Here is a 121,896-nt window from a genome sequence, read left to right as displayed (position 1 = left end):
GGCAGCCCCACACCTCTGCTCAGTGGCTTTGCCTTGCCCAAACTCAAACCCTGCCCAAATCAGGCTGTCCAGAGGGCCGGGGAGCTCCTCCCCCACAGCCAGCAGTGACCTGGGGGACCAGCAGCCAGTACATCCCTGCGGCATCCCAGTGCTACCCTGGAGGGATGGCAGGTTGCAGACAGCTTGAAACGGGGGAATTTTTGCTACTGGGCCAGCACAAATATTTGGTTTAGTGTGCACTGGGGAGAGGGAAGACGAGCATTGGAGAGCAGCTGCTGGGGGCCAAGAATGTCCACGGAAGAGGAATGTAAGAAAAATGCAAGATTAATGTGCTTTCCCTGCTGCATCTCTTGGGCTTCTGCCCTCCTCCCGGAGAACACCACCACCAAAACCCGACACCAAAACCCAACAGCAGCTGAGCCAGGGATCTGAGGGAAGGCCTGCAGCCCCTGCCAGCCCTGGCCTGGGGGGAAGCACTGAAGGTGGGGAAAGTGGGCACCGGGGGGGATGCCCACACTCTCCCGAAGGGGCACTGGAAGACCTGGCACCGGGGGTGCCCGTGCTCTCCTGAATGGGCACCGTGAGGGAACAGCCGGCACTGGGAGGGATGCCCGTGCCCTCCCGAACGGGCCATCACCGGGGGGTGGCCGTGCCGCCAGCCCGAGCAGTGCCAGTGCCGGGGGTCCCGCCGGGGGGGCGCCGGGTCCGGTCTCTTCCTTCCGGCTGCCGGGATGAGCCCCCGAGCCCCGCCGTCGGCCCGAGCATCCCCGAGCGGGGCCGCCCCTCCCTCCTCTTCCTCCTCCTCCTCCTCCTCCCACCGGACGGCCCCGAGCCCCGGCGCTGCTGCCGGCCCAGAGCCCTCGCAGCCGCGGGGCTGGCCGGGGGGAACCGAGCCGGGCCGGGCCGGGCCGGGCCGGGCCGAGCCGGGCCGAGCCGAGCCGAGTCGAGCTATGCCGTTCTACAAGCGGAGCGTGGTGGTGCGGCGGGGGCGGCCGTCGGTGCCGCTGGCCGAGCTGCGGGACGTCTGTAGCCTGGCGGCCCTCACCCTGCTCCGGCAGCTCGCCGACCTCTGCGGCCACTCACTCGCCCTCCTGGGAGACATCGAGGGTCACGTCCTGGCCTTGGGTCGCCGCACCGGGCGGCTGCACCGTCGAGCCACCCGCCTGCAGGCGCTGCTGCGGGGCCGGCCGCTGCGCGGGGCGCACGCCGCCCCAGGTAAGGCGACCCCCGCCCGGCCCCCGGCGCCCCCGGGGGGTCCCTGGGTCACCCAGCCCCGGGGGGATGCGCAGCTGTGGGAGGTGCCGCCGTCAGGGCTGCACCCCGCTCCGAGGGGGATCCCGTCTCCCCATTGCCAGTGCAGGGGGGGTGTCCGCTGCTGTTCCCCGAACTGGTCCCCCCCGGGTGCCCTGTGTCCCCTCCCCGGCTGGCTGACCCGTGCTAGTCCCTGCAGCCAAGATCCCGGCTCCTCCGTCAGCGGGGAGGTCTGGTGGGGCCGAGAAGCGGCAATGCCACCGCAAAGCCCTTTCCATCACGGTAGCTGGGGCAGCCCAGGGAAGCGTGCCGGCCTGTTGCGTTGGGGTGAGGTTGGGACAGCTCAGCAGCAGCCTTTCCCTCTGCCTGGCCTTTATTTTCCCACACACAGTGGGCATTTTCCAGGCTGCCGGCCAAGCACGCGTTTCACGCTGCGTCCCTGATTACCAGGGGCTGTTTCTGGGAAAGTGGGGACACCAGGCTGCAAGAGCTGGTCCTTGCTTCCATCCCACTGTTCTTGCCTTGGATGCTTCACCCCTGTCCCGTGGCTGTCCCCTCCCTGTGCTTTCGGCCAGTGTGTAGCTGCAGATCTGTGTGGAGCAGCTTTCACTCGGGGTTTTGTGTGTCTGGGGAAAATGACAAGTTGTAGCCTGGGTGTCCTGTCTGCTCGTCCCTCTCCTGGCAGTGAGTGGGATTTGGTTTTGCCCGGACTGCTTTCATTTCCCATTTCAAGCATTTTGGTTTGGCACAGACTTCTGTACTGGGTCAGAAGTGGGCAGTCTGTTTCAGAGGAGCTTAAAATAAACTTGTTTTGGAATTGTTTATAAAAGTTTATTTTAAAAGGCTTTGCGTAGTGGGGAGGGGGAAGTGTTGTTCGAGCACGTTTTCCCCACAAGCGCAGCGAATTTCTCAGGCCCTTGGCAAAACGCGTGCCTCTTGTGCTTTCTGCAAACCCCCTTGCAAGTGCTGTTTTGCTGCTCCGTCAGCGTGGAGCCATGGGAAATGACTGCCAGACCCTCGCAGCGTGCTTCCCGGATGCAGGGAGCAAGCGGAGCACTCAGCCTGAGAGATGCACTGCCCTTGCAAATGCTGGTGGAGTAAATCAGTGATTGGGGTAAGCAGAGGCTCCCGCTGTCCCGTGCATCAGCCAGTAGAGAAGTGAGGGAACAAGGAGGTGCCACAGTCGCCCAAGCTGACCTGTGCACAGCACCAGTGCAGCGCCAGACCCTGCAGCGTCGTCACCGTACGTGCTGGACCGGTGTCTCCCGGAGGAGGAGCTGGCTGTGATGGTGACCAGATGGTCCCTCGCCGCGCGCGTCTGGCTGGCAGGTTGGGAATGCTCTCGGTGGCCACGGAAGCCTTGTGTGCTGCCGTGGCGGCTGCGGGAGGCAGGAGGGACGCGGGGGGACGGCGGGGACGGCTGCAGCATGGTGAGGGTGAGGAGGCGGCCCTGCTGTGGGTAGGTTGGGTTTGTAGCTTTGTAGCCCTCGGGTTGTGTTTTCAGCTGCGTGTCAGTGCCGTGCGCCTGGAGTTTCGCCTGGAGGAACATCACAGGTAGTTGCAAGCAGTGTGCGTAAGGCAGCGGGCAAACAGTCCTCCCGTGCTGCATCTCCTCATTAGAGCTCTATGAATATGCATGTATGCAGATGTGAAGGGATGGCTTTGAGCTGGTTGGCTAGCTGGGGGTTGGAGGTGCGTGGTGATGAAAATGCTTTGATTTTTTTTGTGGGGTTAGCTGGGGCGGTGCGAAGCGAGCAGAGCCGTGCACACTGCGCCTCCCCTTCACCCCTGCTCCGGTGGTGCAGAGACGCAGGGGGGGTTTACATTTCTCCCCACATCCAAAGGGGAGCACAACCCACCCACCCTCCTGCCTGCTCCTCATCCATCCACCACCGCTGTTCCTGCAGCTGTTGGGATGCGGGAGCCTCCGGCTTTACTGAACTCTTTACTTAGGGGAAGAAAAAAATTCCAATTGCTGTTTCGGTTGCTGTTTGTTTTTCTAAGAGCTCTGGCTTCAGCCTGTCACGAGGGAATGTTTCACGTCTCCAGAGGATGGGAGCTCCCTGCAAGCCCCCGGCACTGCAGGGAGAGCAGAGACAGCCTGTGGCTGCGTGAGAGTACTTTTTACCGAGCTGCGGCAATGTGCAGAGTCCCCTGAGCGAGGAGAAAATGCTTAACAATACTTCGGTGTTTGGTGGGGTTTTTTTCTCCTGGTTTCCATTTCTTGAAGAGGATCTAATGGCAAAAATAATTTTTCTCCTTTCAAACTGGAATAAAACCCCATCTTGTCCCTGGGAGATTCAGGGGGAAATCACTCAGCACCAAATGGGCCCTGGCATAGTGTCCACGCAGCCAGAGGGGTCTGGATGACATGTCACAGCCGGCCTGACCAGCTTGAAAGGACAGTGACAGATCAGGCCCTGCGAGCGAGTGGGTGCCATCTCTCCCAGACAGGGCTGGAGCGAGCACCACACAGGCTGCAGCCCCTTTTTGCTGCAGTCTCGGCTGGGCCAGGTTAGTCCCATCCTCTGGCTGACACCGTAGAGTGGGGATCAGAGACTTCCTGGGGCTTTTGCCACAAATGGGAGCGCTCCAGGCATTGCCAAACCCCAGCTCTGAATGGCCAAGCCTGCTCTAGCACAGATTGGCACACGGTGGTTTGCCCTTCCCGAGGATGGTCCTTGCACCACTTCAGCTCCCAGGTTTGTAGTGCATCCTTGATTGGGTCAGGAGCCTTTGCCTGGCTTTGGTTCCTCCCAGGCATGTTTAAAGGGAACCAAAAGCTGTGGGTCTCCTTGCTGACAAGGGAAGCCCATGGCTGGGGAATTTGGGTCACTGCTGTACAGCAGGACATGTCCATCCATCTGTCCGGAGGCTGTGAGCTGGTGGGAACTGCCTTGTCTTCCTCATCAGAATGGGGACATGCTGGTGTAGCAGCGCTGCTGCCAGATGAAGGAATCGCACCGCAAAGGGCCGGGGGAGCACTTAATCTGACGAGGCAGCGTGGTTGTTTCCAGTGCAAGACGGCAGCCAAGGACGGTTGGATTCCTCTGCTCTTATTCATCGGCAGTTGCGTGAGAGCGGGGAGGGTGCGTGACTGTCCCTGCGGAGCTGGGCGCATCCTGTCCGCCGGCACATGGAGGCAAGGGTGCCGGGGCTGGGCACGGGGACCCGCTGCTGCTGAGGGCAGAGTGGGGACCAGGCTCCCCATGCCACTCCCCTTGGCATGGCCTCATCTCAGAGGGGTGACACTGAACCCAGCTCTCCTGCCAGCACTTAGCGCTGCAGGCGAGGGCTGCTTTGGAGCCCAGGAGAGCCCCTGGCACTCTGGCTTGCTGCCTCTCGTGCTGATGCCTGGCCAGCTGCCATCCTGCCCGTCGGCAGGGATGTGGCTCCATGGGCACCAGCTGGGTGACATGAGCCAGCACTCCCAGCTCAGCCCTCTCCCTTCGGGACCCAGAGGCTCTAGAAATAAATCTTGACAGAAGTGGATGGGGGCCTGGTGCCGAGAGCTATTTAAACCATCGTCCCTGAAGAGCTGAGGGGACTGTTCTCTGGAATAAACCCCAGGCTGTGCTGGCAGGAGGAGCTGTTTACTGCTCTTACCGAAATATGCAGCGTTCTCCATCCTCTGACCTTCCAGCCCTAATATTGAAACAAGCCATCGAGATAAGCAGAGCTGTCAGGCAGCTTCCCCCCACACCCCCGCCTGGCTCTCTCCTCACTGGGTGGGTAAGGGCTAGCACAGACATTTTCTCCTGGATCCTGTCACCAGTTTAAAAAAAAAAAAAAAGGAAGAAAAACCCCTTGCTGACTTGCTTGAATGTTGTGCCAGGCTGGAGCGGCCATGCTGTCCCTGAGCCCCAGCCAGAGCCTCTGCTGGGGACCAAGGTTGCAGCCACCTCTCACAGCCATGAGCTCAGCCCCAGGGATGCACCTGTGTGAACCTCCTGGAGACCCCAGCTCCCTTTCGGTGGCTGGGTAATTAAGCCCTGCTCCTTCTGGTCCCACAACTGCTCTCACCATCTCCTCTCCATGGGGTCAGTACCCTTCAAGTCAGAGCAAAGATGCTGGGGGAGGTGCAGAGCTCTTGCCATGCAGAACCGTCAGGAAGGAGACATCCCCAGACCCAGGGGACAAGAAGGGTCAGTTTGGAGTTGGATGTGGCTTTGGTCCCTGCCTGCCAGCAGCTGCTGCCCACAGCTGTGCATGGGGAGTGCCATGCTCTCCTCCCCAGCAGCCCTGACCCGCTCCAACCAGCATCACCACTAGGAAGGTGGCACTTGTCACGGGGTAGCTCTGAGTCTCCTTGGCCATCAGGACAGGCTGTGGCAAGCGTGGGATGAAGGCTACTTGCCCCCATGGCAATGCCAAAACAGTTTGCAGAGGTCCCCACCCTGGGTCCCTGGTGCTGCTCAGACAGGCCACAACACACCGCAGCTCCCAGAAACATCCCAGACCTCCAAGATATTTTCTCTGCCTGCTTTTTGCTAAACCAACGGTGATTTCACCATTGGAGGAGGGAGCACAGTTCTCCCAAAGGCTGCCTCGGCGCGGGCGGGGGGCGGGAAGCTGACCAAGGATGGGATGGATGGCTTCAGCTGCCAGAGGATGGGGGAGCAGGGAGCCGCACCCTCCCTCTTAACAGGAACCGTCTGCGGGAGCAGCTCAGTGAAAAGCTGGATAAATGAATAATGCACGTCTCCCACCCAGACCCACTTTGGCTGATAGCCGTCCCTAGCAGTGGGCTGAGAGCTACTCTCCGAAAATGAGAGCTGCAGGCGGCACGGTGGTTAGGAAACACCATCCCTGCCCTTCAGCAGCTTCTCTACACCGCTGAAGTTACCGCAAGAACAGAGCAGCCCCGGCCAGGCTTTGCCACCCTCCGTGATTGCAAGCCCCCCCCCCCCAGCACACCCTGCCCATGGGTGTGCGGTCCCTGCAGTGCCTGTCCCTGCCTGGGATTTCTTGGGAGCTGAGGTTGATGGTGGCATCTCCAGGTATTGTTGCAACCTCTCTCCCAACCTTCTGGTTTTTCTGAGGCTGGGATTCCTGCTTAGATGGACCCAAATCCTGCTTCTGACTGGAAGCATTTTTACCCTTGGGGAGCCTTTTGAGAGGATTGACGTGAGAGCTGATCTGGCTGGTGGTTTTTCCTCAGCACCTGGACTGTGGCCATCAGGGGCAGCAGGTCCCTCAGGGGCAGCAGGTCCTCAGGACCCCCATCACCCAGCAAGACATGCACAGAGGCATGAGAGAAGGTGGCCATCACTGTCCCCTCACAGCCTCGCACATCCCGGGTGTTCATGTTTCCTCCTGCCTGGGTTCGTCCCTGTGGTGTGAGCTTAGAAGAAAGACTCCTTTAGTGCCAGTATTTCTGCAGTGGAGTCGTTCCTCTTAGGAAACACTTACAACATCACATTGGCTGTGAATATGGCAGCGGTTACCATGCACAGGAACATGGATTAGCTTCAACTATGTGTCTCCAAAGAAGCCTGCGTCATCTTAAAGCAGTTTGAAGGATGTGTTCACCTCCATGTGGAAGCGAGAGTTGGAAATCACTTTGGCAACCTGTTTTCCAGCTGTAGAGATCTCCTTGATGCTCAGAGAAGAAGAGGTGTAAGCGTGAAGGCAGGACAGCTCCCCATGGCATGTATGTGGGTTGTCCAGGCAGTGAGGAATGGCACGGGGGTCATTTTGCTGGCTGGATCTCTGGTAGCGTCCTAACGAGCATCCTGACTTGCAGAGGGGCCTCCCGCTCTCTGCTTCAGCTGGTTGTTTTGTAAAGTGCCAGTAGCTGGTGGGGCTGTGTCTTTGGAAAGCAGGTGACCCCTAGGCCAGGCTGAAGGGCTCTGTTCTGTCTTGAGAGGATGCTTCTTGGTGATGCCAGGTGCTGGACCCAGGGGTGACACCACAAGCACCCACACTGCTAAGGATCATCAGCTTGTGCCCCCAGCACCTGCCATTTGTAGGACTTTCCTAGTTTGCCAGTGCTAGGTGATGGGCAAACCTGATAGACCATCTCCATGCAGCACATAGTACAGCTCCTGAGCACAGCAAAGGTCATCTGGAGACCATAATAAGTGAAAGGCAGGAGCCACTCAACCCAGAGCCAGGCTCCACACTGCCACTGGGGACTGGGACATGTCCAGCATCATGGTCAGGGCTCCTACTCCTGTTCCCAGGGGTGAAATATATGGGGCTAGTGCATGGAGTGCCCCATCATTACCCAGTATGGGACATAGGGCAACATGCTGGGGTGTTCAGAGCACCCCGTAGCCCTGCCCCATGTCCTGAGCCCAAGCCTGGGCTCCCAGTGAGCAGGGATTTCAGGAGTGTTGGCAGCACTGGGCTGCTGTGGCATCACAGCAGGGCTGGCAACACTCTGGCACCCATGGGTGCCAGCTGGCTCTGTGCTGCCCACCTGCCTGTGCCCTCAGCCACCTCCTGTGGGCATCCACAGCATGGAGAGGGGTCCTGATGCGAGCTGCCAGCAACTCATCCTGTCCCCAAACCCCGCAGCACCCCACAACCAGCATCCTCCCCTACAGTCCCTCGTGTCCCAGTGTCCCTCACCCATCCCTCGCTGTCCCCAACTCCCAGCTGATGTTGCTCTGTCCCTTGCATGGCACTGGGGCCAAGGGCAGAGGATATCACCCTGTCCCCCACCTACCAGCCTCCCCGCATATCACTGTGGGTGCCAGGGCTGCAGTTTGTGCCTCCAGACAGGACAATGACACCCCTGTCCTGACACCCCTGTGCAGCAGGGTGCTGCATGTATCCCTCGTGAGGAATGTCCCATGGCCTCATGGCTGTGGCTGTGCCTGGCACTGCTCAGCATGGCCCAAATGCCACCAAGGACTCTCACATGCCAACCTTGTGTGTGCTGGGCACCCACTGCTTCACTCCTGATGGGCACGGGGTGGGGACATAGGGACTTGTCCTGGCTGCTTAGGAACCTGTCAGTCCCCTGGGGACTCATACCCAGCTCCCAAAATGGTCTGTGATCCCTGGGTACCTGGTTCCCAGCACTGTGCCCACTGGCCATACCCAGCACCCTGCAGCCGCTGGCACAGGGCCGGACAGCACGCTGGCCGCTGCGCGCGCACGGGAGCCATTCGCTGGCAGCACAAAGCCTGGATTGAGCGAGAGCTGGCACGGCGCTGAACGGGCCGAGTATGCTGGCGGAGAGAATCAGCTCTTCTTCTTCTCACCCGTGCCAGCGGGCTCTGCCACCCTCCTCCTGCGCTCGTGCCTGGCAGCGAGGACAGCCACCCGCCACGGGCACCAAGATGCCGCTGGCAGGGGAGCAGGCTGGAGCTTCGGGCGCCGGCAGCGGCATGTGCGCGGCTCTGGGTGAGTACCCATGGCACGCGGGGGTGACAGACCCCCTTCTGCCGGAGCCCTGGCCCCCGGCACAGACACCAGCCTGGCACGATGGCTGGCAGCTGGTCACAGCTCCAGGAGCCTTAGTGCAGCTGGCCAGTGGTGGGGGGAGGCTGAGCGTGGGGGGCAGTACCGGAGCAGGTTGTTAGCCCCTCGTGTTAATCTAACAACAGCAGACCGCAGCAGCTGGGGGGACAACTAATTCCCCGAGTTAAGCAGGCAATGGCTGTTAGCGGTATTTTTTCTCCTTTCCTGGTACCTTGAGTCACTGGGTGCATTTGTACTGAGCAGCACAGCCCCAGTGTGAGCCTGCCTCATTGTCCCGGTGGGTGGGGACAGCAGGGCACCCTGCATCCCTGGCGCAGGGCAAACACCATCTTCGCACATGTGCTTACGTGTCCATACATGCCCGAGCGTGCACATGTGTGCCTGTTGCAGAGGCGAGGGGCTCCTGCACAAGCAGTGGGTGTTGGGATCTGTGCCGCCAGCGCTCCACACTGGCTGCTCTTGGAGGAGCCTCAGGCATTCTGTGGCTCTCATGGTCTCTCCTGAAGGAAAAAGGTTCCTGTAGCTCGCAGCAGGCACTGGCAAAGTTATGAGGCCCCTGACTGCCCGGGCACCAAGAGGGGAAGGCAGTGCCTGGAGAGGTGTTCGTGGGTCGTCCTGATGCGCTTGCTCTGCGTGCAGTGAAATCGTGGGCTCTTTGCTGCTATGGGGTCAGCCCTGAGACAACCCCCCGGCATTCGCAGGATCCCTACTCCCGCACCCTTTGCTGTCCCTCACAGCTTGCTGCACCCGTGGCTGCCAGCCCGTCAGCAGAGCAGGGGCTGCCCAGGCTCCATGCCTGCCTGCAGTGCTGGGTGACGGGGGCTCTCTCCCAGCCCTCCCAGCAGACACTGGCATCTCCCTGCTGGGCAGGGCTCACCCATTGCCATCCAGGGGCTCTCGCCTGGCCACATCCTGCCAAGCAGAGGGAGCAGGTCTCCCTTCATAGATCCAGCTTGTGGGTGCACCCTTAGAGGCTCCCCAGCTCCAGCTGGCTCCCCGGGGCGGGCCCCCTCCCCACGGTCAGGGCTGGCAGCCAGCAGCCTCCCGGGTGGTCCCGGCTGTCAGGCAGCGCGTGGGCTGCCGGGGCCACCTGCAAGAAGCTGCCTGTGTGGGACCGGCTCCCTTCCTGCCCGCACCGGGAGCCCAGCCAAGGAAGGGAGGGCCTGGATGGCTGCCTCCCCAAAGGCCATGGGGTGCAGCCAGCCTCGGGGGAGCTGTGGGGCCGGCTTTGGGCTTCATTAGGCTGCTCCCCGGTGAGCCCTGGGGCTGATGGCTTTGGTAAAGGGCTGCCGGGAGTCTGAGATGCTCCAGCTCATCCCATTGCAACCCACGCTAGGAGAGAAACCCGCCGGCTGCAGGCAGGCCAGGCTTGGGCAGAAGGCCCAGCTGACTGGTGAGTACCCGAGCAAGCTGGAGCAGAGGGAGGGTCTCTGTGCTTCTCCACAGCAGATGGGATCTTGCTGATGGCAGGGGGGTGATAGCATGTGTTCATGTGGGGCATTACTTAGCAGGCTCTGCCCCCCAGGCCCGGGGCTAGGGATGATGATGTCTGGCCATAGGAAAGCGTGTGTGGTGGTGGGAAGGAGCTATATTTGCTCCTTAAAAATCCTTCAGACCTGCCTGCACTGTCTGCTCTGAAGGTGGCAGATCCGTCTTGTACCTCATATGTGACCCACACACGGGGGTCCATGGGTGCACATCAGAGCTGTGCAGCGTCGCCAGCATACCCAGTTCGCCTGCACCTGAGCAGTTCATCCATGCATGCGATGCATTTTGGCTTGCCACCTGGCATCCTTACCCTCACAAGCAGCCAGGCAGCATCTCGGACGCAGCAGATATGCTTGTGCACCACACTGTGGGCATGCACAGCCTTTCCAAACATACCCAAATCACTGCCTGAGTGACGGGGCCGTACGCCCAGGAGTTGTTTGCCGGAGCTGGCAGGCAGGCAGAAGCTGCCAGATCGTTTCCTGAAGCGGCAGAAAAAGGCTAACGGGGATTTTCTGCTGCAGCAAGCAGAATGGGCAGCAGAAGCTTGAAGTCAGGGTAATGTACACCTGAGCTGGCAGCGGGTGCCTTGGGATGAGAACTGTCAGGGGGTCTTTGCCAGCACCGTGCCTTCCCTGCTGCAGCCCACACTGGCTCCACATGGCCCCACAGCTTTGCAAACCTTCTTTTTCTGGTTTGGCCAGCACAGGCTGTGGATTCCTATCCTGTGTACATGGGAACAGCTTGTTTCATGCTTACATGGAAAGCCCAAGGGCTCCGGGTGCAGGGGGCTTGGCTGTCAGAAGTCAGGCAAAAGGCTGGGAGGGGATTTGTACTGCCTGAAGCTGCCTGTGACCCTCAGGTTTCTGCTCACCTGCAGGGCAGGCAGAGCAAGATGTAAGGGCAGGGGGGCAGCACGCCATGCCTGGTCCACACATCACCCAGCTCCCCCGGGAGTTCTCCAGCTCCAGGGAGGGGCCGTGGCTAAGGGAAGCCCGTGGGCAGACCCAGGAGCACTGGGCAGGCAGCGAGAGGTGGGTTGTTCCAGGCTGCCCATGGTGCTCATCAGCCTGTGTCGAGATGAGCTGCCTGTCTGTGCTTTGACGATGGTCTCCTAAAGCGTTTCCCCAAGCTCCCCCTCCCCAAGAGCATGCCCGAGCCTGGTGCTTTTGCTGCAGGCATGGGGAGCGCTATGGGGCTGTCCCCTCCCCATGGACAGGCAAGGGGGGGCTGCTCGAGCCACTCCAGGCTCGAGTTCGGAGCAAAGCCCTTCACCCAGCTGCCTGGTCCCTGGTAATTACATGAGAAGGGAGGCTGGCACTGCCCACGGCAGCCACGCGAGCTGGCACAGCCTGACAGCACAGGTGGTGCGGTGGCATCTCCTCTCCAGGGGTCCTGACGATTGTGCCCTTCGTTGCGGCTCCCAGGACCTGCCAGAGGGTTGCCAGCTGGCAGCCGTGCTGTGTGGGGCAGGCTGGCGGGACGCTCTGTCCCTGCTTCGTCTCCATGGCTCCGGCATCCGCAGCAGGGACGTGTAGCTATATCTTTAAGAAGGGCCTGGGCTGGGGTGGGAGAAGCGTTTCTATCCAGCCTTTCTCCCAGCAAACCTGGATCGAGTTAGCGTTAGTGAGCAAGCAAGCCACGGAGTTGGCGCCGTGGCCGTTCCCCCGCTCCCAGCTGGGGTGGCCGCCAGCTCACCCCGTGAGTGGCCATGGGGGTTTGGAGCCGCTGGTGGGGCACAGGACAGCTTTCGTCCCCTGTGGCCTCGGTCCCTGCAAGGAGAGGAAGAGGAGGAGGCAGAGCTGGGTATGTAGAACTTTTATCCTCCTCCCCGCCCGCTGGACTCACTGCCCTGCTCCGGGGAGGGAGCTGGCAGTGCCACAGGACGAGGGCAGGGAGCATGGTGGGTGCACGGCACAGAACGGGTGGCCATCTCCAAAGGTGGGTGCTGGCAGCAGGCAGCCCCAGGGCTTGCCCACGCGGCCGGGGCTGACAGAGCCGCCTGCTTGGCTCCTTCAGGTTTCTCTCCCACATGCTCTGAGCAATGGGGATGGTGGGATGGGGCTAGCTGAGCGCTTCATCACTGTCATCCGAGGGCTCGCAGTGCTGGGACCACTGACGGTGACAGTGGGCAGAGTCCCGTGGCAGGGATGGAGCGCCCATGCCCGCACCCAGCCCTAGGGCTGGATGTGTCCCTCTTCATCCTCCCCACCCGCTTGGGCTGGGGCACGGAGCACCTCCCGGGGCCCCATTGGGAGGATGGTGCCTGACATACCCCTGCCACCATGGGCAGAGGTGCTTGGGGGTCTGGCAGCCATGCGGGGGGACATGCCAGTGCCACCCCTTGCACCCCATGTCTCCTGTGATGGGCTCACGAATGACAAACTAGTGATGGCATCACAGCACGTGGTGGCAGTCTGGGTTTGCGCTGATTCTCTGGCACAACTGTTCTGGGGTGCATTCAGTTTTCCCAGGCCAGAGGAAGCTCTGGGTGGCTGGAGGTGTGGGTGCAGGTTGTTGAGGTGACCACGACCATGTCCCCTGGGCCTGACCTCTGTGTGGGTAGCAGAGACCTTGCAGCTTGTCCTGTGATGATGGCATGGTGGCTGTCACAGGACCCCGTTGCTGAGCCCACCGTGCATTTTCCCTCCCCTGAGCAGTCGAGGGGGGACCCAGAGCAGTGGTCCTGAGCCTGGAGAAGAGCCTGACTGTGGCACAGCCATAAGCCCCCTGGGCATCGTGATGCCGAGCTCTGGGGCTTGGGTGCGTGGGGTCAGCACGCTGGTGCAGCCCCTTGCAGAGGTTGCTCCCCCAGATATGCCCATCCCGTGCACGCCGTAACGACGGGCTCTGGCAGGTTGCTGGCAAGGTGGCTGCTCGGCAGGAGCCAGCCGTGGGCAAACTGGGCATAAGGAGAGCACCACCAGCAACACCCCATCCCGGGGAGGATGGGGGAGTCCCCGGTGCAGCTCCCGGGACACAGAGCAAGGAAATAAATGTTGCTGTACTGGAGGAATCCCAGGAATGCAGAACCCGGAGGGGACACGAGGTGGCACGGCAGTTTCAGCCCAGCTTTTCGGTAGCTGCAGGCAGATTCCCTGCCAGGGCCAGGCAGGCCTCGCAGGGGCAGCTCAGAAGTGCAGAGGGCAGGAGGTCACCTTCAGCCGGGCAAGCGGAGGGGCTGCCCAGCGTGGGGCTCAGCCTCCTGGGCTCTGCCTTCCAGCCTCACCAGGACCCTGCGGTGGCCGTGCCCCATCCGTCACCCACTCCACCGGGACGTGGGACCCCCCCGGGGTCCAACACATCTCTGGGAGCAACCGGCTAATCGCAGCGCCTGTGTGGGGCTGTGCAGCCCTGGCCCCGCTCCCCAGCCTTGGCCCGGCCCTGAGCCGTTGTTCTCCAATGAGCTCATCTGCTTTGCGGGTGGTTATTTTTTAACATGGTCTCTTAGCCAGAAAATAATCAGCTCGTCCACTTAGTGTTTATGGCTTCTTCAAAGAAACTGCTTTCTCTGCCAGGAGAGGGGCTACTTTGGAAACGGATGGAGCTGCCAGCAAGGGCTTTTGCCCTGCTCCACACCCAGAGCTGGGGCATGCCGGGGTGCACTCAACTGCTTGCACCCTCCTGCCTTCCCAGGCCCTGTCACGGTGCACCCATATGCTCGGGTGGGAAGAAGCCGCTTTGCAGCAGCGGGGAGCTCACTTGGGCTGCAAGAAGTGCACAGTTGGGAAAGTGCAGGCTATATGCATGCACCCACAGGGCTCGGAGGAGGACACGGGGTCTAGGGCTTCACTGCAAGAGATGACGAGTAGCTCGGAGTGATGACTAGCTTGTGCGGCTTCCTGGGAGAGGGTGTGGAAAGACAGCTGTGCTGTTAAATCGTGGACCCCACAACACATAGTGAAGCTGTTTGCAGGGGTGCCGCTGCAAACTGGCTCGAACCCTGTGCCTTGGCTCAGCTGAGGGCTTGGGGGAATGGGAGAAAATATTTTCTTGATGACATTTTTGCAAACCACCCCAGGCTCACCTTGGTCCTTCATCTTCCCGGAGAGCGTGCGGAGGTCAGGGTGAGGTGGGAGTACACCTGCGCTGCCCGCAGCTCCTGCCGCAGCCCCACCACGGGCTGTCCCTGTGAGCTGAGGTGCTGCCGCAGCCCTGCCCCAGCACGGGGGATGGCATGGGGATGGGGGTGCCAAGTGTGGGGCCCCCGCACCGCTGCGGCTGTCACACCCACCTGCTCCCACATCAGTCACACAAACCGCTCCTTGCGCCAAGTACTGATCCAATTTGTGGCTGTTTCCATAACAACCTCCCAGCGCTTTCTGGTCCTTTCTGTCGCTACGCGGATGCTGAGCTTCGGCGTGTAAGGGATGCTCTGGCCTGGGCTGGAGCAGCTGTGCTGAGCCATCACTGAGTACCTCTGGCTCCCGAGTGCAAAGGGCTGTTTGCCTGCTGGAGGCCAGGGTACACTGAGCAAGTTTCCCCCAACCTGGGAGTGTTTTTTCCCCATCAGAGGCATATGGTGAGGTTTGGGCTGGGGGAAGAAGGAGCCCAAGGGCAATAGTCGATCCAGGCGTGCAGCGCTCCCATGGAGGGAGTGCAGATGTGGTACTGTGCAGCTCAGTCTTGTGCAGATGTGGTACTGCCTGGGATGCTCAGTGCCAGGGATGGGGCCCCTGGAAATGCTGGCAGCAAAAGCCTCCCCCCCCCCCGCCCTGTTTCTCCCACCAGAGACCCCATCACCCCCAGGCCTGCTCTTGCAGTGCCCCATGGCTCTCGCAGAGGCTTTCCCCCCCGGGGTGCCACCCCAAGTGCTCACCCCACACCCTCCTGTCTCCCACTGCAGGGCTCAAGCTGCTCTTGGCGCTGCCATGCTCGCTGGCTCCTGCCTCCATCCATCCCCTGCTCAGCCTCCCGCCCCACAGGGCCAGCCTCGGGTCCCCCATCCACCCCCAGCCCCAACACTCCCCCCGGGGGCTGCCCGGCCCTTGTGCCCCGCCCCCAGCCCCATCACCCCGTGGGGGATGCCCAGTCCTGATGCCCCCCCACCCCCAGCCCTGGCGCCCCCCACCCAGCCCCATAACCCCACAGGGCGTGCCCAGCCCCAGGACCCAGGCCCATCACCCCAGGGGGCTGCGCAGTGCAGGTGTCCCCCCACCCATTCCCATCCCCCCAGGGGGGCTTCCCAGCGCCGGGACCCCCCACTCATCCCCAGTCCCAACACCCTGTGGGGGGTGCTCAGCCCCAGGACCCCCCCACCCAAGCCCCATCACCCCGGGGGGGCTGCCCAGCGCCGGGACCCCCCACCCTCCCATCCCCGCGGGGGGCTGCCCCCCTCCCAGCCCCAGCACCCCCCATCACCCCGGGGGGCTGCCCGGCCCCGCGCCGCCCCCCTCCTCCCGCCCGCCCGCCCGCCCGGCCCCGCTGCCCCCGTCCGCCCCCCGCAGCCGCCGCCATTGGGCGCCCGTTCGGCAGCGCGGCGGCCCGGCGCGGCGGGCGGGCTCCGAGGGGGCGGCCGGGCCGGCGGCCGATGCGGCGGGGAGGGGGCCGCCCGGTGCGGTGCGGTGCGATGCGATGCGGCCCGGCTGGGCCCGGCCCGGCCCGGCGGCTCCTCCTCCCCGCTCGGCGCGGCGGGGCGGCGCGGCGCGGCGGGCCCGGCGGCGGGGGAGGCATGGAGCCGGCGGGGAGCGGCCCGGGGGCGGCGGCGCTCTGACCACCGGGGCCGGGCGAGCCGCGGCGGAGGATGGGCAACGCGCAGCGGAAGGCGCCGCGCAGCCAGCGGCGGGGCAGGATGCGCTCAGCAACAGGTACCGGGGGGACGGGACGGGGCGGGACCGGACCCGCTCCCCGCGCTGCCCCGCGCTGCCCCCGCCGCCCCCCGGCCCCGCGGGCTGGGATGGAGCCGGCCGCAGCAGGAGGGGAGGGGGAGGCTTGGCCTCTGCCGTTACCCCCCCTCCCCTTTCCAGGCTACCCGGCCCCTTTGGGTCGCTTGGAGGACACGGGGAGAGGTCACCTCCAGCTGAGGTTTGGCCTCGCTGGCAGGGACGGAGAGGGACGGGGCTCGCGGTGGGGCCCACCGCTGCCCTCCGGTGTGTGGAACAGGTGCTGACCCACACCCCGAGCTGTGGGGAGCCAGCTCCAACCGTGGGGAGTCAGCCCCGAGCTGTGGGGAGCCAGCTCCGAGGAGCAGGCAGCCAGCCCCAGGCAGTGGGGAGCCAGCCCCGTGCAGCAGGGAGCCAGCTCCAACCATGGGGAGCCAGCTCCAACCATGGGGAGCCATCCCCGAGCTGTGGGGAGCCAGCCCCGGGCAGCGGGGAGCCAGCCCTGAGCAGCGAGGAGTCAGCCCGGAGCAGCGGGGAGTCAGCTCCGAGCAGTGGGGAGCCAGCTGCAAGATGGGGAGCCATCCCCAGGCAGCAGGGAGCCATCTCCGGGCAGCGGGAGCCAGCCACAAGGTGCGGGGGGGCCCTTGCACTTGCTGGCTCTCGAGCTGGGTCCTGCCCAGGCAGGGACTCTGTGCCTGCATAACCCCCGCACCCCAAGCTCCCTTCTCCCACTGATCGTGAAGGTAGTGGGTGTTTGTGAGGGACCTCATACCACAAATTATCTAAGGAAGGCAGAAAGCCCTGCAAATCTGCAGGGGGGCATTTGGGGGGTGCAGGGCGAGCGGAGGGCTCACTCTAAAATGGGAGTGGGCAGCCGAGTGCAGGTGCCCTCTGAAAAAGCTGGGACGGACAAGCAGGACCTGTCCAGTCACTCCTCTGTCCCCACCTGGCTGGCCCAGGCAGTTCAGCAACCCTTTCCAGACACCCAGGATGCCGGCTCTCCTCCCCGACCCAGCCCAGCTCCTGGAAATGCCACAAGACCGGGAAGGCTGGGGTCTGCCACGGCTCCTGGCTCAGGGCCCTGTCTGAGGTCTGTTCCCCGTGTGGCCCGGGGCACAGTGTGCCGGGCTCTGCTCCCATTCCCACTGCCCTTTACCTGGCCTCTGGCTCAAGAGCCGGGACGCAGCAGTGCGGGCAGCAGCTTGGAGCTGCCAGCCCTGGGAGAAACCTCAGGAAAATTGCTTAGAAGCTGCAAGAAAATGGGGAGTGATTGTCACAGCCCAAGTGACTGTCACAGCTTAATAATTAGCGGGCAGAGGGGGTGGAAGTACAGCCTGTCTCTGTCTAATTTTGCAGCCGCTGTTGTAGCGACTGTTGCAAAGGACTGAAACGGGCCAAAAGAGCTTTGGGTTGCACGGGGGATCGGGAGGGATGTGATCTGGTGGGTCCTGAGGGATGAAGGATGCTGTGCCGGTCAGTACCCAGCACATCACCCTTGGCTCCCATCTCGTGGAGCACAGGCAGTGGGCAGTGGCTGGACTGCTGGACTCAGAGCGGGGCACGGGCTGCTGGCCTGCTCCCTGCCTGCCTCTCCTGCCCTTGCTGCTGTCCAGTGCGGCTCGGAGGGAGACAGGAGCTAATCGCGCTTCTGCATCATCAAAGGGATTCTTGGGAGCTGCATATCACCTTCCCAGCGCTGCCGGGAAGGGCCCAAGGGGGGTTTGTAAGGCCAGCCTTTGCGTCAAAGCTGGTTCATCTCTGTCCTCGGGCACAGCACATGTCTCCTTGCCAGCCTGGAGATCTCTGGCAGATATTCCTCCCAGTGCCTGGTCTCCCTGAGGAGATGGCAGAGCTGTGCCTGGCTGCTGGGAGCAGGGAGGGAAGGGATTTGGCACTGGACAGTGCAAAACTCATCTTGGGCACAAAGCTGGGGTGAATACTTGGATGGTCCCAGGCCGTTTAGGCTTGGGGCTGCTGGGACCTCAATGGCTTGAGCATTCCTGAGCAGCTACACGCAGGCTTCCTTGTGGAGAGGCGGTGTCGGGTCCAGGCTGGAGCTTATCTGCCAAGGGGAGGGAGCTGAAACTTGATAAGAAGCAGCCCTGCGGTGGGTCTGGGTTGCTGGCAGGGTGGGACGCCCGCCGGCTGGGAGAGGAGAGCAGGGACCTGCGGTACCAGGAGGTTCCTTGGCTTATCTCTGGCAGGATCATTCTTCTACTCTGTGCACAGGGCAGCGCGTGGAGGGGTCTTTACGCTGGCATCCCTGATCATTAAAATCCGGCCTTCCTCCTGCCCTGACAGGCTGGGAGAGGCTGCATGAATCTGGGGTGTGCGAACCTTAGCTCTGCCTGCTTGGCCAATACATGTCTTTGATGCTCGTCTAACGCTGGTGCGGGCTTGCATCCCCCTGCACTCCGTTCTTGCGCCTTGAAGGAGCCGAACAGGCTGCTCCTGAACCCAGGCTGTTTGCTTGGGAGCATGGTGGTGTTTGGAGGGGCTGGTCGGAGAAGGCAGCATGCTCATAGGCTGCTGGAACTAATGTGATGAGTTTGCAGGTCTCTGTGTCCAGTCATCTGGTGGGGCTGAGAGGCAGCTCTCCAGTTACTGCGTTTGTCCTCGGCTGGTGCTCTAACTGTGGGATGGGGTCCCAGAAGAATCACCAGCCGTCGGGACAGGTCTCCTTGTTTCCCCCCATCTGTCAGAGCCATGTGCAAGTGCTGCCTGGGTTGCCAGGAGGAAAATGAACTCTGCTGGTATCTGCCGTCCATTACCCACCCCACCATTTGGGTCTGTGGGTGTCGCAGGGTGCCTGGCACGGAGGTGGATGGTACCAGCCCCTGGCAAGGCACGTCCTCCCCACGCTGCCCCAACAGCTCCAAACGTACTTGCCGAAGTAAACCAGGGCTTGGGGCTGCATTCTCATCTTTGCTGCAGTCCTGGCTCCCAGGGGCCTCTGTCCTCCAGGAAAAGCAAGCTAAGCTTTACAACCCCCTGAGGTGCTAGGAAAGTGGTCCCTGAGGAGCCTTTGCTGGAGGCTTTTGGAAGGAGCCAAAGCGAGAGGAACATCTGGAGGCTCTTGCAGCTTCCAGGGCAGAGTCAGGTGAAATCAGAAAGTCCCCCCATATTTTTTGGCTAATAAGTGTTGGGAGGCTGGGGGGAAAAAGGCAGTTCAACCCAGCCAGGAGGCAGTGGCAGGCTCTGGGGCACTGATTTCCAGATGAGGATGCTGACAGCTGCTCCAGCTCAGGCATGCAGGAGCAGCTGTGCTCTGCTGGGGGGCTGAGCCAGCCTGCGCTGCTATCCCCCCAAGTCACCTGTGGCTTTCAGATGGTGCCAGTTGCTGCTCCAGCCATGGCCGGGGGATGTTTTGGCTCCATTACTCTGCTCAGCCAGGGGGAGCCCAGCCTGTCTTTGCCATGGCCCCCAGGACCCCATCTCCAGGCACTGCAGCAGGGGTGGACGGGGACAAGCCCCTCCATCCCAACTCACCGCCTTTGTAAGACCCCTGGGTGAGCCCACCAGGCTGGGTGGACGAGGGATGGGCTGTGCAAAACTACATCCCCTCCACTATCCTTCCACGGGGCCAGTGGCAGGGAAGGAAGAGGGGCCGGGGCTGGGACAATGGGCTGTGGAGCTGACTCAAACAGCCAGTTCCTGGTCGCTTCCTCTCCCCCCCCCCCTGTGCTGGAGCTGGCCCTGGGCGGGGAAGGCGGAGGAATCTCACTTCTCTCAGCCTGTTTTTGAAGCAAGAGCTCCCGGGCAGCAGGAGTGAGCACCCTCCCACCTGCGCCCGCAGCCATGGCCAAGGCGGAATGGCTCCTGGCACCCTGGCACCGGGGAGGTAAGGCAGGCAGGGCGGGCAGGGGGAGGCAGCAGGGCAGCCTTCTCCAGGAGGAGCGGGCAGTGAGGGCGGTGGAGTTGCAGGCACCGGTCGCTCTGCAGGGCAAGACCCCGCGTTGGGGTGAGCTGTCGGGTATAGACTCTGGTCTCAGGGTTGGTGGTGCATGGCAGTGTGGGTTTTGTCCCACCTTTCCCAGCCTGGCCTCAATTGTGGTGTGTCACCTGCCCTTTTAAATCCTTGCTGCCATTCCCCAGCCTGTTGGGGTGACAAAGCAACAGAAGCACAGAGATCCCCTGCCCGCGTGTCCCACCAACCATTCCTCAGGCTGGGATTGAGCCTTGCTGGGATGGATCGGGCCCAGCCCTGTGGTGCTGTACCCTACTGGCAGCTCTTGCTTGCTGGTGGTGGCAGGAATGGGGACCGTGGGACCGTGGGTCAGCCCACATCGCAGCCATCCAGGGCTCTCGGTGCTCTCGCTGCTCACCATGGCTCCTGCTGTGGCTGATTTCATGTCTCAGGCCCCTTTGTCCTGGGGCCTGGCTGCGTTCCCCTTTCAGGCAACTTCCTCACATTGTCCCGGCCCCGCGGAGTGTAAAACCAGCCGGGCACAGGGGAAATGGTGCTTTCCTGGAAGCACCCCTGCCCAGTGAGGGGCTGCAGCCTCTCCAGCACGGGCAGCCCGCACACCTGGGAGCGCTGCCCCAGGCATCCATGCACCACCAAACAGTCCTGGCCAGGCTGGGGACATCACCGGGGGAAAACCCTCGGGCAGCTGGCCTTGGCCACCCTGGGCCTAGGTGTGCCCTTGGCCACGGTGTGTGGTGATGCTGTGCTGGGGTGCCAAGGACCGGCTGGGGCTGGGGCTGGCAGGTTGCCGCGCTGGGTTTCCTGAGGCCCTTGGGAAAGGCTTGCGCCTGTTTTCTTGTCTGGGAAGCATGTGAGAGTAAGCGGTGTGATATGAGGAGGAAGCCACGCTGCTACGGAGCCACGGCAGGTCTGGGAGAAGGGCTCTGAGAGGCCTGATTCTGCCGACCGTGGCTGATGGCTTGCTGCAGGGACTGGGGTCGAGCCAGGATCCGGGATTGCAAAGGCAGGGTGATGAGAGCACCCGTGGCCAAGCCCAGAGCAGCTGCCGCTGGTACCGGCGCTCTGCTCCATCCTCGGGAGCGGTGGCTCTCAGCCCCTTGGCAGGCAGCAGCATGAGTTCACCTTGGCCGGCTGCAGTACTGGGCCAAGCCCCGCTGCGAGTGTGGCCGCGGGCAGTTCCCATCCCCACAGCACAAGCGGATGGTGCGCCGGGGCTCCTCCTGTGCCGGGCTTGCTGGCCAAGTTCCCCCCACAGCACACACAACTCCCCTGCCTGCCAAAACTCCCTGACAGGGTCCTGGCTCACATTGCCGGCGCCAAATGTACCCAGCGCGGCTTTTCACCAGTGGCCCCCACCTGCCAGCCAGGCTCCGCACTGGCCTCAAGGGCAGTCACCAAGCCAGCAGTGCCACAGCTCATGGGGATTTTGACCAGCATCAGCTCTTCCCTGTCACCTTGCTCCCACTGCAGCAGGGCACCCCACCACAGGAGCTAGCCCAGCTTGTCTGTCTGGGGTCACAGTTGACACCATCCATGAGGGGCATGAGTGTCCCCTCTGGTCCTGCCCTTCACCAGGCATGAGGCAAAGGTGATAGATCAGTTGGGATCTGGCTGGAGAAAGAGGGCTTTTATCTGTTTTACCAGATCTCATCACAGGGCCAAGCAGTTAGAGTGCCCTAGCACACTGTTAACTCTGAGCCCTACTGAGGGACGGTGATGTTATTGGCTGTATTGCTGCTAGTGATTTTAATAGAAATCTCACATAATCCAGCCTTCTCCCCATGAACTGAGTGACCCTCACAGCTACCAAAACCACCACCCCTGTCAGCAGCTTCTGCAGTGCCGTTATCTCCTGTCAGTATAAAAATCATCTGATGGCATTTTAAACAGGGAGAGTGAGAAGAACTGAGAGTCTCTGGCAGATTTGGTGTAGCAGGGTGATGTTATTCTTCAGTGCCCCACGATCCTGCTGGGCACCTGTGGAGGAACACGCAGACATGCTGTGCAGGGCAACACCGGGTTCCTGGCATGGCCATCCCTCTAAAAAGCTTCCAGCCCCTCCAGCCTCAACCACCAGCAGGTCAAACGTCTGTAAGGATGGCCGTGCCTCACTGAGGGCTTGGACATATGCCCACAAGATGTGTAACAGAGGGACGATGTCCCGGGGAGGGTCCAGGTTTGAACAGGGCACAGTACGTCAGCTGCCCAAACAAGGGCTGATCTTGGGCACGCTCCAGCCTGTGCGCGGCAAGTTGGACAGGTCTGCCCAGTGAGCATTGCTCCCTCGTGGCATTGGGCGTGTGGATATTTAGTGGGGTGTCACTTTGGGATGTCGTTCGGACTGGGCAGCATCCCGCCCTGGAGCTGCCATGCATGTGGATGCCACTCCGCATCCCAGCAGGGCAGCTGGGCCAGCGGGTCCAAGTTCAGCAGGGGGTGAGCTTGGGACAGGAGGCACTTTCTGCAGCCACTGCCAGCTCCCACTGTTTGCTCTTTTCTCTTCCTCTCTGCTCATCGCAGAGCAGCGTGCGCTTTGGCTCCATACCACAGGGAATGTCATCAAGCCGCACGCGCTGGGAGCGAGCAGTCGCAGTGCCGGTGGCGGGCCGGGGCGCTTGCTCGAAGCCGGCAGCATATGTTGCCGCCACTGCAGCGCATCGGCTCCTGCTGGCGGGATTTGGGTTGCTGTTGGGATCGGTCTCAGCCTCCAAGTTCGCAGTCCTCATCCTCCGGTGTGCTAGGACCGGCAGCGGTGGCTGGCTTGCCGCTGTGCCGATACCCGTTGCCATGGCTGCTCTGCTAATGGTGCATCGCCTGCTGCTGCCGTTACATCACTCCTGTGGTACCTCTGCATCAGCAGCGAGGGGCCGAGCGGCACCGTCTGCATTGCCGGCGCTTCCTGTGAGCTTGGAGCGAGCTTGAGAAGGAAAAGTTTGGCGGTGAGCTCGAGCAAGAGGTGTCATCTCACGGGAGCTTCGGCCTGAATTGAAACAACTCCTGATGGCTCTGTCAAATATCTCCCTGTGGATTCGGGATGCCTGGGCAGTAGGTAAACAGGGTTGCTGGCGTGGAGTGGGGGTGACTTGGGGAGATGCTCGTGGAGGGCACATATTCTGTGCTCTGCGGCTGGGGGTCTTGCAGGGACACTTTTCTCCCATGAGAGAGTGAAGCTCAGCTTCCCTTAGAGCAAGCTCCCCTTGGTTTCAGCCTGGTTCTTACACACTCGGAGTGGCTGTGGCGTCCCAAGCCTGAACACTCGCTCACGCTCAGTAAGACTCTGCAAGCTGTCACAGAGGTAGCAGCACCCGATGTGGCTGATGGTGCTGGTTTGCACCTCTGCCTGGGGCAGCCCAGCAGGGACCATCCCAGCAAGATGCTGCCCTTGCTTCCAGCCCCAGGGCAAGGAGCAGAGCTCACTGCAGCTCTGAGAGGGGACAAAGCCCCTGGGGACATACGGGGAGCAGCCTCTGGCAGCCCTGGCCTCCAGCCACCTGTCATTAACACCTCTGCCCATGCCTGCCTGTGCCTGCCTGCAGGCAGAGCTGGGGCTGCTGCCTGCTCCCCTCTGCAAGCCTCAGGGCAGGGAGGGGCCAGCAGGAAGCTGAGGCCAACTGCCTGTGGGGTGAGCCTCCCCAGCAGCCATGCCTCAATTTCCCCCCTGGCAGCAAGGCTGGCCAGGCTCAGGTCAAGAATGTTGGGGGTGTCTGGGATGGAGCTGGCTCTCCAGCTTTGCTTTCCCAGGACAGCCTTCACCTCCCACAGGCATTTGCCACGGGGTGGGGGGCCCCCTCAGAGGCATTTTGTATTTTGAGCCTGTCACCGATAAGCTTAGCAGGAGGGTCACCGCCAAGGGCAGCAGGCTCTGCTCTGGCAGCACTGTTCCTGCCGGGCACTTGGCCCGGCTGGGGCACCCTGAGCCCCACAGATGTGGGTGGCAGCCGCAGCTTGCACAGGCACCCCAAACCTGCTCTTGCACCAAGCCTGCACCAGGCTGCTTCCAAATACAGCCCAGCCCTTGGGACCGCTGGCCACAGTGCCGCTTTATCGGCCCTTGCCGTGAGCCGGGCTGCTGGCTCCTCACACCACATCGCAGAGCCACCGTGTGATGCTGGGTCGTGAGCGGCTGCCGGGGCTGTGTCCAAAAAACCCCGAGTGACTGCTCCCGAGGAGCGAAAGCCAAAACACTGGGGTGTGATGCTCACTTTTGTGGGCAGGGTAGTGCATGGTGCAGCCCCTCAGGTTTGAGGTGCCTGGGCCGGTGGGGGGATGCTTTGCTCATCTACTCTTTCCCACGCCGTCTCCTCCTCAGCTGCTGCTTCTGCTGGGATGATGAAACCAGCCATGCCAGCGCCTCAGCGATGCCGGCACTGCTGCCTGCACCAGCTCAGGACAGCACCGGCTCACTTGTGTTCCCAAACAAGTGTGTCTGCAAGGGGTGGAAAGCGCTGTAGGGCAGGGACTCCCCTGACCACCTCGCACTGCCCTTTCCTCGTTTGCCCAGCTGTAGCTGGCCATGCTGCCCTCTCTTGCCTGCCTGAGCAGGGCAGGGTGCTGGGCCCCCCCTCGCCGGGTGCCTGGACACGCTTCCGCTTTGCCTCTGGGCGGCCCCGGGTTTCGGTGCTGCGGTTTGCCCTCGTGGTTGGAGCCCACAGGGTGGGTGCCTGGGGGTGCCCCAGCAGTGGGGCTGAGGCTGCAGAGGTAAGCTTCTGTCCTGCGGCTCTGGGGAGGGCGGCGGGGGGCTGCCCCACAGGAGGATGCCAGTATAGGGCGGCTCGGGGAAGTGGGGAGGGGGCAGCAAGGGGCTGTGCTTTGGGGGGTGTCCCCGAGTCCTGGGGGGACACTGCGTAGCTGCTGCAGGGTCTGCAGGGGTTGGTGGGGATGGATGCCGGGGGACATGTGGGCAGAAGGCGAGGAGCATCGGCACCCACCAATGCCGAAGGCTGGGTCTGTGTGAGTCAGGCAGAAGGGTGCAGTGAGCCAGGGTGTGGGACCTGCCCTTGGGGTGTGCTCAGAAATGAGGGCAGCAGCAGATCCCCTACCTCACCAAAGAGAGTGGCTTGGGGGGCTGGGGGCTGCAGAGGTGAACATGTGGGTCAGGTTTGCAGGGAGATGCCCCGACCCTGCCCCTGCCCAGCCACACTCCTGGCTCCCATCCTCAGGGGTCAACTGGGCACACGGGGTGAGCCAGAGGCCAGGACACAGGGCTCCTGCCAGGACCCCTGTCCCTTCCAGGCATCACCACCTGGCAGGCACCAAACTGGGAGGCGAGAGGAGGAAAAGCCTCATCCCTGTATGAGAAAAGGGGCTGCTTCCCTGGCTGCATGGCCCAGCCCTCTGGCATGGGGCTCTGCAGCTGGGCAAAGCCTCAGCGGGGTTTACACACACACACACGCCCAGACACCTCTTGGTTGATATGGAAACGAGTCAAATTATTTAAAGGAGAAAGGGGAAAAAAAAAAAAAAAAGCCTGGTGTTAAGGCACGTCGTTATGGTAACACAAATTATAAAAGTAACTAGGCTAGGGACGTGGCACCTTGCTTTCGGGTGCTGGGCGTTGTGCAGGCTCTGCTGCTCGATCAGCGGGAGCTGGGGGGAAGGGTGGGCAGGACAGCACCCACAGGCAGGACGGCACCCACGGGCAGCAGGGTGATGCTTGGGGTGCAGTGCCGGGTGAGCTGGGGCACTGGGGGGGGACGCGGTGGGGGACATGGCTTGTGCTGAGGAACCTGGCCCCATTTTGGGGCCGTTACCCTTCACCCAGGCAAGTGGGATTGCTGGAGCTACCTCGTCTGGGGTCTGGCATGAAGCAGGGTGCTGTGGCCAGAGGTGGCTGTGTTTTGGCAGCTGTGGCTGTGGCATGCTTGCTGGGGATGGGCACCCCGTGGCCCCACACGCTGCAGGTGGCAGAGGGGAAATGTTTGTCATGCTGATAATGGGAGTGCCTCGACCGATGGGGATAGGGCTGGCATGCAGGCAGAGCCTGCCTGCACCCCCAGTGTCCTCAGAAAGTCCTCGGCCCCTGTCACCCTGTGCTTGCTGCTCTTTCTTGCAAAATGTGAGTCAGACTTGGGATGTGCATCCACCTGGCCAGGTGGATGAAGCAGTGCTGGCTGATGAGGTGCAACGTCCCAGCTACCAGACAGGGTGAAGTCCCTGGTCCCTGGGGGCGATACAAGCCTGATGGGTGACACTGGGGCATAGGACCTTGTGCGGCAACCGGTGCCAACAGCGGCCATCTCTCTGCCCGCACCAGGGGCAGCTGGAGTAGGATTAGCCCTAAATTTCCAGGGGTGAGACCCTGGTCATCCATGAACCCCATTTAAAGCTCACAAACCCGCTCTCTGCCTTCACTGCCCAGGTCAGGGCTTGGATGCGCTCGGCAGGCAGCGTGCCAGCGGCAGCACTCCCTTGGCTCCAGTGCAAAACTGCATGGGGTAGGAAACCCATATCTGCTCGGGCCTGGCGCAGCTCCGGAGTGGAGGTCCCGGTGCTGCAGGGATGCCCATGGCAAAGCCTGTTTGCCAGAGCACTGCTCAGCTCCCAGCATGTCCAGCTCCCTGGTGAGCCCAGATCCTTCTCCCAGGCACTTTCCTATACGTGTGGGTGTTTCAGAGGGTCGAGCCAAGTGCCTGGCCCATCCCTGCAGAGGTTTCCTTTCCAGGAGACCTTTGCAGGGTGTCCACCGCCAGGGCAGGGCATGTTAACCTCGCTGAGCAGGCTGAAACCAGTGTGATGAAAGGCGCTGTGTTCCCTTCGCTCCCTCTTTTTCAGTTGCAACTTCTGCTCTTCTGCGGCCAGGAGGTTGCTTCACTGGAGCATGCGGCTTTTCCTGCACCCAGGAGCAGCTGAGCAGTCACCCAGGGCAACAGGGCTTGCTTCCTTCCCCAATTTCACCCTGCTTCCTTTCTGACTTGTTCTGGCAGCCTGCGGGGACAGTGTCCATCCCCCAGAGCAGCAGCAGTGGCAGTGATGGGGTCTGGTCCCACCCAGCAGCAGCCTGCAGGGGTGGCTTTTCTGGGATGGGACACATATCCCAGTCGCTGCATTCCTGGAGAGCCCTAGGACAGGATGAGCGTGCTGCACCGGTGCGGTGTCAGCTGGCAGCCTGCGGCAGTGCTCACAGGAAAACTGCCTGACCTCCTCCTTCTCACCCTGCTCCCTCCTGCTTGCAGCCACCTCTAACCTGGACCTCGAGAACAAGAAAGCCGCCCACACCAAGCTGTCATGGCAGCAGCCAGTGAATGTCTTCCTGGCATCTGGGCGCCCGCCGGGCATGGAGCAGCTGCACCAGGAGGCCCAGCTCAACCTCCAGAGCTTGCTGCAAGGTAGCGGAGCAAGAGGAGCCAGCGGCAGGGTGGGTGAGGGTGGCAGGGATGGGTGCTTCCCTGGGTACACGACTGCCATGCAAACAGCAAGGTCATCTCCCATGTGCATGTGTCCGAGCCACTCCTCAGACCTTGCCAAGCTGTAGAAGTTGGGTCCCTAGGGGGTCCCAGCCTCTAGCAGACCCCCTCCAATCTCTGCTCCCAAGTCACTGCTGCAAGCAGCAAAGCAACTGGGGCCAAGACCAGTCGCTGGGGCTTCTGGACACCCTCCAGCCCCACCGTGGTGCAGTTCTGGCCAAAAGGGCCTCAGAGACCCAGCTGCTGATCTGATCTATCTAACTGGATCAGTGTGGCTGCTGATTTTGTTTGTTTCCAATTTCTTAACCAAGCCATCACGCGGCCTCAGCTCGGATGCTTTGCAGGCATCGATTAGATCAGCAGCCCAGCCTTCCCCCAGCTTGTAATCTCATTAAGTCAGCCTGAGCAGACCTGGTTTCTGCCAGACCATAACGACCGGCATTAATTAGCTCAACAATTACAGGATGGGGAGACACTGAGTTCCCTCCTGGCTGTCCCCGGCAGGACCCACTGCATTCCCAGGCAGCCTCCCTGGGAGGAGCAGGGCGGGCTGCTGGGGTCTCAGCACTGCCTCAGCTCCCCCCCAGCCCTAGCATTCCTCCGTGAGGTCCCCCTTCCCCACCTCTCCTGAGCTGCCTGTGTTGAGCAGGGACAGCCAGCCAGCCCGGGGACAGCTAGCCAGGAACAGCCAGCTGGGGCCAGCCACGCATGCCTTCGTGTTCCTCCTGCCCTGGGAGCAAAGCTTCCACCCCCAGCCCGTGGCTGGAGCAGGGTCCCAGGTGCCGTTTCTCTTGCAGAGGAGTATGAGGAGCAGTACACCGAGAGCAGGGTCACCGGGCAGACCTTCCGTGCCACCGGCCACCTGCCCCCCGACACCCCCCCTGAGCCGTCGCCGCGACCCCCGCCTGCTAAGCGCCTTGAGTTTGTGCTTATGGTGAGTGCCGGGGCAGCAGGGCAGGGCAGTACAGCCCCAGCATCGCCCAGAGAAGCGGGACTGGCACGGGCAGTTGGGCAGAAGGGCTGGGAGGGAGCTATTTGTGTCATACCCTTGTCCCTTTGGTGGGTCACGTGCCTTTTCCTCCACAGCCCCCAAGCCGGCGAGCAACCGAAGAGGAGACTGCTGGCACAACTGCACTCGGTGCTCGGCTGCCCGACACCTCCCTGAGCCTCCCTACCAGCCCAGACAAGCAGCCAGCCTGGACCAGGGCCTTCCCCCTGCCCACCGTGGAGGAGAAGCAGTGGCACCAGTCCTGCTCCATCCAAACCAACATCGTCCCCATCAATGTCTCGGGTAGGGCAGCACCCCCACAGCACAACACTGGCGGGGAGAGGCGCGAGAGGCAACCCCAGCACCAAGCTGGCACTGTGGGCAGGATATGGGGTGCAGGGCGGTGGGAGGCAGGACTGGGGCTGTGAGACTGTGTCCCTGTGGGCCAGGCAGGCACTGGGGGCAGACCAGGGAACATCTGGCATCTGTCATTCCCGGCCATCTCTCCTGCCATCTGCAACTTTGTGTGTCTGGTCCATTGGCCACACCGCCGTCCAGTTTCTTGTTTCCACTGTGCTGCCCAGCCAGCCGGTTTTGTTGTCACCTTGGCTCTTGCTGTGCTCTCTGTGGCCAGTGTGTCGCACCTGTCTGTCCGTCCGTCCATCCATCCTGTTGGGGCTGCATCTCCCAGCAGTGCGATCCTGCCCAGTCCTTGCAGACCCAAGTGCCTCACTCTGCCCCCAGGTCAGTCTGGGGACAGCAGCTGAGCAAGGTGCACCTTCTGAAGGCCAAAGATGTCTTTCCGCCCTTTCTCTCCACAACAGAGAGGTGTTCCAGGACCATGCTGGTCCCTCTCCCTGCCCCACTGTTCCTCATGTCCATGTCCCCAGTGTGGCTCAGCACTGCTGGACCCATTAATGATGAAGGCCAGTGATGCAGGGTCCAGCCTCACCAACACCAACAGAGCCTGTCACACAGGGCGGGGCCGGTCTCTGTAGCTTCCCGTGCATCCCACCTCCATCTGCAGCATCTCTGTCCTCCCACTGGCTGGCAGCACCCGCTGTGCCTCCATCTCCCCAGTGGTTCACCCCATGTGGCTCACCACCCTGTGCCATCCCATGCTCCTGCCTGCAGTCAGCATCTCAAGCTGGGGGACACGCGGTGATGGAGGGGGGCCGAGCCCCCACCCCGGCAGCCCCTCCTGCCACCGCTGCGTACAGCCTGTTTGTTTTGGCTACAGGGCAGCACTTTGCTAGGCACGCGAGTGCTCGTCACTCCCTGTTTAACACAGAGACCGCGATGAACCCCAAGTCCACCCTGCGGCGTAGACGGACCATTATCGGATTCCCTAACCTGTCCCTGCGAGACCAAGGTGACGGCAAGAACTGCACAGCCACTTTCATGCTCCAGCAGCGCCTGGGCAGGGCTGGCACCCACCAGAGCTGCACTGACAGTGGGCAGAGCCACCCTGGGGGCTGGTAGCCAGCCTGGGCACAGATGGGCTCCCCGGTGATGCCCCAGCCTTGGGGAGGTAAAGGCCACTGTGCTGGCTCTGCTCCCTCCTGAGACACAGAGGTGCTGGGCACGCTGGTGATTCTGAGCTGGCCCTGGGGCTGGCAGGGCACTGGGGACAGCCCTTTCACCCCAGGTCAGGGTCCTGCACACTTACGGGACAGGAAGGCCACCAAAATTTCTCCTAGTGACAGGAATCACCCAGCCTCAGCTCTGGCAGCTCCTGCCCTGTGCCCACCCTCCCCAGAGGTGGGCAGACCTCCCTCAGGGTGCCAGGGCTGTGGGACACACACCCTGCCTGGGTCTTTGCTGGGGCTGGTGAGCTGGCCTATGCTGGCATGCTGAGGGCACTTGTGTGGCTGAGGGTCCCTGCAGCACTCCCAGCATGGCCACAGACTGGTGTTGGACCCTGTGGGGACAGCAGACATACCAGCTCAAGGGCTTTGTCATGCTGTCCCCTATGGAAGGTGTAGAGAAACCAGAGCCAGCCTCTTTCTCAGAGGCAGGTAGGGCCAGGAGGAGGAGAAGCCATGGCACCAGCTTGCACCAGGGGGAGCTGTCACCGGGTAGGAGGAAGGTTTTTCCCCATGACAGTGATAAAACAAGGACAAAAGGTTATGATGGCTCCTCCCTTGGACATGGTCAGACCTCAACCCACTGCAACCTTGAGCATCCTGGTCTGCTGGGTGTGCCCTGAGTGGGACCCCCGGGTGCTTCCCTATCCAAGCAGTTCTGAGATGAGGTGGCACTGTGAGCCATCGTGTCCCTCCCCAACCCAGGTGGCAATGCCTTGCTCTGCACTTCCTGGTCCCCATCTTTGTCCCCACCATGGGACAGCACTTTGGTGACCATAGGGCCAATGTTCTCACTCCTGCCATGGCTGCTAAGTTGTCCATGGTGCATCCCAGCCATCAGATCCCAGACTCAAGGGTTGACACAGGCTGGGAACTGTCCCCGGTTGGGTTATAGCCACGCCAATACAGGGGGTAGGAGAGCATCTGGTAAGAGAGGTTGTCAGCCTGTCCCCTCCAGTCTGCCTGGGCATGTTTGATGCCTGGGCAGAGGTGCAGTCCCAGAGATCAGCCACAGGGTGGGACCAGTCCTGGCCCCACGGCACACGGAGCAGGACCGTGCCGCCAACCTGCTGGTAGAGAGTGAAGCAGGACGATGCTCACCCAGGCTGTCTCTCCTTGCAGGCAGTGCCAACGGCCCCACACTCAACACACGTGTGCCCATTGCCGAGTCCCTCTCCTGCAGCTTCGTGCCTGAGGCCACAAGTGGGGGGAAGACACCCCAGGAGATCAGTCCCCACCAGCCCCTCTCTGCCCCGCTGAGGAAGACCTTCAGTGATCTCGGTGCCCGCTGCTGCCAGCCACCCGCCACCATGGACAGTGCGGCCACCCCCTGCACCAGTGCTTGCAACGGGCCGCAGGGCACCCACTTCCCCCCATCCTGGAGTACCCTGGGCTACGGGAGCCCTTCCAGCCCCACCACCAGCCAGGGCAAGGGGCCCCCCTGTGCCTCTCCAGGTGGCTCCATCCCATCACCCAGCCCAGGCTCACCCGCTGCCTCCTTCTTCATTGCCACAGAGGAGCGTGCAGGCAGCAATGGGCCTGGCTCCTTTTCCAGCACAGTGCCTGAGTCTCCCTCCACCTCCGGGGGTGGCCAGAGGTGTGAGGGCCGAGAAGCCAAGGTGAACTTCTTGCCAGGAGGCCAGGAGGAGCCGGAGCCAGCTGTGGAGCCAGCACGGCTGGAGGTGGAGCGGGCAGGGTGCCGGTTCCGCGAGCGGTCGCTGTCAGTGCCCACTGACTCGGGCTCCCTCTGCTCGGTGGACATTGCGTACGCTGAGACCCGGCGGGGCAGTGCCAACTACGCCCTGGGCTACCCCAGCGCCAGCTCTGAGGGCAGCACCAGCACTGACAACATCTCCCTGGGGCTGGAGCCAGAGGGCCAGCGGCGGCGGCGCTCCAAGAGCATCTCCCTCAAGAAGGCGAAGAAGAAGCCCTCGCCGCCCACACGCAGCGTCTCTCTGATTAAAGAGGGGCAGGATGCCACCGCGGGGCCCAGCTCACCACTGCCCAAGGATCAGCGACCCAAGAGCCTGTGCATCCCACCGGAGCCCCAGGGGCACCGGCTGGTGCATGCTGACCCCCAGGGGAGCGTGGGGAGGGAGCCCGACGGCACGGCTACCCCCCACCAGTGGCATCTCACGGACTGGAAGGCCAGCGATCCCTACCGGTCCCTCTCCAGCTCAAGCACAGCCACAGGGACCACAGCCATCGAATGCACCAAGGCACGGGGCAGCTCTGAGTCCCTCACATCCCCCTCCATCTCCAGGGCCACGACGCCTTCCCAGCTCTCCGCCGAAGCAGACCTCAAGACCTCCTCCCCAGGCAGGCCCACTGGGCTGATGTCCCCATCCAGCGGGTACTCCAGCCAGTCGGAAACCCCAACGCCCACCGTCCCCACCTCTGCCATCCTTGGGCACTCCCCGCACCAGGTGCGGGTGAGGCCACTTGTCCCTGAGAGGAAGTCCTCACTGCCCCCCACATCCCCCATGGAGAGGAGCCCCAAGTCCAGGCTGTCCTTCGACCTGCCGCTCACGCCACCCGCCCACCTCGACCTCTCAGGGCTGAAAATCTCCCTGAAAGGGAAGACGAAGGTCAGCCGGCACCACTCCGACTCCACCTTTGGCACCAAGCTGGCCCAGAAGACCAGCCCCATCACACCCATCATGCCGGTGGTCACACAGTCCGACCTGCGCTCCGTCCGCCTCCGCTCCATCAGCCGCTCGGAGCCAGAGGACAATGCTGATGGACCAGATCACGCTGAGGAGCTGTCGCGCGGTCCCTGCCTGGGGCCAGAGAGGAAGGTGAAGCCACCTGTGGCAGAGAAGCCACCACTGGCCAAGCGGCCCCCGATCATCCTGCCCAAGCCCCCACCTCTGCGGGAGGAGGGTCCCCTGTCCCCCACGTCCCCACCAGGTGCCGCCACCAAGGAGAAGGGGCTGCCTCAGGATGGCTTCGTGGTGCTGCGGAAAGGGGAGTGGAGGAGGAGCCCGGGGGACTCCCCCTTGCCCCTGACCCTGGCAGGACCCCGGCGGCTCTCGCAGGGCAGCCTGGAGGATGAGCCACGGCCAGAGTGGAGTGGTGCCAGCGAGGGGGAGCGGAGGAAGGCCAAGGTGCCGCCGCCAGTGCCCAAAAAACCCAGCGTGCTCTACCTGCCGCTCGCCCCAACCCCGGCACATCTGGGAGCTGGCATGGGGGACCAGCCACCCACCCCCAGCCCCATCATCACGCTGGACACTGACCCTACCTGCTGCGACCCTGACGCTGAGGAGCCGCCGTCCCCAGAGGCCCTGGGCACAGCACAAGCCAGTGACCACTCCTCAGAGCAAGGTGAGGGTCTCCCCAATCCTATGATGGGTTTCACCCCAGGGACAGGGGGGTGCCACCATACCCACACAGGACAGTTCACGGCTGCCGCCTTCTCCCTGCCTACAGGCAGCTCAGGGGAGGCTGGCACAGAGGAAAAAAGCTTCGTCAGCGACAAGACGGCTGACTCCATCGCAGAGGAGGACGACGATGTGTTCGTGACATCCCGCACCACAGAGGATCTCTTCACTGTGATCCACAGGTAAGGCTGGTGCGTGGCACTGGGTGGGCACAGCCCCCCATCCCTGCTGCATCCTGCCACAGTCACAGGGCCAAGTGCAGTTTTCCTCCCACCACACCACCTTAAATTTTCCACACCAGGACCAATGCTCACACTTAGGGACCTGGCTGTTGCTGCCTCAAGCACTTCAGAGTTTAGCATGCAGTCTGTGGCCAGGCTGGGTCACCAGCTTGCAGGGGGGGGTTGTCCACTGCTCCATCAGCCTTGGGGCAAGTTGGACCTAGCTGCCTGGAGAGTGTTTACCAGCAGCTAGGGGTGAATTGCCTGCCACACATGGGTTGTCTTCTCTCCCTGATGGAGCGGGCAGAGCCACAGCCAGGCAGGCATCACGCCGCTTGCTGTAGGACCTCACCCCATCCAGAGCAGCGGTGGCTCCCGCCTGAGGCTGCTCTCACCACATGTCTCTTTGGTGCCTAGGTCGAAGAGGAAGGTCTTGGGCCGGAAAGAGCCTGGTGACACCTTTGGCAGCCGGCCCAACTCCCACTCACCTGTAAAGACTTCAGGCTCCCCAACCAGCGATTCTCCAGCAGTAGCAGGCAGCACCGGGAAGTCCTCCAGCAGGAATGAAGACTTTAAAGCCCTGCTCCAGAAGAAGAGCAGCAAAACCAGCCCCGGTACCCGGCCATCTGCTGCTGAACTGCTCAAGACCACAAACCCACTGGCTCGGAGGGTCATGATGGAATTTGCCCCTGAGCTCGACGGTGCAAACAGTCCCAAAAGCCAGCCCTAATCTTGTATGGTCCCTTATGGCCATGAAGGGCTGGAGATGGCTGCAGAAGGAATATTGCTGTGGAAGGGGTGTCCTGGCTGCCCGGGTGAGTCCATGTGTCCCGCCAGGGGTTTTCTTCTGCTTTTGTTTCTTCCTTGGAGAGCCACTGGTGGAGAGGTTGCGTTTGGAGCCCAAGCCCCCATGTCTCTGGAGGAGCTGGGCCCTTTCCAAGAGGAAAAAGATGGCACTGTGGCTGGGATCGTCCCCGGCTGAGCCAGCTCCCAGGACCGAAGGCGTCTGCTCAGGAAGTGGAGCAGGACTGCAGCCCCCGGTGTCGCTCAGTGCCCACAGCGAAGCTAGCTTGAAACTGTTTGGTCACTTCGGCATGTGGTACTTTAAATGGCTTTTCTAATGCACACGTGGTGATGATGTTTTATTCTCTTTCATTTGACATTGTACCTTGAGTTTCCCAGGCAAAGATCACGGGTTTAAGTTCGGCTGGATACATGGAGATGTACTTTGGGAAGACATAAGGGGGCCAGCTGAAATTGAGGTTGCTTTGGAAGAGCCACAAGCGGTTCCCCCTTGTCGTCCCGAGCATCCTCCCTGTCGCACGGGGAACAGGCACCCCGCCGTCCACAGCCAGCGCGATGACCTCAAGCCAAAACCCAGCCCCTCCAAAGCCCCCAAAATGCTGCATTTCAGAGCTCCTCAGCTCTTGGTCCAAAATCAAACCCCAGGGTCGCCTCTGCCACCAGCCCTGGGGAGCCTCACCAGCCTCCCTGCTCCCCGCCAGCCTCCCTGCTCCTTGCTGGGTCCTGCACCAGCTGTTGACTTCAGGTGATGTTGGGTGTGGGTGGCCCTGCCGCCGTGGGAAGGAAGGGCTGTGGCAAACCAGCACTGCCTGGGGATGCCCTTCCCCAGCTCTGCCTCTTGCATCACACCAAAGTGCCCTGCAGTAGCATCGCCTGCAAACATCTGCCACATTAGCTGCTGGAAGTCCTAGGTTGCCACCAAGCTGTTGGCCAAACCCAGCCAGAGGTCACCTGAGCCACCTCCCAGGTGACTCCCGGGGTCCCTCTCGGGGTTACCACTGCTCCAGCTGTGCCCGCTGGCTGCAGGGGAGCTGTGCGGGGCCGAGCAGGATGCGTGCCAGTGCCATTGGCAAAGCAGGGGCTGCACCCTGTTGCTGTCCAGAGACCACTGCTGGCAGTACCACCATCCCCCTGGCACACGCAGGTCCCCAGACCGTGTTCCCCTGAGTGTCCGTGGGCCAGGACACGCTGCCAAGGCATCTAGCGGGCCTTGTACAGTGTGTGCCTGTGAGGAGGCAGCACGTGCTGCAGTGGCATGGGGAGATGCAGCACTGGCACAGCCACATTGCCCAGCCCTGCCAAAGGGGTGGTTTTCATATCCCCCCGGCTGGACTGCCAGCCCTCACCCGGGGCACAACAGAAGGCACAGGGTGGGATTCACCCCCCTCACCCCCAGCTGCTGCTTCCTGGCTTGGTTCCAGCGTGGGAGCCCCAGCTGTCAATGACAGAGGCCACAGTGAGGGGCAGCGGGGCAGGGACAGCTGCTGGGGTCGGGGCAGAGCTTGGGAGGAGGGCAGGAATGAGAGGGAATGCCAGCCCCAGCTCAGAGCACGAGCATGGCTGTGTGCTTATAGCAAGAGAGAAAGGGTGGCTGACAAAGAAACAGGATTTAGAAAAATTTCTGCTTTATTAATCTTGATACATTTCTGCAAACTCTGGCATGCCCCAGCCCTCCTGTGCGTGGGAGAGAGTGATGCAGCTGGGTCTGGGCAGCAGTGAGGAAAGGAAGATACCATGGCAGTGCTACAGCTGCTCTTCCAAGGGGCCAGAGCTGGTCTGGGGGGTCTCTGCCCACCCCCAGGAAGCACAGCCCTCTGCAAACTCCTCCCCATCCACACACCCATGCTGGATTTCACCCTAAAAGAGGCTCAGCGCTCCCTGTGGTTGGTTCCCCCTCCCCTCCCTCCTACTTGCACATTGCTCCCTTCCCTCTCCCGGGGTTGCAGATTTAAGCCTGTAATTAAGATCCAGGCTGAGAAACTCAGGAAAAAAAAAAAAAAAAAAAAGCTCTAACAGATTTCTATGCTTCATCTCCATCCCACAGCACCCAGCCCTCCTGCTGCTTCCCAGGTCTGGCAGCAGGGTGCTGGCATGGCAGGGATGGGGCCCTGGGGACGGGAGAGGGGAGCTCTGGGGACTGGTACATTTTGCACATGACTGCTCAGGAAACGTGGTGGCGGAGGTGGCGGCTAGGGGACGGCAGCCGCAAAGTGGGCTGGGGACAAGCACGGAGCAGGGGCACCTCTGCAAAAACCCAGCACCGCTGGCAGGCAAAGTGGTCGTCTGCTACCGGATAAGAAATGTCTAGGAGGTCCAGGGTGCATCCTGGCTGCTGAGCCAGGGGTCAGGACATGGGATGGAGATCCTCATTTCCCTGGCCAGAGGAATGGGTTCTTACTGGTGCCAGTTCCAGGCTGAGAGCTCATCCCTAGCCACTTGCTTCCTCCTCCCTCCGGCTGTGGATGCAGAACCATTTCTGCAGCTGCTTCGCTGTGGGAAACGCAGCTCGCGGTCCTGGGGGAGAGGCCGGCCAGCGGTGCAACCCCTGGTCCCGCAGGGTGGGGGCCGGCCCGCCATGGTGCGTACTTCTGAATGTTGTACTTTTTAATCTCGCCAGCTTGGTAAACTGCTCCCTGCTGACGGCTGCCTGTGCGTGCTGGTTTTTGCGGCTGCCAAGAGCGACCAGAGTCCTGGGGAAGGGTGCTGTGGAAGGGGCGACAGGCACCCCCTGACACCCCTCGGGTGACTCAAGGGGATGTTGGCAAGCATGGGGCCCACACAGCCCCATCCACCACAGCCTCTGGCAGTGTCTGCCACGCACTCGTGTGTTCCCAAGGGCTCTGGGTGAGCACAGGGACACTGCAGGGTGTTGGGGACAGCCCAGCGTAGGTGCTGGGGATGGTGTGGGGGTCTGGGGACGGACTTAGGAGTCCTGGGGACAGGTGGGATGGGTGCTTGGGACAGCCCAGGGGACTGCTGGAGTAGGCCCAGGCTGCCGGGTGGGTGCTGGGGACAGACTCAGCACGTGTGCTAAGGGCAGTCGGGGCTGGGGACCGATCTGGGGTCCTGGGAGCAGGTAGGGTGGGTGCCAGGAATAGCCCTGGGTGTCGGGGAACAGCCCGGGGTGCTGTGTGGGTGCGGGGGACAGCCCTGGGTGTCAGGGTCAGCCCGGGGTGCCGGCTGGGCGCAGGGCACAGGCGGGTCGGGTTCCCGGGACAGCCGGTGGCGGCCGCCGGGCCCAGGCCGCAGGAGGCCTCCAGGCACAGCCGGGCCCGGGCCCGGCGCGGGGTCCTGGGGCCGGGCTTGGGGCGGCCGGGCGGGCGCCGGGCGGAGGCGGCGGCAGGGGCAGCCCCATCCCGGCGCGCCGCGGACAGCCCGGGGGCCTCGGCGCGGCCTGACGGCGGCAAGATGGCTCCCAAAGGGAAAGGCGGCGGCAAGGCGGGCAAGGGTGAGCGGGGCTGGGGGCACCGGCGGCCGGGGGGTGGTGAGGGCTGGGCCGGTCTCAGGGCGCTGCGTTCACAGGCGGCGACAGCGGCGGCGGCAGCAGCGAGGGCAAAGCCCAGGGCCCGAAAGGAGGCGGCAACGCCGTGAAGGTGAGCCCGGGGGGCGGCGGGGGCTGGGCAGGGTCCCCCGGGGATCTCCCCGCTCCTCCTTCGGCACACGGGCAGCCAGCGGCCGGCCCGGCCCGCCTGCCCTGCCCGCCACGGCTCCGCTTCGCTCCCAGGTTCGGCACATACTATGCGAAAAGCACGGCAAAGCCATGGAGGCCATGGAGAAGCTGAAGTCCGGCCTGCGCTTCAGCGAAGTCGCCTCGCAGTACAGCGAGGACAAAGCCAGGCAAGGGGTACGTGCTGGGCCTGCAGCCTCGGCGGGCGTGCTCGGGGGAGGGGACAGCTGCCTTCGGGAGAACCTGGTCCCGTGCTGGCCATCACGGTGTGTCTGAAGGAGGTTGCTACTAGGAAGTCCTTCCCAGGTGCCTTCAAACAGCTTGTTTCAATAGCTTCAAGCCCATCACCCCCAGTGGGTGCACGAACACTGGTTGTGGGCAGCCTTAACTCCTAGGCAAAGGCACAAGCAGGTGCCTGTAGCTCAGCTGTAAATGCTTCCTTGCTGCAGAGCTGAGGCATATGAGTCCTACAGCAGCAGGCCAGCACGTGGGGAGAGGAGAGCCCAAACCTGCCGTGGCTTTAGCCAGCCAGTGCTTGCTGAGGCAGCCCTTTGTGAGGAGCTCTTCCCTGTGGTCTCCTCCCTCACAGTGGTGCCTACTGCCAAGACAGGTTTCTTGTCCCATTGCCACATCGCACACCCTCCCTGCTGATAAAACCACTGTTGCAGTGAGATTCTCAAAGCTTAAAGCCTGATGGTTCCTTCTTCCAGGGAGACTTGGGCTGGATGACCAGAGGCTCCATGGTGGGACCTTTCCAGGAAGCAGCATTCGCCTTGCCTGTGAGCAGCATGGACAAGCCAGTGTATACAGACCCACCTGTCAAAACGAAGTTCGGGTACCACATTATCATGGTGGAAGGCAGAAAATAAAATGTGAATGACCATGACCTTGTTGACTGCTTGAATCTCAAGAACTTCCCAGACACCTTGACCTTGGAACCAGTCAGTTGTAACCAGCAGCGTGCGTGGAGGCAGCCAGCTGTCCTGGCTGTTGTGGCGGGACACACAGATTGCAGCTGACAAGAGAACAGGGCCATGCCTAGAGAGGTAAAGCATTCCCTGGAAAAGGTGAAACAAGCTTTTCACAGTTGTTGAAATCTGCTTTGCCTGGCAGGCCAGCCTCTTGCTTTTCCCCAAGTGCAGAGATAACGATCTGTCCACCTGAATAAGGTGCTTAGACTTTTGTCTGCAAATGTAAATGATGCTGAAAGTGAGAGCGCGGTTCCCCAGGGCCTCACCAGCAGCTCCTATGCTACAGTTTCTGCTCCAGAGCTCAGACTTTAGGACAGTCCTTGTGGTAGAGAGCAGGTACCCCTGCAGCTAGAGCCAGTGCTCACTGCCCCAGGCAGGCAGCTTGTTCTTGCCGTTGGCCAGCAGAGGGGTGGGTCAGGGCAGGGCTGGAGGCACCCTGGCTGGGCAGAGGCGAGGAAGGGGATTTTGGGGAAGGGGTCCTCCCCGATACAAACTTACCCATACCTAAAGCTATATTCTATCCACTCGAAGCTGGGGAAAGAAATTGTGTAACTCAGGCTTGAATGAGAGGAGAGCCACTAAATGCTTGCTTGTGCTAGGCGTGCCATACACGTCTCAAGCCTAGCAGGCTGCACCTCATCCTTCTGGTAAAACTACCTGAAGGATGGAATAATTGATGCAAATGAGACAGCACATTACCTCTTGGATCCTAGCAATAAATATCCCAGTGCAGTGATCCCCTTCGTGCTGAAAGGCAGCACTCAAACTGTACACATCTCTAGCAAACAGACACCAGCTTTGCTTGCAAGATAGCAATGTGCCATGTCAGAGGGCTCAGAGATGGGAAGAAAACATCAAAGAGAACAAAAGGCCCTTCCCAAGATCATATACAAGGAAGAAGTGAGACCAAAACCAGGGCAGGTCTTTCTCATCCCTCATTTTTTGGCGTGTTTTGTTACAAAAATGGAAAGCTCAGAGGCACCAACAAATGATTGCAAAGCTCTAGTTCATTAATACTTTGTTATGAAAGGCAGACAGGCCTTTCTACAATATGAGAGCAGATGTGGCCTCATTTAAGGAATGCTCTATTAATAAACTACTTGTTTCCAGGCTACCAGAGCTTTGTTCTACCTATTAGCAAAAGCTCATTGGTGCATCTCCTGTACCAACAGGATCATTGTTTGTTTGTCATGTCTCCTAGTACAAAGGATTCAAATTCAGCAGACCAGTTTCCTCTCCAAAAAATGCAAAACTCAGCAAGGTGCAAGTGTCCCCTGCTATCACACTGTAATACAGAAGGAAAACTTGCTAGACACTAAACATGAACATGACATGAGGAAACATCAAAATTCTCTGCTGTGTTGTCACAAGGAAAGACCCTACAGAAGGCAGTCATAGTGATGAGCATACCCTGGCCAAGTTTATCTCATTGTGGTGGCAGAGGGGCAATTCAGGTGAGCAGAGCATTGCTAAAAGCCAAAACAAGGTTCTTCTGATTTTTAGCTCGCATGATTCTGAACTACAAACCCACTTCATAGCTTCATTGTGCCTACAGTACCAGAGAGAAATATTTCATCTACCACAGCTAAACTGTATGTGGGAAGAAGGTTAGAGGAAAAGCAGCTCAAAACTTTGAAACCAGTATTTCCCCCTCCCGCTGCCTTTGTGTGACAGCAGTCTTTCACTGTGCTACTCGGAGGGAAATAAAGATATGAGGAGGGGGGGGTGGGGGGGGGGTGGGTGAAGGGGCCAGACATCAGACTAGAGTCTCCTTTGAAGCCCTTGACTCCTCCAGCAATACTGAAAGGTTTGAGTTCAGCACTTTGCAGCAGTCAAGGTCTAATTTCTCTTCCCATCCTTCTGCACCTACATACATACCCCTTCTACAGCAACTGCAGTCTGGCAGGGATTTGAGCAGAAGGGTTTCTGCAGTGCCACATTTGGTGTCAGACCTGGCACCAGGCAGATGGTGTGCTGGCCTCCATTGCTTGGAGGATTTATAGCAGCAACCAACTTTTTTTTTCTCCTCCACAGCAAATACATTCTCAGACCAACTTAAAACCAGGTTGCAGTATCTCTGTTCTCTCCTTTGCACCCACATCCAGCTCACCCAAATGGTGGGTAATGTTCAGGCAGACAAATCAGCATATTTCAAGTCAAGGAGGGAAGAACTACAGCAGCTTGAGTTTGGACTGCGGGAAGCTGCCATGGAACCACACCCTCAGCATCCTCTCAGGAGAGAGGCAGTGTCAGGATCTGAAGGGCAGAAAGATGAAGCCAGGGCTGCAAGTTTGGAGGGGGGGTTAGACATAAAGAAGACTTTTAAAATTAAATAATCAGACAGGAGCATGAACCATTTTAATCTTTGTGAACCAAGTCCACAGTGAAGTCCCTTCCCCAGCACCCACCAGGTGACTCTTAAGACTGTTTCCTCACACAGGAGTTGCTCAGTTTGTTCAGTCATCACGACAGAAGTGTATTGCAGCCATCAGTCTTAAGCTAGTTAAAAAAAAAGGTAATGTAGTTCAGAAAAACATTTAATGAGAAAAAGTAAGACTGAGCTCAGTGAAAGTATACATATTTCATTTCTGGGCTAGCTGTCTATACAAGTTTAAAGTCATAAGCATAACTTCAGGATCTCCACTTTTTATGTCAAGCGCTTGCAGGAAACAGTTCAACGCCTCCTGTAATTTTCCATCATCTTTAAGTTTCTTCCCACTGACTACCAAGGTATTGTAATCACCTATGGCAGGAGAGGAACTCTGACCAACCTCTTTTTCAGAAACGCTTTCCTGGGTGAAGTAGTCTATATGCTCACCCGACTGCAGCTCAGCATCACCAGTGGATTCCTCCTGAGATGACTCTGTCTCATCTGCTTCAGACTGCTCAAAGGACATACTGTCTAGATGGAAAGATTCTTCACCTGTATCAAGTGTTTCTCCAGCAGGTTCTTCTTCGGGCTCAGCAGATTCCCCACTACACTCTTCAGCTGCTTCTTCCACAAGGTTGTTGTGCTCTTCATCACTGTCATCATCATCAGTGGTTCCCATTTCTCCTAATTCCTCAAACTCATCTACCACCTTGTTGATTATAGATCGCCTGGAAGCAGTAGACCTGTTACCACTGTTAGTTAGTGCAGGAGAAAAGATGTCTTTTACCATACTTCTGTCACATTTAGGAGTGGATGCACTAATTCCTTCCAGAAATTGATGTACAGGGCTGTTCAAGGGAGAGGGCCTTTTTTCAGACTGGTTTTCCTCCAAGATCATAATAGAATGTTCTTCATCCTCACTGTCGGAAACAATTCTTCTTAAGCATTTCTTTTTACCAAAAGCAAAGGCACCAATGCTTTCCTCTGATGCTTCACTCCCCTGCAGGGAGTTATTTGGCTCTTCTTCAGCTGTGTGACAGGGTTTTCCACAGTTACTGTTCTCACTTAGCCAAGTTTTTGTTGGAGATTTTTTTGTTGGAGATTTACAAAAGCTTTCTGCTTTTAGTTGGAAGCCCTCCTTTTCTGGGTGTTCCAGTGATCTTTCCTTATTTGAGGCATCTTGCCATCCATCTTCAGACTCTTCCAAGACCAGATTGAAGTCAACTTCATCCTGGAGAGATGGCACAGACATATCCTCCAAGCTGGCTTCCAACACACGAGACTTCTGGAGCCCAGCACAGATTTCTGGCATAACATTTGATAAACTTGGCACTGCCGCAGCCAAAGCTAGCTCAGAAGTGTCATTCTTATCTGTCCCCAAGGCAGCAGGTGGGTCAAGTACCTGATCTGACGTTTCTGCATCTCTCAGCCTTTTGGGATCATCAGCCATACCAGACTCATTAGAGGAATGCTGATCGTACCCAGACAGGCCATTCCCTGCCTCAGTCAGGCTATCTGAATTTACATGGGAACTCTGTTCCTGTTTGAGACTCTGACTCTCTTTAACAAGTTGATGAAGTCCAGGTGATGGTATAATGCTTGATTCAAGGTTTTGCTCAGATTCTTGCACTTTGGATTGTTTCACTGTCTGGCTGGTATTAAGCAGCTCTGTATCCATACTGGACACATCTTGTGCCAGTTTCTCTTCATCCAAGTCGTTAATAGTCAAACTTGTCATTGTGGAGCTGACATTAAGAATCTGGATGTCCTTGTCCTCTGTAAGATCAATAACTCCATCATTTTCATGTTCATCAGCTACTGGTGGTGAAACAAAGCGATTTATGTTGTTCAACTTTGGAGACAACTTCTTTGGCTTGGAAGGCAATTCTGGTGGTCTTTGCCCCATCTCTTCACAAACATTTCTGATGTTCTCTATCCTCTGGTCTCTAAGCTGAGACTCTAACTGAACTAGCTCATGGGCTTTCTGTACCCTCCGTTGAATGTACTGATGGGCTTCTTCACTCTCAACCTGCTCCTCATGAGCTATTTCCCTCGTATATATCAGGTCATGATCAGAAATTCCAAACATTTCCAGGGAGTGCAAATAAGCAATATGTTCATCCAGCTGCAGATCAGTGTTTCTTTGGGTGGCATGCAAAGACTGCAGCTGAATCTGAGTTGCAGATGTTCGAGTATCTTCTAACGTGAAGAGCTCCCTTAGTTCCTGTTTGGAGAAATATCTAAATGGGTTCTTTTTGTCACCAGTAGTCTGCCTTATTAACGAATCCTTAAATACTTGTCGCCTGTATATTTTCTCTTCCACTGTACCGCAGGTAATCAGTCTATAAATGACTACATTCTCTTTTTGCCCAATCCTGTAAGCTCTGTCTACAGCCTGAGCATCTGTAGCTGGATTCCAGCTGGGATCAAAGATCACTACTCGACTGGCTGCTGTTAAGGTTATACCAACACCACCAACTTGTGTAGTGAGCAGGAAGACAGAATAGTCCTTGTTACTCTGAAAGGCATTAATGCGCTTCTCCCGTTCTGTTAGGTGGGCTATCGTTCCATCAATACGCATGATCTTGAATTGTCTGTGAGACAAGACATGCTCTATGATATCCAGCATCTTCCTCGACTGCGAGAATACCAGGGTTCTGTGTCCCTCTTCTCGCAGTCTTTCTAGAAGTCCTACAAGGAACAGCATTTTCCCAGACTCTTGAATCACAGTTTCATCAGAGAGATGATCTATTTTATTAGCACCTGAAAGCATACCAGCTTCACTCTCGTGATCCTGCTCAGAGTACTGCTCTTCTTCCAAGCCCAGCTGGACACATGCTCTTGCAGACAGAAGCCTGGGGTGGTCACACAGCTTCTTCAAAACAGTCAGCTCGGCTAAAGGTGATCGGGTTGTCATCAGCACTTCTTTCACGTGATCCAGAGAGAGAAAGTTCCTGTAGATTTCTTCCTGCACTGGTGCCAAGTACACCCACACAACAAAGTCATTTTTCCTAGTGAGAGATGGCATGACAGGAGCACTATTCTCAGGAAGAGGAGCATCTGGTTTGTCAGCATGATTGTTTTTGATATCTTCTTTGGTTCTTCTGAGGAAATACGGCTTTATAATTGTCATTAGATTCTCAGATATCTTTAGCCCTAGTGCTTTCTCGCCTAGAGTTGCATCCTTCTCCCTTGCCCTAGTAATAGGATTCTCATATTCCATCTTAAAAGTTTTGGCCGTTCCCAAGAGAGATCCTTGGCATGCAAAGTCAAATAAGGACCACATTTCCCGCAGGTTGTTCTGCACTGGGGTGCCCGTGAGCAGGAGGCGATGCTTTGCAGGAACTGCATACACACACTTGGTCGTTTTGTTAGAGGGGCACTTGATCTTATGTGCTTCGTCGAGAATGACATAGTCCCAGACAAACTCCTGCTCGTGGCTGGTGGCAAGCTGCTTCCAGTTATTAACGAGCATCTGGTAGCTCGTGATGACGATGCCATCCTTCCTCTGGACCCGTTCCAGATTTCTGGTGCGCTCTGTCTTGCTAGTGCCATGGAACTCCTTGACACGCAGGCCGGGGGTCCAGCGGGCAAACTCTGCCAGCCAGCTGCTGACCAGAGTGGTGGGCATGATGAGCAGGACGTGCTGGATGAGCTCGGCATCAAACATGCCTGAGAGGAAGGCAATGACCTGGATGGTCTTGCCCAGGCCCATGTCATCTGCCAGAATGCCGCCAGGCCTACCCTCCCGGTGCAGGCGGTACAGGAAGGCAATGCCTTCCCGCTGGTGCTGGAAGAGCTTCCCGTGCATCTCCCCGTAGATCAGCAGGCCACTGCCACACACATCCACGAAGCCTTCCGCCTCCTCGGCCTCCTCCTGCTCCGCCGCCGAGGCCAGCACCTCCTCCACCTTCTGGATACGGCCCTGCAGCTTCTCGCTGGGGCGGATGGCAGCCGCCAACCGGAACAGTCGCAGCGCCTCCTCCAGCTCCCCACCGCCCGCCGCCGCCTTCGCGCTGCTCACCAGCCTACAAGAGCCACCGTGAGGTACCGACCGCGCCACGACTGCCTACACCCGGCCCGGCCCGCCGCCCCGCTCCCCGGGACCTCCACCGCTCCCGTCCGCCCTCGGGCCCATCGACCCCCATCCCGCGGCCCCATCCAACTCCGCCCTCCGCACAGCGCCCCGTCCCGCCGCTTACTCCCGGTACCGCTGCTCCTCCGCCAGCCCCGGGGCCGCCATGGCGCCCGCGCTTCTGTTGCCGCCCCACGCTTCAAACGCTACAGCCCTTCCCGTCATGCCCTGCGCTGCGCCTGGACATGTAAATAAAAAGGCCCCGCAGCCAATCAGCGCTCGGGAGGCGGGGTCTGGGAGCGAAGTGACAGGTGCTGGTGGACGCCCCGGAGCGGGGACTGGGGTGCATAAGGGCCCAGCACACGTGGCGGAGACGAGGCGGCCGGGACCGCTGCACGCCGCGGGGGCCTGCCCCGGGGCCTGGCGGACCCACGTCCGCAGTTCCCCAACGTCCACGCGGGGACCGGCCCGGTCCCCCGTAGTCCCGTCCCCCCGGCGCCGCCCCGCTGCGTCCCGCCTCCTCGCTCACGGCCGCGGGTGAAGCAGCCCTCCAGCCGGCAGGGGGCAGTGTGGCGGGCGGCGGGCGCCTTTCTGCGCCGCGCCGGTGATCAGCGCGAAGTCGCCGGGAGACGGAGGCGCCGCCATGGAGCCGCCCGCCGCGGCCTGCGGCCTCCTCGTATCCAGCGGGACCTGGCCGGGGCCGGGGCCGGGGCCGGGGCCGGGTGGGAGGGGCCGGGCAAGGCGGGTGGGGAGGAGGGCAGTCGGTGGCGGCGGTGGCTTCCTTAGCTGCAGCGCAGAGCGTTGCCGGCACGGAGGTGCGGGCTGGGCGGCGGGAGCCGTGCGTGCTCAGCCTGGGCCGGCGGGGCGGCCGCTACGGGTGAGTGCCGGGCCGCGGCGGGGCGGGGGGCCGGGGCAGCTCAGGTCTGGGTCGCTCATCCCGGTAGCGGAATGCGAGGGGCCGGCCCGGCTCCGGTTGTTTGCCGGGGGGAGGCGCCGCCAGCCAGACTGGTCTGGCCGCTTGTGCCGGTGAGTCAGGCTGGGACCGCCGCTGCGGGGGCTCGGGCCGTGCGGGAGCCTTGTCCTGGAAAGGCTCGTTTCTCTTCCACCGCCGCTGAGCCCTCGGGTCGCCAAGCCTGTACCGAGCTGGCCACCGCCCCTGGGACAGCCTCGGAAAACTTAAAAGCTGCTGAGCGGCTGTGCTTAGAGAGGGGCCGGGAGGCAGAGCAGGTGCTGGCGGCCGTGTCTTCCCCCGGCGTTCTCCCTGCGGCGTGGGAGACAGCGTCCTGCCAACAGGGAGAGGAGAAAGTTGCTTTCTAGCTGTGCATTCCTGCTCTGTCCCGCTGCTCCTCGGACTTTCTCCTCGGAGCCAGAGGCACTGGCCACCCTAACGCCTGTGGCAGTGAAAGTTCAGCGGGACTTACTTTCTCGCCACATGCACCCACATCCTGTATGGTTCTTTTTTCCTTTTCCCGTCTCAGTACTACAGCAGTAAAAATCAAACATTGTGTTCCTCAGTAAATACAGCTCTTTATTATCTCTAGTGACTATATTACAATTGTCTATATATGAGGAAGGAGTTGTTTCTGTATTTTTACAAGCCTTTTCTCTGTCTCCAGGATAGTTATCCAGTCACAGAAAAAAGAAAACTCTGATCCAGATTATATTCCCATCAACAGCCGCTTTAAATGTGTACAAGGTACTGACTCTCCTGGAGTGGGCTCTCCTGTGGTGGTAGGAATCCACTGCTGTTTATAGGCAAAACCTGAAGTTAGTGGTGTTTCTTGATCTGCCACCTGAGCACCCATATAGATTGAATGCTTCCCCATGAAACTAAAACTCACCGTTTATGGAATCCTGCTTCTTCCTCATCTGAGTGGGTAGTCTTCCCGTGTCAGCATACAGTTGTGGGGAACTTGGCTGCTTCAGATGAGTGGTGAGCTTGGCATCATACAGAGCCAGCCTGTCCAGCACTTCTCTGCAATGACTGAAATTTGGTGTCTGCTGATAATCTGTCTGCCTTCTCTAGAATGGCAAGAGTTGGGATCTTTTGTCTAATTCCTGTATGTTTAGATCAAAACTTCTGTAAGGTCTGGCAAGCTGTCATATCCAAACAGCCACCCATTAAATGGGAAACAGCTTTAGGCCTTGTCTTGGAAGAACTTAAGTAGTAGTGTATGTCCCTGGGGCAAATGCTTGTTCGGGAATAAAAGCATCTTTTCCTGGATTAGTTTATACCCTTCTATGTAATTCACTGTGGTTCTGCCCATCATTTTTGCTGTGTAGACAAGCTCTGAAGTTTATTGTCAGGTGGATCTTTCCCAAAGTACCTATACTGATGTGGAACAAACCATGCAGGTGTGCAAGAACTCTGAATATGAGGCATCTCCCCTGTGATGCTTTGATTGTGGGAAATGACTGTCAACCCTGTCCAGATATGACCATTCTATTTTCTGGAGCTGGTATTAATAGTACAGATATAAATTAAAGCTGTTTGTTCCTTTGTTAGGACTTTTGTGGCTAGTTGCAAGCAGCATGCTTTTTTGAGTACTCGGTTCCTGCAGCATTCAGTATGAACTCTCTTGATCCTGTTTTTCTCTTTTGCAGAGGCAGAAGAAACTCTACTGATTGATATAGCGACAAACAGTAAGTTTTATACCTGCAGTCATGTGACTAAAGCTCCTTTCAGGAAACAGGCTGTCTGTTGGGCTCTGATGCATGCTTATTTTACCTACCACTTCATAGTCTTCCTCCAAACTTTGTGTTTGTCCTTTGATCAAGCAGAGATTGTAATTCCTGTAATGTTGTCTGGCTCTTCTAGACGGTCAGTTGTAATGACAGATGTAGTTTTAAATGCCCAGATTGAAGTATTGGCAGTTGGTGAAACTTTAACTTCTTAAATCTTTTCTCAGGGCCCTGCATTGCACACTGAACCATTCCCATCTCTCTTTGGTTTCTTTGACCTGTACTTGAGCCTAGGTTACTATCTGCTTTTTTCAGTGTTGACAGCGCTCTATCTAGTCACCAATTCTGATTTCCCTTTCAAGAAATTTTTCTTACTACTCTTAGAGCTCTTCTCTGTGAGATCGCAGTAGGGAGAAGTATTCCTAAAAACAGGAAAAAATGACTGCCGATACCCCAAGCCGGGGGGGGGTGTGGGGGGGGTGAGGGTGTCTCCGAAGCACAGGGATTCTAACTTAGGTGCATATTTCCAATGGAAACAATAGCTGGAAGTTGGCTTTCATTGATGAGCTCAGAGGAGACCTAGAAAGCCTGGTCACTCTCGGGGCATAATATCTGTGAACCAGCCTTGACTGACTCTGTGAGTCTGTGCTTATCCCTGAAGCAGGCTGTAAGGTTCGGATACAAGGTGACGAGACAGCAGAGCGACTCTTTGAAATACCTGATGAGGAGCGTTGCTTAGGATTTCTTTCAGAAGTGCAGAGCATACAGGAAGGTAAGCAGAGCTATAGCTGTATTTGTGAAATCCTCTGACTGCCAGCAGTTTCTGACCGTGCTGATTTTTTTCTAGCACACCTGAAAGCTTCTCTTCCTGAGCCAAAGGACTCATCCATCTGGCATCAGGTGGAGAAGAACCTCCCAGGTCTATCGCAGGCCTCTTCTTCAGGTACCAAACTGACTGTCACCTTTGTATGCTCTGTGGTCTGTACAGTAATGGGGCGCTCAGGGTTAGGGAGCTGTGTCTCACCCTGCACTCAGCAGTCTGGCCTCTGCCCTGTTTCCTCACTTCATGTCATCCCACACAAAATCTTAGTCCTTGGGTTCTGTTGCTCTGGACTTTTAATTCCTTCTTGAGTACTGTCTTCTGCCTAGTGTCTTGGTTTGTGTGTGTTAAGTTCCCTCCTACCTTGATTTGTGGTTAGTACCCTTTTCTCTCATTCCCCAAGTGATCAGAGTTGATATATTGCTATTATCATTTGCTTTTTCACTTTCCATGGAGTTATATTTTTGCCTTCTTGATCTGAGTTGTTTTAAATTGTTTCTCAGGCCATTGTTCTTGGGTTTTTTTCATTACAGGAGCTCTGGGGTTTGAGGATGACTTCAATGCTCTAAGCCTAGAAGAGAAAAGAAACATGCAAAACCACCAAACAGGATCTCGCCGGGAACCCCCACCTCCTCCTGTGCCTCAAAATAGGCAGTAAGTAACGTGGTGAATCTGTTCCCTTTTTTTCTTCTCTTCCTAGACAGCAGAACCGGTTTTAATTCTGCTCTTGCTTCCTTCCTAGATTTCACCGAGAGAGAGAAGGTGCATCGCGAGAGCAGCCAAAAGTGACCAACACTATGCGCAAAATGTTTTTGCCAAGCACCCCGTCAGGACAAAGGGAAGGGCTCATCAAACATGTGCTTGCCAAGAGAGAGAAGGCATATGTCAACCTTCACAACTTCAGGTTAGAGCTGTGAGGGAGGAACAATGTGTGTAGAGGCAAAGCTCTTTGATCTCTTCTATGAACTCAAGTCTGGCCTGGGTTTGAAATCTGACAACTGCTGATACGTGGCCAGCTTGGGTAGTTAAACGAGAATTGGTACATTCTGAAAGTCAGTAAGTGCCTGCGGTGCAGCTTCTCCTTTTGCATCTCTTGCCCTGTGTGTGTCAGATCTCTTGACCCTCAAGGAAGACTGAAGCAGCTGGGCAGAAGGAGGATAAAGGCAGCTGTCCCACCACACTGTCTTAGTCTTGCCCCACATGACATGATGTTGAAAGAGCCAGATGTTCTCTGGCCCCAGTAAAATATCTTTAGTTTTGTAGCATTCTGCAAAATCCCTGAGATGTCACTGAAAATGAGCCAAGCCTAGAAGAATTTTCAGTTACCCCATAGTTGGCATGGCCCTGTGCATGGAGAAGCTCACGTGTTGTGTCTGCTTCCAGCCTGAATGCTGCTGTGCGTGCACTGGAGAGACTGGGCTGATGCGGTTGTTACTGTGTTTTCTAACAGTTCAGCTGCTTCTGTGTTGTAGATTTTTTGTGGGAACGTGGAATGTGAACGGACAGTCTCCGGACAGCAGCTTGGAACCCTGGCTGGTGTGTGACACAGAGCCTCCAGACTTCTATTGTATTGGGTGAGTAGCAGTGACCTCGTATTTACTTACAGTGCTGAGTTTCTTGTTGCTTTTGCTTGGATACTGGTGGGCTGTATTTGTTTTAAGTTCCTGTCATGTTCTCAGAGGTTCCACAAAGCTGAGCTGTGTCTCAGAAAAGCTGTCTGAGGGGAAGAGCCATTTGGATGAGACAGAGTATCAGGTTAAACGAGGCTAGTGTGACATAACAAAATAGATTTTCCTTGAGGCATCCACAGATGGTTGTCCTCCGCCTGAAGTAATACTTCTCAGAGAGATGGTTGCTGGAGTGTATTGCAGTAGGGTCTCAGAGGCACTGTGGTGAAATTCTGCTGCTTTATTTAGCAAGTGGGAATAAGGAGCTTCTCTTCCAAGAAGAGCTGTTGCTAGAGGTTTCACATTGGACCTTCCTGTAAGAAAAGGGTGATCTGTAGGAGGGGTGGGATGTGCTAAGTTGGCTTGGTTTTTTAGGTTCCAGGAGCTGGACCTCAGCACAGAGGCTTTTTTCTACTTTGATTCTGCAAAGGAGCAAGAATGGCTGGCTGCTGTGGAGAAGTCCCTGCACCCTCAGGCTAAGTATAAGAAAGTGAGTTCTGCTCAGTGCTGTGGGGTCTTGTCATAGAGTTGGCATGACTGGAAGGAAAAGAGAAGTGGACTCACTTTCCTCACCTGACCCAAAGAGCGGTGACCGGAGAAACCAAGGGTGTATGCTTGGCATGTGCGTACCTGTGCATGTCTCAGGTATGCCACCTTAAATCTGGAGAGTCTATTTCTGCCCCACAGCTGTAGTGGAATATTGTACTTTGAAGCAGAAGTTTATAAAGATGGGGATCAAAATAACTTTATAAAATATGAGGTAGGAGTTAGGGAAGTAGTATGCTCAATAGAATCATAGCAGTGGGTTCAAAATTCTTTATCTGTGTTACCATCTCACCCTTGTACTATAGAAGCAAGGCGTGTCATGAGTAAATTAAATGAATAGCTCCTTGAAGGAATGGGATATTTTATGAGATGAAATCTTCCAGAGGCTGCTGTCTTGGGACTGAATTGCCTCAGTTGTGGCAGCAGGACTTTATTCTGGCTGGCTTAGAGCAAGCCATTGTTTTTTATCTCTGCTGTAGCAAACCCTTCTGCTGTAGCAAACCTTTCTGCTGTAGGTGCCAGACCTAAATACATTAACTAGTTTCCCCTTCCTCCTTAGCCCATGTGCTCACTGTCACACCCCTGTCCTGCTTGCTTTGAGTTGAGCTCAGTGGCATGTGTTACAGGTCATCACAGCAAGGAAACAGAGCACCTTGCTGAACTGAGAGTCATAGAGAGGGAGCCAGGGGTCACGACCTGACCTGTGGAGAGGCTCATGTTCCCGTCCCTTTGCTTTACTTGAGTTTTAGGTTAATTTCTCCCACTCTTGTGAAATGGAGAGAACAGGATATGGCTGCAGGCAGGAGGAAGTGACTGACATTTTAGATAAGACTTGTGGTTGCATGCAGATTCTACTCCTGCACAGTGGACTGAGTACTTGGGTTCTTCCATTTGAATTTTTTTATTTCAGCTTTCCTCACTACATAGACTTAATCCCAACACATCTTAATGTTTCTGTGCCTCTAAAGTGAGTGTGCAGACTATGCCCAAGAAAATTAGGCCTTATTGCTGTCTTTCAAAGTTGCAACCCCACTGTTTTGAAGGTACTGGTAGGTCATGGACTGAGAAATGCATTGGCTTAGCATGTGTAAAATAATCAGCAGACCAAGGATCTCTGCTGGGACTGTACATAGGCACTGTGTTAACACCCGTGGTTGAGCTCTACAGTAGAGGAGAACCTCTTAGCTCCAGACTCTTTGCATTAGAGACTATTTTTCTGAGAAGCAAACAGTTTGTATAGCTCGGAGATGGCTGCCTTTTGATAGCCTGTGCATCAGGCATGGCTGCCTCAGCAAATAAGAACTTTTCTGTCTGTTCCTCCCTAGCACATGTCACTGGCTCCGCTGTAGTTCTGTGTAAGCAAAGGTGAGCACCGACTCGGGGCTGGACCTGCAGCCTCCAGTGACAGCCATAGCCAGCAGCTCTCTGTGAAATGCATAACTAGAGCACTCAGTGTCTTCCTCCAGTTGTTTTGCTGATTAGAGCACAACTTAGTGTAAAAGACTGAGACTTCATAAACACATGCTATGTGTTAATTAAGTTTCTGTTACCTCACAAGACAGCCCTTGTTTGTAGGGAGGCACCAGAGTGGGGAATGTAGTGAGCTCAGCACAGCTGATGGTTACTGGGGCATGATAGATTGTCCCCCAGAACCTTGCTTTGGGACGGGAGGCCCTTTGAGCGGTGTGACAAGAAGGGATTGAGTACAAAACTTGAGAACATCGGGTGGAGCAGGCAAATCAGAATTGTGTTTCCACTGCCTTTCTGAGAGTTCAGAATCCCTTTTATTTTTGCAGGTGCAAATGGTCCGTCTAGTTGGAATGATGTTGCTTATATTTGCTAAGAAGGATCAGCTGAGCAATATCAGAGAGATCATGACGGAGTCTGTGGGCACGGGAATCATGGGAAAGATGGTGAGTCACCGAGGCCAATTTGTTGTTTCTGTGTATATATGCAAGAAACAGCACAGTCTGGTTTTGTTCCCCTGTCTGTGCCATCCCCATCTCCTCCCTGGTGCCTCACCTGCCACCTTCTCTAACAACTGCTGATACCTGCTCTCCCCAGGGCAACAAGGGTGGCGTGGCCGTGAGGTTCGTGTTCCACAACACAACCTTCTGCGTTGTCAATTCCCATCTTGCTGCTCACGTGGAGGATTTTGAGCGGCGAAATCAGGATTATAAGGATATTTGTGCTCGGATGAGTTTTGTAACCCCTGATGATAGTCTACCTCAGCTCAACATCATGAAACACGAGTAAGTTGGGTTGTTTTTTTCTGTTTTCTTTTTGAAGTGGTGTTGAATAACCAAATCAAGTCAGAATCACAGCAACAGGAGATTTCCTACACATAAATTTTCTGGCTTAATAATATAACTGAAAATGCTAAGGCCTCTGGTGTGCTCCTGCAGTCAAAGTACGTGGTTGCCTTCTCACTGTGGTGACTTGTGGAACCTGTATCTAACAGCCCTTCCCTTGCGTGTTGTTTAATACTTCTATTTCAGTAGGCACCATCCCTGAGTCAGTGGCTGAATGTTTTAGGGCTTGAAGAAACTGAGGGGTTTTTTTGTGATGGGAAATGGGAGCCATGAGTAGGGGAAGAAAAGGGATAGTAGGATGAGCAGAGGCTATGCTGTTTAGGCTTTTTTGAGGAACAAATGCTTACAATTGCTGTTTCAGGTTATTTTAAATGAGTTGGATGATACGCAGGCAATACTTGATTATTTTTTTAATTATTATGTTTAGTGAAGTCACGGTGCTGAATAATCCAAATCAAACTCAAATGTGTGTACAACAATATAAATTAAGTTTTCTTAAACCTGATACAAATGATTAATACTTCTGTAGTTAATATTTAAACCATTTAAATACTGAAAATAAAATGTAGAGCGGATTAGTACAGACAAAACTTCAAATATTAGATTATGCTTGATAATCCACTAATGGAAATTTTGAGGTTTGACTATAAACAGGAAGAGCTTTGATACTAGAGAGGGGGTTAGATTTTAATCTTTAATTTAAACCTTTATGGAGTAAAGAGTGAGTACCACAAATGTTTCTTTAGCTGCTGGTAATAAAGCTGTAGGTCTGTTTGAAAGCCTGGAGAGGAGTAGAGTAAGAGCAGGTGCTGGTGAGGTATGGCTGATGGGTGAGGTAGGACAACATTCTGGAGGTCATAAACTCAACAGGAACCTGACTCTGCCTTTGCCAATTCTGCATCAGTCGGTCTTTTCTAGGTAGATGATACAGTAGTGGTCTGATCTGGTTGAAAGAAAGGCAGTGGGAAATGAAGTGGTAAAACCGTGGTATTACACGAGGTGTGAGCATGCAGATACATGCCATCAGCCTGCCTGCCTGGTTGACAAGCAGGCTGTGCCTGATGAGCTCTGTCATTGCCCTCTGCTGTACGCAAGAAAAGCCAGAATGCCATATGGATTTTGTAGAGCTTGAGAGGTTATGAAGCTTGGTGAGATATGCTGATTTCACTTCATTGGGGAGATGGTGGTGTTCTCAGGCTTTTTTCAGGCTGAGGCAAACTCAAGTGTCTCCCATTAAACTAAGTCTTCAATCCCATGTGAAATTTTGAAGAAGACCCACTCAGTACTGGAGTATCTGCTGCCACTAGAAATTCCTGCTGTCAGACTCAATCTTTCATCTCTCCTTTTGTCTTCCATATGTCTCAACCTTAACCACCAGCAACCAACTATATATTGTCCTCCATCCCTTCTTCCCTGTGTGGCCTGCAATACTAATTACTGGCTCTTCTTTTCCGCGTTTGTCTTTGTTTTCAGTGTTGTCATCTGGCTAGGAGACTTGAACTACAGGCTTTGTCTCCCTGATGCCAGTGAAGTGAAAAGTCTTATCAGTAAGAATGAACTTCAGAAATTGCTGACGTACGACCAGGTCAGTGAACTCTGCTTACATTTGCTCTGTACTTGTGATGTCGTTTTGGCTTAAGATGTGCCTGTGCTTGGAAGGAGCTGGCAGATGCTCTGTGATAGGTGTCTGTAGACATAGATGCTAGACCCTAGACAGAGCTCTGGATGTCCTGCTGACATCAACCCCCTAAGCAAAACCAGACTGTACATTATGATGGGGTTAACTGGATGACTCAGGCAGTTGCCATAGAAGTGTCTTTGCGTCTCCTTGGAAGGGGTCTCTCTTACAAACTACAAGCTAGAACATAGGAAGTTGTAACAGCAACAAAAGCTGTGGTAATCAGTGTTCTGGAAGAGGTATTGATTTGGAGACCAGCACTTGTAGCCAAGGCTTTCTCCTCAGCCAGTTTGACCTAAATTCTGTGCTGTAGGCTTACCCGCTCAGCATTTCTTTGCAGCACGCTAAAAACTGAGACAGCACCAGATGTGCCTTTAAGATGAAGGATTGTACCTGTGAAACATGAATGGAAATAGTGTAATATCATCCCTGACACACAGTTTAACAGTAAATCTGATTGATTCTGTTCCTAGCTCATTTCTGCTGTACTGTGGAGCTTCATGCAGATAACAACTGTAGCTTAGATTTTTGTGAGAAAAACATCTAGGAGATTTTTCAGAAGACTAAATGAGAAAAGGAAGGTAGTGTAAGGTTGTCAGCCAAACACACTCCTGGAGGCTTTTGCTAAAATGATTGGCAGTGAAATATTAATGATGATGATGCTTAAGCTTGAAAACTAATGAAGACATTTAGCACAAGTGGAGCAATTAATATTTCCCTTAACTATTGTTTTATGCTGTCTGCATGGTCTGGTAAGCAGCACTGTGCAATTTATATTCAGTCTGTTTAGAAAACATTCAACTGATGTGTTGAATTTTTACCTTTGTTAAAGCTATAAGGTCTGAGAGGCAGCTTGGGGGATGTCTGGTGAATCCCATGGCCACAGGTTGCAATTGTTCTGCCTATAGATCTGCTTCCTGACACTATGCTGGGGGTGGTATTTGGGGTGGTTTGTTTTGGTTTGGTTTTTTTTAAAGTGTTCTTTTTCTGCTTTAGCTGAATATTCAGCGCACTCAGAAGAAAGCATTTGCAGATTTCACTGAGGGAGAGGTTAAATTTATCCCCACATATAAATATGACTCTAAAACAGATCGCTGGGACTCCAGGTAAATCAGCTGCCAATGGACATGTTTACCTATGACGTAAAAAACATTTTCTCACAAAACTTGATTTCCTGCTTCCTAGAGCTGGAAATATGTCTCAGTGTTATGATGATGGCTGGAGTGCACAGACAAGTTTGTACTCCTCTGTTTCCCCTGCTTTCTGAAATAAGCAGACCCTGTATATGTTGACATGTGCCTTAAACCTCGGTTGCTGCTGATTCCAATAGATAGAGGCTGGTAAAGCATGAACTTGCAGGTGACCCTGCACTGGAGGGTTTTTTCTGCTGCCAGAGACAGACAGACAATATAAAAGGAATTGAAGATATAAGGAAACACTCTGACTCATCCTGTCCCCTGACTTGCACACCCGCAGGAGTGGCTATGCTGCGATAGCAGTGGTTCCTGCTTGCTGATCTCTGCTTGGTGCCTCCCACAGAAATTTATGCATCTGCTGCAGAAGCTTGCTCTAAATGGAGAAACTCCCAAGAAGGAGCTTCAAACCATACAGCGATTGGATTTTACTCTGCCTTTGTTTATGAATCAGCACAGTAGTTAATCTGGGGAAGGATAACCCAGGATTCAGAGTTCATAACATAATAGTAATAGCTGAGTAGACTTTCTGTAGTGGAAACAATAAGCGATGGATCAGACTGTAGTGGTCAGAAAGATCTAGCAGCAAAAGAAACTAGTGCAGCTTGGGTCACAGTACGCATGGCTTCAGGCTGTGGAAGCAGGCTTGTCTGAGGTTATTGTGTTTCCTGACACTGGAAAGGATGGGAATTTTAGCTATTGCATAGGTAGGGGAAAGGGGAAGAGAGCAGGAGAAATAACGTAGTATTCAAGTTGAGGGAAGTGATAGGAGTTCATCCCGTCACTGCTGATGCAGTCATTGACAGTGGGGGTGGAGTGAGCTGCCAGGCTGGGAAGAGGAACAGCTTGGATGGTTTATTAGGATTGTTGGATTTCCCTGGTAACCTGTTTTCCTTTGTAGTGGAAAGTGTCGTGTGCCAGCGTGGTGTGACCGAATCCTTTGGAGAGGAGGGAACATAAATCAGCTCCGGTACTGCAGTCATATGGGCCTGAAGACTAGTGACCACAAGCCAGTCAGCGCACTTTTCCGCATCGGGGTAACTTTTTTTATAAGCTAGGGTAGGATCACAATAACTGTCACGCATTCCTTCAGGAGGTGTTTCTGTAATCAAGGGCACCTCTGCTAATGCTGTTGCAAGAGGACAGAGTAAATAAAAATAAGGTGTGTCCATGGTGTGGGTGCGCTGCTGTTGAGCAGCCATGCCAGCCTCTGCTCCGCAGACAGCTCGGCAGCTGGTTCTTCCTGAGCAGCACAGCTCATGAGCAGGGACAGTGCTAAGCCGCAGTAACGCAGGTGACTGCTGGAGTTTCCCCGAGCAGGTGTGGTCATGCAGTAAATAGAAAGGCGTTCTCATCGACTGCTTTAATGATGCTGCTTAGCTTCTGGGGTACCTTGTACTAGAATGGGTGAGCTACTGTTTTCTCTCCTCCGCAAGGAGACACAGCAGAAACCTGCAGATAGTTGTGCCTGCTGTTGCAGTGTTGCCTCTGATGCATTAAGAGAGCGTGTCACTGGTCCACACCTGAGTTTCTTTGGTGGTGAATGGCTGGCAGCAGATTTGTGTTTCCTAGCTTACTGAGTAGAGACAGTCCATGTCCATTTTTACTACTTGCTGCTCCCTTTGTGTCTCACGTTTCCTTAAAGGAAAGCCTTTCTCCTCTTCTGGAGAATCACAAGTAATGCTGCAGGATGCAAATGCTTTCCCACAGAGATCACCCCCAGTAATCTCCCGGTAGTGTGATCAGTGGCCAGAAAGACCCTAGTAACATCTGTAGGGGTAAATTACACATGAAGTTCATATGCAGCTTGGAAGTGCACCCATGCGTGCTAATTCTCTTAGCCTTTCAGCTGCACGTAGCAAGTGCTTAGAGAAATATTTCACTTCTGCAGCTTGCTCATGATCAAAAGAGTTCCTGTGGAGAGAATCCAGCTTCTGACCTGAAGCTGGTCAGAAACTTTGCCACATGTTTTCTTATCTTCCACAGGTAAAGGTCGTGGATGAGCAGAGGTATCGGAAGTTGTTTGAAGACATCGTTCGTATAATGGACAGAATGGAGAATGACTTTCTTCCTTCGCTGGAGCTAAGCAGGAGAGAAGTGAGGATGCAACCTGAATTACTGTCCACTTCCCAAACACAGCAGCCTTAGAAGTGCTAGAACTACCTTTAAAGACAGTAAACTGGATTACAGGAAATTTAACTTTGTCCATTATCTTATGATCAGGAGTTAGATTAGAAGGGACATCTTGTCTTGGCTTCTTGGCAGGCCTTCTGTTAGGAGTTCTGCATTGTGTGGCCACTAATGTGATTTGTGTTTTCTCTTTGCTCTGCAGTTTGAGTTTGAGAATGTGAAGTTCCGTCAGCTGCAGAAACAGAAGTTCCAGATCACAAATAACGGGCAGGTCACCTGTCACTTCTCCTTCATCCCAAAGCTGAATGATACCCACTACTGTAAGCCATGGCTTCGGGCCGAGCCTTGTGAAGGTTACTTGGAGCCAGGTGAGTTTTACCATGGTTTCTACAGTGTGTACTGGTATAGACTGCCACCCCATCACCCTTCAGTCCTTCCCACCTTTCTTGCCATCATCCTTGTCTTCTCGGTTTTGTGGGCTTTGTCCTTGCCACTGTATGCTTGCCCATGTCATCCCTTTTGGAGAGTGTCTGTATGTTCTTGAGAGCTCCTGTCTGTTGCAGATGAGAGCACAGACATCTCCCTGGATGTATACGTCAGTAAGGACTCAGTAACTCTTCTGAACTCTGGTGAGGATAAAATTGAAGATATTCTTGTCCTTCACTTGGACCGAGGGAAGGACTATTTCCTTACCATCAGTGGGACCTACCTGCCCAGCTGCTTTGGCACCTCCCTGGAGGCCTTGTGCCGAATGAGACGACCGATCCGAGAAGTTCCAGTCACCAAACTCATTGACCTGGTGAGTAGCAGTGTTTTGGAGCAGCTCTCTTAACAGGGAGAGAGCATATTCCCTCTCTTTACTCCTAAAAGCAGGAGTAATACCTTCATCTTGGGTCAGCTGTGCTGGCTCTGAGCTGATGTACTTTTTCCAGAGCTTGAGGTGCTCTTTTATTATTTCCCTCCACCACAACCAATGGCTTTTGACAGCCTGTACTTTATCCCCTCTTTCTAAGTAGGTTCTAAATATTGTTTGGTGAGCCAGGAAAGTGATCCCAGCACCTCGTGTTTTGTGTTACTGTTGTGTTGGTGCTGGCAGGCTCAGCTGGGTGGCACTGGTGTGTCATAACAGGTATGATTTGAAATGCTCTCCTCCAGGGTGCCTTAGGCTGCTTCTGCGGTGATGGGCTCCAGGATCCTTTTCCTTCTGGACACTTGTGGCATCCGCACTGCTCAGGGGAAGGAACAAGCAGAAGCACAAAGACCAAGGAAAGGACTTTGATGCTGTTAGGTGTACTGATGAGCTCAGCAAATGGCCAGTCTTGCAGCTTCACTGGCCAGTTCCTCTCACACTGACTGCAGTGAGAAAGCTCTTCTGTGGTGCAGAGATAACAGTGACTCTCCTCAAGCTTCACTGGCCCCTAGCATCAATATTCGTCCTTCTGAAGCCATTTGTGTGTGTGTGTGTGTGTGAGAGGGGGTGCAACTGTGCCCTAGTCACCTTTTGTCTTTTTGGTATCTCATGGCTGTTTCTGACACTAAGCCCCATTTGGGGATCTTAATTCTTGTTTTCAGCCTGTGTTCATTCCTCTCTTCTGATGGCCTTTCCTGGCCTTGCTTCAGTGAGGTTTAGCAGTTCCTGAGTTTTAGTCTACTTACTAATTCTTGTGTAGCCAGAAAAGGCATTTCTTCTTTGTTCACCTGAAAGTTTAGCCCAATTCTTTTAGTCTTCCTGACATGTGATACCTTTCCTCTTCTCATACCTCATAGTCTCATCCTCTCATTCTTACACACTTTTCTTTTTTGTCCAGTGAGCTGCTGCTTTTTCACATCTGTTGATTTGACAGCTTCTGCTCCCATCTGCTTACACTTCTTTCTCTTCCCTTTAGCAGTTGTACCACACCTCTTGCTGCCTCTTCCAGTTCCCACCTTTTGTTGTAGGTGTCTACTTTTTTCACAGGCCCAACATACAGAAAGGCTGTTTTTATAGCAGAGTTTTGATTTTTGTAATCACCAGATTGGGCTAAGCAGAATCCAGGTGGCAAGATGCAATGTTTGCCTTAATTCAAGAGGCTAATCCAGGCCTCAGGCTCCTCGTACTCTTCAGGATTTGACTGAAAGTCAGTCTTGTTCTAGGAGTGTGTTGAACTTGATCTGGAGCATTCCTTCAGTCTTGGTGGCGTTACCACCTGCTTTTTCCTGCTCAGTGCTGACTTTTTGCTTGATATATAGGAATTTGGACCTAGACTCTTAGCTTCGGCCCTCAGACATACACTATTGCTTTTCTAAGAGTACTTTGAGGCTGCTTCTGTTTCTTTTACCTATAGGATTCTTCCTGTTATTCAGTGAAAGACATAGAAATACAGGAAGCAAAATCATTGGAGAAGAGCACCCTGTCCTAGTATCTGCAGCAAAGAAACAGTTTTTCGTGTCAGTGAGGTCAGTGTGACTGCAGTACTTCAATCAGAACACGTTAAGCAAACTCAAGGCCCAAAGCAAAATTTAGTTGCTTAGATTATAAAGCTACTGTCATGTTAGAGCTATTTTAGGTCTTTTGGTTTTGATCATACCTGTGAGTTGAGAAATTCTTGGAGACAGGACAAACCGGGCACTTTCTGCAAGCGAGTGTGGTGCACGTGCTAACCACTCTGCAGCCCAGAGGCATTTTGGTCCAGTTACATGTCTTTAGGTGATGTTTAGACTGTGTGAGAGGAAGGCACTGTGTTTGTGCATAAAGAACCATTTTCCCTCCTGCACTTCTGTAACATTAGGGCTTGTCGTTCACTGCAACAAGCATTTTTCTCAGCCTGCCTAGACCATATCTATTGTCTTCAGGATCTGGAGAATGCAGGTCAGGAAGGGTCCGAGAAGCAGTTTGATGCAGGATAGCAAAGTGTAGGTGGGAGCTTGTTTGGAAGAGGCTCTCCTGGTTCTCCTGGATAGAAGCTGCTGAGGCTTGAACATCTTGCATTTGGGATTTCGGTATTAGTGTCTCATCCTATTTTTTCTTGGGATCTTACTGTGGGCTTGATAAAGCCTCTTGAAGAATCTGTCGGGAGCAGGTTAGTCTCACGGAGCTAACCGTGCTGAACACTACAGGAAGAGAGGTGAACAACAGGGCAAGCAGGCAGGTAGGTGGTGGTGAGACTGTTGGGATGACTCACCCAGTTATGAAACGAGCCTCTCTCCTGTGCGGCATGGCTATCTGGCATCCCAAACCTGTGACTGCAGTCCCTCCCCCTGTGCCTTGGAAGAAAAACCTGCGCCAGCTCGTGTTTGGAGCAAGCTGTTCTCTGCAAGAGGCCGGTCTGTTGTGGCTGTGTGAGCCTCCCAAGGAAGCAGGCGCTGCAGAAGGCGCAGGGGAGCCCGAGGTGCTGCTCCCTCTCAGGCAGGCCCTGTGCATGGCGGCTGCAGCTCTGCCTCCAGCTCAGCCCTTGAACACGTTTCAGTGCTTCCACCCTGAAAGGTCAATCCACCAAAACTCAGCTTGGATAACCTGCTGCTGTTTCATCCTGCAGACTCTGCTGAAGAGTGTCTTACACTGCCAGCCTGCACTGCACTGGTTTCAGGATCACCTGAGGGATTGGACATGCAGCCTGGAGGGGGCTTTGGCATGCTCCTCCTTGCAGTGTGTTAATGCTATTAGGTTGAGACAGATGAGCAGCCTGGGGTTTTGAGCACAAACACTCATTTCCCTGACTATACACAAAGCTGCTTAGGGGGCCTGTTAGCTCCGCAGCTGCCACACAGTCAGAAATACAGATTTAGCCTAGTGAATGTTTTATCTCTGGCCTGGTCACAAGGGCAAATGGCTGAAATAATACCAGGATATTTATTTCTGACTGAGAAGATTCAAGAAGGGGAGCTTTTTCCTGGAGGACACCTCTCATCTGCCTGTGGCCTGACTGTTGGCTAGATAGTGAACAGTGCTGCTGCAAGGCCCCTTTGAGGAGTTTTTGGAAATCCTGACAAGGTTGTGTATCATGTGAGCAGGATTTTTGCTAATTGGCAGGCAAATCTCTCACCGCAGGTTTAACTTTGGCCATGTCAGCAAAAATGTATGAAGGACCTGGCATTCAGTGGGTTCTTGTAATGCAAATTAGGTTTCTGCTTAATCTGAGGGTGCATTCTCTCTTTTAACGATACTTTTTCCTCTTCTCTCTTTCCCACTGCTCTCAGGGAGAAGACAGCTTCTTAGAGAAGGTAATGCAAGAAATTGCTGGGGAAGTCTGCTTCTCAATGTCTGTTTGTAATGAATGAGAGTTTTCCCCTTGTTTTCTGCTGAAGAGGGAAGGGGAGGTGGGTGCGGAGGGAGCACTTGTTCTAGCAAAGCCTCTTAGCACAGCTGTGGGCTAGATGAGAACATGTAGGAGCATAAAGTGACCCTGTAGCCAAGATGGGGCCAGCCCAACTGAGCTGCTTAAAGCTCACCAAATTTGCTTTGAGGAAAAAAATACTCTCCTGATCCTTGCAACAATGATAGATATTTCCAGAAAAGATTGGCAACATTTGACATATCTGAATTAGCTCTAACTGTACACAGAAGGTGGGGTTCACCAGAGCATCCTCTTCAGATGTGTAAGGAGGGATGAATTCGAAAACTTGAATTTTGCTCTTTCTATCTTGTGTCCTTATGGAGGCCAAGGGAGGGCCTCTCATAGAAGACAGATGTTTCTCTGCTTCTTCGAGCAGCAGAGCTTGGGCTGCCAGCTCACAGCCACCTGTCTGAGCAGGATCACTGCTTTACTTTGCACCTGAAAACTGTACTGGAGGCCACGCGAGTCAAATCTTTTCATTCGAAGAGCGAGTGGGAGATGCTGGGGTGTATGTAGCAGCGTTGTTGCTGCTTTCCCTGAGCTGCCTCAGACATTTGGTAACTTGTTTGTGCGGGCTCTGTGCGGACTTCCCGGGCTGGGTGACTTGGCCCTCTCCAGGCTGTCAGTGCCTCAGCAGGGTAAAACAGGAGAGGGAATGGGTGTCCCCTCTCCAGGAGGGGACTGAACTCGAGTGTCAAAACCAGATCCAGCTCCCAGACTCCTCCCTAGCAGAGGGGAAGGGAGGAGTTTGGTGTGCCTGCCTTCTGGGAGCAGCCTTTTGCAGAGCATCTTCATCTTTCCGCGGAGAGGACACAGACGTGCCTTCCCGTCCTCGCACCCGGCAGGAGAGGGCGCTCGGTGCCTGGCCAGCGCGCAAGCAAAACCGAGAGCCCAGCACCGCCTCCTCCTCCTCCTCCTTCACTGCCTTGAGGAGCTCCGAGCTTTCTCTTCCTCGTCTGCTCAGAGCAGCTCGGATCTCCTGCCTTGGGGGTCTCCACAGCTCTCCAAGTCGTGCCAAGGGAGCCTGGCAGTGCTGCAGTGCCCGGGTGTGGGGATTTTCTGTTGAAGAGCTGTTAGGTTTCAAAGAGGGTCTACAGCTCTCACTTCTTCCCTCTCAGAGAAAAGTTGTGACGTACTTGCCTAATATACTGCTTCCAAACCTTCCCTGTGTGCTTGGATGAGTGAGGCAGATGTGTAGCCATGACCCAGTGTCTGCTAGCTGGGGAAAATCTAGTGGCTGGGGGGGGGGCGTTAAAGCAAAGCTGTATTGTGCTGTGTGACAGGCGTGGGTATTGCCTGTGCTGGTGGGGCTCGTGCCAACCTGAGGCGTCACTGGGTGCACTGGAGGAAGCCCAACCCAGCCCCGGCTGGCTGTGAGTGACTGTGTGTGCTGCAGAGGGACAGCGATTACAGTTGTCATGTAAGATGACAGCTGAAATGCAGCACTTTGCGTTTGGCTTGTGGCACTCCCCTCTGCTGGTGTCCTTGGGTTGTGTTCCTGCTTGTGCCCGTCTCTTCTGGGTGCTTCTGCTGAATGTGCTTCAGGAGAGCTGTGCATGGCTTCCTCTTTGGGAGTACACAGAAACATGAGCGATTGTAAAGTGAGAGTAAAATCATACCAAAATCATTGATCCTGTTAAAGATCGGTGTGATGGAGATTTCTGAGCAGCTGAGCTCGTCAGCTGCTTTGCATGAGTAAGTGGGAAAATGTGACAGTGGTGTCAGGGTAGTCTGTGTTCAGCAGAGACCTATCCTTAGGAAAATCAGGAAAAACCTTCAGAAAACTGGACTGATTTAGAGCCTGGAGGGACAGACATTGTCAGAGCACACAGGAGTTGGGAAAGGCATGTCCTTGATTCTGCATCCAGAGATCAGCTGGATGAGCGAGGCATGGTGGCTGGATTTAACCTACAAGTTGGAAGCTAATGCAGCAGGAGGACTCATTATGCTCCAGTCCTCCAGCATCGGGTGCAGGGTGGGAGTTGTGATTTGGACAGGCCGTCTTGGACAGCACGAGACCCATCCTGTGAGAGCTGGTGTGGCTGGGGGAGCTCCTCCGAGGTGTGGCTGAGACTGTTTCTGCAGTTTCATGGTGGACCAGGCAGGTTGTTCTGTGGGGCAGTGGGAGGGAGTGGAGCTGGGACCTACGGAGCGATGGCTCTGTGCTGTAGAAGCAAGCAAGGGCCAGATGAGTCCTGGGTCCTGCTTCTTCCCCTCTCCAGGCTTTCTTTACCAAGGCCCTTCCAGAGGGACTGAGGTTTCCCTGAAACCTTGTGTGCTCTTTGCCACCAGGAGAAATCTGTCCTGCAGATGGGCTCCCTGGAGAGTGAGGAGGCGAGTGGGATGCCGCTGCAGGTGCCGAAGGAGATCTGGCTCTTGGTGGACCACTTGTTCAAGCATGCCTGCCACCAGGTGAGGGAGAGGGCCTCTTCGGTGCCAGGGAGCTCTGAGAGCTTGGCCACCTGATTCATCACGTAACACCTGGAGATCAAATCTGGTTTGCTTTTTACAGGGCAGGGCTTTTCCCCTGTGCTCGAGGCGCGTGCTGGGGGTACAGTTTTCACCCTGCTGTCACTATGTGCCTCGGCCTTTGTGAGGAAGGTGACTTTGTCCATCCCTGTGATGTTTTTGACAGGAGGATCTGTTCCAGACTCCAGGTATGCAAGAAGAGTTGGAGCAGATCATCGACTGCCTGGACACCAATATCCCTGAGACAATCCGTATCCTTGCTATTCCTGACTTCCCCAGGAGCCTGCTGGATCTCAGCTCTGCTGGGAGAGCTACCTCTCAGGAGAGCTTATCACTGATCTTTAGCGGGCAGCTTAACTGTCCAATTGGGGGGTTGGCTCCCCTGTGTCCCCCAGAGATAACCTCTCCTGAAGCTGAACATGTGCTGGCTAAAGCAGCTATGGGGCTAGAGCTCTGCAAGGCTCTGCAAGGCTGTGCCAGGTGCAAGAGCTGATGAGGGTGAACACTGGGAAGCATCATCTGGAGAAGGGGCTAATGGAGCAGAGGACTTCTGTGGGGCCAGAGGGTGGGCAAATACAGTGCTGGGTGGATGGAACAGCATTTTCCATGGATGGGGGACAACAGAGGAGGAGCAGGGCTTTGGTTTCAGGGAGTGGTTAGGGAGGCAAAGAAATTGCAAGACCTGGAAAGAGGAAGCAGGGACTAAGCAACTGGGCAGGAGGAGAGACATTAGTGGACTGGGGAGGGGGAGGTGGCCCACATGCTCAGCACGCCCCTTGATGCCCACTGGTCCAGCGGGCAGTAACCACTCTGTGGCCGAAGCACTCCTCATCTTCCTGGAGGCTCTGCCAGAGCCAGTGATCTGCTACGAGCTGTATCAGCGGTGCCTCGACTGGTCACACAACAGCCGGCTGTGCCGACAGGTATGGTGCCGCCTCTGCCCGCAGCTCTCCCTGCTGCTGGGGGCTCTGCCATGGCCCTGCAGCTTGCTGGGTCCCACTCCCTTCCCGTGAGCTGATGAGAGGCTTTGGGAACAGCACTCGAGGGTCTTAGTGGGCAGGACAACATGGGTGCCTTGGCAGAGCTTTCCTGCCCCAGGTTTGGCACTGCAGTGTCTCCCAGCAGTCCTGGTGGCTTCCAGAGACCCCAAGTGTGCCCTGTGTCACCCTGAGGACATGGGGAATAGCAGCCCTGGGGAGTGGAAGAGCCCCCACTGGTCCTGAGGGCTTAAGCACCTGCTCAGAGCTGCAGTTCTATGCTTCTCTTAAGGACTAGGACTGAGTGGCTCTTAAAAATAGCTGGTGGGGCAGCAAGCAAGGCCAAGCATGCCCTTGGGCCGAGGAAGAGGTTTCTGGAGTACACTTTCAGTACTGGCGTCAGGAAACCTTGTGTTGGTTGTCATGCTGCTGCTGTGCAGCCACAGGGGTGAGAGCTGGGAAGGGGCAGAAAGCAGCCCCAGGCAGCAGTAGTTTTTGCCTGATGCTGCAGTTATCCTAGAGGTGCTGCTGCCGGGAGCCAAAGCCCATGAGTGCAATCAGCACTGGGCTACAGCTTATGGCTTGTTGCTTGCTTTCTGGGCCTGTGGCTCACACCTGCAGTCACGCAGCGACCTCAGGGCAGCGGAAGGGGTAAGGCTGCCTGCCCGGAGTCCAGAGTGCCACAGCCTGGAGTCCAGGCTGCAGCGGTGTGAGCTGGGGGAGCTTCCTGTCTGTTTTCTTTGCAGGTGATTTTTCAGCTGCCTCGTTGCCATCGCAGTGTGTTTCGGTACCTAATGTCATTCCTCCGAGAGCTGCTCAGATACTCAGAAGACAACAACGTCAGTGTCGCCATGATCGGTAAGTGTGTCGCTTCTCCACTCCGCGCCTGCTGCCCTCGCTGAAACATAACCCCTGCCTGGCGCCTTTCAAGGTCTCCAGTCCTGACTAATAACTAATTTTGCCTACCTCTGCAGCCGCCTTGTTTTCCAGCCTCCTCCTGCGCCCTCCACCCAATCTGATGGCAAAGCAGACTCAGCAGGACCGCCAGCGTGCCATCAACTTCCTCTACAGCTTCCTGCTTGCTGGGGATGAGGAGTGACTCCTGCCCTGTGCCAAAGCTGAGGCCTGTGCCCCCAGCCTTCCGCTGAGGCCAGGCCTCTGACAGCTCCAGAAGGGTAAAAGGCTCTAAGCTACTCCAAGTGCCGTGTTTACAGTTGGAAGGGACGTGTTCCCCTCTCCTTCCCACTGCTGTACCCTACGCTGCAGAGGACCTGCACACTCATTGCACTGCCATCCATGACAGGAGCCTCCTGCTTTCTCCCTGGGAGCTGGGTGGACCTGTTGATAGCCAAGCACTGTGCCAGCAGCCTGATCATCCCATGGCAGTGTCACCAGTTCCCCGAGTCATGCTTCTCTCTCCTTTTCACCCCCCTCTCCCTGGAGCTGTTGCGGGGAAGGGTGGAGACTGCCGGTACTCTTGGAGGGCCGTGGCCTGGCTGTCTGGTGCTCGGCCTCCACGCTGTGTCCCTGCAGGCATGAGGCGCACATGCTGGTGTGTACTGACTGTACTGGTGAGAGCCCTGTGCTGGTGTTGGGCAAGTGTCACCCTCTGCCACCTCTGCAGCAGACCAAGCCACCCCTGATGCCCCGTCACTGTGTGTGAAAGCTGGACTGTGGCTGTTCCAGAAAGGTTATCTGGACATTTGGCCTCTTTCCTTCAGCAGGGCCTTAACCCTCTCTCCTCCTGGCACACAGGTCTCTTCCTGCAGTCCCAGCCTTCTGCCACTGTCACCTGGGCCTTGCTGTCCTCTCTCCCTTCCCCTGTGCCCCAGCCTCCCTCTGGGACATGGGGGATGGTCGGTGACTTGGAGGGGGGACTGGGGCAGGGCCGTAAGCTGTGCTCCAGGGCTGTTCCTGCGTGTGGCACGGAGCAGGACGCAGCTCCTCTCCCTCCCAGCCCGGCTCACAGAGCCATGGGTATAGGGCTGGGGCTGGGTGACCAGCGTGGTGTTGGATGTGGTCCTTCCCCTCCTCCCCAAGGTGTTACCCGAGGGGGCAGGCTGGGGGGTGGGAAATGAGCCAGAAATCCACCTCAAGGCCCCGAGGAGCTGCCAGGGGTCACATGCAGCTGGGGAGGGTGCAAGAGCGAGGCCTGTTCCACTGAAACACTAAGCAGAGCCCTGCCTGCTTGGGCCAGGGGCTGCGTGGCCTCGGCTGAGGGAGGCCACAGCCAGAGATGGGGGTGCTGTGGTCTCAGAGGCCCCTGGAGCCTGTGCTTAGCCCACGGGTGTCTCTGTGGCTCTGTGCACTGGCTGAGCTGCTGGGGGCTCCCCTACCCTGTGGCTCTTTTTTTTTTTTTTCTCTTTTCCTCTTTTCTTTAAAATTTTTAAATTACATAATTTATTGGGAAAGTGTTCGTTCCAAATAAACCTCCGTTCTGCAAGGTTTTGCGGGGCTGCGCTGGGTGCTCACACTGAGCCTGCCATCCCTCACGTAGCTCCGCGCCGTGCGGCCTGGGGGTGGCTGCTGCTGGACCGCAGCGTCCCGTGACGCAGAGCTGCGGCTCGGCTCCGCCATCCTCCCTTCCCGGGGCTCCGTCTGAGCGGCTGGAGCCTTCCCAAAGCAGCAGAGTCCTTTCTCAGGCTCTGCAACCGCCCCGGCAGTGTGCCAGGCAGAGCTGGGGGACAGCAGTAGAGGTTCCCATCCTCCTGGTTCCTGCTGGTTTAGCTCCTGCTCCCGGGCAGCAGCTTGTAGCCTCCTGACACGCAGGCAATGTGCAGCCCCGCGCCGGTTGCCTGTTTGGCGGCATGGCCTGACCCACGCCGCGCTGGGGACGGTGCTGCCAGCAGGGTGGGCACAGAGCGGGGCCGGGGAGGGTGGGTGCAGCAGGGTGTTGGTGCCAGCGTGTGGCACAGCTTTTGTGGTGATGCCCGTGGGCCTCGGGTCCCTCCAGCCCCTCTGGCTCGGCATCTGGAGCAGCGGTGGAGAAAGCCAGCGCGTCCTGCTGCAGGAAACGGCCGCCGGTGTCATCTCCATCTGCTTCCTGCCGGCTCCTTGAGAGCAGGGCTGTGCCCGGGCAGCTGCTCCCAGCACCGTCACGGAGGGGACCGGCGCAAGGTGCCGGCATTGTTCCCGCGGCCACCACATTCCTGCCACTGCCGGCGGAAATGCCGGAGCGAGCTCGAAGCCCTGCTGCTCCCCAGGGATGGGGCTGCAGCCTGGGCCTGCCCATCCTCCAGGCTTGGCCAGGAGCATGGGGGTACTGGGGTGCCTTTGGAGGCCGTTGGCACACTGCTCTGCGCCCTGCACGGCAGTGGGGGGCTCACGCACGTCTCTCGGCTCACCACGATCATCAGGGGACTGGTGGATGCCGATGGTGCCTGGGTGTTGGGACCAGTGTAGCTGGGAGCATCCCAGCAGCATGCGCCTGATGCAGGCGATCACACTCAGCCTGTGATTTTGGCGCAGCCAGTGTCCCATGTCCTGGATGTCCATCGCTGGCCCCAGGCGGGGCGGTGAGCCCTGCTCGTCCCCCTGGATGCAGCCAGAGATCCCCAAGGACTGGTGGGTTCCAGCGACTGCTCAGCCCGTTGCTGTCCCCTCTCCCAGCGTCCTTGTTTCCCCACTCAGCGAGCTGGGAGACAGCAGAGCACCCTGTCCTCACCGTGCCAGGCCTGGCACCTGCACGCACACAGAGGGATGGCAGCCAGGCAGCTGCCTGGCATGGGGAGCTGCCTGTATGTCCTCACCATCTGCCCCTGTCATGAGAGACCTTGCACCCCTCGGCCTTCAAACCCAACCGCTGCGCTTGAAATGCTGCTCCAGCCGTGTCTCTCCCTGCCTGCCTGTCCCTGCCCACTCTGCCCATGCCCCTGCCCCCGGCACTGCCACAGCTCCGCGCTGCAGCACAGGGGCTCCAGCACTGCAGGCAGCATGCAACGGAGCTGCCACGGTGCAAGGGGACATGGCGGAGGAGCCCCACAGCCTCCCACCTGCCTGCGGGCAGCCGGCCAGGCCAGGAAAAGCCAGAGATTCCTTAGGTCTCCCGGCCCAGGAGCCTTTTCCTCCAGCATTGGCTGGCCACAGCCCAACCGGGGGGTCCTCCCTGGCCTCCTCCTTCCAGGCTGGTGCGGGAGGGCTGGGGTCAGGGCTCAGCTGTGCATCCCCTGGCCACAGCCCAAGCCCCATGCTCAGTGCTGGGCGATGCCCCAGGGCGGGGGCCGGGGGACATCGCTACCTCGCCTGGCACGGGCCACGGTGCTCTGCTCCGGGGAAGGCTGCCGGGCCAGCCCCCAGCTGCCTGTGCTGCCTGCACCCTGCAGGAGTACATGGTGCTGCCTGCCTGCAGCCAGTGGGGGGGCTAACCACTGGTGCTGAGGGGTGGTTTGAGGTGCAGGGGGAGAGACCTCCCAGTTCAAGCCAGTAGCAGCAGCTCCATAGAGTGGCAATAGAAGAATGGTACCCCCACCGCTCCCCTGGGCCAGCCAGAGCGGGAGTTGGGGTCAGCACAGGGGGGGCTGTGGCCAGGACACCACATCTTGCCCCCATCACAGCACCCGTGGCAACAGCCCCAGGAGGCCGGTGGGCTGGAAACCACAGTGCGAGGGCCAGGACGGGACTGGTCAGCGAGCTGGCAGCCCTCGCCCACCCGCCCCATCCCACCACGCGGGCACAGGCCGCTGGAGGCACGCGGGGCAGCCGGCCACCACGGCGGGCGTGGGCCGGCAGCGTGGCGGGAGTGCGCTGGCGCGTGGCCGGAGAGCACATCCCTCCTAGGTCCCGAGGATGAGCTAATGGAGGCCAGCTGGGCCCAGCCCTGCTTCCCCCAGGCTCTGCTCCCAGCCCCGCAGCTGCAGCCTTTCCGCTCCTCGGCGGCCCCATTAACCCCCTCCCGGCCGGTGCTGCCACCCCCCTGCCCATGCCACCTCCCACCCGGCTTCTTCACTTCTTCACTTCTCTGCCAGCAGCCCTGGGGACGTCACTCATGGGAGGCCTCCTGCAAACAATATGGGGTTTGGGGGCCCCGTGCAGGCTTGGAAGGGGTGCTGGCTAGGGCTGGGGGAAGTTTTGTCCTGGAGGGGGGGTCCCATCCCTTTGCAGGGTTCAACCCCCACCCATCTGCAAAGTCCTACAGGGACCCTCAGTCTGCTGAGCCCTGACCCACTGCTTCCCCGCATGGGTCCTGCTCGTACATAGCCCTGTGGGGATGGGGACACCAAGGATGGGGATGTCAGGGAGGGGGATGCCAGGGACACCAGGAACAAGGATGCCATGGATGGACATATCAGGTACCAGGCACCCGCAGCTGCTTTAGTGTGTGGGACTGTGGAGACAGCTGCCCAGGGCTGATGCTGTCAAACTGGGGGAAAAGGGGAGATCTGGCAGCTATTGGGGCTGCCTGAAGGCAGTAGAGTCACACAGAACCAGTGAGAGAGCTGTGCCCAGGACTGGGCTGCTATCCCGAAGCATTGGGGCAGCTGCCTGCCCTTCACCAGGGTCTGGAGCATTCTAGCAAGGCAGGCGGTCCCTGCCTGTCCCACTGGCCTCACCCTTCTCCCACTGGGGCTAGGACAGACCCAAACCCTCATCCCTGCCCCAGCCAGACATGGGTGCTGTGCCCTTGGCTTCACCCAGCACCACGGGTGCTGGTAACCACAGCAATGGCAGCATCGCAGGAGCAGGGAAGGAACACCTGCACCTCCCTGTAGAAACTGCCTTACAAAAGCTGTTAGCCCAGCGAAGGTTTTGGCTAACGAGCTGCTCGAGTCCCCAGACTTAGGCACTGTTGGTGCCTGAGAGACAGTGAGCAGGATGGGCTGGGCTGTGTCCCCTCCTCTGGGCATGAAGCATCCCTGCACAGCCTCTCAGCAGCACAGCCTGTCCCACCACCCTGGTTCTTGTTTTTAAAGTGGTTATTACTGCTCAGCCCTTCACCAAGCAGCTGATGCCTACCACAGAGGGGAATTCAGGTGAGCAGAAAAATAAACCCCAGAAGGAGATAAAGGCAGCTGGGCTCTTTGCTCCACAGCCCGAGGGTCCTTCAGCCAATCACCTCACACCGCCCCACCTGCGATCAGCATCCCTGTGCCCTTCCAGCGTCCTCTCCTCCATCACCCAGCCCCTCTGCAAGCTCGGGGGACACTGACATCCTGTGCCCAATTTTACAGGTCAGGCAGCATTACAGCTCGTTTTTCTCTTTGTTGGGCATCTTCTCTGACAGCACTGCGCTGGAGAAGGGGCTGCCTTGGCCCTCAGTCACCACCATGCAGCTCCAGGAGGGAGCAGAGGACCCCTGGGAGCACTCCCCACTAGCAGATAAGTAACCCCTGCCCACACCTCCAAAAATAAGAGTTTACTGTCATCATAACTCTTTATTATAAAGATGTATTTACACAGAATAAATCTTTACAGACACGAGAGACATCGTCAACAGGACCCAGCAGTGCTCAGAGCAAGGGCCACCCCTTTGGCATATGTCAGTGTTTTACACAGAGATCCCAATGCCCCCCCATTCTCCCACTGTCCCATGGCGTGGAGCGGGCAGAGGGGCCCAGAGCCCCATGCTGTGTTCTGGGCGGGCCACCTCATGCCTCAGGGGTCCCCAAGAGCTGGGTCTGCCAGCAGGAAGGGGAGTGCAGCTCACCCAGGGTGTGGGATTAGCACCACGGGAATAAATTAGACCCTTCCCAGGATAAACTGTGTGCTCACCCTGGCATGTGAGTGACTGGCAGGGATGGGGCAGAAGGCCCAAGGGGCCCATGCGGAGAAGCTCCTCTGCCCGACAAAGTGCTTTGCGCAAAGCCCACGGATCCCATCAAGCTGATGCCCGGGGCAGCCCTGCACCCACCAGGATGGGGCATCGCGGCAGTGGCAGAACCTGGCCCCACCACAAGCTACGTGGGTGACCTGCTCCCAACCAGCCCCAGGAGGCAGTGAGGGGAGGCAGGAGGCACCCACAGTGCCAGACATGGTGCCAGGGCCACCAGGGACAGCCGTTGGGAGGAGGTGACGCCAGCTGATGGCTCACAGGTGGAACCCCATGCTTGGGGCCAGGAGATGAACAGAGCAGGCTAGGACACAGAGCGGGCGATGGGAGCCGCGTCCCTGGAAGGCTGGTGGCAACCCTGCAACAAGAGCAAACCCAGGTATGTGTCGAGTTCCCTCCCAGCAACATCAGACATGTCCCCTTGTCCCCCCAACACCCCGCTGCTCCTCACCTGCCTCAGAAGGGCATCGGGCCCTTGTGGGAGAGCCGGGGCCGGGGCCGCCGGTACCTCCGCCAGCCGCCTGGCCGGTGCCCGGCCCCACGCCGCGCACCCCGCGGCCGCACCAGCGTTCGGACGAGGCCATCCTCCGCATCCTTCCCATCCGGCGCCTGGCCCAGCGGCCCTGGGGATGGCAGGAAGAGCATTAGCTGGGTCCCCCCACCCTGCACGTGGGACGGGGATGGGGATGCTGTGGGGCTTGCCTGCACCTCCCGCTGCCTGGCGCAAGGCAGGCAGGGCCGGGCAGCGCCGCCCGTTTCCTGAATTGCCCCCAGCAGGAGCCATTCGCCGGCCGAGTGCTTCCTGCGCCGAGGCAGCCAGGCCACCTGCGCCGAGCATGGCCACCTCGTGTGCTGCTGCCACCAGCCTCCCCGAGGGGCACAGAGCAGCCCAGCCTCACGCTTTGGCCCCCAGCCCTCCTCAAAGCCACCCTCCTGTGCCCCCCTCCCTGCCAGGGTTCACTGAGACCCTCACCCCCTCATCCCGCCTGTTCCGCTCTGGTCCCCGGGGTGGCTGGCAGAGATGCTCCAGTGCCCGCACCAGTCCCAGCGCCACCAGTCCCACAGCCAGCACACGTGTGGCAGCGCCCTGCTGAGCGGGTACTGGGACGGCACCCCGGGAAGGGGGCCAATACCTGCCGTGGGCAGCGTGGCAGGGCCGTGTGTCCCACTGCCAGCATCCCGGCGATGCCCTGGGCTGTCACCCGCGGCACCAGGCGGGTCGTGCCCGGCAGCCGGTGGCAGCGACAGCTCTCCGGCCCTCGGCCGGCTGTTGTGCTGCCCGGATGGACAGGGGGGGTTTGTTGGCACCATGAAAAGCGCTTTGTCCTCCCCAGCCCGGCGGCAGCAGCTCCCGGCCGGCACGGGCAGGGGGTGCCGGTCCCCCCAGAGTCCCGCTCAGCCCCCCCCCCGCCCACGGTCACCCGGGCATGGTCCCCTCCATCCTCCCCGCTGCCGGCCCGGGCACCGGGAGGGCTGGGGGCAGGCAGAGGAGGGGGTGTCCCCATCCCGGCGCCCAGCCGCGGTCAAGCCCCCGCCCGGGGGTCCCGGCACTCACCCGCGGCGGCCAGGGCGAGCCAGAGCAGCAGCAGCGCCAGGAGCCAGCGCGGCGCGGCCATGCCGGGGGCTGCGGGGCGGCGGCGGCGGCGGCCCCGCTGCGGGGGAGCCGCATTTGTAGGCGGTGAGAGCCCGGCCCGGCCCCGCCGCCCGCCCGGTCATGTGGCCGCCGGGCCCCCGAGGGGGGGTGTCCGTCCCCCGCCCCGCCCCGCCCCGCCCCTGCGCCCGAACCCCTCCCGGGACACCACCACCCCCCGATCCCCCACGGCACCCCCTCCTGGGGATCCCCCACCCACGTTCACCGCCCCCCCCCCGCCCTCAGCCCGGCCCCTGCCCCAGGGCTCTGGGACCACCCCCCCAGACTGATCCTGGGATCCCCACCCAGCCTGGCACAGGACCCCCCACCCAGTCTGGCCCTGGGACCCCCGCATCCAGCCTGGCCCCCAGAGCCCAGCACCGCTCCCAGCCTGGCTGCCGGACCGCCCTCCCAGCCTGGTCCTGAGACCGCTCCCCCCTTCCATCCAGGCTCCAACACCCCACTCCCAGCCTAACCCTGGGACCCACTTCCAGCCCACCCCCTTCCCCTGGCACCCAAGGGCGCCGGAGGCTGTCCTGGCACCCCCCATGCCCCCTGTCCCTGGCTGCTCTGCCCCCCCAAACCCTGCAGGGGGGTCCACCTGCAGCCCCCCCAACTCCTGCCCCCCAGGTCATCCAGCCACTGTCCGGGGAGGGGTAGGGGGACACAACCCCGCCTCTGCGTCACCCTTCAGGCCCCACAGACCTCATAGGGGGGTTTGGGGAGGCCCAATCCCCTCGCCAGCGCCCTGGGGGTGAGGCCTGCCAGGACCCACCAATGCCACCCCTGGGGGATTTGGGGCTGGGAGATGGCAGCTGGGGGGGGAGCGTTTGGGGTACACAGTGAGACCACACGCACCAAGGACTGACACGGGGACAGCCGCAGCACGCGGGGACACAAGCGGGGCTCTGCAAGCCAACAGTCTGAAAGCAACTCCTCCAGGTCCGGGGGACCCCGAGGTGGCTTATGGTGGGGTGTAGGTCCAGGCGCATGTTGGGTTTGTGTGGCCGGGTTTTGGTAGCCGGGGGCTGCAGGGGTGTCTCTGTAAGAAGCTGCCAGAAGTTTCCCCCATGTCCGACACAGCCAACGCCAGGCAGCTGCAAGACAGACCCACCGCTGGCCAAGGCCGAGCCCATCAGCGATGGGGGTAACACCTCTGGGATAATGTCTTTAAGAAGAGAAAAAAACTTCATCTGGAGAGAGAAGTAAGAATATGTGAGAGCAACAACTCTGCAGACACCAAGGTCGGTGCAGAAGGAGGGGAGTTGCTCCAGGTGCCAGAGCAGAGGTTCCCCTGCAGCCCGTGGGGCAGCCCGTGGGGAGGCAGCTGTGCCCTGCACCCAGGGAGCTCCACGGGGGAGCAGACACCCACCTGCAGCCCATGGGGGACCCCACACCAGAGCAGGGGATGCCCGAAGGAGGCTGTGACCCCATGGGAAGCCCGTGCTGGAGCAGGGTCCTGGCAGGAGCTGTGGCCCCGTGGAGAGAGGAGCCCACGCTGGAGCAGGTTTGCTGGGCAGGAATTGTGACCCCGTGGGGGACCCACGCTGGAGCAGTCTGTGCCTGAGGGACTGCACCCCTCGGGAGGGACCCACCCTGGAGCAGGGGGAGAGTATGAGGAGTCCTCCCCCTGAGGAGAAAGGAACAGCAGAAACATGTGATGGACTGTCCACAACCCCCATTCCCCATCCCCCTTTGCCACTGGGGGGAAAGGAGGGAGAGAAATTGGGAGTGAAGTTGAACCTCGGGAGAAGGGAGGGGTGGGAGAAAGGTGTTTTAAGATTTGGTTTTATTTCTTATTATCCTATTCTGGTTTGACTGGTAATAAATTAAATTAATTTTCCCCAAGTCAGGTCTGTTTTGCCCATGACGGTGATTGCTGAGGGATCTCCCTGTCCCTGTCTCAACCCATGAGTCTTTCATTATATTCTCTCTCCTCTGTCCAGCTGAGGAGGAGAGTGATAGAGCGGCTTTGGTGGGCACCTGGCATCCAGCCAGGGTCAGCCCACCACAAGGTACAAGGTATCGCTCCTGGAAAAAGTGGGTGACAAGTACAACTGCACCCTGGGACAGCCTGTACCTGTGGGGTGAGTGGGGGGTGGCCCTGCCTTGCCAACACAGCCTGTACAGCGGGAGCCATACTGGGGGTGTGGGGGGGGACAGAAGGGGGTATGGGGGGGCTGTAGGAGGGACTGGACAGGGTGATTGTGTGTTGGGTTGTGAGGATGGGCGGGGGGGTGGGCTGTAAGAGGAGCTACAGGGTGGGGAGCGGGGGTGAGGGGTGCCCAGCTCATGGCGTCCAGGAGATGGAGGCCCATCGCTGCAGGCCAGCTGCCAGGCTCTGGGGTGCAGCGGGGACCCCCATGGTCTGCCCCCCACCCCGGGCACACATCACCTGCTGGGCTTCAGGGCAGGCAGGGGCAGGCAGGCCCTGCCTTCGCAAGGGATTGTCACAGCATCCCCGTGCCACTGCTAGCTTCCGCATTCCTACGGCCGCGCACACCCTCCCTCCTTCCCCGGCCCGCGTCCTGTTTGCCGGGCGCGTCACCCCGGCCTGAGTCACCCCACGGCCTCTGCAGGTGACGGAAGGCCAACAATAGCCCACAAAGGGAGGATGTCCCCCCAAAGCCTTCCTCCGGCCCGTCTTCGAGGAAACCTCCCGCGGGAGGGAAGGGCCCCACCGGACACGCCGATGAGCTTCGTCCTGTTGACACTGGCTTGCTCGGAGCGGCACGCGGCCCTGGGGGTCCCCGGGGAGAGCCGGTGCCACCCTCCCCATGCTGGGCGAGGAGGAGGAGGAATGTGCAGGCACAGGGCTCACGCTGACGCTGCAGCCATGGGGACAGGCCAGGCCAACCTCAGCCCCATCTCTCGGATGTGGTGTGGGGGGGTGGCATCAGGGATGGCATTGCAGAGTCGAGCTCAGAGGTTGGGAATAAGGGGGTGGGGGAACACCCCTGTCACCATGGGGACCTCGTGGGACAGGGTGTGCAGCTGTGTGGTGAGGGGTGGCCGGCAGGCAGGGTGGTGGAGGACAGGGGGCTGTGCGCTGCCGTGGGCACAGCCCCCACCCTGGCACTGGGCAGGGACCAGGCAGGGAGGATGGAAGCGCCATTAGCCCATTTCACTAATTAGCAGGATGGCAGCAAACCACTGCCTGACCATCACCACAGCAACCGTGTCACACATCCTTGAGAAACTTTTGTTGCCATAACAATTACAGGCAGCTTTCGCATCACCCTGTGTGTATTCCCCAGTCCCCATCCCGTCCTGCCCGTGCTGGGGCTACTGGGGACCCCCTAGCACCTCCCTCCTGGGCTTCTCTGAGTGAGGACCAGAGGGTGATGCCAGGCACAGGCAGCCTGAGAGCATCTGTGACATGAGTGTGCCAGGTCTCAGCCTGCTGGCAGAGACAGAATGGTGACAGAACTACCAGGCTCTGTTGCTGCTGGTCCCCGCATTGCGCTGGAGCTGCGGCAGGACCGGGTGGGTGGGCAGGGGACAGAGGGACAGGAGGACAGGACAGCAGGACGGGGGTGACAGGGGTCTGTGCGGCTCCACAGCGCAGTCCTGGTGCCACCTCGTGGTGAGCAGGATCCCAGTGACAGCTGGACCGTCGCGGCGTGACACAACCCGACAGTCGCTGCGGTGACACAGCCGGACAGTCACCACATGGAACAGACAGCTCTGGCAGTGGCACAGCCGGACACCCCCCTGGGCATGCTGCGCCCCAAGAGGGGCCGGCCCCACACCGCAGCGGGGCTGGCCACCAACCCCAGGAGGGTGCCAGGGCCCAGCACCCTGAGCCCCGTGTCCCTGTCCCTGCCCACACAGTCCCTGTGCATGGTGACAACCATGTGCCCCGGCCCCTAGAGCCGGCTGATGGGCTCATGCCAGCAGAAGCAGGGCTGGAGCGTGGGGGGATGAGGTTGGGACAAGGGAGTGGCCAAGGGGCCGTGGTGTGTGTCCTGGTGCTGTGGCAGCTGGTCCCACCTGCAGCCCATCACCCGGTGAGTTCCCCCCGTCCTTGCCCTGTGAGCTTCTCCATGCTGGGGGACAAGACTGGTCACCCCAAATCCCAGCATCCAGAGAGACAGCCTGTGCCAGTTCCCTAAGTGCTGCCATTTCCACTGCCCTGGGGCCGAGGGAGGATTTCCATGGCTGTTCAAGGGCCTCAGAGGACACCACAGAGTTGCCGCCACAGTAAATTTTTATGAAAAGTAAAAACTGGTTGTGCAGTGGGCCATGCAGTGCTGCTGGGAAGAGGCAGCATCTCCGAGCGGGTCCAAGGCTCGCACCTCTGTATCCAGCCTCGTGGCCATGCCCGTGCAGGGGGAGCGGAGACCTCATGTGAGCTGGTGCAAGGACCCACAGCCAGTGCTAGAGACGGTCCCAGGAGAGGGGTCTGGCCGGGCAGAGAGTCTGCTGAGGAGGAGGGCAGGTCCAGGGGCAACAGAAGGGTGTCAGGCACCCTGCAGGGCCCAGGAGCCAGCCGGGAAGGGCTTCTTCCCTACCCATCGCTCTGGGGGACACAGGGATTGATTTCTGCCCAGGTTTCCTGAAGAACCTCTTATATTTTCAAGGAGGGGTTTTTTGTAAACCATCTTGTTTGTTCATGTACTGTAGGACCTACCGGATCTCCTGCATCTTGCATCCTGCTGTGCAAGCCACCAAGCACAAAACCCTGCTGCAATGACAGCAAGGTCCTTCCACCCTTTTCCCAAGGTTTGCTCTCAGCACGCCTCCCATCCCTGCCTCACGCCTCACACGGTCCCGTCTCTGTTTTACCCTCCTCCAAATGTGTGTGTGTGACACGCAGCTGGCTGTACACTCAGACAGAGATCCGGAGCCATCCAACAGTTGCCAGGCTCTGACTGTAATGCTGTGCCCACCCTGGGGTGCAGAAGGTCCATGAGACATCCCAGCCGGTGGAAAAGGAACTTCATGGTCTGTGATGAGCTGGTCTCCAGCGGGGACTCCTCCAGGTACCCCTGTCCTGAGTGAGGATGTGCATCCTCCCCTGAAGATCCGTGTCTGACCCGAGGATAGACACCTCTGCTGCCTGCCAACAGGTCTGTCCTTCAGCCAGCCTTTCTCTTCAGTAAGAAGTCATTAAACCAGTTAGAGGAAATACATGTGCAATAAAAGTGATAGGCTTTGGGGTCAAGGCTCATTATGACTAACATAATGAGCTTTTTTAGCAAGGCAGATGCTGCGGCAGTCTGGAGCTCGCGGGCTTCGTGGGACAAAGGGCACATCCAGAGGGCTTCTCCTGCAGAATGGGTCTGAGCACAGACCTCAGAGGTGGCTGCTGGCCCCTGAGCCACGGGCCCGGGCTGTGGGCAGGGGCTGGTACCTGGCCTGCGCGGCTTAGCTCCGTCTGTTCACCACCATCACGCTCCCCTCCCACTGCTGCCGAACGTGTCTCTGATCACATAAGGCTGCTCAATGCTAAAATATTGCCGTTGTCTCCTTTGCCAGCATTTCCAACCCAGCCCACCAATGCACTCTGAATTTATTATTCCTGTTACTCCATTAGCAGGACCATGTGCTCTTTCTAGAGCTGAAGTTACCCTGTGCTTACTTTCAAGGCCTCACGTGCATTCCTTCTCCCCAGAAACCCGTACCCACATGCTAGAGGTTCAGCTCTGTCTCTCCAAAGCCCAGTCCCTTTTCTGTATAATCACACCAGCTAAAAGCTGGGATGCTAGCACCACGAGTGCTGTGGCCCCATCCCTCCACACTCTGTTCAGACATCATCTCCATGTCCTGAGGGATCTATGCGCTCCTCCATGACCCCTCTCCCACAGGCAGGGTCTGGGCAGAGCAAGCAGGACCGGCAGCAGCATCCACCTCTGCTCCTTCTGCAGTTAATGGGGGACCTGTGACTGGATTTTTGGTGCCCCCCAGACATCTTCCCTCAGGCCAGGGAGACCCAACAAAACCTCTTGCCTCCCCAGAGCACTCGGGGTTTTCCCACACCACCACCTCTCATGCAGCCCAAAGGATCGGCAGGCACATGGGACCCACAGCCACAGTGCCGCCTGTGCTGTCCCTTGCTCCTCTCGCATCCCCTCCTTGCCCCGCTTTGCCCTGGCACTGCCCACAGGCATCCCTGGGGAGCTCAGCACTCAGCAGGGGCTCTGATGGGGTACTCGGTGTTGATGAGCTTTTCCCTGGAACAAAAAGCCTGTCCGTGCGAGATTGTCGACCCCCATTACTAGAGTCACAGTAGAAGAACAGCCAGGTAAAATAAATTAGGGGTCCAGTTGTGGCCAGGGGTTGCAAAATCATGTGTTACCGACACACAGCCATCTGCAGGAGCCAAAGGCTGGGGTGGGTGTTTCATCGGTACTCTGGTTGCTTCCAGCCCTGCTCACTCAGTTAAGGCCCAGGGGAGGAAGGGCATTTTTGCCTCCCTGTGACAGCTGTAATGTTTAGCAGCTGCTGTGGGGTGCGCCCAACCCCCATCACCAGTCTCAGCCAGACCCAGCCTCGGGGGTGCCACTGAGTGCTGAGGTGGGGACCGCCACGGCGGGGCCCAGGAAGATGCTCTGCCCCACTCCGTGTCCTGGAGAGGAGGGCTGGCTCGGGGAGACAGCCAGCCCCCGCAGCACGGCCCCCCACCCCGGCACCCTCACCCCGAGGGCCCCGTGTCAGCTCTCCGTGGCTCTGGGGGATAGAGGTTTCCAGAGAGACACAGGGGAGCAGAGCACCCTGCAGCCCCTTCTTGCCTGTTTTTAACCCCGGGCAGCTGGGACGTGCCAGGCTGTGCTGGCACAGCCCCACCTCTGCTCCGGGAGGATCTTTGGACTTTGTGCTGATTTTGCTGTTTACTTCTATTTAGCGGCAGGATTCGCTTCCAATGCATAGGACAACAACCACCACTCCCGTTTCTATCCTTAGCTCTCTCATTCAGCATCCCTCTGCCCCTGGGGCAAAGGCACAAGAGGAAGGACCTGTCACCCAAGGCATTGAGGAAAGGTCCCCTCCACTCCCCATTCTGCTGGGCCCCCCCAGGGCAGCCATGCACCCCCCACGGTGGATCGCAGCCTGGGTGCTCCTGCTCCACGGTATGTCGGAGGGGCTGGACTGGGAGGTGGGGTGGGCTCGCCAGGCGACGACACAACCTGGGACCCCCGGGAACCAGGCTGGTCCCAGCGCGAGGATGTAGGGGTGTTGTGCAGCAGTCTGAACCACACATTTGGGTGAAGCAAGGGTGGGTTTCACTTAGGCAGCCAGGGCTGCTCTGCTGCTGCAGCCCGCTGCCCTGGGCAGGAGGCTGGGCTGTGGAGAGGGGCTAATCCTGCCTGCCCGACCCCAGGGACAAGCTGGAGGTGATGATTAAGGACCATGCTAAGGGTGACCCATCCCCCCATTGCCCCATGGACCCGAGCCTGGTGCCCTTGGCCTGAGATGAAGAACCAGGTCCCTGCCTGCAGACTGCAGTGGTGCCAGTGGTGGTACCAGACACAGAGTGGCACCGGGGTGAGGCCAGGTCTGTCCGGAACACCACCCTGGCTACCAGCCAGGTCCTCCAGCAGCACCAGCATCAGGGATGCTCAGGGCTGGCTTCTGCCAACCCCCTGCACAGCTCCTGGTCACGGTGGGCACTGGCTGCCTCTCGTGAAGATCCCACCGCACCCCCAGGGCCCATCCCCAGGCATGCCTCGGGCACTGGCCATGCCCAGATTGCAAAAAGCCCCAAAGCTGGGCTGGCTCCGTGTTTGGGACCGGGGATGAGGGTCGCAACTGCCTCAGTGCTGGCTCTGGGCTGGAGCAAGGGACCAGCCTGGCCCCTGACTGCAGCCTGAGGCTCCAGGGTGTCCCTGTGTCCCCAGGCTGTGCTGCAGACTGGCCACCACAGGCTGCCTCCGCCACGACTGACATCCGGGACTGCTCCACGGACCCGCCGGTGAGCCCCGCCGTTCCCAGCACTCCCTGTTCCTGGGACACCCCGCATTGGGTCACCCCCTCCCCAGCCCCACCACTGTGGTTGGTGTCCCGTCCCCCTCTCCCAGCACATGTCCACTTGTGCCACCAGTACCTGCCCCCTACGTCTGTCAACACAACAGCGCGGCTCGCCGCTCTGCGGGATATCATGCGAGCCCACAGAGTCCATGCTTACATCGTGCCCTCCACGGATGCCCACATGGTAAGGCAGCAGCCTGCCTGCACCCCCCCAGGGAGCAGCTCCCTGGCCGGTGCCCATGGCCACCTCTCATGGCTCCATCCTTGGCTCCAGAGCGAGTACATCGCCGAGCGGGATTCCCGGCTGGGCTGGCTGACTGGCTTCACTGGCTCTGCAGGTGAGAGCATCCTCACCACCCTGGGGTCTCCGCTCAGGGGGCCAGCACCCAGCTGCCTGCTGGTCCTCATCCTTGTGGATCCTCAGGGCAGGGTATGGTCCTGCTCCACACAGGAGGTTGGGCTGGGGATCCCTGGGGGTCCCCGCTGACTCCCTGGAGAAGGGGAAGAGTTGACCTCTGAGCCCTCACTCCTGTTCCAGGCACCAGCGTGGTGACACAGGACAAGGCTGCCCTATGGACTGACAGCCGCTACTGGACCCAGGCAGAGCGGCAGCTGGACTGCAACTGGGAGCTGCAGAGGACAAGTCAGTGGGGGGCAGGCTGGGGGGCTGCTGCCTCCCCCTGCCCCCAGGACCCTCCCAACCCCAGCCACAGCCTCATCTGGGCTCAGCATGGGCCAGGAGGTGGTTTGCCCTCATAGTGCCACCCAGGTCTCTCCTGCAGCCTGGATTGAATCCATTGGGCGGTGGATCCTGAAGGCAGTTCCTGTTGGGGGAAACATCAGCTTGGACCCCTTCCTCTTCTCTATTGGTAGGGTCAGCCGTCACATGAGGTGACCCTGTCTGACGTGAGGGCAGCTCCCCGGTGTGGATTTACTGGGTGCCCCCAACTGTGGGCTGCTTCCCCTCCCTCAGACACATGGAACAGCTACAGCCAAGCTCTTCACGGCTCTGGCAGGACCCTGCTCCCCATCGAGAACAATCTCGTGGATCAAGTGTGGGGTGACCAGAGACCCCCTCCAGCCTCCAGTGAGATCTACACCCTCCCAGCAGCATTCACAGGTACGACTGCCATCCTCCCCGAGGCTGCTGGGAGCCGTGATGGTCCCTGAGCTGAGCCGATCATTTGCCCCCCTCCCAGGGAGCAGCTGGCAGGAGAAGGTGGCTGGGATCCGGCAGCAGATGGAGCAGCATGTTCGACGCCCCACGGCTGTGCTGCTGTCAGGGCTGGAGGAGACGGCCTGTGAGTAGTCGCGGTGCCGTGGTGGGTGCTGTGGCGGTGGGTGTTGTGGGCTCTGAGACCCGGGGGTGGGAGGGCAGCTGAGAGGCACAGGCTTGGTCTCGTTCCCGGCAGGGCTCTTCAATCTCCGTGGATGTGACATCCCCTACAATCCTGTCTTCTACTCATACACCCTGCTGACCAACACCAGCATAAGGTGGGCAGCATCTCTCTTGGCAAGGGGCATGGACAGGGCTCAGCACCCACCCTCCTTCCTTTCCAGGGCCAGCACCCACAGGACCCTCCCCTGGCCCAGCTTTCCCCCCCCTTCCCCGAGCCCACCACAACCCGCAGTGCCCAGCCCCATTGTGAGCCCCCTCCAAGCCCCACATTTTCCCTGGGTCCAGCCCCTTCCCATCCAGCCCACGCTGGGTTGCAGCACCCTCTGAATCCTGGGGAGTGCAGCCCAAGGCCAAATCCTGTTCACAGCCCAACGTCCCCTCTGAGCCCCCCAGCCCCTTCCCCTCTGCCAGCGTGCCCCACATGGCCAGGCTCGGGGAGGACAGCCACTTTGGGCTGTGCCCACCCCATCCTGCATCCTTCCCCAGCCTGTTCGTGGACGAGCTGCGGCTGTCAGCGGCGGCACGTCAGTCCCTGCAGGCGAGCTGCCCCGGGCCGCTGTGCGTGGAGCTGCAGGAGTACGGGCAGACACGTGCCTACCTCCACCGCTATGCCCAGGGCAACGTCACCATCTGGCTGGGCACCAAGTACACCACCTACGGCCTCTACGGCGTCATCCCCCAGGTGCGGCACCACCGCTGACCACGATGCTGAGCCCGGCCGTGGGTGACGTGTGTCCTGCTGGGCTTGGGGACCATGGGATGCGCCATCCCTGGGGCACAAGGGGGTGGCTGGCTGTGCCACCTCCAGCCTGCCCTTGCAGGAGAAGCTGCTGGAGGACAGCTACTCCCCTGTCATGCTGGCCAAGGCTGTGAAAAACCCCAAGGAGCAGGAGCTGCTGCGAGCTGCTCACGTAAGGGCTTTCCCTGTCCCCGCAGCGCTGAGCAGAAGTAGGGAGCAGCTGAGGGAAGGGAGGTGCTGACATCTCCCCTCCCCTGATGCTGCCGGGCCACCCCCAGGTTCGGGACGCAGTGGCTGTCATCCAGTACCTGCTGTGGCTGGAGAAGATGGTCCCTCAGGGGCAGGTGGACGAGTTTTCGGGGGCACAGCACATCGACACACTCCGCCAGTCAGTGCTGTCACCGCATCCCCACACACACCCAGTGTAGGGCAGCTGGAGACCCCCAGCATCTCCTTCTCTGCTGCCTTCCAGGGCCCAGGAGCACAACCGCGGGCCCAGCTTCCAGTCCATCTCTGCTAGTGGGCTCAACGCGGCACTGGCTCACTATAGGTATGGCTCAGCCCTGGCCAAGCCAGCAGCGGTGGTGGGGAAGGAGCAGCTGGAGGCTGGTTGTGGGCCCTGACCACCCCCCTCCCCTCACAGCCCCTCCAACGGGAGCAGCCGGAAGCTGTCTGTGGACGAGATGTACCTTTTGGACACCGGAGGGCAATATCTGTGCGTAGCCCTTAATGCAGATCCTCCCCCCAACACTGCACAGCCCCTCATCCCCTCCCCATGGCCCAAAGCCAGTGCTGGGGCTGCACTGCCCCTGTTCATGTTCCCCCTTTGCAGGGACGGGACGACAGACATCACACGGACGGTGCACTGGGGTGTGCCAACCCCGCTCCAGAAGGTACCAGCCCCTCCCATGCCAGCCAACACCCCCCTGCCATGCCCAGCACCCCACTGCAGCACTCAGCACCAAGGTCCCAGCCACGGATGGATGTGCTGGGGGGGCTGTCTGGACATCATCACTCCTAGCCCCCCGCCATGCCCCTCATAGGAAGCCTACACGCGTGTGCTGATGGGCAACATTGACCTGTCCCGCCTTGTCTTCCCACCCAAAACGGCAGGTGGGTGCTGAGCCTGAGGAGGAGGAAGAGGGGGGGGGGGGGGCCTTATTGACTCACCGGCCCCCATCCCACCTCATCATTCCCCAGGGAGAACGGTGGAATCTTTTGCCCGTCGGGCACTCTGGGACGTGGGACTCAACTACGGCCACGGGACCGGCCACGGCATTGGCAACTTCCTCTCAGTCCACGAGTGTAGGTGCTGCGGTACTGGCACCAGCGCTTGGGACACAGGCTGAGCTGCGGGGGACAGGGTCAGGGACAGGGGCTCATCTGGGGCTTGTCATAGCCCAGCTGAGCCTCTTGCTGTGGGCAGGTGTCCCCTACCTGCAGGGTGCTGCAGTCCTTGCCAGGGTGGCCCTGCAGTCCTTACTGGTGTGGCCCCATGGTCCTTGACAGGGTGGCTCCATAGTCTTTAGCAGGGTGGCCCTGTGGTCCTTGCTGGGGTAGCCCTGCAGTCCTTGCCAAGGTGGTCCCATGGTCCTTGCTGGGATGATCCAGTGGTCCTTGCTGTGGTGGCCCCACAGTCCATGCTGTGGTGGCCACATGGTTCTCACCAGTGTGACACCGTGGCCCTTGTCAGGGTGTCCCTGCAGCACACACCGTCCCCAGGAGCTGTAACCCACCCCATGTCCCCTGCAGGGCCCGTGGGCTTCCAGTCCAACAATGTGCCACTGGCGGCCGGCATGTTCACCTCCATCGGTACGCACACCCGCCGCCCCAGCCGGTGCCTCGGGCTCTCAGGGATGTCCCTGAGCTGCAGAGCCCAGCCAGGGGAGGAGGCGTCCAGCTCTTGGACCAACTCAGGGGCCAGATCTGGCCTCTCTGGGGTGGGGTGGGGGAGTTGCTGGGGCTTGGGATTTACCAGGCTCCTTCCCGGCCCCCAGAGCCTGGGTACTACCGCGACGGCGAATTTGGGATCCGCATTGAGGACGTCGCTCTCGTGGTGAATGCACAGACTAAGGTAGGGGTGGCACAGCGCAGGGGGGGCTGCACCAAGCCAGGGCTGGGGACAACCCCCAGGTGAGGCTGGAGGCACCAATGTCACCTCTCTGTGGCAGCACCAGAGCAGAGAGGAGCCCTTCCTGACCTTCGAGGTGGTGTCCCTGGTACCCTACGACCGCAACCTCATCAACCTCAGCCTCCTGTCACCAGAGCAGGTACAGGGTGCTCGAGGCAGGGAGGGACAGCAGGGGCATGGGGTACAGGGAGAGCAAAGAAGGAGGCTGGGGGGATGGATGTAGCAGGAAACCAGGACTGTGGCATGAGGTTGGGGCAGGGATGGATGAGTGGATGGAGAGAGGCAATGAGTCTGTGGACGGGGCCAGTGACTGGGGTGTGGGATAGCAGGATGGGGAGGGCCAACAGGGGCCAAGGGGTGTGTGTGTGGTGAGGGGGGGACAGGCCACCAGGGCAGCCCCCCTGCAGCCCCCCGCGGTGCCTGGCTGCAGATCCGGTACCTGAACACCTACTATGAGACCATCCGGGCGCGTGTGGGGCCAGAGCTGCAGCGGCAGCAGCTGGAAGAGGAATACCGCTGGCTGCAGAGGAATACTGAGCCCTTCCCGCTGGGCAGCGCCGCCACCACCACCACCGCCACCACCATCCTGGGCACCCTCATCTCCCTCCTCGCCGTGCTGCTCACCGGGCTGCAGGCCTGACCCTGTGCCAGCCGGGCCTGTGCCAGCCCCCTCCCTGCCGCAGCCGTTTCTTCTCCCCACCACCCACTTCCCTATTTTTTTGTTTCCTATTTGCTCGGTTGTGATTAAACATGAGTAAGGCTGGCGGGTGCCTGTGTGCTGCTGTGCCCTGCTGCGGCAGCCCAGTGTGCTGCCAGCCTGCCCACCACCTTGCTGGCTGGTGTGGGACTGGGGTCTGGCCCTACGTGGCCCCTGGCTCCACACATGTCATCCAGCCCATGCTATCTGCCCTGCCCTGGGGCAGCCAAATCAGCATGAGCAGCAAGGAGGCAGGGTGGGTTTTAATTCTTGGAAACAGAGATGGGGGGACCAAAGCAAGAGGATGGAGGGGAGCCAGCCCATCCAGGTCCATCCCCGCTGCCCTGCAGGTGCCCATGGCCGGGTGCCGATGCGCATGTCCCAGACAGGCTTGATGCCCAGCCAGGAGGACCTGTGGATGCAGGGGACACCCTGGAACAAGTTATACAGAGGGCTTGGCCATCGTGCTGGCCAGGAGAACAAGTGGGCACAGCAGAGGGGTTGGGGATCTTTGTCCTTTGCATGGTGAGGGGACATGGTGCCCACCAGCAGCATCGCTGAGGGGCAGCAGCATCACCAAGGGCTGGCAGGGTGCAGGCAGGCATCCTCGCCCCGGGGGCCTTGGGCAGGGCAGCAGCTTCGTGGAGGGTTTCCTTCCTCCTGCCCCAGCCTGTGCACTCGCCAGCCACCATGAACCGCGCCGCTGCAAGCACCTCTCATGTGACCGCCGGCTTCCTGTGCGCTTCCCGGCCTTGGTGCCGGTGCTTCGGTGCATACCGTGCCAGGCGCTGCCCGAACGCTGCACCCTTGCCACCGGGCCCCAGCATCATGCTGCGCCGCAAGCCCTCCAACGCCAGTGAGAAGGAGTCCGGACACAAGAAGGTGAGCGCCATTGGCACCCATGGGTGTCCCTGCACACCCAGGACTGGCCAAGCCTGGGTGGCCCACAGGATGCTGAGCTGGGAGCACTGGTGTCGAGGGGCTGGGGCAGCTGTTGGGCACAGCCCCATGGGGTTTGGGGGCAGCACTGCCCGTAGTCAGTCCCTGCCACCACGGCCTCGCTGGCCCGTGGTCCTGGCCTCATCCCACACCGTGCTCCCACCCTGTCTTGCAGCCCGGTGGGATGGGTGGCCGGGATGCACAGACCCCGGGGTTCATCCGGGGTGCCAGTGGGACCCGTGGGGCTCTGCTGGGGTGGGGGGCAGCGGTGCCCCTTCCCCGCGGGCTCCCCACAGCGTGGGCGGCCGCCTGCCGCTTCCTGCCGGGGCAGGGGCAGGGCCGCGGCGCGGGGTGCGCAGCTCCCAGCACGGCCCACACAGCAAGGTGTTAGCGGTTCTGGCAGCGCCAGGCTGCAGCTCCATCACTGCGTTGGCTGCTTCCTCCGGTAGCACCGCACCGAGTGCTGGGAGCCACCAGCAGCACCGGCTACTGGCACCGCGGCCTCACGAGAGCCCCTGGTGCAGCAGGGCCATGTGCCACCCCGTGCCACCCCCCCTGGAGGGTGTCACACTAGCAGGTACTTCAGCTCTTGCCAGGACCTGGTGAGCTGTCTTCAGCAACAGCGAGTCACCAAGAGCAGGGGGACAGGGCCTAGTGTCCTCGTCCTGCCCACGGTGGGCTACCATACTGGCAGAGCCACACGCCATGGCGGCTCCTCCGTACTGGGAAGCTCCCTGGGGAAATCTGGGTGAATCCACCCGTTCTCCGTGCAGGGGGTGGCCCAGGGAGCCTGGCAGGCCCCAGTGGGCATCCCCTGCCCTTGCCCAGCTGCAGCCGCCGCTCTCACTTCCCTCTTGCTGCCATCCTCCCCAGGGGGGCCTGGCTGCCCCAGCGCCACAGCCCCCCGCTGCCAGGCTTGCCACAGCTGCTCTCGCACCCTCAGCGCTGGGATAAGGGCCGATGCTGCAGCTTTTCTGGCCGCAGAGGGGCACAGGGCACAAAGTTGTTTCAGCCCAAGGGTGCAGGGGGAGACACAAGGGATTCAAGCTGCCCGTGTCTGGTTGGTTCAGGGGTGCTGGAGTGGGAGTGAGGCAAACCGCCAGCATCACCTCCACACAGATGCACCAGCTGAGCTGCTCCTGCTTAGTAAAGCCACAGTGGGGATGGAGGTGGGTCTCCCTCATCCAAGCCAGCCCTTTATGAGAAAATAGCAAAAACAAGTAATAAAGGATGCTCGGTCGAGTCGATAAAAAGGAGAAGGAGGAGGGGAAGGCGCGGGGCTGTGCCTGAGCAGGGCCAGGCTGTGCAGGGGCTGAGAAGGGCCTCAGCTGCCTCCAGCACAAACAGGAGCCTGGGGCAGGCAGAGTGACTCGAGAAAGGAAACTGCTGCGTTTGCGGTCGAGGCAAGACTGAGTGTTGTGGTGTGTGCTCGGAGCGCGCTGGCAGCTGGGAGCTGAGCTCGCCCAGCCCCAGCACATCTCCCACGGCAGGGCTGGTGCTGGACATCCAGGGATGAGGGAGATCTGGGACCACGAGGCCGTGCAGGGACCCCAGTTGGCTGGCACTGAGGGTGCTCCCAGTACGGGGAATCCCTTCCTATGTGGGACACAGAAAGAAGGGGAGCCAGGGAAGCAGGCAGGGGGGCACAGGGAAGACTGGAAGTGGCAGTGATGGAGGGTTGCACTAGGACTGAGATCCAAAATCCACTTTGGTGGCTTTGGCACAAGGGCAGGACTGAGCTTGCTGACAGGGGAGGTGCTCCCTGGGCTGTGGGATGACGTGCAGGCACAAAACGTGGGCAACATCTGGGCCTGGAGCTGAACATGAGGGCAGCGACATGGGCACGGCAGCACTCGTACTCTCAGCCACTGAAGACAGCCTTTAGCTGTTAGACATGCAGGGAAGGGAGGGACCAACCCATGGCATAGCCACCACAGGAGTAGGACAGCACAAGGCAGGTCCCACTCTGCTCTTGTTCCCAAAATCCCTGGCTCAGGGGCTGACCTGGCACAGCATGCCCACATTTGGGTGCTGAGAGGAGCAGCTGCCTTGCAGATCCCCCCCATGTTTTCCCCGCAAGTGCCCAGCCCACGTCCCACAACAGCAGCACAGCACCATCCTGCACTGCTCACAGTGGACTGTCATCGCCCTGGGGCTGCTCTGGCTCGACAAGGGGCCCAGCAGCCGGTGAAGAGGGTGGGACTGGGGACAGGGGGACATAGTGAGAACCCCTCACACCTTTCTGTCTCTCCCAGCTCTCCCTCCAGCGTTCCAGCAGCTTCAAGGACTTTGCCAAGTCCAAAGTCAGCTCCCCTGCGCCGAGCGAGAAGGAATTCAACCTGGAGGAGAATGTGAGTGCCCAGCCCTCCCCCCCTCCTCAGGGGTGGCAGAACCTGCTGCCACGTCCAACTCCCCCAGAACTACCTTCCCACAGGGCAGAACCCTTTTCAGAGCCTGTTGCCCCAAGCTCCTGGTCCTACTGGTGATGCACCTGCCATGGGGCAGCCCCAGGGGCTCCAGCACTGGCAGAATTTGGGGTCTTACTCCTCAAGGAGTCCTGCAGCCCTGTGTGACACAATTGAGGTTTGCCTGGGGTGGGGGGGCTCTTGCCTTCACTCCACATCCCTTTGCCAGATCCCCGAGGATGAGTCCAGCAGCACTGGCCCTGACGATGCTGCACGGAGCAGCGGGATGAAGCTGAGCAAGAGGTGGCGGGCCGCCATCTCCCGCACCATGAACCGCAAGATGGGCAGGATGGCCGTGAAAGCACTAGCTGAGGGGAAGGTGAGGGGGGAGCCTGGGCAGGCAGGGGTAGCTCCCCCTCCCTTGGCCTGACCCTGGTCCCCCCAGCAGGCAGACGTGGAGGAGGAGGGATCCTCATGCCCCCCATCCCCAGCCAGCACCATGGAAGAGCCAAGCCACGAAAAGTTGCCCTTGTCTTACCTGGAGATGGAGGAAGACGGGCACCCACCCATCAGCCGCCAGCTGTCCAGTGGTGAGCCTGGCCCCGGCAGGACGCCGGCCCCTCGCCCCATGGCCAGGCACATCCTGACCTCCCTCCCCTCCACAGGCAGCGAAATTTCCAGCCCCGGCCCCGGAGGGAGCAACCAGGACAGTCTGCGGCTGGAGGAGAGCGGCCCAGCCTACACCGGCCCCTTCTGTGGCCGGGCCCGCGTCCACACCGACTTCACACCCAGCCCTTATGACAAGGACTCGCTGAAGCTGCGGGTGAGCCACATGACAGCCAGCGGTGCCGGCCCTGGGGGAGGAGGGGGGTGGCCGGGGACCTCCCTGTTCCCCAGCTGTCCCCAAGCCTGTGCCCGCCTCCACCCCCATCTCCCTTGGCCCAGAAAGGGGACATCATCGGCATCATCGAGAAGCCACCCATGGGCACCTGGACCGGGCTGCTCAACAACAGGGTGGGCTCCTTCAAGTTCATCTACGTGGATGTCATCCCCGAGGAGACAGCTCCCACCCGCAAGAGCCGGGGATCCAGCAAGAGCAAGCGGCTCAAGCCCAAGACCCTCCACGAGCTGCTGGAGCGCATCAATATGCAAGTAAGGGATGGGGACCGGGGCGGGGACAGCAGCACCCAGCCCGAGTCCAGCATGCCAGCAGCAGGACTACCCTTCCCACTGCTCCCTGGCAGCCCTTGGCTATCCCCCACCCCTGTGGGTCCCTCCACCTCACACCCGAGCACTGCTGGGGGGGGCACAGGGGCCACATGGGGCTTTTTTGGACGATACTGGGGTGAGTGCCTGCCACGGACCTGCACCAAGGCAGGAGCCACATGGCTAGCACTGAGGGTGAGGTGGGGAGAGCCGGGGGGAGCCGTGCTGCACCCCGCTCACCCCTTGGCCGCTGCCCTCCGGCCCCAGGAGCACACCTCCACCCTGCTGCTGAACGGCTACCAGACCCTGGAGGACTTCAAGGAGCTGCGGGAGACCCACCTCAACGAGCTGAACATCACGGACCCCCAGCACCGCGCCAAGCTACTCACAGCCGCCGAGCTCCTCCTGGATTACGACAGTAAGAGCTGGGGGGAGCGGGTGGGAGGCACCCCCACACCAGGGCAGCCCCAGCAGCAGCCTCGCTGCCCGCTAACACCACATCCCGTCTCTCCCAGCAGCGAGCGAGCCGGAGGAAGGCGACAGCCCTGAAGCCCAGCCTTCGCCCTCGGAGCCCAAGGGGGACATTCCCCGGGACTCAGGCTGCTTCGAGGGATCAGAGACCCTAGACAGCAGCCGGGATGAGGCCGAGCTGGGGGGTCCCGAGGGGCAGCTGCGGGCTCTCTCCCTGGCAGAGTCCTCCTGAGCCCGCTCTGCCTACAGGCACTGCCCCACCAAGGGGCACAGCCCGCGGCCGCTTCCTGCTCCAGCCCGGAGGGGACGGCACCCTGGGGCAGCACGCTCCCCGCCGAGATGCCGCGGGCTTGGATCACCTCTCCTGGGTTTGACCCACCTTATCCACAGCTTTGAGAGCTCCTCCCGGAACCCTCGCCCGCTGGGCTGAGCGCACAGGAGGCTGCAAGGACAGGAAGGTCCATGGCAGGCAGGGACAGAGCAAACCCAGCGCTGAGCACAGAGGTCCCCCCGAGCCCAGCTCCTCACCGACAGGGAGGACACCCACGCTGCCTTCCTCCAGCAGCTTCCTCACACAGCTGGGGTGGGCAGGGAAAGGTTTGCTGGAAAGTTTGGGCTGTGGGAGGAGAGGCTCAGCCAAGCTGCAAGCAGCCCAGCAAGGGCACTGCAAGCCCCCTCCCTTGGCCCTCAAAGGTTGCCCGCAGCTTGCCACAAGACTAGTTCACGGGGACTATGAGAGGGAGCGGGAACAACTGCCCCACAGGCAGATGGGCTCAGCAGGGTGAGGCTGTCACCCGGCAGGACCCTTCCAGACTGTCAGATCCCCCACAAAGCACTGGCCACCCCAAGCACCCCCAAGAAGGCACAGAGGAGCGGCAGCCCAGCATGGGCAGGAGCCGAGGCAGGGGCAGGCAAGGGAAGACATCTGTATGGGAGCGTGAGGCAGCTGGGAACAAATAAACCTGCTGATCCCCGGCCGGGGACACCCACCCCAGCCCCTTCAGCTCAGCTCTCGCTGATGCACATGACCAGCTCCAGCTCCTGCACTGCAGCATCGGCCTTTGGGCACCCAGTTTGTTCCTTTGAGCTCCATCCCAATAAAAGCGTGCAAGACCGTTTCACTCCTGCCTTCAGCCTGCTTCCTACCCACCAGGGTGGCTTGGGGAGGGAGCTGGGGAAGGGACTGAAAGCTTCCCAGGAAACTCCATGGCTGCGCTCACTGGGATCTGGCATTGCTCAGCCCAAGCCACAGCATCTGCACACCAAGACTCCCCTTCACCTCCCGTGGGGGGACAGCAGGACGCAAGTAAGACCACGCAGATAAGACACCCTGGAAATGTGAAATGTAGAGGCTGGAAAGCCCCAGGGAAGGGGAAAGAGGCAGCTGGCTTAGGGAGGCACAGAGAGAGGCAGAGGCTACAGCTCAGCCATTTTTCAAACCAATTAAGTTTCCTTCATTGTTTTAAAATTTAAAAAAAAAAGAAAAAAAAGAAAAAAAAGAAAGAAACCCCAACCCTCACCCTACCCCCACTTCCTTCACGGAGAACCTGAACAGAGCAGACAGGAACCACAGGTGCAGGCAGCATCCGTGACGGCCCCAGCAGGCAGCACTCGACACACCGCGTTAGAAAATAGATTAGTAAAACCAAAAAATACACTTTTTCACAACGAGTTTGAGATTTGGTCAGTAGCGTGTTGGGGCGGGTGGGAGAGAAGGGGCAGCTCCCACCGCCGGCGGGGTGTGCGTGGGGCCAGGAGCAGCGTGGGGCTGGGCCAGGTCTGGCTGCAGGGTGGCAGCGACTGCAAGCCGGGCAGCTCCGGCCCTGCTGGCATCGGGAAGCCCGGGCTCCTTCCCTAGTAAACGCCAGCAGGGAGCAGCTGAGGGGCAACCGGGAGCCCACTGCCAGAGCCCAGGGCGGCAGCTCTGCCCTCTCACCAGTGAGAGGTGACCCTGGCACTACGGGAGAGGGGGCAGTGCTGGTTGCCACGTTAATACCACTTCACCCGCCACCAGGCACGGCCCAGGTCAACGCTGCAAGCGGCCAGGGAAAAGGAGCAAGTTGGGAGGCACGCATCAAGCTCCAGAGGGACAAGGCTCCCCGTTCCACGCCACTGTCAAAGCAGGATGGCATATGTGGCCAGGGAAGGAGGAGCAGGACTTCATGCTGCCAGGCAGAAGCATCACAGAGAAAGAAGCAGGACTGCCCCGGCAGGACATCCTCCACCTGCCATCGACTCACCACATGTCTGCGGGGAGGCATAGAAGTAGCCAGCACTTGTGGCATGGGATGGAGAGCTGCCAGGGCACAAAACTGCCTTCCCTCTCTTGCCAACCTTTGCGGGGACCCCACAGACATGAGGCTCTTCTCAGCCTTGCTGCCAGGTGCAGGACAGGGAGCGTTGCTGCAGAAGAGCCCTGCCACAGCACAGAGGCCTCCCACCGCCGCCAGGCCCTGGCATCTCCTCCCTCCTCTGCCAAGGAGGCGCAGATGGCCGACACTGCACAGCCAGTCCCAGGACAGCCAGCAAAGCCCTGGGAAGATTCAAGGCTCTGAAAGCCAGACGAGGATGGCTGAGAAATGCAGGGCAAGGCAGGGGGGGACACAGGGACACGACGACACGACACAGAATCAGAGCTGAGGTTCTGCAGAACGGCGGCCGAGAGGCATGCCACAGCCTGGCAGGCAAGGGGAGGGCATGCCTGTGCTCAGCGCAGGCACCCGGGAGCAAACGCAGCACCGGCACTACCTCAAGAGGCAGTGGCACAGGCAGACCCTCCCCTGCAGCTTGATACAACCCCCTTGCACAACCGCTCTGCGGCTGGCGCAGGGCGGAGACAAGCGGCAGGAAGACACAGGCTGCCCCGCTCCTTCCCCCGAGCCCCAGGTTAGGTGTGAGCCCCGGGGAAGGACGGGACGGAGGGCCCCGCCACCACTGCTCTCACGCCGGCTAAGACACACGAAAAGAAGGAGCACGGGAAGGAAGCTACTTTAAAAATCGTTGCCAGCAGAACACCTTCCCAGTTGTTTTGGCCCTTTTGGCACCAAAATGTCTCCTGCCAACCCCTGCCACATTAACCAATAAAACAATGCCACAGATTAGAGGAAGGAGGGAGGAGGGGAGAGAGGACGCTACTGCTATAAATTGCTTTCCCCTTCCCACCAGGATTCCTCAGCAGTAGGGAGCAGGCCGACCCTAACGTCGCTTCTGAGCTGCTTGACCACAAGTCGCCTCATCAGAAAGTCGGGGCCAGACGTAGGGACGGCCCCTGCCACCGAGCCGGTATTTAGCATCCAGGACAACCTGCAGAGCAAGAGGTCCTGCCTCGGCCTGCAGGCAGACCGGCCTCAGTGGTGGCAAGTGCCCCTCGGTGACAAGGCGGGCCACTCACGCTCATTATCCTTGGACACCATGCAAGGCCAGCGCCAGCCTGCACCGCCTGCACATCGAGGTGAATAATGACTAAAGCAAAATGGCCATGAGGAATCGTTTGCCTGCCATCCAGCCCATCTCCTCCTCTCCTCTATCACTTCCAGCTTTGATTAGACAAAACAAGAAAGTTCTCCCTCTCAAGCAGATGCTAGTGCTCTGCTTGCCCAGTGTCCTGGGGTGGGACCGGGAGCTCCCCAGACGTTAGCTGCTTTTCCTCAGGCATCTCAGCTTTGCTCAGGGATGGCGCAGGGACCTGCAGAAAGAAGACAGCAGTGACTTACATGAATACACCCCGATACAGAGCACACAGACGCCTGATCCCGCTGCCCTGCTCCTGCCTCCAGCTCCACTAGGCAGAGGTCTCAGCTGTGCCTGGGAAAAGGAGAAACCAAGGGCCACCAAACAGGCAAAACAGCAGCTTCATGAAGATCTGGAGCACTGGACTGCTCCACCAGAAGTATTCTGGACTGTTTCCTCTAGAGCAGCTCATGCCCAAGCAAGAATAGGCCCAGCCATTTCCCACCACATTCGCAGAGTAATTTAAGCAGGAAGGGCACTCTGGAAGTCTCTTGCCCAACCATATCCTTAAAGGAAGGCTAATTCCAAAGACAGAGCAGGCTGCTCAGGGCCATATCCAGTGGGCCAATGGCTTTATCCAAGGATGGAGATCCCACACGTGCGAAGGCCCTTCCCAGGGACAACCCTTCATCTTGCATTCAGTGCCAAAACATGATTCCTGCCATCTCCCACCCCTCCTAGATTCTGTAAGTGCCAGCTACTGGGTGCTCTCACGGCAGAATTGATATCTCCAAAATAGCAGCCAGCTGTGATTTCCTCTGAAGTTTACCTAGGAGTCTGAGGAGCCCAGCACCCTCCCAGCCAGCTCCAGAGAGACACCACTTTCTGTTCTGAAAACAGACTTTTCATTGCCGGCCTCTCAGCAAGGCCCCAAGTGTTGCTTTGTTCCTGATAAGTCACACTATCAGCTTTCTCTCTGCTGGCCCAAAGCGCCATGAGCTTTAGGCAGGCACATCCCACTCACCCCCCGCATAGAGGGAATCACTCACGGCACTCAGGTGAGGAACGCTGCCATCCTTCTGCTGAGCGCTGCTCTCCTCTGCCTGCCCACCAGGACCCTGAGCAGAGGGGGGCTCTTGAGTGCTGGAACCCCGTGGGCATGACTCCTCCTGAGCTGTGCTCTCCTCTTGCTGCAAGATGCCCCGTCTGTCCAAGACACTGCAAGAATAGAATCACACCGTCAGAGACGTACGCCTCCCCCAAAGCTGACTTTTCCTGGCAGGAGAAGTGCTGGTGGAAGACAAACATTAGTGGAAGGGGTTCGTCTCCAAAACAGGCTGTGCACAGCCCAAACCTAGTTTACAGCATCTATGTTCCTCCTGTGAAAACCAAGCCCCTTGGAGAGTAGCCGAGTTCAGAGGGTGGGGGCCCACCAAAACAAGCACCCTGTGAAGAGCCTCTGCTCCATACGCCACCCCAGGGAAGGGGAGCCACTCCTCCACCCGCTTCCTGAGCACAGAGTGATAGGGAGCACATCACAAACCCAAATAACTGAAGATATGCAAGGAAGGCAACACAAGACTTTCCTCCCCACAGCATCCAGCCATGTCCCAGGTGACCTCCAGAAGCCCTCAACACACACAGTGCTGGCAGAAGAGCAGCCAGGTCTTGCACTCAAGCAAGGAGAGCTCCTCAGGGTCCCACACTGGGCTCTGGGGGCAAGAATGGCAGGGCTGCCCCTCAAGAGCTTACCTAGGGGGCAGAGGCCCACAGAGCACCTCACAGCAGTTCTTCACTATGTTGCCATGGCTGTAGGGATTCTGCACGCGGTTCTTCCCAGTCCAGGACCCCTTAATCTGCAACAGCCAGGGCACAAGCTCAGGTCTGCCCCACCAATACCTGCCCCACTGATAACTGCCCCCTGCCCACAGAGCCCTGCCTCAGCCCCAGAGCATGTCAGCAATGTGGACACAGCTGAGACGATAAACAGAAAGACTTTACTTACATCTTCGTTGGTTGTCTGATTCAGTGCCACCAGGAAGGTGTGGAACCCGGTTAATCCCACCACTGACCACAGGGTGAAGAAACAGATGAGTACCTCCAGTACAGTGAGAACAGTTAAGGACTGGGAACAGCCTGGGAAAAGTCGCAGCCCAGCTATGTCACTACCCCTGGCATACTACCCTAACTTCTCTTCTCCTAGACACAGTTTTCTGTTTAACCCTCCTCAGAAGTCACAAAACATTGCTCCTTGCCTTGTAATCATGGGGTAAAATGCCCTGAAAGACTCCTTAGAGAAGCCTGGGCATCAAGACTCCAGTCCCTCCACAAACCCCAGCTTTGGAGAAGCCAATCCCTTTGCACTGTGGAAGGATATGTCCCTGGGGTTTCCTTCAATGTGTTCAGAAACCCAATCTTCAGAGATTCTGGCAATACAAAGAGAGAGATATTTTTTTCTCTGGAACATCACACTGAGTCCAGTTCCCTTTCCCACTCCATCACTTCTGGGTTTGCAACACCATGTGTATCCCCCACCTCCCTTAGCCAGCCCAGCCATCCACCTCGCTGCAGCCAGACTCACTCAATGCTACGTAGACTATGTTGAAGGTGAAGATGTAGATGGTGAGGAGTGAGAGCGAGAGGATGAAGAGGTAGAAATAGCGGTAGTTCCTCTTCCCCACGCAGTTGCCCACCCAGGGACAGTGATGGTCGAAGCGCTCTGTGAAAGTGAAGATGGAGATTAGTGCTGCTTTAGCACGGTCCTGCCTGCCTCCAGATGTTTACTCCTGTGTTCTGAACTCAGAAATTTACAAGGCTGACAAGAACTCCCTGGACCATCAAGTCCAACCCTCTGCTAACTCAGGGCCCAGTATCATGGTGAAATGCTGAGGTTTCAGCCCCAAGCCAAGGTTGACATATGGGTGATTGCCACAGCCCTTCCCAAAGGGGGGGTGAGTTTGCCTTTAGGCTTCCCTCCAGGGTGGGGCCGGCCTGGCAGACAGAGCCATTGGGTAAATGACCCCAGGGGTCCCACGTTAAGTAACCCAAGGTCAGGTGTCCCCCTGAGGGATAAAAGCTGGGACCGTTGCAGGCAGGGGCAGTGTCTGTCTGTGAGGGGGATGCCCTGTGCAGAGTTCCCTGTTGGGGAAGGACCTCCCGTCTCCCCGGGACTGGGCTCCAGTCAGGTCTGGCCTTTGTAAACATGGGCTGTGTAGAGATTCAGTGTGTGGCTTCCTTGGTCTTATGTGTTTGGCTTGTTGACTCAGTTGTCTCCTGTTCCTTCTATGGGAAACTGCATTTCACCATTTATTCCACCCATTGTTGGTTGTGCGGTGTTGTTGCTGGGGTCAGTGGGATTGATGTCCATTATGTATAATCTGACTGACTTGTTTGTACCCCCAGTGCTCACCCATGTACTGACCCTTTTGTATCAAATACAATTTGGTTATTGGTTCATCTTTATGTTGGCTGTGTCCTTTATGCTAGGCCTAATAATTGGCAAAACACACGGACCCATTCTAGAAGGGGAGGCCTTGTAAGAAAGTGCAAAACAATTTTACTAATGAGTCATTGTGCACATTAGGATAGAGTTTAAGAGCTTGGCCCCATGAATGTCTTCTCCCCCAAAGATCTGAGGTATAAGAGCTTCGCCTAAAGCAGCACACGGGGTTAGATGAAGGTCTGGGGGTTCAGAAGCTCTTAGCTAACCTATGTGCCACTTCACTCCTACTAGAATAATTAGAAGAGGGTTCAAGGAACTGCATAAACACTCAAAGGGCTGGGAACCTGCAGAGGAGGAAAATGATCCAAAAGCATGGGACTTCTTCCTTGAGAAGGGATGCTAAACATGAGCCAATTATGATACGCAAAAGGGCTAAGAGAGCATCTGCCATGCAGCAAGGGGAACAAAACACAGGGGCACTCAACATAATGGTAGGATCTCTGCACTGATGCAAGGAGCTGCTTTTAGACAAGACCCAGCTCTCCACTGGAAACCTCTAGCCCAGCCATTCAGTGGACTGTACATTTACATGGACAAGTTAGACTTATGTTAGACTAGTTATTGCCAAAGAAGTACTGGCAAAGAAAAACCATCTGGCTTCAGGTTCTGAGCAAATCTCAAGCTCCATGAGTTTAAGATGAGGCAGACCGTCCCCGTCTGTTCACACACCACCACTCTGGACTTGCTCAGCAGGCATGTAGTGTGAGACCTGATAGGGAGCAAGACCGGGTACAGACCTTCACCTGTTCTCTTCCAAAGGTTCTCACCTAACACCGGGTGCAGGAACAGACACAATCTCTTCTACTCACCCACACAGTTGTCGCAGATGCTGCAGTGAGAGGCACGGGGCGGACGGAAGATCTTACATGTGTAGCAATACTTCAGCTTCACTATCTGGTTGTTGATCTGGAAGTTTTTAATCCGCGGGGGTGGGCGCTGACCCTGTGGCACGGTCCCATTGGTGGCCTCTGAGAGAGAGAACCGAGCAGAGATCAGACCTGCTGCTACAATGCGCGAGGCCTCAAAAGACAATTTGCCTCCCTGCTTTTCCTATCAGTGGGATCAGAGCCTGCTGCGTCTGGAGCCAGTGGCTGCAGCTCTGCTCGTGAGGTCCAGAGCCAGCCTGGCAGCTTGGAGGCAGAAAAGGAGATGGCAGAGCTTTCATGGGCATATTGAGAGGGGCTGGGGAGGGGGGCATGTCACCTACATTCACCAAACTTCCTCTCTACCCGAACGACCAAGGAGCCCACACCAAGCTTTCTGCCCCTCTTCCCAAAAGTAAACTGAGTTTGTATGTACACAGCTGCAAGAGAGAAAACAGCATGTGAAAAGTTTCCCAGAAAGGGAAGCAGGTACATCACACTATCTTTTTGAGACTCAGCCAAGCAGAATTAGCCAGCAGGTGGTAAAATGCCCCATGTGGGGCAATCCCCACTTTTGGTGGGCCAGCTGGGAAGAAAGGCTCTGCAGAGAGTGTAGTCTATAGATATGCCAGAAACACAGAGGCTTTCCTAGCTGTCACCAGCTCAGCTGGCTCCTGCACTCACCAATCTCCATCTCGATGAAGGCTGCCTCATCAGGCAGGGCTCTTGGGATCACCCCAGGATCACTGAAGCTCGTCCGCAGGAGCGTAGCCATGGCAAATAGGAAGAGAACTGCTGCAAACACGGGGATGGCTGGGGACAGCTGGACTGCCAGGTACCGACACCTGCAGAGAGATGTCAGCAGGCAACGAATCAGAACACTGCAATGTCTGCCCGAGCCAGGGCCTGAAAGCCTGGCAAGGCATGAGAGGCCAGACTTTTCTGAACGCAGGTTACATCTGGTGAAGAGAAGCTGTTCAGCACTTCCTTCTGATCCCACCACCACAGGGAAACACTCCTGGGGCAGCTCTAACGACCAGCCACAATTGAAGTACCAATGTTTTTAACCAGCCAGGCACAGAATACTTTCCAGCATTTTGTTTTGTTTCCAGTCCCATTTTGCTCACAGCCACGGGTGACACCAGGAAGGCAACCAGCCTGCTAGAGGGGTCTTGCCTAGAGGTGACAGGCTGCAGCCAGCTGCCAATGGACCCCACCTCTAGGGAAGCACCAAGGCCTGGTCTGAGTGCCCACCATGGGGGAGAGCTGGAAGGCACAGAAGCATGGTGGAAATCTCCAGCTGTCCCCTAAAGAGACAGCAGCTTCTGATACCACAAAAATTACTTTCTAAAGATTAACTGTGTCCTGTGCTTCTCAGGAATGGATTCACATGGAAGTGCAACATTCCCGTTCAACAAGAATTCTGGCTTCCTTTGACTTTTCTGGATTCAGAAGCTCCAAATAAAGTAGAAAGGCTCCTGACCCAAGACAACCCCAGCTCAAGAGAGGAAACACAGCGTAAGGTTTGTTTGCTTTATAAATACAAAAAGGTCCAATGAGGAATTTATGTTGCTAATCCTGCTGATTGAGCCAGTGCAAAAGGAACAAGGAGATTAATCTCACTGTGCCCCGTGTCACTTCTGGACACCCGCAAACATGTCTCCATGGGCACTGCAGCACAGGCCGTGCAGATGGCCTGTACAGAAGTCATGGTTTAGAGATGTAGTGGGCTGAAAAAAACCCATCTTTTTATCCTGATTCCTTCAGAAAACTCCATTTATGTTGGGGTGAAGTTCCTATGGATCTTTCTTACGGTTTAAAATGAAACACCACCCAAATCCCAATGCTTGTGCATGCCTTGCATGCCTTGCTTTGCCAGGTTCCTCCCAATGAAGCTGAGCACCCAGGCTTTCTACTAAGCCCTGACTCCACAGGGGTGGCTCCAACCCAGCCTCCTGCTCCCATCCACAGCTGCTCTCCAAGAAAGCGTAAGGCTACTGCAGTGAAAGGCATGGGATTATCCTTCCCAGTGGATCTATCATCCTAAGCAAGGTGTTTTCTATGACTTCCACAGCATTAACTATTTAATTCTGCACAGCCTTCCCACCCAGAGCTTCTCTGAATGCAATAAACTTTCTAGCTCCAGTGGGTTCCTTTGCAGCACCAAAATCTACAAGCCCACCATTCGCTGCAGGAAAGCTCCCTGGGCTTCAATTTGCCATTGTTTGACTTCAGCAACTGTCCCCTGCGTCCGACAAGGTACAGAAAGGGCTGTATACTGAAGCTACAGTATGCTTTGGCCACAGCTATGCACAAGGCCTGCCCCTAAACCAATGCTGTTAATTTTAGACACTACAGACTCTGCAGTACTCAGAACAACACAACCCTTGGAGTCATCCGTGTGCAGAGTCCTGCCTGCATTTGAAGAGCCAAGCTGAGTGGCCAGAAGGCTGAGCTTACCGTCTTTAGGCAGCCTAAGATAACTTTGCTTTCCCTTTGCAAGATCAAAGTCTAGAAAGAGAGCTGCCAGTCAGTCAGCAATTAAACAGAAACCTTGGATCCCATTTTGGGAACGAATATTAGTTTATTCTTCTAAAGGCTGGACACGGTCTGCCTCAGAGGGCTGCAGCTTGACCCTTGTCCAGCTGACATGACAGCTTTTTTAACTGTTGTAACAACACAAACATATTAGGGGCTTAAAATATGGATTCATGAACTGTGTCAAAGATGAGCCAAAACTGCACCAGAGCTTCTAGCCTGAGATACACACTGACACCTTATAAGTTTCTCCAGTGTACTGTCAGCAAAGAGATTTATTACCTGCAAGCACACAATCTGTGCTGGGTGTACTCTCCCAGGCAGAGACCTGAAAGCTTTACACAGTGGCACTCAGGAATAAACGGGATCAGTCCCTGCAGCGACCAGTGCGGTCCCTGCTCAATCTGTGCCTGAGCACGAGGGTGGGATGTGACTCACTCCCGGCTGACCATTTCCTACACATCTCTGTAAAGAAACCTGCCCTTTCGGGATGCAGCAAGTCCTGCTGCCCCTGAGGCACAGCAGGAGTGGCCTCAAAGACTGATGTTACCACATCGCAGAGCGTGGCGTGGGAATAGAAAGAAGCCTGCAATTCTAGGAGATGAGGGAGGCGAGTGTGTGACTGTCGTCTCCACTGTGGCAAGGGAAATGGCACCATCCAGCTGGTGTCCAGCTCTTCTGTCTAGCTCCCAGCATGGCACAGGCATAGGGCAGGTTAGGTCCCCAGTTCAGGAGGAGAGGGAAGCGATCCTAGACAGACTGCCTGTTTGCTCAGAGGTGGGCAGAAGAGAGGACAAAAAAAAGCCCCAGAAAACACCAGATGCCTGCTCTCCTGTCGCTGTGGAAAAGATACCTAGAAACTCACACAAAGAAGTATTAACCCCAGCTCCTTCAGCCACCATTCGCCAAAGTGCATGACACGTCTGCTCAGCGAAGCCCTTGTGCTGTCGCCATCGTCCCTCCAGCATGAGCTGAACACGCAGGCACCGTGCGGGACACTCAACCCCGTCACTCGGGCGTGTCCTGGCACAGCAGGGGCCGAGCAGGGCCCTCCTGCTTCCCCAGGTGGCAGGGCTGGCAGCAGGAACATGGCCTGGGGGCGAGCTCAGAGATGAAGGAGACAAACCCCGGCTGCACTGAAACAGCATCCCAAGAGCTGACACCGAGTCCACTGCCTGCCTCCAGTCCCTCCCTGCACTGACAGAGCGTTGCTTTTCAGAAGGTGACTTCCAGGGAATGCCCAGTGCATCGGCCATGGCAGAGAAAGCCAAGGGCCGTCCAGAATGGCTGAGCAACAGGTAAGGCCACCACGTGAGGCTTTGACTCGACAGTCACTAGCGCTGGGGACTCTTCAGTCTACGCCTCGTCTCCAGCATGATTACGCTCAGCAATTCATTTGCACTGCTAGGGAACAGACATTTTAAAGATCTTTTGTTTGGGAAAGCTGAGAGTCAACAGAGACATACTGTTGGCATGTAAGGATATCGCTCCTCCTCCACTCCCAGTGCAATATCTGTGCTCTTGAGCATTTTGTCATCTAAAAGCAGACAATAACAGCACTATCAGAACTCATCATCATGGGGTGGGGGGGGAGGCACACTGAGGGGTGAGAAAGGCTTAAACAAAGAGATCATTAGAATGGGGGGGGGGGGGTGTGTGTGGAAGTGGGGAGGCAGCAAGAATCAGCAGCTGGGAGGTGCCGTGAGTTCACAGTGCAAGCACTGCTTGACTGATTATTTTGCGACCACTTGGGCAAGTCCACCGTAACCAGCACATTAAGCAAAGCTCTGGAGGAAGGGGAAAACAAACATGCCAGCCCCGATGGAAGTGGACTTCAGCCACGGCCATCAAGCAGCACATCTCACAGCCAGGTCCCTCCAGGATTCAGTGCAAGCTCTGTTCTATAATTCATTTACATCTCACTTGCAAATCACCTATTTAAATTTCCTAAACCAACAAATAACCACACCGTGTACTTGTCCTGAACATGAGCAAAGCAAAATAGCATCTTTACCAAATGTTTGACCCTCACCAGAGCACTTACAGTCATCTGCATCTCCCAGACCTGGGACGATTTCCAGAAGCTGATGTACTTGCAGTAAGCGTGGAAACAGTCGCCCTGAAAACCTGGGTAACCGCTACACTGCAATGCTACAAGTTCGCGGCCCTTTCCCAAGCAGCACTCAGGCAGAACCGGAGCTGTCTACAGAAACTCTTCCTGTCTGTCAACAGCGACACAGAAAACGCTCGCTAGAGACCCACTTCAAGCGCAGTTCCACTGCCAGCACATGCTTCCAACCCAACCAATGCAGCAACCGACCTTAGGCCAGAGACAGAAACATTACGCCAACATTATTGCTCTTTTCCCAGCTACACTCAAATCTCCACACAGGCAAGAGAGCACACCAAGCTATGTGTGGGGAATGGGGGTGCTACAGACATGCACACTTCAGGGAGGGTGAAGCTGTCTTCTGAAAAGGAGTGCACATACAAGAAAAAGGGCATGCAATTAAAAAACCCAGGAGCAGCTACTTCATGCAGAAACACGTCTTTACAGGCAAAACGAGCTGAACTCTGGATACCAACAAGTTTACCTCTACAGAGACAAACTATAACTACTAAAAAGCACTGATCAATTTGTGTGTAAGTTTTGAAAATGCTTGACACGGACCTAATGAGAGGTAAAAGCCATCTTGGAAGCACCTCTTTATCAGTGCAAAATCTTGGATCTTTGGAGTTTGGAAAAAAAAAACCAAAAAAACAAACAAGTCACATGAAGGGTCAGCACAGGTTTTTTCAACTCATCAGAAAATAAAGAAATTTTAATCTCTACATAGCTAAGAAAGTAGAACAATAAATAAAGTGATAAACATGCCTGGTTATTGGAAAAGTAAACAGCAGCCCCTTTCTGCACTCAGGAGCCTGGCATTGACGGCGCTATCTTGCCTATAACATTTACAAACGTCAAGCGTTCATGCTGAAAAGCTGAAGACAAAAGAAATTCAGTTCTCTTGCAGCTGCTTTGGAGAGCTGCATGGAGAACTCTTGCTTCAGGAGGGCCATTACAGACACACTGGCAAACTGCAAAGAGGAAACTCCCAGCAGCCCAAGAGAGGATGCTACATCCCATCATCTTTATTCCCAAACGGATTTCACAAGTGCTTTACCTGGGCTTCTCCTCCTGCTCAAATACCACAAGCATAGTTAGACAACGAAGTGCCCTATCACAAAAGCTGACATACCCATTAAGTGCCTGAAATAACGCCAAGAGGATATTAAACAGAATCTTACATGACACGTTACGGTCATAGAGTAGACCCAATTAAATATAGGACTCAGACCCCGCAGGGACCAGCCTCAGCCCTGGAGCAGCAGGAGCTGCTTCCTGCCAAGGTGGTGGCAAGAGAGGTGCCCTTGGGCAGAGGACTCCAGTCGCTGCAGAGCACGTTTCCCAGAGCCAGCTCCAGGCCCTCTGCTTTATCTGGGAGGGAGGAGCTGGACCTCCAGGTACAGCCCTGATAGCTCAGTCAGCCCTTTGGGCCCGGCTTGCTCCCCGATGAAAAGACTTACCGGATTCTAGACCACAGCTCTGCTGTCTAGGGGATAAAAACATAAAAATTCCCACGCATGGGGCTGAGGTGGCTTCAGACCGTTCAACTGGAAACGCAGCAGATGAGCTGATGGCATTGGAGCTACTTGGAGGAAAAAAAAAATCAACCCCAAAATACCACTAGCAGCAGCCCAAACAGAGAGACTGTCATTTCACGGCTGGGAAGGACTCTTTCAGCAAGGAACACAGCAGCTTATCTCATGACGTGCGATGCCAGTCACCACCCGCTCTCCAGCAACAGCGTTTGTAATCAGAGCTGAGCCAGAGCAGCCTGGAGGGCGAGGATCAAACCTGCACTGGCTCGGATCGAGTAGCAAGACATTTTCTGGCTTCAGGCATCCCCAAGCCTTGTTTAGACAAGGTGTGACTGCGCAAGTGATTCAGCTGAATGAAATAAGCATTCACAACACAGGCACCCCTGCAGTGAGCGTACAAGAATTAAAAGGACTCCTCCACCCACCACAGTCTGCTTCTCTCCAAAACCAGATCCCAACAACCCAAATTGTTCCTCCGTAGCACAAACTTTAAGGGGAACCCATGAATTTCCACGCAAATGCCAAAGAATCTGCCAAAAGCTGAAATAAATGGATAAGACAGTAAAGGTATCAAGGCCGAGACCCTTATGCAAAAGCCCTAACACACACAGAAGGCATACAGGGCAAGCAGGGCTCTCAAGCAGCCAAGCTGCTCATCTTCTCAGCTTGGTCAGTGAAGCAGAGACATTGTGGAGTGTTTTTGTTGGGAAGGCAACATTTCATCCCTATTGTAAATTCAAAAATCCCCAAACAATTTCAAAACAAATGCACCTCCTTCAAACACAAAGCCATTAAGGTGCTGTGCATTGAAAGAATCGAACAGATATTTTGGATTTTCCCAAACTTTTCCTCATCTCCCTAGTTGAAAGCACTCAGCTGATTTCACTAAAATTCAGAGACAATTCTGCTCTCAGTGAAACTTCCCCTGGGCCAGCAGCCCCCACAGAGGCCACCCTCCAGCTCTACGCAGAAGGCACGTCCTCGATGTCTCAGCACAAGCAGGGACACAAACGACCCCTCCACAGGCCTCTGCCTCCCAGAGCATGGGAAAGGGCTTCTCAAGGAACTTCCAGTCACGTGCCCGCTGTGCCCACATCCAGACTAACCATCACACCACCCATGCTGCTGACAAAGCTGAGGACTGGGAAGGCGGCCTTGGTTTGTTCTGCCCCACACAACCTGGCAGCCAGCTGGTGAGGGCAAACATGGCAGAGCGGGATGTGGCTTCACTCTTCTACTGAGGACAAGCTCCGCAGGGAGTGAAAGCAATTATCCCTCGCAATAAGGGTTTCTGGAGCAGTAATAAGTGTTTCTGGAGCAGTAATATTTATTAGTTCTTCCTGCAAGGCAGGAAGTCTTAGCCCCATTTTTCAAAAAAAACAAACAACAAAACAAACAGTGGTATCACTTCATACCTTTGAATTCAGACTGAGTCAGGGATAATTTGGGCTTTCCACACCCAGGAACCCCAACACCTCACGTTACAGTTGTATGGCACCTGCCTCTAAAGCTACACGACAGCTAAGCAGAAAAACCAGTCTCATACCGGACTGAGACCCAATGTTGGCCACTTCATCACTGCTGTTGGGATGTGGCAAGCCTTGGCAGACTGTTCCAGAAAGCCCTTTCCAAGGCTGCAAGAGATATCCGCTAACAAGAGGATCTAGGGAAAGCAGTGCCAGGCCAGGGGAAGTTGAGACAAGTTCCTTGGTCTAGGGAAGACATCTAGGAGCCCAGCATCTGGGCCTACTGCTTTATGTATCTGGAGGAATAGCCAGGTTTAACCAACAAGCAGTTTCTTCCACTTGCTTTCCTGGCTGAAAGAGCTTTTGTGTTACCCAACGCTGTTTAGGACCTTCACCTCTCTAAGAGCAACATAAACATTCTGATGGAGACAGAGGATGAAAAGTTTCATGGTTGTCTAGCTGACAAGGTTGTCTAGCTTGACAAGGCCAAGAGGCAGTCCTGCCCCCTCCCCACAACATCAGTGCTTAGGCAAACACAGGTTTTTCCTTTTTTGGGGTGGGGTGGGTTTTTTTAGGATTATTCTAAGGCCAGATCAGTTCCCCAACCCAGCTCAGAAAGGAGAGGGCAGGTCCTGCTCTTTTGGCAGTATCCAAGACTTGGGCTGCAGCTCTTCAGGCTGCTGAGCTGATCTAAAAGGGTGGCCAGATCCTCTCCAAACACCAGGGCTTCAGCTCGTGGGAGGGTCTGCTGTAGCGCAGCACTCTGCAACACTTACCTAGCAGGCAGCTGCAGGGCAGGCCAGATCAGCGCAAAACCCCAGTGCCACTGAGCTCACTCATTTTCTGTTAATTCTTTGACTGGGTCACCTCCCTAATCAGGCTGACCTGGGGGTTGCAGGGACGCAGCCTCAGCCCCCCCTCCCAGCCCGCGTTGGCCTCAGCTGCTGCAGCAGCAGTGCCCTTGCACCCGGGCTATCCCTGGACAAAGAGTAGGCGCCCCAAACCCCCATCCCCTCTGGCTGTGCTCAGGACAAGGGAACTGCAAGTCCCGAATGCACAGAAGCCCAACCGGTAGGGATGAAGAGGCAGCATCAGGCCGCAGGCAGAGCCAGGGGAAAGCTCCAGCAGGGCCCATCCTCCCCCAAAACCTCCAGGGTCAATCTGCTAAGGGTGAAGAGGCATATCCCGCCAGAGAGCCAAACCACACCAGGCTCCTCTCCGCCACACTCCCCTCCCTCTCCCGGGGCCAGCAGTCAGAGGACCCCTGCCCAAGACCTGTCCCTGGGCCGCGGGGTCACCGGGCCACCGCGGGGGACTCACTCAAAGGCGAAGAAGAGGGCGCAGGTGCCGAGGATGAGGAAGAGCGTCAGGTAGAAGATGCCTTTCTGCCGAGCCATCATGATGCGGCCGTCGCAGCAGAAGGTGTTCCTGCCCGGCAGCTTCTCCCATTTCCGAACCACCTTCTTCCTCGCTACCATCACCGACATGGCGGGGCCGTCACTGGGGCGGCGGCGGCCGCCACACGTCCAGGCGCTGCTCCTCCACCGCCCGCGCCCCCGGCATCATCGGGGGCCCCGCTGGGCTCGGCTGGGCTGGGCTGGGGGCTGCGGGGAGAGGGAGAGCGCCTCAGCACCGGGGCGGCGGCTCGGGACGACGGGACCACGGCGGGGCTGGGCGCAAGGGGGGCGGCGGCCGTCGCCATGGAAACCCCCGCGCCCCGGGAGGGGGGTCGCCATGGAAACCCACGGGATGGGGGGGGGGAAAGCAGGGCGCGGCCAAGGAAAGCCTCGGCCCCGAAGGGAGCGCCCGGCGGGAGGGGGGCGGCGGCGACGGCGGGGCGGCCCCGCACAGGCCCCACCGGGAGGGGAGGGGATGGGACAGGGCAGGGCAGCCCCCGCCCCGCGGCCGCACCGGGATCCGGGCCCGGGCGGGGAAGGGAGGAGAGAAGGAGGGAAGAGAAGGGGCCCGCGCCGCCGCCACCGCTCACCCTGTGCCGGTGCGGGCAGCGCCGGGCGGGCCGGGCCGGGCCGGGCGGGCCGCTCCGCTCCCTCAGCGCCGCGGGAGGGGCCGCCCCGCCCCACGCCGCCGCGAGGGGCGGGGCCGCGCCAGCCATTGGCTCCTCCATGCTCGCCGGCCCGCCCCGCCGCTCTCCACCTTCCCATTGGCCGCGCGCGACGTCACTCCTCGGCGGTTCCCCCCCCCGCCCCGGTGCGGACAAGGGGAGGCGGGGCAGGGGGCGGGGCCGCCTCGGGGCCTGGCACGTGGCCGGGGGCGGGGCGGGGCCGGGCCGCGGGAGGGTGGGGGCGGGGGCGCAGCACCGGTGCGGCGGGCCCGGCCGGGGCCGAGGACGGGGAGGGATGGCTCCGGGGGACCGGGGCAGCGCCCGGGATGGTCCCGCCGGGAGGGGGTGTCGCCGTCGTCCCCGCCCAGCCGCCGGTCTTACGCTCGCGTTTTGGGGCCGCGCACCCGTTTCCCCACTGTTTTGCACGCCTGGACCTTGTGCTTGGGTGCAGGGGACCCCCACGGCATCCCGGCCCGCGGCGCGGGCGGTGCTGCCCCGGGGTACGTGCTGCCGGCGAGGGCAGGGCCCGGCGCTCCAAACCCCGAGTGGGGGGGAAAAAAAAAAAAGGAACTTTTTCCCGCGGCCACTGCTCTGGAGACTGCAGCAGCGAGGGGCATCGCTCGCTGTTTCGTTCCCCTCGGCGGACCCTGACTTGCAGCCCCCCCTGCTCACGCCCCAGGGGCTCCCCGCTCCGGGGCCAGGCCGGGGCGCGGCCCCCTCCTCCGCCCGCCGGGCCCCGCTGCCACGGCAACCGTGACGTCAGGAGGGGCGGGCGGAAGCGCGGCGGGTGGCGGCAGCCCGGGCGGAAGCGGCGCGCTTTCCGGCTGACGTCGCGCGGGGGATGGTGCGGCGAGGCGCTTTCCGGCTTGCCCGGCGTGCGGGGCGATGGCGGAGGACTGGCTGGGCGTGGAGGCGGCCGTGAGCGGCAGCGAGGGCGAGGAGGAGGTGGTGAGCGGAGCGGGGCTGGGCTCCTCCGGCAGTCATCGTCGCTGCCGCCGCATGCGGAGCTTCGGGCGTCCTCCCGTCCCATGCGGCCTGGGCTGGCCGGGGGCGCCGGGGCATGGGCGGGTGCAGGCCGGGGCCCGGGGCGAGGCCGGGCGGTGGCGGGGCACCGGGGAGCGAACGCCGCTCCCGGTAGTGCCGGTCGGGGCTATCTCTGTGGCCGAGCTCCGTGCCTGGGCTTGCCCTGTGCCGGGCCCCTGCCTGGGCTGGGCCGGGCTCTATAACCGTGTCTGCCGTGTGCCAGGGGCAGGAGGATGGCGAGCGGCGGCACCAGCAGCTCCTGGAGGCGGTCAGCTCCCTCTCCGGACGGAGGCGGTGAGTGGCGGGGTGTATGAGGGGCTCCCGTGGCTCGGCCCTGCGGCTCTTGCAGCAGGCACGCTGCATTTCCTCCCCGTTGCCCCTGTGGGACTGCACAGGAGTGCTTTGAAAAATGGAGCAAGTGGAGGGTGCTCGGTTCCTTTTCCCACTGGCATCAGCTCCTCTGCCTCTGCCGTTGGAGGAGAAGCACATGAGGAGCACACAAGGAGCCTTTTGGTTTATTTTCTTTTGTTGCAGGCGGAAGCTGGCAGAGCGTACAGAGGCAAGCACACAGGTGTCAGAGTTTAATGTCAGCTGTAAAGGTGAGACCCCTGGGAAGCTGAGCAGAGCTCCTGCTGCCTGACTGGGACAGCACTGCCCGCCCACAGCTAACGGCTTGGGATTTGCTGTGTCTGCCCCAGATCTTTGGGCTGAATCCAGCCACAGCCCCTTGACTTGGTGATGCCACCCCTGTATTGACGTACGGGACCTTGTATAGGTGCTGGGGAGAAGCTGGTTCTGTCTGAGCTCCTGCAGCCCATCCGTCCCAAATCTGCCCTGAGCACTGTGAAGAAGGAGCTGACCAAAGTGAAACAGAAGAAGGCGGTGGAGCTGCCACTCAGCAAAGAGGAGGCAGAGCGGGTAAGTGGGTCAAGCAAGCAGCAGAGGGAAGTTCTGGCCTTCTGAGGCAGTAACGTTTTGCCCCAAGTGCCCCTTTATTCCTCTCTGATGCTAACAGGCTTTTGTTGTTCTTTACGTCAACCTTTCCCTACTCATCCTTTTCTCTTCTTGCCCCTGCCTCCAGGTTGTGAGGGAAGCTGCCTATGTCAGGACCTCTAAAGACGTGGGCAAATGGCAGCAGGTGGTTTTGCAGAACCGACGGGCGGAGCAGCTGGTTTTCCCTCTGAAGCAGGAGATTGCTACAGTTGTCCCCCTGGAACAAGTGGTTTCAGCATGGAAGGTGGGTGCTGTCGCGTGTCACGCAGCTCGCAGGGGTTGTCTGGGGCAGTTTGATGTCTCCTGGCTGCACTGAAAAGAGTGAGGAAGGCCCAGCCTGTAGCTGAAGCTCTGGTCAGGTGCACGCTGAGCTTGGGAAGATTCAAAGGGAAGTCTTTTGTGTCCCTTATACATAGATACATAAGTGCTCCCTGGGAGAAGGTGGGTAAGGCATGAGCAGAGGGTTTGGAGCCTGCTCTGTCCCCTCTCCTCTTTTTACCCTTTCAGCCCTAGACATGCAGGCTGAGTCTGCCATTTCCCAGTCCCTGGATTGAGCCAGGTACCTGCAAGTGGTCCTTGGCCACTTGTGCTGAGGCAGATGCAGGGTTTGGTTAGCCAGAGCCTGTGCATCTGTAAATCTTTGTTACGAAAGAAAGATGCTTTTGGGTTTGAATGTGAGTTCCCATGGGGGTTGTGCTGCTGACTGGAGAGTTGCTGTTGTCCTCAAGAGCTCTCCCAGCTGTCCAGGTGCTCAGGTGAGAGGCAGCCCCTGCTGAGCTCCTGACATTCCTGGCACTTGCCTTGGTCTGCCCAAAGGTCTCTTTCCATTTTGGTGGGACGTGGTGTCACATGGCCTGGAACTTCTGTTGCATGCTTCTTGTCCAGTGCTACCTGGTCAGCACTGCTTGTCTCCTGCAAGCCTCTTTCTCTACTCTGGAAGGAATACTGCCCATTCTAACTCGGCGTGATGGCTGGGACAGCACCGAGGCAGGCCCATAGTGAACCTCGGGCTGTTATGTGGGACTTGTGAGCAGGGCTGTGACCCTAGCCCCCAGAAGGAGGGGGCCACTCTTCTCTAGTCTCTTCTGTGGACCTGCTCGGGGGCACCAGGGAGGATGGGGATGTGTAGAGGAGTGTTGGCTCTTGCAGTTCTCATCGGGGTCTTGCTGTGTCTGTTCTGCCCCAACAGGCCCGAACTCCCCTGGAGCAGGAGATCTTTGGACTGCTCCACAAGACGAAGCAGCCCATCACAGACCCGCTCCTGACGCCAGAGGAGACAGCCTCACTGCAGGCAATGAGCTTGGAGGAGGTGAGTGCTTTCCCCCCAGCCATGTCCCAGCTCTGCAGGCCTCTTCCTTGGTGCTTGCCTCACTCTGCGCTCCCTGGCAGGCCCGGCAGCGGCGAGCGGAGCTCCAAAAGGCTCGGGTTGTGCAGTCCTACTACGAAGCCAAGGCTCGGCGAGAGAAGAAGATCAAGAGCAAGAAGTGAGGCTCTGCCATTGCTGGGCTTGGTGCTGTGGGAGGGGGCTGGGTCCTGGCCTTGGCTCTGGAGCTGACCCTGCCCAGTGTATGGGTATGGCCAAAACATGGGGGAAGGCAGAGCAACCTTCCTTCCCAGGATCTGCAACGTGTCAGGCAGCCTCCCACCCATAGCAGTGCTGCGTTCCTCAAGGCCCTGCCCAGCACCATGAGGTCTCACTGGCTCTCTGCCCTTGTGCTGCAGGTACCATCGTGTGCTGAAAAAAAGCAAGAGACGCAAGGCCTTAAAGGAGTTTGAGCTGCTGCATAAGTCAGACCCTGAGGCCGCCTTGGCAAAACTGGAGGAGCTGGAGCAGCTCAGGATGCAGGTGCTGCTCTTGCAATTCTCCCCCAGCCCTCAGGAAGTCCCTGCTCACGATGCTGCTCTTTCTGACGCTTCTCTCCTTCTCTTCCCCTCAGGAGCGGATGAGTCTTAAGCACCAGAACAAGGGGAAATGGGCCCGCTCCAGGGCCATTATGGCTAAGTATGACCTGGAGGTGAGATCACAGAATCATAGCATGGTTTGGGTTGGAAGGGATCTTAAAGATTACCTAGCTCCAACCCCCTACCACCATGGGCAGGGACACCTCCCACCAGACCAGGTCACTCCAAGCCCCATTCAACCTGACCTTGAACACTTCCAGGGAGGGGGCAGCCACTCCCAGCTTCTCTGGGCAACCTGTGCCAGTGTCTCACCACCTTCATTGTAAATCATTTCTTCTTCATATGTAACCTAAACCTGCCCTTTTTTGGTTTAAAGCAGTTGCCCCTTGTCCTGTTGCTACAGGCCTTGGTGTAAAATCTGTGTCTTATAAGCCCACTTTATATATTGAAAGACCACAATAAGGTCGCCAGTGGTGGTTGAGAAAAGGGGGAAGCAGCTGAGGTGGGGAAAGGAGAGTGGGCATGTTGTTTCTGGCCTGCGTTGGAAACATCTCAGTCCCCTTCCAGGCCCGCAAGGCCATGCAGGAGCAGCTGGCCAGGAACAAGGAGCTGACGCAGAAGGTGCGGGTGGAGCTGCCTGAGGAGGAGCCAAGTGATGTGCCTGAGGAGGGCCTCTCGTCAGAGACCGTCCCCACCATCCCTGTGGGGGCCAGCGGAGCTAATCCCTGGATGCTGGGGAAGCCCAGCGGCCCAGCTGAGGAGCCCAAGGTGCAGGAGGGTCCTGAAAATGTTGCGGTGCCTGATGCTGTGGAGAGCAAGGAGGAGATGGAGAAAGATGAGGAGGAGGAGGATATGTCAGAGGAGGAAGCTCTGCTACAAGACTTCGCGCAGAAACGGCAAGTGCGGCAGCAGCAGGCAAGAAGCTGTGAAGAACAAGGTGGGGAGCTCATAGCCCTGGAGAGTGTGTGTCTGGTGTGCTGCAGGGTTGGGCAAAGGCAAGGGGGGTCATGGGGGCTGTTTTCTGCCCAGTTCCACACATCTGTCCTGTTTTCTCCCTCCCTGCTCATGGGTGACTGTTTCTCAACTGTTGCCTCAATATGTAGGTGCTGATGAGACGGAGGCAGTTCCTGAGCTGCCGGGGGATGGCCCCATCCACCCCATCTGTGCTGAGGAGCAGGCGAATGTAGGGATCGAGCAGCCTCCCCAGGCCCAGGAGGAGATCCTGCTGTCGGAGCAGCTGGGCCGGGTGCAGACAATGGACGACGTTGATGCTCTGGCCTCAGAGGAGCGGGTGGAAGAGCAGGAGAAGCTAGTGGTTGCAACAGCAGAGAAGCCGGTGCCTGCAAGAGCAGAGAAGCGAGTGCGGCAGCAGGAGGAAGGCAGAGCTGGGGACAAGCGTGCCAAGAAACCAGCCAAGAAGAAGATGATTAGCCTGGAGGCTGTGCTGGCTGGGAAGCCCCAGCAGGTTCAGTGCCCCAGCCTGCCTGTGGTCGTGGAGGAGGAGGTGAGCAGGATGAGCCTTGCCCCTTGGTCCCAGGGTGACTGCAGGGGACTGACTCGTCTCTCTGCAGGAGGGTGGCATCGACCAAAGAGGGGTGATCACAGAGGCCTTTGCCGGGGATGACGTAGTCGCTGACTTCACCCGGGAGAAGCGCAAGGCAGAGGAGGCTGCGAAGCCACAGCCGGTGAACCTGGTGCTGCCGGGCTGGGGCGAGTGGGGAGGCACAGGATTGAAGCCCAGCGCCAGGAAAATAAAACGGTAAGTGTGGAAGAGCTGCGCAATGTGCCTCAGCCTGGCACTGGGGTCTGACGTCTCGCTTGCCTGGCAGGTTCCTGCTCAAGCCGCCCCCTGCGCCTCCCCGGAAGGACCAGCACTTGCCCCACGTCATCGTGAGCGAGCGGCGCAACATCCATGCAGCAGCGCATCAGGTGGGTGCCACCCGGCCTCTGTGAGCAGCCAGGCTGGCCCAGAACCTTCATCACCCATTCCCAAAACGTCCTGAATCCCTGCCTGTAATCCCTGCCTGGCCGCTTCATTTCCAGCTTTGATAACCCAGAGGCCAGCAGAGTGATGGAGGGAGGAGGAATTTACAGGCTGGCTGCTGTGCCAGCCCTCCTGGGATCTGCTAGACAAGGGGATTTAGTGAGGTGGTCAGTGGGGCAGGGGACTGGAAGGACAGTGGGAGTGGGTGCCAGGTGAGTGGGAATTGGTGGCAGCATGGGACAAAAGCAGCCCCCAGGGTGCTGGGGGAGTTACCCCATTGCGCTGTTTCCCCGCAGGTCAGCGAGCTGCCCTTCCCCTTTGAGAGGCACCAGCAGTTTGAGCAGAGCATCCGGACACCCGTGGGCGCCACATGGAACACACAGCGTGCCTTCCAGAAGCTGACCACCCCCCGCGTCATTACCCGAGCGGGCCACATCATCAAGCCCCTCTCTGCCGAGGATGTCCCCGACATGGCCACCACGGCTGGCGCTGGAGCCAAGCCGGCGCTAGAAATTGTTCCCCAGCGGCCAGAGCCACCCTTGTGCCGCCGACGCAGGAGAGCGCGGTAGCTCTGCGCCCGCGTGTCCCTGCTGCTTGGACTGGCGCAGGAGCCGGGAGGGGCTCCTGGTTCTCTTCAGTACCTTCTCCCGCTTCCCCCTCCCCTACAATAAAACTCCTGGGCTGCCTTGTCTGTGCAGCCTGCGTGGCTGCCCGCGCAGCGCCCCGGGGCCAGGACAGCTGGTGCCCTCCTGCCTGTCCTTGGGGCCCCGCGCGGGGCAGGGGCCTTTGGCCGGGTGTAGCGGGAACAGCTCGCGCAGGCCGGGCCGCGAGTGCGGCGCGGGGTGGGGGGAGCAGCCGCCAGTGCTCCCTCAGAGCTGGGTGGCACCTGCCCTATGGATTTTGTCTTTCATACCCCCCTTTTTTTATATATAGCATATATATTTTTTTAATCTTGGTTGAAGGGGCTTTCTTGCAGCCCTGCTCTGAGCCTAGCCACCGGGTCCCACTCAGTTCTGCTTACAGCTCCAAAGTAACTCCTGCCCAGCTCTAATAAACCAGATCACCTGGAAAACAGGCTGAGGAGGTGGTGCTGCTGTTCCGCACAGGCTGGGAGCTGGCTCTGCCCCCAGCGCAGCCACCCTGCCCTCTTCCTGCCCACTCGTCCTCTCAGAGGGTGACAGCACGGTGCTCAGTGCGTCCAGCGCTAGTGGAGAGATGTGCCAGAGACTTACAGCGGTGCCGGAGCGGGCAGGGATCTCCCCAGGCCTCTTGCCATGTGTGTTGTGCTCAGGCCAGCTGGAGAAACGCTCCCGAGCCAGAGCAAAGGAGCCAAAGCTGCCGCTGTTCCGGGGAAATGCGTCCCCGACACCAGTGACGCCTCCTCCCACAGCACCGTGGCCTCTCTGGGGGAGCGGCCAGGCTGGGTCCCCAGCCCCTGCCTGTGTCTCGGGAGCGGGCAGAGGTGCTGCGGTCACCCTTCTCCCCGGCAGCTGGGTTGTGCTGGGGAGGGGAGGGGGTTGTGCGGTGGGGCTGGGGCACAGGTGCCTACGGCGTTGAGAGCGGGTGCCCTGTGACTCCCTGATTCCCACCCCAAAACCACGCAGGGCTCTTCTGGCTGCTGGCGCTTCCCGGGGAGGTGGGGGCTGCCGCGGGCGTCAGCGCTGCCTGGGACGCGGGGCTGGGGGCTGCCTGCACCGTGACCTTGCCAGGGACCGGGCCTGCGGTCGCTGGCCCCCGCACAGCACCCTGGGGCAGCCAGATAGCGCTTGCCTGCAGATGGGGCGGCGGTTGCGTTGCATGAATTTACCCTGGGCTGACAAAAAAAAGAAAAAAAAAAAAAAAAAAAAAAAGGAAAGGAAGCGAAGAGTGTTTCCGTGCTGTGACGCTGGAGAGCCCCTTGCTGGGCTGGTGGCCCCAGCTCCGAGCCTGGCTTCCCTCCGTCCTGCCTGCCCCAAAAGCCGTGGGAAACCTTCACCTCCGGTGCTGGGGATGTCATGGGGGGTTTCTTGTTTGTTTTAGTAAAAGCCGAAGTGTGGGGTGTGCGCAGCCCCTCTTCCTGCACCTCCACCTGCCTGCAGCCAGCCCTGGGCTCCCCAGCAGCCCCATTTTTCTAGGATCAGGCAGATTCCTGTGGCACCACTGCCTTGTCCCTCTCCATGGGGATCCTCCCTCTCTGCCCTGGCTAGGCCCACTGCCCCGAGACCCAGGGTTCTCCCTCCCTCATTCCCAGCCCCAGGATGGTTCCTGGCTGGGTTCGATGGGTTGTCCCAGGACCCAGAACACAGTCCCCAGCTCCCAGCACTGGGATGCTCAAAGAATACCTGGACTGAGAAGGGTCTTGGGGGGCCTCAAGGCTCAGCACCAGTCAGAGCAGAGCTGGCTTCAGACTCAGAGCAGGGTCTTCACAGCGGTGTCCTGCTGTTTGCCTGCAAGGATGTGGAGTCCCACAGACCCCTGGCTTCTGTCCCCACATTCACCCCACCCCATGGCAAAGGACTGTCTTGTGCTGTGCCTGCTGTGGTGTGTGGTATCCCCTGCACCCCCAGGGAGGGGCTGCACAGCCCAGCGGGGTCTGGCCCTGCTGCAGGCTGGGCTGGGAGCTCCTCACTGCCCCAGAGCAGGAGTGATGCTCCCCACTGGGTTGGGGTGATGATGGCACCAGAGCAGTCCTTTCCTGCAGAAGATCGAGGCCACCGGGTCTGAAACCAGCTCTGGCCTTAGTGGAGCAGGAGGGTTTACAGCTGTCACAAGCTGGGACCATGTGAAGCAGCAAGTGGGACCTGAAGCACGTGGCCCCTCAGTTTGGAGGCTGCCTCACGCTGAATTTTGGCTGGTGGGTCCTGTGGCACGAGCGTGGCTGATGCTCAGCCAGCGTTGAGAGGGGACAGCTTCAATCCACAAGAGCTGGATGTGCCTCATCTTGTGAGAAAGGGCAGCAATGGGCTGGACTGAGCTCGAACTGGGGCTTTCAGTCGCCAGAGACGCTTCAAAAGTAAATGCAGAAAGCATCAGCATGAGCTCATGGGGATGAGTTAGAGGAGGGACCCAAATGCAGTGGGGCCACTGGCTGGCCCCTCAGGGCTGCTGGACCAGCTCACCCGCTCTGGCACAGGCTCCTCCAGAGCTGCTGTGCTCCTGTATCAAAGAAAATAGTTGTCGCTTCGACTTCCCTGCAGAAATAAATTTGCTGGTCACAGGGATGTCAGCGCTTGCTTTTTTTTCTAATTAAAAGCCAATTCCAGGTCTGCAAACCTCTGCAGGAAAGGGGGACACCGGGGATGCCCGCTGGCAGCTCCCAGGGCAGCAGGGAGAAGTAGGGAGAGGAGCTGCAGCTGGGTGGAGCCACTCACAGGGGGGCTGTTGCTCACTGCGGGGTAGAAGGGGGCCGGGGAGCCCCGGGGGGCTGTTGCTCAGAGGGGGTGCTGCTTCGGGGCTGGGGACCGGCTCCCTGCAGGGACTTTCCTGGCCTGATCCTCGCCCTTCCCACGGCACGCTCCAGCAGGGCCGGCCTCCGGCTGCCGCACAAGGTGTGAGTCGGTGGGTACCGGAGGCTGCGGTGCCAGGAGAAAACCCCCCTCCTCGCCGTCCGCCATAACCCCTGGGGAGCCGCGGTGCGAGTGCGCACGCCTTCCCCGGCCGCACGAGCGTTGCGTCCCTCGAGAGAGCTGCGAGCGGCTGCAGTTTGCTCTTACTGGCCTACTTTCTGGGCTACGTCAAAGCCGGGCTTACAGAGCCGGGAGCCTCGGCGAGGGCGGCCGAGCTGCTCCCGGTGCCAGCAGGGAGCGGTGGCTAATCCCGGCTGGGAGCGGTGGCTCCCGGCCTGGGCAGCCCAGCTTGGCCGGCACCCATGGGTGCTCGGCTGGTGGAGACCGGCGGCAGCTGTGGGCAGAGGGGCAGGGACGGGCAGCGCTGCCATGGGGCTGGGCTTCTCCCGGCGTGGCATGCCCAGGCTGAGTGCCATGCTGGGGAAGTGGCGCAGCCACCGCCGGTGCCCCCCCGAGTTGCTCCGGGGCAAGGACCCGGCCGGGGAGAGCCGAGAGCTGAGCCCAAGGGCCGCTCCAGCTGCCGCGAAGCTGTTGGTGCAGCCGGGCTCCTGCACCCGCCATCCCGGGAGACCAGCGGGAGCTGAATGAAAGTAAAAGGCAGATTTAAAATCAACAAATAAAAGGCTTTTGGTAGTTGGTTTTCTGTTTGTTTTTTTTATTGTTTGGTTTGGTTTTGTGTTTTGGTTTTTGTTTTTTTTTTTAAATGCAGGCTATAAATAACCTGTAAAATATTTTGTCTGGGCTATTTCTGAGGGTGAAATCTCAGCCCTTCAGCTTCCCATGCTGCAGGACATGAGTGCAAGCACCAGGACCATCACGGGGCCCCCCCCCCGGCTGTCAGGGGTGTCTTGCACCCTTACTCACTGTGATCGGGGGATTTCTGTGTCCCTGAATGCCTCTGGCTCCCACAGCATAGGAAATGGTCCTCCCCAGAATAAGCCTGACTGAGCCCCAGGGTGGGAGAGCAGTGAGTCCCCCCAAAACCCAACGCAGGTGGGAGGCTCTGCTTGGCACAGGGGAGGCAGATTTTGTGTTGGTATTTTAGGCACAGGAGTGCTACCTCCAGTTTCTGTGTCCCTCCAACCCGTGTGCCAGGGACAGGGGTGGCCTCCACTCCATCCTCTGCTCCCCCAGGCCCCCTTCAGCCTTGGAGGTGAGTCTAACTCTTCTTCATCACCCCGCAACCAGGGGCACCCTGGGCACCCCCAACCCTCCTGCCGTGGGCACCTGGTGCCCGGCCAGCGCATCCCGGCCTGCACAGCCACTGCAGCCGCGTTTCCGTGGAGATGGCATCTCCCGAGCCCGCACAGCCTGAGCGGGAGGGTTTCCATGGAGATGCCGTATCCAGCACAGCACAACCTGAGCAAGAGATTTCCGCCGAGATGCTGTAGCCGGGACCCTCGTACCCGCAGCGGGCCATTCCTGCAGAGATGGGTGGCCAGGGCCCACGGCGGCTCCCTGAGTGGCGTGTGGTGGCACCCAACCAATTCTCACCCCAAGTTCAGTGACAGGCACTGGGAGATGGGCAGCTGCTGGCTTTGAACAGTTGTTGGGGGTGGAGCAGTTGCCAGCCTTGTCACCTGTCTGGGGTTGGGACCGCGTCACTTTGGTTATGCTGTAGTGTGACATTCTGGGTGTCCTGGAGGTGACAGGTCCCTGTCTGTCCCCAGCTGCCTGGGGAAGAGGAAAGTCCCTGTATCCCTGTGATGAGTTTGTCCCAGCTGTCACCCTGCAACTCTCACAGCGATGTGCTGGGCACATAGGGGCCAGGGAGAGATGTCAGGGACACCGGGCAGGTAGCGGGGCAGCCCGCTTGCCCCCCACACCTGGGGAAACCAGGGAGCCAAGCCCCAAACCAGCAGCATCCCAAAGCTGGGGGATGCCTGGCTGGGCTCCGGCAGAGCTGCAGCACCAAAAACCTCCTGTGAGGGGAAATGAGGGTTCCTGGAGGGGCAGGTTTGAGGCAAAGCCGGTGGGGGGAGCAGAGGCTGTTCAGACAGACGTCCTCATGGCAGGCGGCTGCACGGTACGTGTACCCTGGCCGGCGCTACAAAAGCAGCCTTCGTTTAAACGCAGCTACCGCAGAGGTCGCAGTCATTCGTTCCGCACACAGTGAAATCCTGATTAAAAGCGAGCCCCAGCTGCAAAGACAAGGAGCAAGAAGTGCGGAAGCACCGCTGGGACACACTCCTGCCCACTCTGTGCCTGTGGGAGACACGGGGCCAGTTCAGCCCGTGCTGCCCCTCCCCGCCTCGGTCCTCTCCGTGGTCCCCGCTCCGCCGCCTCCGCTCCCTGCCCGACCTTCCTCCGGCTGCCCGCGTCCTGCCCGGAGCCAAGGCCGGGCCTGAGCCTCAGCGGGGGCTTCCCTGCTCATGAGCGGCAGCAGCCGGGTC

General features: G+C 58.4%; 9 protein-coding genes across 18 annotated transcripts; 6 read left to right on the top strand and 3 right to left on the bottom strand.

Annotated features, from left to right (window-relative positions):
- The first annotated feature begins 2,166 nt into the window (after window positions 1-2,166).
- On the top strand, window positions 2,167-34,626 carry NHSL2 (NHS like 2). 6 transcript variants are annotated; one of them, XM_074915165.1, is made up of 8 exons: window positions 2,167-2,580; window positions 27,096-27,248; window positions 28,124-28,260; window positions 28,413-28,617; window positions 29,555-29,686; window positions 31,023-33,224; window positions 33,330-33,462; window positions 33,919-34,626. In XM_074915165.1, exons 1-8 carry the CDS (start codon window positions 2,538-2,540, stop codon window positions 34,229-34,231), a joined length of 3,318 nt encoding a protein of 1,105 aa, XP_074771266.1. In that variant the 5' UTR covers window positions 2,167-2,537; the 3' UTR covers window positions 34,232-34,626. The 6 variants fall into 6 exon arrangements, with proteins under 6 accessions (XP_074771266.1, XP_074771268.1, XP_074771263.1 ...); XM_074915167.1 differs by lacking the exon at window positions 2,167-2,580 and adding an exon at window positions 2,682-2,710; XM_074915162.1 differs by lacking the exon at window positions 2,167-2,580 and adding an exon at window positions 15,824-15,980.
- Window positions 34,627-37,668: 3,042 nt separating this feature from the next.
- Window positions 37,669-38,858, top strand: PIN4 (peptidylprolyl cis/trans isomerase, NIMA-interacting 4). Its single transcript, XM_074915327.1, has 4 exons — window positions 37,669-37,753; window positions 37,828-37,898; window positions 38,030-38,149; window positions 38,683-38,858. Exons 1-4 carry the CDS (start codon window positions 37,714-37,716, stop codon window positions 38,839-38,841), a joined length of 390 nt encoding a protein of 129 aa, XP_074771428.1. The 5' UTR covers window positions 37,669-37,713; the 3' UTR covers window positions 38,842-38,858.
- Window positions 38,859-41,525: 2,667 nt separating this feature from the next.
- On the bottom strand, window positions 41,526-45,084 carry ERCC6L (ERCC excision repair 6 like, spindle assembly checkpoint helicase). The gene has a single exon (XM_074915398.1). The coding sequence runs from the start codon at window positions 45,027-45,029 to the stop codon at window positions 41,526-41,528; it is 3,504 nt and encodes a 1,167-aa protein (XP_074771499.1). The 5' UTR covers window positions 45,030-45,084.
- A 915-nt stretch (window positions 45,085-45,999) lies between these two features.
- On the top strand, window positions 46,000-68,622 carry OCRL (OCRL inositol polyphosphate-5-phosphatase). Of its 4 annotated transcripts, none has more exons than XM_074914952.1 (24): window positions 46,000-46,065; window positions 46,187-46,266; window positions 47,006-47,085; window positions 47,994-48,032; window positions 48,733-48,843; window positions 48,919-49,014; window positions 49,428-49,545; window positions 49,634-49,795; window positions 50,364-50,465; window positions 50,934-51,048; window positions 52,901-53,017; window positions 53,169-53,356; window positions 54,890-55,001; window positions 56,091-56,200; window positions 57,189-57,324; window positions 58,274-58,384; window positions 58,620-58,785; window positions 58,981-59,216; window positions 62,594-62,617; window positions 65,023-65,142; window positions 65,366-65,450; window positions 65,995-66,122; window positions 66,923-67,034; window positions 67,151-68,622. In XM_074914952.1, exons 1-24 carry the CDS (start codon window positions 46,033-46,035, stop codon window positions 67,273-67,275), a joined length of 2,706 nt encoding a protein of 901 aa, XP_074771053.1. In that variant the 5' UTR covers window positions 46,000-46,032; the 3' UTR covers window positions 67,276-68,622. The 4 variants fall into 4 exon arrangements, with proteins under 4 accessions (XP_074771053.1, XP_074771052.1, XP_074771054.1 ...); XM_074914951.1 differs by having other exon boundaries at window positions 49,425-49,545; XM_074914950.1 differs by having other exon boundaries at window positions 46,033-46,133; window positions 46,165-46,266; window positions 49,425-49,545.
- A 3,922-nt stretch (window positions 68,623-72,544) lies between these two features.
- On the bottom strand, window positions 72,545-74,627 carry APLN (apelin). Its single transcript, XM_074915334.1, has 3 exons — window positions 74,498-74,627; window positions 73,394-73,565; window positions 72,545-73,300 (listed from the first exon to the last, which is right to left on the bottom strand). The coding sequence occupies exons 1-2, from the start codon at window positions 74,556-74,558 to the stop codon at window positions 73,399-73,401; spliced, it is 228 nt and encodes a 75-aa protein (XP_074771435.1). The 5' UTR covers window positions 74,559-74,627; the 3' UTR covers window positions 72,545-73,300; window positions 73,394-73,398.
- A 6,972-nt stretch (window positions 74,628-81,599) lies between these two features.
- XPNPEP2 (X-prolyl aminopeptidase 2) lies at window positions 81,600-87,452 on the top strand. The gene is made up of 21 exons (XM_074915472.1): window positions 81,600-81,645; window positions 82,414-82,487; window positions 82,617-82,727; window positions 82,818-82,881; window positions 83,082-83,186; window positions 83,326-83,412; window positions 83,517-83,663; window positions 83,743-83,844; window positions 83,956-84,037; window positions 84,429-84,624; window positions 84,764-84,853; window positions 84,960-85,069; window positions 85,154-85,231; window positions 85,325-85,396; window positions 85,514-85,574; window positions 85,725-85,794; window positions 85,882-85,986; window positions 86,434-86,493; window positions 86,679-86,755; window positions 86,853-86,951; window positions 87,243-87,452. The coding sequence occupies exons 1-21, from the start codon at window positions 81,600-81,602 to the stop codon at window positions 87,450-87,452; spliced, it is 2,046 nt and encodes a 681-aa protein (XP_074771573.1).
- An 824-nt stretch (window positions 87,453-88,276) lies between these two features.
- SASH3 (SAM and SH3 domain containing 3) lies at window positions 88,277-93,556 on the top strand. The gene is made up of 8 exons (XM_074915275.1): window positions 88,277-88,391; window positions 90,704-90,799; window positions 91,083-91,232; window positions 91,302-91,443; window positions 91,519-91,676; window positions 91,799-92,005; window positions 92,327-92,477; window positions 92,575-93,556. Exons 1-8 carry the CDS (start codon window positions 88,338-88,340, stop codon window positions 92,760-92,762), a joined length of 1,146 nt encoding a protein of 381 aa, XP_074771376.1. The 5' UTR covers window positions 88,277-88,337; the 3' UTR covers window positions 92,763-93,556.
- A 399-nt stretch (window positions 93,557-93,955) lies between these two features.
- On the bottom strand, window positions 93,956-110,073 carry ZDHHC9 (zDHHC palmitoyltransferase 9). The gene is made up of 10 exons (XM_074914854.1): window positions 109,982-110,073; window positions 109,315-109,598; window positions 101,030-101,190; window positions 100,292-100,450; window positions 98,562-98,699; window positions 98,358-98,406; window positions 97,986-98,088; window positions 97,733-97,836; window positions 97,005-97,198; window positions 93,956-96,215 (listed from the first exon to the last, which is right to left on the bottom strand). Exons 2-10 carry the CDS (start codon window positions 109,479-109,481, stop codon window positions 96,187-96,189), a joined length of 1,104 nt encoding a protein of 367 aa, XP_074770955.1. The 5' UTR covers window positions 109,482-109,598; window positions 109,982-110,073; the 3' UTR covers window positions 93,956-96,186.
- An 823-nt stretch (window positions 110,074-110,896) lies between these two features.
- Window positions 110,897-116,695, top strand: UTP14A (UTP14A small subunit processome component). 2 transcript variants are annotated; one of them, XM_074914852.1, is made up of 14 exons: window positions 110,897-111,004; window positions 111,303-111,373; window positions 111,614-111,678; window positions 111,855-111,997; window positions 112,161-112,316; window positions 113,262-113,381; window positions 113,462-113,556; window positions 113,795-113,918; window positions 114,010-114,087; window positions 114,542-114,911; window positions 115,078-115,478; window positions 115,546-115,733; window positions 115,804-115,903; window positions 116,255-116,695. In XM_074914852.1, exons 1-14 carry the CDS (start codon window positions 110,942-110,944, stop codon window positions 116,525-116,527), a joined length of 2,247 nt encoding a protein of 748 aa, XP_074770953.1. In that variant the 5' UTR covers window positions 110,897-110,941; the 3' UTR covers window positions 116,528-116,695. The 2 variants fall into 2 exon arrangements, with proteins under 2 accessions (XP_074770953.1, XP_074770954.1); XM_074914853.1 differs by having other exon boundaries at window positions 110,906-111,001.
- Window positions 116,696-121,896: the final 5,201 nt, after the last annotated feature.

This window comes from Athene noctua, chromosome 11 (genome assembly GCF_965140245.1).
Source record: "Athene noctua chromosome 11, bAthNoc1.hap1.1, whole genome shotgun sequence".
In the NCBI taxonomy this organism is placed as follows: Eukaryota; Metazoa; Chordata; class Aves; order Strigiformes; family Strigidae; genus Athene; species Athene noctua.
This window is presented reverse-complemented; position numbering and strand designations above follow the sequence as displayed.

Excerpts from the sequence above, each read along its gene's own strand:
- NHSL2 (XM_074915162.1), top strand. The coding sequence starts at position 15,917 with ATGGGCAACGCGCAGCGGAAGGCGCCGCGCAGCCAGCGGCGGGGCAGG. Across the intron at positions 15,981-27,095 it reads CAGGATGCGCTCAGCAACAG|CCACCTCTAACCTGGACCTC; the intron begins GTACCGGGGGGA and ends TCCTGCTTGCAG. Across the intron at positions 28,261-28,412 it reads GCCTTGAGTTTGTGCTTATG|CCCCCAAGCCGGCGAGCAAC; the intron begins GTGAGTGCCGGG and ends TTTCCTCCACAG.
- PIN4 (XM_074915327.1), top strand. The coding sequence starts at position 37,714 with ATGGCTCCCAAAGGGAAAGGCGGCGGCAAGGCGGGCAAGG. Across the intron at positions 37,754-37,827 it reads CGGCGGCAAGGCGGGCAAGG|GCGGCGACAGCGGCGGCGGC; the intron begins GTGAGCGGGGCT and ends CTGCGTTCACAG. Across the intron at positions 37,899-38,029 it reads GAGGCGGCAACGCCGTGAAG|GTTCGGCACATACTATGCGA; the intron begins GTGAGCCCGGGG and ends CTTCGCTCCCAG.
- ERCC6L (XM_074915398.1), bottom strand. The coding sequence starts at position 45,029 with ATGGGCCTGGGCAAGACCATCCAGGTCATTGCCTTCCTCTCAGGCATG.
- OCRL (XM_074914950.1), top strand. The coding sequence starts at position 46,033 with ATGGAGCCGCCCGCCGCGGCCTGCGGCCTCCTCGTATCCAGCGGGACC. Across the intron at positions 46,134-46,164 it reads GGGAGGGGCCGGGCAAGGCG|GGCTTCCTTAGCTGCAGCGC; the intron begins GGTGGGGAGGAG and ends GGTGGCGGCGGT. Across the intron at positions 66,123-66,922 it reads ACAGCCGGCTGTGCCGACAG|GTGATTTTTCAGCTGCCTCG; the intron begins GTATGGTGCCGC and ends TTTTCTTTGCAG.
- APLN (XM_074915334.1), bottom strand. The coding sequence starts at position 74,558 with ATGGCCGCGCCGCGCTGGCTCCTGGCGCTGCTGCTGCTCTGGCTCGCC. Across the intron at positions 73,566-74,497 it reads GCTCGCCCTGGCCGCCGCGG|GGCCGCTGGGCCAGGCGCCG; the intron begins GTGAGTGCCGGG and ends TGCCATCCCCAG.
- XPNPEP2 (XM_074915472.1), top strand. The coding sequence starts at position 81,600 with ATGCACCCCCCACGGTGGATCGCAGCCTGGGTGCTCCTGCTCCACG. Across the intron at positions 83,187-83,325 it reads CTGGGAGCTGCAGAGGACAA|CCTGGATTGAATCCATTGGG; the intron begins GTCAGTGGGGGG and ends TCTCTCCTGCAG. Across the intron at positions 84,038-84,428 it reads CTGACCAACACCAGCATAAG|CCTGTTCGTGGACGAGCTGC; the intron begins GTGGGCAGCATC and ends ATCCTTCCCCAG.
- SASH3 (XM_074915275.1), top strand. The coding sequence starts at position 88,338 with ATGCTGCGCCGCAAGCCCTCCAACGCCAGTGAGAAGGAGTCCGGACAC. Across the intron at positions 90,800-91,082 it reads AATTCAACCTGGAGGAGAAT|ATCCCCGAGGATGAGTCCAG; the intron begins GTGAGTGCCCAG and ends TCCCTTTGCCAG. Across the intron at positions 91,233-91,301 it reads AAGCACTAGCTGAGGGGAAG|GCAGACGTGGAGGAGGAGGG; the intron begins GTGAGGGGGGAG and ends TCCCCCCAGCAG.
- ZDHHC9 (XM_074914854.1), bottom strand. The coding sequence starts at position 109,481 with ATGTCGGTGATGGTAGCGAGGAAGAAGGTGGTTCGGAAATGGGAGAAG. Across the intron at positions 98,407-98,561 it reads CATAGTCTACGTAGCATTGA|AATCTCTGAAGATTGGGTTT; the intron begins GTGAGTCTGGCT and ends TTGTATTGCCAG. Across the intron at positions 96,216-97,004 it reads TGATTCCCTCTATGCGGGGG|GTCCCTGCGCCATCCCTGAG; the intron begins GTGAGTGGGATG and ends TTCTTTCTGCAG.
- UTP14A (XM_074914852.1), top strand. The coding sequence starts at position 110,942 with ATGGCGGAGGACTGGCTGGGCGTGGAGGCGGCCGTGAGCGGCAGCGAG. Across the intron at positions 115,479-115,545 it reads CTGTGGTCGTGGAGGAGGAG|GAGGGTGGCATCGACCAAAG; the intron begins GTGAGCAGGATG and ends GTCTCTCTGCAG. Across the intron at positions 115,734-115,803 it reads AGCGCCAGGAAAATAAAACG|GTTCCTGCTCAAGCCGCCCC; the intron begins GTAAGTGTGGAA and ends CTTGCCTGGCAG.